The sequence below is a fragment of the Podarcis pityusensis genome, assembly GCF_964106645.2.
Source record: "Podarcis pityusensis genome assembly, chromosome: 2".
NCBI classification, from domain to species: Eukaryota; Metazoa; Chordata; class Lepidosauria; order Squamata; family Lacertidae; genus Podarcis; species Podarcis pityusensis.
The window spans coordinates 4,175,552-4,318,234 of NC_138029.1; the positions used below are offsets into that span (position 1 = coordinate 4,175,552).

General features: G+C 47.4%; 2 protein-coding genes, 2 long non-coding RNA genes and 1 pseudogene across 7 annotated transcripts; 2 read left to right on the plus strand and 3 right to left on the minus strand.

The window, feature by feature from the left end:
• Positions 1-1,562: 1,562 nt before the first annotated feature.
• Positions 1,563-2,309, minus strand: LOC308469268 (dynactin subunit 6 pseudogene; annotated as a pseudogene). The gene has a single exon. The product of its transcript is annotated as a dynactin subunit 6 pseudogene (transcript).
• A 2,024-nt stretch (positions 2,310-4,333) lies between these two features.
• On the minus strand, positions 4,334-10,841 carry LOC308468699. Its single transcript, XR_013981824.1, has 2 exons — positions 10,718-10,841; positions 4,334-5,287 (listed from the first exon to the last, which is right to left on the minus strand). It is a non-coding gene; the product is annotated as an uncharacterized lncRNA (long non-coding RNA).
• ITGA5 (integrin subunit alpha 5) lies at positions 10,028-78,991 on the plus strand. Of its 3 annotated transcripts, none has more exons than XM_080989955.1 (30): positions 10,028-10,321; positions 32,970-33,103; positions 40,178-40,281; positions 43,209-43,332; positions 46,072-46,133; positions 47,779-47,824; positions 48,638-48,763; positions 50,108-50,152; positions 51,019-51,062; positions 54,037-54,093; positions 55,055-55,107; positions 55,490-55,698; positions 59,156-59,347; positions 60,601-60,646; positions 61,065-61,172; positions 63,164-63,219; positions 64,477-64,631; positions 64,962-65,099; positions 65,669-65,736; positions 67,587-67,737; positions 68,578-68,670; positions 69,236-69,312; positions 69,993-70,073; positions 71,380-71,485; positions 72,164-72,316; positions 73,647-73,724; positions 74,731-74,844; positions 75,457-75,558; positions 76,544-76,666; positions 78,048-78,991. In XM_080989955.1, exons 1-30 carry the CDS (start codon positions 10,176-10,178, stop codon positions 78,129-78,131), a joined length of 3,075 nt encoding a protein of 1,024 aa, XP_080846081.1. In that variant the 5' UTR covers positions 10,028-10,175; the 3' UTR covers positions 78,132-78,991. The 3 variants fall into 3 exon arrangements, with proteins under 3 accessions (XP_080846081.1, XP_080846079.1, XP_080846080.1); XM_080989953.1 differs by having other exon boundaries at positions 10,043-10,321; positions 40,181-40,281; XM_080989954.1 differs by lacking the exon at positions 10,028-10,321 and adding an exon at positions 32,788-32,828.
• Positions 78,992-80,326: 1,335 nt separating this feature from the next.
• KRT8 (keratin 8) lies at positions 80,327-95,523 on the minus strand. The gene is made up of 9 exons (XM_080987520.1): positions 95,123-95,523; positions 90,987-91,195; positions 89,182-89,242; positions 88,994-89,089; positions 87,024-87,188; positions 84,841-84,966; positions 84,029-84,249; positions 83,371-83,426; positions 80,327-82,375 (listed from the first exon to the last, which is right to left on the minus strand). The coding sequence occupies exons 1-9, from the start codon at positions 95,465-95,467 to the stop codon at positions 82,185-82,187; spliced, it is 1,470 nt and encodes a 489-aa protein (XP_080843646.1). The 5' UTR covers positions 95,468-95,523; the 3' UTR covers positions 80,327-82,184.
• Positions 95,524-136,490: 40,967 nt separating this feature from the next.
• On the plus strand, positions 136,491-139,436 carry LOC308470309. The gene is made up of 3 exons (XR_013982358.1): positions 136,491-136,831; positions 137,218-137,341; positions 139,283-139,436. It is a non-coding gene; the product is annotated as an uncharacterized lncRNA (long non-coding RNA).
• The last annotated feature ends 3,247 nt before the right edge of the window (positions 139,437-142,683 follow it).

Consider the following 142,683-nt stretch of genomic DNA (forward strand, 5'->3'; position numbering starts at 1 on the left):
CATGTTGTTGGCTCCACAAGCTCTCGGTTCTAATTAAAAACTTAATTTGTTTAGACCATTATTCAAATTTAAAATTTCTACACTCCTCATCAATACCCTTAATAAAAAACCAAAAATTTCTTTCCCAAGGCCCACCCCATTTTTATTCCACAATTTCCCTTTTTTTAATAATAAAGACACCCCACATAATAAAAATATCAGAAGTAAGAAATAAAAGGTATAATAGATAAAACAAAACCAGTTCCAAAAAAAAGAAGTTGACAAGCCTTTGGATTTTAGTTCTCCCCCTCTGTCCCCGGTTTAATTTCCCCCTGACCACCAAACCATGTTATCCGCCTGTAATTCTTACAATCCATAAATCGCCTATTTCCCCCAACTCCTTGCTGGCTTTTTTTTTTTTTTTTTTCCCTTTCATAATTATTTTTTAAAACACTTAACTTCAGATCTTTAATAAAGCTCCCCCCATTGTTCTTTCCAAATTGTAGTCCAGTTTCCTCTTGTTCCGCTGCTGAAACGTTCTAATTCAGAAGCTTAGTAAGTCTGCAGGGATTATTGTTATTCAGGAACAAAAACTTGCGTTCAGTCCCTTCCTTTCTTCAATAGAAAATTCTATTGTCTCCTTTAGCTGAACACCCTGTAGACAAAATATTATTTCCGTTTTGCAGCTTTCCCAGAAGATAACCAGTCCTGTAAAATTCCAATGGTATTTTTCCACTTACAACCATCTTTGTAATGTCCCGAAACTCCTCTAGGGGGATTGTTGTAACTTTGTTTTCTCTAGTCCAAAAGTCCGATTGTTATCCATGTTTTCGCCATTTTGTATCCAAGTTTTAACAAGTTGTAGCAAATTGTAACAAATTTAGCCAGCAAAGTTCTCATAATAAAATCCTCTCTGCTTTCCGACTTTGACAGCTACTTTGACAGCTGTCAAAATCTCCGACTCTTTTCACCAGGCTCTCTCTTCAATCACCCCGGTTCCCAGGGGGGGGGGGTTACGTTTCTTCTCCCTCAATTCGTCCTCCAGCACAGTTCTTATAATTCCCCATCGTGGAATTCTTAGTTTTTATCAGCAATACAAATCTTTTTGGACCTTGGTTTCCCCGTCCTTGTCTTGGAAGGTTTACAATAGGGGGGGGGACTGACTTCCTTTTTGGATCCCCCCCCGCTCGTGTCCAATTCGAAAAGAAATTCTTTTTTTTCCCCTCCTTTTAAACCCAATTTCCAAATTACTCACGGGTTGTTGTTAAAAAGTCCGAATTTTCAATGGAAGAAGTCAGCGCTCTCCGCCGGATGGCATGCGGCTGCGCTCGGCAGGGATAGCAGAGGACTCAAAGCACCACGCTTCTCCCCGGCACCCGATCCGTAGCCTTTAAAAAGGCTCCTTCACGAGTCGGGAGGGCGCTGACGGTGCCAGCCGAGTCTCCATGTCCACGGCCCTCGTGGCCGTGGTTTTTAAGGGTCCCCGCATCGCCGGTGCGGTAGGACCCAGCCCCTGCCGAGCAGGCTCCCTCCGGAGCTCGGAGGGAGTCCGCCATTCGGCGATGGCGCCAACCCGGAAGTCCAATTTTTCATCATTTTAATAAATAACATTATGTTGCACAGTGGAATGAATGAGCATGTAAGTTAAGTGAGTTAGTTCTTGCGGACACAAGAGTCCTGAAAGCACTGCAGTTCTGGTAAGCATGCTGGGAGAAGGGTGTCTTCAGCTCTTCACAGGAGTAGGAGTTGGTTTCATGGCTTTTTAAAGATGGTGATAGTTTGGCAGGATTTCCATTAGGAAGTCCAGCTGCAATGTTTGTGGCTGAGGCCGCTCAGTCTGCACTCGCTGAAGACAGTCAGCTCCATAGATGACCATGTTTTCAGGGATGACTTTGTAGGTGTTGACATTGCAGCAGACTCCAATGATGCAGCTGCTCATCAAAATCACGTTCCTACGCACAAATGCTTTGGACTCAGTTACATTGTTGTCACCTATTTTCATTGCTTGGGAATAGCAGCCAACTTCAAAGACATTGTTGGTGCCAATGATCATTGGTTTGGCTCCAACCTCCTCTGTATCAAGAGTAATGTTTTCAGGATAGTCATTTATGATCATTGCCTGTTCTTCTATGAGGTTACCTTCCCCAATTACTATTGATCCAGCTTCTGCAATGATCCGTGCTTTGGGGTGAATCACGGTCCTAGGCCCAATTGTCACATCACCCTTGATTTCACTCTCGACACAGACAGCAGCTCCAGCAGCAATCTTTACACTCTTCTGCGCCTTCTCTGCCATCTTGTCCACCCTCTCCTTTTGGCCACTCTTTTGTTATTATAACTACTTAATTCCTTAATCTAGGTCACAGTTCACAGGCTCACCCTATTCACACCTTAAATGTGCCCTTAAGGCAGGATTTGTGGGCACAGAGACAATGGGGAGGGTTTTTTTAATTTCTTCCCTCCTTGCAGAGAAACATTTGGTCAGTTTGGGAGAGTCAAAATGGTTTCAGGACTGTACTGTTTCAGATACAGTGGTACCCCGCAAGACGAACGCCTCGCAAGACGGAAAACCCGCTAGACGAAAGGGTTTTCCGTTTTGGAGGCGCTTCGCAAAACGAATTTCCCTATGGGCTTGCTTCGCAAGACGACAGCCCATAGGGAAATCTCAGGGACAGCGGGGAAGCGCAGCGCGTCTTCCCCACTGTCCTCGGACCTCCTCCGAAGCCTGGCGGCGGGGACACCTCCTCCCGCCGCCGCCGGGCTTCGGAAGGCTCCTCCGAAGCCGGGCGGTGGGGCGGGAACACCTCCTGCCGCCGCCGGGCTTCGGAAGGCTCCTCCGAAGCTGGGCGGGGGGAGGGAACACCTTCCGCCGCCGCCCGGCTTCGGAACCGGTGCTCCGAAGCCGGGCGGGGGGAGGGAACACCTTCTGAAGGCGGGCGGGGGGCGAAAGTCTTTGCTCCCCCCTGCCTGCCTGTCCCGGAGGGCTTTTGAAGGCAGGGGGGGAGCAAAGACTTTTGCCCCCCGCCCGCCTTCAGAAGAGGTCCAGGACCTCTTCTGAAGGCTGGCGGGGGGCAAAAGTCTTTGTCCCCCCTGCCTGCCTTCCCAGGGGCTTTTAAATCCCCCCGGACAGCGGAGAAGTCCTCCGCTGTCCCGGGGCGATTTTAAAATGCTGGGGGTGGGAAGAAAAGCCCTTGCCCCCCCCCCAGCCTTCAGAAGAGGTCCGGGGACAGACTGTCCCCGGACCTGGTCTGAAGGCGGTTTCCCTAGGAACGCATTAATTGATTTTCAATGCATTCCTATGGGAAACCGTGCATCGCAAGACGAAAAACTCGCAAGACGAAGAGACTTGCGGAACGAATTAATTTCGTCTTGCGAGGCACCACTGTATGTGGTTTATGGATTTATGTACATGTTTGCCTTGTACATTTAATTTATATATTTGAGACCTTAAATTCTTATAATACTACACAGGCAACACACAGTCAAGTCCTACTGCATATTTCCGCCTGCCCTGAAAAGCGCTTCTTGAGAAAGCAGCTTTCTTCCAAAAATAAAAGCTCATCGCAGATTGATTCTGCACTACCGCCCCCCAGCACGTTCATTTGAAAACAGATGTAGGCACCTGTGGTAACTGGGTGTGTACCTGCACTGGTCCAATGCTTTTCTGGGTGTGTGTGCGCCTTGTATTAAAGTAACAGCAATTGTATCAGCTTTCCAAAGCAAATGAATCCTATCTCAGATTCTGGTTCATAGATAAAGACGTCTGTTTGCAGCTTACAGCTTCTTTCTCTTTGGTTTCCCAGGATGCCAGAGCAAGATTAGGTCTTCATGCTGTCTCTGAGTAGCTCAGTGAAATGCCATCTACCACACCCTGAGCCCCCAAAGGAAATGGGGGGTGAGGTGTGAAAGTCAACACGCCGCAGCGCCAAGTGAAGCTGACCCCTAGTGGCCACGTTTGGAATGACGCGTGTTTATTGCAGCCGCCCAGAACCATTCTAGAGAGGACAGAGGGACTCTCAGCGATGGGAGGAGAAGACAGTTGGAGTAACAAAAACCAGAACCTTTGGACTCAGTTAAGGAGGGCTGGCGAGATGGAAAATGAAGCCATCCACAGCCGAAGCGGATGTGAGGGGACGTTAAGAAGTGTGCGCAGCTGAAGAGAAAGAGGGTTTGCTGCTACTGTGCGCCTCCAAAGGAATTGCGTCCGAGTACAAAGCCTGGTGGGAAGTGGTCCATCTTCCAGAATGAGGGGGGGATTGCACCTATGATGGGAAACTCACAAAATAGCTAAAATGCTGCCCTGTGGTTGTGTGTGGGAGCCAGCTTCATTTAATGTAGGGGTATACATACAAGCTTTTGAGTTACCTGTCGTTCTTTATTAGTAAGTATGGAAATGCAGTAGTGAGAGCAAGAGGCCAAGGGCCGCATTAGTTGCAACTATGGTTAGTCACTTCAGTTACATAGATAGCAAGTTTAACACACACTCTCTCACATGGTATACAATAATAATAATAATAATAATAATAATAATAATAATAATTTTGCTATATGTTACAACTGAGCAGCTGCCCTCAGCCCACATACTGTAGCACCAAGATATTTAATGGTGCATGTCTGGTGATGAGATTGTAATGCAGGAAGCCTCTTCTGTTTTGTTTTTTGGAGTCCAAGGGAGGCTTGGGGTGGGGTCGCTGAGCCCCCGCCTGAAGGAGGCAGCTGGTGTCCCGCTTGGCAGGCCAGAAATTGTGCTGACTAGTGTGTTCATGGTCGGACTCTGGTTCACCTCCCTGGGACAAACACCTTGCAGCGGGATGATCAGGCACCTCACTTATCAATGAAACATGCATGCGTCTTGCAAAGAAAAGTGCCAGGGATGTTGATGGCTCAGTATCAATAAATAATAAGACAAATGAAATCACTTCTCCTAAATGTCAACAGACACACCCCAAGTGGGCTGCCAGAGCATTTTTCAGAGCTATGGAGGCCATTCCAGTAACAATCAGAGGCAGGGCAGAGACTTGGAGCCAGAATTCCCGGCTTTGGTATTAGTATCTGGAAAGGGAATGGGGAGGGTGTAGTTTCTGCCTGATTCAAAAGGTGATGTGGGGTGTTTGTTTCTCTTGTGCTCTTCACTTTAAATTAACATTATTAACCACTGAAGGGGACTGCAGATTAATCTGTAGTTCCAAGGGGAGGGAGAGCAAGCTGCTGTCACTTCTTTTACCAGACAAGGGCTCTTTGCAGCAGTTGAAAATTCAACAGGTGAAGCACTCTTCTCCATGACAGGAAATGGAAAGAAGCAGAAGTCCTAGAAAAGGAAGAATGGATACAAAAACTTATGGAAGATGCAGAAATGGTGAAACGTGCCAGAAGAATAAGAAATCAAAATAACAAACTCTTTATAAAAGAATGGAAACAGATAAATTGTAAACACATAAAAACATAAGCAGGATTATTGTAATAACCTGCAGTTTTATAAGAGTATATATTTACAGTAGATAATTAAACGAGTAAATTAAATGAATTTGGATATGCAGAAGATATGAAAAGAATTAAGGAACTACAGAAAGGGGGAAGGAAGTCAGATTTTGAAATGTTAAACGGATTGTAAAATTAATGAAATGTATAAATTTGAAAAGTATAAATAAAAAAGGGAAAAAGGAAAAGATTTTCTGTTGTATTTTGCCTACCACCCAGATACTATAGGATCCATGATAGGAAAATATGAGTAATGACCCCAATTGTTTAGATTTTCAGTAGAGAAAGGAGCGTTTAGTTTTGAAAAAGTTTTCCTTAAAACCACACAGGGCAGCCTCAACGCAACCCTTGACCCTCCTAGGTCCAGAAGTGAGGAGATTGCCACGGGTCACTTCGTATTGGGAGAAAGAGTGTTGTGCTCACATGGGGACATTTTCTTTATTATTATTTCTCATGGAGGACTAAAAAAAGAGAAGAAAACTTGGCAGAATGCTGCAGAAATGGATGGTTGCCCAGATCTCCCCAAACGGGGGACTGAGCTAGCGCTAGAAAAGTAAAGGTGAGAAAGTCGCCAACCCAGCAGGACAGGATGCTCCTCTCAGGTTCTCCAAGCTCCAGCAGGCGAGGCTTTGTCTGCCTGTCCATCCTTTCCCAGTCAAGCCCCAGGGCGGGGTGTCAGCAGGCAGGATTCTGCATTTGACTCTGGCTAACTGAGATCATGGAAAATAATAACAGCAACACACCCACCCTTCCAAATGTTGCAAAACATTTGCTTAGGCAAAAGCCTCGGGGAACATTGTGAGGCTGCCTGGTGGGTATGAGAATCTATTCCCAGAGCCTGCAGATTGTGTGGCCCAAACACAGGTGCCATGGATCCCCACCCCTGACTCAGATGCAAAGCAGCATGGGAAAACATTGCTGCCTTCTGATGCCCTATCACCCCACATCCTGTCTTAGATCAGATCAGACTATTCAGGCACCTACCTCAGAATGGTCTGCACTGGCTGTGAATGTCTCTGCAGGGTTTGAGGCAAGGGACATTCCCAGCCCTGCCAGGAGACGGCAGGGACCGAACCTGAGAGCTTCTGCATGCGAAGCAGAATCTCTACCGCTGAGCTATGGCTCTTCCTCTGCTTTGAATGCCTGTGCACAGTGTCATTCGGAAAGGAAGGAAGGAAGGAAGGGGCATACTCCTGCATGCGTGCAGAGTGCCTTTCTCAAAAACGTGGAATACACTGGGTTTTCAGTCGTAACGTTTGGCATTGAGATAGTTCATTCCAAAAGTGCTGAAGACTCAGCAGAACATGATTCCAGCAGAATAGCCTCACCAGAACAGTCCTGTAGGGCAGAGCATTATTATCCCCATATTTCAGGTACAAGGTCAGGAGAACAGGGGTTAGTTGCCTCCGGGCTCCCTCACACTTCCTTTTGTGCTGTCTTTCTAGACACGGTTCTGGGTTTAAAAGCTCCATTCTATGATTCTGTGCCCAAGTGGTGTGTGTTTTTTGTCCTGACACTTTCCCTGGGAAAACCTGCATTTTACTGCTCAGTTGTAGCCGTTTGTCTCATGCAGTGGTAAAATGTGGGTGTTCCTGGGGAAACAAAAGCAAAACCAGTCAGACAGAGAGCTTTAAAACGCAGACCTGTGCCTGGAAAGCATAGTTAAAAGGATGTGGGAAGGAGCCTTTCATCTACCTAATGCTACCTAGTGGCTCACAGGATGTTGCTGACTCCAGCTCCCATCATCCCTGATCATTGGCCATGCTAGTTGGGGCTAATGGGAGCTGGAGTCCAACGACACCTTGGGAGTCACAGGTTCCTCACTCACTGACCAGTGGCGTGCGGTCAGTGGACTAGGGGGACTAGGCTACTCCTCTAAATGTTCCTGGTAAATTAGAATATTAAAGTATTAAAGCCTGACACCTCCTGCCCAAAGCCCAGGAAGCTTCTGCCCAGCTTAGGGAGGGAGGTGCAGTGGTCATGTGCACGACATCTCCCCCATTGCCCCTACAAGCCTCTGGCCCTAACTGTTCCTCTGTGAAAAATGTCACTGCATGCCACTGCCACTGAGCTAGGGAGGTCATAGGTATAAACACTGTCTAAGAACAGGAGCTGGGGATGTTCAGTGCACTAGACAAGGGGCTGCACATCCTCTGCCTCTCCTCTGTAATTCAAGCAGTACCCTTCATCGCTGACATCACCTTACTTAAACAGGGCACCTGCACCTCTTCAGGACTATACAGAACTTGCACCCTGCCAACCCAGCTGCCTAGATGTAGAATTTAGAAGCAGGAGATGTCTCATTAGTTACTGGTTTAACCAACTCCAATTCTGCCTAGATAAGAGGTAAATTCCTGAATCCAAAGGTAAACAAGGGTTTTCCAATCTAACCAAACTTCCTTCCTTATGCTGAATACAATAAAACTTAATTGGAACAAAGGGACTCAGTCCTGGAGTATGCAAAATTGAGTGCCCCAAAGCATGTCCAGAGTACCATTGTCAGTTCCCTCATAACAAGGCTATAGATGTAATGATGTGTGTGATGAAGCATAAGAAAAAGCCTCACTTCTTTTTTAAAGTTTTAAACCAAGGAGACCTCTTAGGAAGCTAGTGTATTGCTTTTATTTTATTGTTCTTTTTTATAAATAAATAATATTCCCAAATCTCAATTTTAAACAGATCACAACCTGACAGCACTATATGTCTACTCAGAACCTCATTCAAGAGAGATCATACCCAGAAAAAGTGTGCAAAGGATTTTAACCTGGGAGCTGTTCACCATCTCTGCCTCTCAGATGTGGTTGGGACTCCCATTCCCATGAGCCCCACTTGTTGTTGTTTAGTCGTTTAGTCGTGTCCGCCTCTTCGTGACCCCCTGGACCAGAGCACGCCAGGCACTCCTGTCTTCCACCGCCTCCCGCAGTTTGGTCAAACTCACGCTGGTAGCTTCCAGAACACTGTCTAACCATCTCATCCTCACGAGCCCCACTAGGCATGGCCAAAGGTCAGAGATGATGGGAACTGTAGTCCAATGACATCTGAAGGGCTATGCAGGTTTCGTATCCTTGCACTGATTAAAGGAGAGGGGACCTAGCTCAGTGAGCCATGGCTTCTCCAAATGGAAGGATTTGGATGCCTTGGGCTGGGTGCACACTGTACTTTTAAAGCACACATTTTCACTCAGAGAATCCTGGGCACTGTAGTTTGTGAAGGTCTGGTGGGGATTGTAACTCTGCAAGGGAGAATCTCAGGGCTTTATATCAGCTGGAACTCACCGGACTCAGTTCTGGCCCCTCTCAGGTGGGCGCCATTGTTGTTATAAGAGAACAAGGGAGGCATTCGTGGTGATAAACTACAGTGGTACCTCGGGTTACCTACGCTTCAGGTTACATACGCTTCAGGTTACAGACTCCACTAACCCAGAAATATTACCTTGGGTTAAGAACTTTGCTTCAGGATGAGAACAGAAATTGGGCTCTGGCGGTGCGGCAGCAGCAGGAGGGCCAAATAGCTAAAGTGAAGCTTCAGGTTAAGAACAGTTTCAGGTTAAGAATGGACCTCCAGAACGAATTAAGTACTTAACCCGAGGTACCACTGTACTGGATAAACTACAGTGCCCAGAATTCTGGTGGGGGGGGGTGCTTCACATGCTCTTTCAAGCTGAGCGCAGTGTGAATACAGCCTCGCCCCTGGAATCCAACATCACCTGAAGGGTAACAGGAAGTGAGATGACCTGTGAACAGAGCCACTGGGGGCTGACTGATCATTCAAATGCGTTTAAGTCAGTGAATGTATCATTGGGAGGGGAAACTTGGTGCACAGGGAGTGGGCAGGGTTGTCCAAATCTGGTTATTAGACACATGCGTTTAATACAGTGATCAGATTGTCTAGAACGCCATCGTCGTGCAAATGGCACTCTCCTCTATGCGAGCTCCTGGTTATCCGAACACTTTAGGATTTGGGGCATCCCTCTGCTCCATCAACACCCCCCCCCCAAAAAAACCCCTGTCCAATTCAAACACAGCCCTCTAGAATTTTATTTGAGGGGCGGGGAGTTAAAACCTGACTCGGTTTATTAAATTTCGTTTCACTCGGTTGACTCTTAACTGCGTTTTCATGGTAACGCAGGGCAACCAATCACAACCAAACCCTTTCGACCCAAAAAAATTGGCACAGAGTGCTCGATTTCCTTCAAGCAAGGAAAACCCCAATGTGACATCATCAATTCTTGCAAAACCGGAGAACTTTACCACCGCTTGCAAAACGGAGCACTTAATTTTTTTGGGGGGGGGGGGGAGAACTCGCTTTGTGTGTGCGCGCGTGTGGCTGTTGTTGTGTGTGTTTTTAGGTGTGTGTGGGAGTTTAAAGCCAAATCTAGAACTCAAAACTTTTTCCAAATATTCATCAGAGCTGTTCCTGGCTCCCCTCCAAAATTCGCAGCGCTGGCAGTTTAATGAGATCCATCCTGCCCACCCCCTGTCCCGTCGAGGTGGGGGCGGGCGGGCGGGCGGGAGGGAGACTCCTCCTTTTTGTGAGTCATTCTCGGGCAAGGGAGGGAGGGGAGGCGGCGAGCCTCCGGAGCACTCACGCTCCGGGCGGGTTGGAGAAAGAAGACTTGGGCGAGCGACCATCCGGAGCGCCGGCTGGGATTTTGCTCCGGCCTCTCAGCCCATCCACCGAGACCCCCTTCTCTCCACCCGGCACCCCCAGGCCCAGCTATGTTGCCCCGGGCCCTGCTCTTTCTCTTCGGCGTGCCCTGCGCTTGGGGCTTCAACCTGGACGCCGAGGCGCCGGCGCTTTTCCGCGGCCCCCCCGGCAGCTCCTTTGGCTTCTCGGTGGACTTTTACCTCCCGGACGCGCAGAGGTAAGGCGAGGCGAGGGCCGGGGGACACACTTGGTGTGTGCATATTTTTTGCGGAGGGGCATAGTGGGACAACTTCCACTCTCTTCACATACACCCCCGCATTAATCCGGGGACTCGGATTGTCTGTGAAAATGGGAGTGGAGGTGGGGATACTTGATCGAGGGACGTGCGCGCACACCATCCAAGGTGCAGGAGATTTAGCAACGCTTGGATAACAAGTTAGAAGGGGAAACGAAATGGAATTGGCTCCGATTGAATTGGCTTCGGAAAGTGTATTCTCTCTCTCTCCACTCCCCCCCCCGCCCCGCACGACTCCACAAATCACGCCCCCCCCTCCCTCGGCTGGCCCGCCGCCCGTTCCCTCTTCCCAGCCCCACTAAGTGGTTGCAGACCCACCGTGCCCCGCCTGGTGCGTTTCCTCCCAGCCCGCTCCCGTTACTCGGGATCTCCGCCCCGCGCACTCCCCTTGGGCGACGGCGCCGCTGCTGCTGTTCCGCGGGAGAGACGCGCGCTGGCCCAGCCCGCCGCAGGCGAGACGGGAGGATTTTCCGTGCGCGCCCCCCTCGCCTCGCCGCTCTCCGTGCGCCCCCAACAGGCTCCCAACGAAGCATTTCCTGTAATCGGAGCTCCGTCCCGCCGCTCTTGTTCCAGAGATTGGGGGGGGGGGAGAACAGAAGAAGGGGGTCGGCTTGGGGTTGAATGAGTTGGAGTTGGGGGTGGGGAGAGAGAGAGAGAGAGAGAGAGAGAGAGAGAGAGACGCACAGTCGGTACCAAACCTTTTGTCGGGACCAGGACTAGGGAAGTGGGTCTCTAGCCTGGGACAAAGCGGAGAAGGAGGGTGGGAGTCTGATTGTTTCTCTTCTCTCTCTCTCTCTTTCTCTCTTTCTCTCTCTCTCTCTCTCTCTCTCTCACACACACACACACACACACACAAAGGTGTGCTTAGTGAAGTAGCAAAGTTTCTGTACTTACTTTCCTTGCTCCACTCAGTCTTTTCATATGGTGTTTTGGGGGAATGGGCAGGTGGGTGGGGAGGAATTTGGCAAGGCAAAATGCTGAAGATCCTGCTCTGGATCTCCTCTCCCACATTTGAGAGAGGGGCCTTATTTGCATCTGCTTTGGACGCAGCAGGTCCCAGGTGTTCATTCTTTAGCATCCTCAGTCGGGCTGGGAAAGGCTGCTTCTCTGAAACCCCCAGGGGAGCTGCTGCCAGTCAGGGTAGACAGTACTGAGCTGGATGGGCCAGTGGTCTGACTTAGTATGAAGCAGCTTATGTGGTGGAGGATGAGCAGAGCATCCAGCTAATCCTCCCTGGACTTTACGGCCAGACTTGCCCGTGCTAATGGCGTCTAGCAGAAGAAAGCATGCTCAGATCTCCTTCCTCTCTGGCCAGGATGTTCAAGGCATTGAGAGGGTCGGGTGTGGAGGACGCATCCGCATCCTGGTATGGTAATCGGAAAAGAAAGGATGCTGCTTGAGACAGTGGGAATATTGTGCCTGAATATCTCTCCGTCCGTGACAAGGAGGGGCAAGCTGAGTAGGGCAGCTCCTCCTGCTTGTGCACACACCAGAAGTCTGAAAGGCTTGCGCAAGTCAGAGGTGGGGTGGGTCATGTGGCACAAAGGGGAGTACAGGTGGGGGCACATGTGCACGTAAGAGACTTCTTCCACCTCCCAACTGAGCTGCTGCTGCTGGGCAAGTGGGTGGGATGTTCCAGTGATGCCATTAGACAGAGGTGTCAAGCCCCCCCCCCAAAAAAAAATTCAATGAAAGGGCCAGCCCCCCCCCCCGTTGGTGGGCATTGCCATTCCAATGTTGTGTGTGTGCCATGACATGTGATTGATTATGTGGGACCAAGGCCGGCTTACCCATAGGCGCTAGGGGTGCAGGGCTTTTAGGGGCGCCAGGCCCAGAGTCTGGGTCCGATATTTGGAGTCCAGGGATTGAAGAGCCAGGCCAGCCGCTGCTGAGCAGAGCAGAGCCCGTCGAAGCGCGGCAGGCTTTTCTGCTGCGGGTGCTGCCCTCCTGCGCACGTGGGATTGGCGGGTCATTGAGAGGCCTGCCCAGCGCATGCACGCTGCTCACACAAGGCCCGCAGCTTCCCTCCCAAGCCTCTGTGGGAAATGCTCTCCTTGGGGATGCTGGGCAGTTTTTTGCACCCGGCGCCGCATACGCTAAAGACGGCCCTGTGTGGGACAGGGCTTACCTGCCCCTCCAATATTTTATTCAAGTTGGCACCCCTGCCATTAGATCAGGACGTGATAATTGAAATGTTTAATTAAGGGCTTCCCCATTGCAACTAATAAATCTGTGGTCTAAAATTACTGTATTTTTCCATGTATAACTCGACCCCATGTATAAGACGACCCCTATTTTTGGGAGCCCTCAACAGTTGTTGAGCTTCTTTTGTAAGTCCGCTGAGCTGTTGAGCAGCTTTTCAATGAGCCCCCAGTAATAGTGGCACTCACCAAATTCTCTTTCTAAGCGGGGAAGAGCAGCTAAGCAGCCTCCTCTCTGACATTTCCCTGCTACTGCCGCAGCACCAACCCTTGCTTACTTAGCATATTAACCCGTGTATAAGAGGACCCTCAATCAAACAAAAAAATTCAGAAAAAAGGTTGTCTTATACATGGAAAAATATGGTACCTAACTTCACTTAGGTGTTCAACTAGTGCCACCAACAGTACACATTCAAATATATCATTTCTTAAATTTTATATACTGTCCTTCCACCCAAAGGAGCCCACTAGCTATGTAGTGGGTTTAGTCCCAAATATCTCCTTTTGGCCCAGCTTTCCAGAAGGACCTTTACATTCTGGTGCAATACAGTGTGCAGTGGCTTGGAATAAGTTCCATTTAATTCACTGGGACATCCTCCCAAGTAAACATGCATGCGATCAGCTTGAAAATCTCTGAACCCCATGTCTAGGTCTGCACTCTCTTCTAATTGACACACAGGGAATATATGCTGTATACCCTGAGATGAGAGCTGCCACTCGCTCACAAATGTGCAACAGAGGAGAGTTGGGAAGGAAAAACTCCACCCTTCCAAGTTTCTTTCAACATCCCCTGATTGTGTAGACGAAAGAATGGTTTCTGAGTATTAAAAGAAAGAAAGAAAGAAAGAAAGAAAGAAAGAAAGAAAGAAAGAAAGAAAGCGGTAACTAATCTGCCATGAGCGGTACTTGGGACACGCCCTTATAATGTGGCAAATGGTCTGATGCTTCAGAGGAGCCAGCGTAGTTCAGTGATGAGAGTGTTGGCTTTAAGAGAGCTAAGAAACCCCGGCTCAAAGTCCCCACCCTATAAAGCTTGCAAGCCCAGGTTCCACCTAATGTAGTGAGCCAGAAGGTCACCGGAGGAAAGGAGGCCCTTGCACAATTCTGTGTAGTTTGTGCTGGAAATTGTATAAAGAATGGCCTCCCTCTGAGGTGAGGGATAGGGAACCTGTAGCCCTCCAGATGTTGGGCTTCAGCTCCCATCAGCCCTAGCCAACATGGCCAGTGGTTAGAGAGGTGGTGGTAGGTATAGTCAAGCAACATCTGGAAGGGTCATTCCTGTTCCAGGTGAACCAGTCACTGCTTTTGGCCTGGCTGAGATTGCCTTGGTGAACCATCCCACATCTTTTGCTGAGTGCTGCAATCTTTGCTATGTATTTATTCTGCTTTTCCAAGAAACTTGGGGCACCATGCATGGTCCCATCCCCGAAGATTATCCTCACAACAATGCTTTGAGGCAGGTTTGCCTAAGAGAAGGGGACCACACCCGAGATAACCAAGGGAGCATTTGTAAAAATTAAGCCCACGTTTTCCCCAGTGTAAGACCATCACTCTACCCACTACATTACATCACACAAGGTGGTGGGGGTGGGCCTCTCACTTACTGGCACCTGGTTCCATGCAGCCAGGGCTGGCTGCAGGTGTGAAAGGGCTCTGAGAATGCAAGCAATGCTCAGCAGTCTGGGTGCGGGCGCTCTTTTCATTTCCCACAATGCTCCGCAGCCAACACTATCCTCCAGATGTCGGACTCTGCGGCTCCTCTTACTGCTGATGATTGGCCACTCTGGTTGCTGTTGATGGAAGGAGGAGTCCAGCAACATCTGGAAGGTAGCAGCTTGGTTACCCAGAGTGATGCTAGGTTGGGGACTTTGCAGGAAATTGGCCTGGTGACTAGATCCAGCTGATGGGTGTGCTGGTACAGAAAAATAGCAAGTAAGGGAGGCATCACTTTGGGCCCTGCCAAGGTTTTTTGGGCCCTGGCAGCTGCCCCAGCATGCCAGGTGCTGACACCAGTCCCATCATTCCCTCAGGACTTGCCTATCTGCATTCTCTTTGTCAACGAGTTGTTGTTTTTTGCGGGGAGGAAGGGGAAATTAGCTCCTCCCAGATTGGTGAAACTGCCCATGCCCTCCCATTTCCCCCATTTAATCCATACCATCCCAGTAGCACTGTCACACAAGCAGAAGCAAATGAGGCACCCGCAGCCGAGGGGCAGAAATAGAACTTAATGTGACATCATGCAGATTCCAGATATGAATTGGTGGATGTTCCTTTTCAGGCAGTTCCCAGTAGTGCTTGCACTTGTCTGGAGAAGTTCTCATTGGGCTCTGCCCTCTGTGAGCTTGCAAGAAGCAAATGCAGCATCCTTCCCAACATTACGCTGCTCAGAAAGAACCCAGTCATCCTGGGCATCTGGCAGGCTGCCTTGCTTGGTGTCGAGCCCTGGCTCTGAGCCAGACACTGAAACCGCCAGGCCCTCTCCTCTCCCCAAGAGACAGAGATAGTTCCCAGGAGTCCTGGCCCTTCGTGCCTCAGCAGGGATGGGCTGGCATGTGCAGCAACTTGATTCTTCGGGCTCCCACTTTCTAGGAAGGCTGCCTGAATGCCAAAGCACGGTGCTGTGTGTGATGTGTTTTCTCCGCCACTGCCACTGTGGCCTGGTGCAGGCTTCTCCACAGGAAACAAGATTGTCTTTGGAGTACTAGCAGGGTGTTTTGAGATCCAAAGCAGACTTTGGAGTGAGGATCTTTCAGCTGTGCTTAGCAAGCACAGTGGTTGGCTCAAATGCGATAACATTCCTATATACGGGATACATTTGCATTCAGGAAATAAGATGCAGCCCTGCTTGTGGATCTCTATGTGTGATGTTTGCACATAGGCTGCAATGTGCATGCAGACTGGAAAGCCACAGGCTGCTTACAGGGGTGGGTGGGACAGCCTTCAGTAGCACATTGCACATATACCAGCCATAATGTGTGCGCTGGTTGCATGTTATTTACCCCACACGTGGGGTTCTCTTTTTCGTCACATTTGTAGTGACTCTTGATAATGAGTGGATATGACAGTTCTGTGGTCCAGTTTGCTTTATCTTTCATCAGGATGCTTGTTTGGTTCTCTTCATGCCAGTAGTCAAGAAGAGAGTGCAATGAGTTCTCTCACTCACACCTCCTTGTAGGATGCTGGTGTTACCAAGATACCAAGCGGCTTCTCTATGAAGGAATAGAGTAGGGATACGGAACATGTGATTCTCCAGAAGTTGTTAGACTTCATCTCCCACTACCCCTGGTGACTGGCCATGCTGGATGGGGCTAATGGGAATTAGATTACAAAAATATCCAAAGAGCCGTAAGTTTCGCACCCTGAGATATATTTGTATGGTGATAGTGGTGCTGTTGTGACCCACCTTAGATCGGGCCAGGACTGCATCTGAACAGCCACGAGTTCCCCAGCTCTGGAATAGAATAGGGATCTGAGTTAATAATATCTGTCTGTCAGGTGTGGAATGGGGACAGTCAGACAGTAGCTTAGGATCAGGCCTGTGAAGATAATAATAATAATAATAATAATAATAATAATAATAATAATAATAATAATTTATTATTTATACCCCACCCATCTGGCTGAGTTTCCCCAGCCACTCTGGGCGGCTCCCAATCAAGTGTTAAAAACAGTACAGCGTTACATATTAAAAACTTCCCTGAACAGGGCTGAATGTCAGGTAGTTGTTTATCTCATTGACATCTGGTGGGAGGGCGTTCCACACAGCGGGCGCCACTACTGAGAAAGTCCTCTGTCTGGTTCCCTGTAGCCTCACTTCTCGCAATGAGGGAACCGCCAAAAGGCCCTCGGCACTGGATCTCAGTGTCCGGGCTGAACGATGGGGGTGGAGACACTCCTTCAGGTATACAGGACCGTTTAGGGCTTTAAAGGTCAGCACCAACACTTAAAATGAGGCTGTGGCAGAGAGAGCATGGATGCTATTTTGAGGCCCCTGGAGTTGTTGGCATCCATCTGTCTTGAGAGACAATGGAGGGAGGGAGCTTCCAGGGATGAAATTAAACTGCTGTGTTAGCAGCACTGAAGTGCCCCCCCCCCCCCCGGTGCAAGCCTGGACAGTGTGTGTGGAGGTCCTGGCCTGCCCAGATGATGTTCCCCCTTTCGGCCTTGCTGATGTGGTTCAAAGGAAAGCAGTACAATTGGCACCAGCTGGGCTGCAGGAGTTGCTGGAAGGAGGTGTGCAAGGCACCATCCAATCGCCTTAGGGATTCCAATCTGGAAAACCTAGCCTTTTATTCTGAAGATATCCCACAAGGCAGCAGAGGTTTAGGATCAGCATTTCTTTCTGCTTGGTGGGCCAGATTCCCAGGCTGACAAGCCCCACCTGCCCCTCACTTCCCTCTACAGCACATGTAGAACTGCCTTCTTGACTGTTGGACCCACTATTGGTCCGCTCAATCCACCAGAGTCTGTCTTTGCATACAGGGCAAGTTCCTAACTCACTGAGGGCTTGAGACCCATCAGCTACCTTCACCTGGTTTAGCCGGCCAGTCAAAGCCATTCCTGGGGTGTGGCTGCTGTCGCATGCTGGCAGATTCTAGGAGCCACAGGAGAGCTGAGTGCAGGGTGGGGACCAAAGGTGGGCAGACCACCCCAGAAGGAGTACAATGTGTCCCCCACCAGAAACGCTACCCTAACACCCTATACACCCCTGTCCCCGGGAAAACCTGGTGCCCTCCAGACTATTGTTGGACTACAACTCCCATGATCCCCTGCCATTGGCCATGTTGGCTTGGGCTGATGGGAATTGACTCCAGCGGGTTCTGTGCCTCTGAGCAAGCACTTGGTCTTGCACTGACGCAACACGTTTGAGCTTCCAGACAGCCTTTGCTCCTTGACTGCTTCCAGGGCTCTTAGGCAAGGACCTGCAAATTCAGCTGCAATTCCTAACAGCCCTCTCCTTTCTGCTGATCTTTCCCTTCCCCTCTTCTCTGTTTCCATACTGCATTTGAGGTGCCCGAAGCTGCAGAAAATCAAGGCTGAGACAAAGAAGTGTCTGCCTAAGCAGCTGGAGCAGGTGTGCAGTGACCACAAACCCACCAGGGTTGGCTCCCTAGAAACAATCCAGCCAGCAAGATGGTCCTAACTGCTGCATATTGCAGAGCTCAGTGGGGTCTCCTGGTCAGGCAGCCCATCTCATAGCATTTTATAATTCTGAGCACAAGACACAAGGTTTGAACAGATCAACATTGGGCCATGAAGATGATTTCTCTGCTAAGTCATTGCTAAGAAGGGGCAACCTTCCCAGGTACTGCACAAGTTCACAATGGCTGGCTTGGCATCTGAGTAGCAGTCACTAATTAATTACGTAAAGTGAAAGGGACAAAGAACATTCCATGCATGTCTTTGTCCAGGCTGTTGCTTGAAATTCTTGGCAAAAGATTTTGGTCTAGGATCTAGATTTGGACAGGAGACAGGAGGGACGTGCATTGAACCCTAAAGAGTTGGCAGTTGGCCCACAAAGATCCCTCAGAGATGTTTAATATCTCTGGTTCAGGGTATTAGTAAAGATGTAGTTATGCTCATTCCGTCTGGGTCAAGGGCAGTTCAGAATTAGCAGAGGATTGTCCCCTCAAAAGGCCCCTCTAAATGTTATTTTCCTCATGGTGATTATCGGGGAAGTTTTAGGCAATTCCTCCTTCAATACTGTTTCAAGGTGGAGAAACTGCTTCATTTTCAATCAGTGCATGATCCTGTAAGTTTCTGCTGGACTAATGTAAATGTACTAGAAATTTTGCTGGTGGTGATGTTCTGTGTTTGTTGCTTTAGTGCAGGAGTACTTTTCCTGACAGCCATAATGTGTATTGTTGCACCAAAAGATGTTGCAGAATATGCCTCAAAAAGCCACCTACAGCAGCCTGCAGAGGCTCAACATCACTCTTCTCAAGCTCCTGCTCTACATGTATGTCGTGGTCTAAGCTGTGTACAGTTGTAGGGAAACAAATTCAGCCTCTTACATGTAGGCTTTCCTAACAGCTTAGAGGCAAGCCCTAAAAAGTAATTTGTTTGCTCCCCGCAACCCCTGCTTCTTTCAAAATATTTGTTTTTAAGTTTGTGTGTTCTAAATGGATGAGTCATTTGTAATGTCCTGATGTTGTGTGTTATGGTGATATAACATCATTCCATGCTTTGAGTGGGGTCTCATTGGCTGTCCTGAATGACATGGCTTGATTTCCTTGAAATTCAGTAATGTCAGGCATTGTTACATAATGGCAACCCATTTTCTCAATGGTACTGGATCTTCTGTGTAGACACACATGATGCTCTTCACAGAGGTTGTCCCCATGCTACAGAAGTCCTCTATAGAAGAAAGAGCACCAAGCCCATGATTCTCCCCCAGCTCAGTGAAAAAGGTACTTTTCCAGTAAAAGGTCCAAATGTTTATTGTGCTCCCCCCACCCCCACCCCCACCCCCGCAAACACTGGTGGATCTTTGTTCACAACCATTGTAACATAGGATGAAATGTCGGGTTGAAACGAGAGACTTGGGGCAAGATGTGATAAGCCCTCCAAGACTCTGGAGACAATTGGGAATAGGTTCTTATCAACTACAGAGAACAAACATAAATACATATCAAAAGCTGCTTTATACAGAGTCTAGCTCAGTGTTATTTACTCTTGACTGGCAGCATCTCTCCCAATATCTCCAGCAGAGGTGTTTGCTCAGCTCTGCTCCCTGAGGTCGCTTAAACTGCAGGGGTCTGGATCTGGGACTTGTACATGGTAAGCATATAATCTTCCACTGAGCCATAGCTTTAAAAAAAGAGAAAAAAATGCAAAACTCTTTGCAGCTCTTGCAAATGTGACCTTTTTATGGATTGCCAAAACAAAGTTCCTTGCCGAGATTCCAGGGCGGAAAGTGACAGCATTAGCTTTTTTATTGCAGGAAGGGTTGGTTGGTGCAAGGGGTGGGTTCTGTACACAGCAGTCACTTCCTGGCAGGCTAAGGAAGCCTGGTGCTTCAGCGCCAACTGTCCCTGTTTTATGGTTCCTGTCCCTGCTAAATCACTGTCCTCCTTTTGTCTCTCAGAAAAACACTGAGTATACATTGCAATACATACACAATAGATCTTCCCCCACCCAGGGGAAATTAAGTCTCTGCTTTTGGGAGGAGGATGTGTGCATGTTGAAGTTGGTGCGCGTGCATGTAAATGTATGTGCATGGACACACAAATCTAGTTTATTGCTTCCTTTCCTTCCTTCTCCTCTTCTGTGCCTATCCAGATAGTAAATGTGTCTGAATGTGGCAGCTATTCCAATAATAAGTACAACCAGATCCACTGAAAGACGTTGTATTAAGTTTTTATTTAAGCTGGGGGTGGGGGAACTATGGCAATTTTACAAAGAAACGGCTTCCAAAACCAGAGCAAGGCAGCTGCTGCTGAGTATACAAATACACTGTATAGCTTCAGGCTCCACTGGGTCTGGTAGTTCAATGGGTAGGGTAGGGGCATGTTGCTGTTAAAACCACAAGGCTGTGGGTTCTAGGCCCATGGGGTAGAGGGACGGCTGTAGCTCAGTAGTAGAGCACTTGTTTTGCCAGCAGAAGGTGCCAGGTTAGGGTGGCAAGACATAAAAGTGAACAGGGCTCCTGCATTTTTGTGGAAGGAGGAATTTCAGAGGCTTTAGTTTGTCTGGGAAGCGCCAACTTTTGAAATTCCCTCTTCTGGGCAACAGCTGAAAGTGCAGGAGCTGCTGTCTTTTGCATTTGAATATTCAGTTCTAAGTTTGATCTCTGACACCTCCAGGTAGAGCCTGAAAAGACTCCTGGTCTGAAACCCCGCAGAGCTGCTGAGAATCGATGTAGACAATTCTGAGCTATTTTATGGTGGGTGCAGCATTAGAAACTCAGATATATAAGCTAGGCACCCAATAGCGCCTTAAACCAAGGTTATGTTTACCAAAACGGAACATCTAGTTGCCATTTTGGGGCAAGATGGCTATAAAGTATTATTTTTCAAAGGGTGGAGTGATGGTGATTGATTATCAGTAAACATCTGGCTTGCTCAGACGACAACCTTGAGCTCAGTTAAGAGCTTTGAGAACTTAAAGAAGAAAAGTCACTTGATGCAGGGGCCGTCCACATATATATTGTTCTTTTCCTAGTTTTTATTAAAAGTTTTTTTGTGTTACAAAACAAACAGAAAAGAGATGGTACATCAGTTGTCTCCACTTTCGATTTGTAGTTTTTCAGAGTTGGTTCACATTTAGTGAGAGACACTTTTGCCATAGACATCTTGCATTTGGGGGAAGGAGACATGGGGTATTGTTCTTTCGTTCTATTGCGTATTATTAGTGTAGGGCGGTTGTGTCAGCATCACATTGGTAGGTCCTTTGTTTATGTATTTATTTATTTGTATTGATAATGCAAGAGGTTAGGGGGTCCTGAGCTTGGCTGGCTACGTTCAGTTGATTGCAGTGTGACTTGTTTGCAGGGGAAACTTGTTGCTGACCTTTTTTTCTTAATGGTGTCTGCTCCTGCTCTGGCTGCACAGAAAAAGCATTTTGGTTCCAGAAATTCATTCCAATTGTGCAGATAAAATATAACTGACAGAAATCTACAGGATGGGGCATTAGTGTGTGAAAACAGTGCAGATCCAATGATCCCCAGATAGTGGAGATGTCAGGTGCCATCCTGGTGCCCAGGCATCTTCACTTGGTCGCAAGTGGTCAAAAGCCAGGTGCAAAATGCTTGGCTAATGTCAAACACTGGCCAGGGTTAGAAACGGGGATACAAAAGCTAGGAGCCACATAGCTCCTGGGACCTGGATTGCGGGCGCTAAAACAGAATGTTTAGTTACCGTTTATGTTTGGATTTCTTTTTTAAAGACAGATAGCAGTATTTTTATTTATTTTTTGCTGCTGGATGATTCAGGGGGTCTGCAGGGTAGCGCAGCAGCAAAAGATTCATCTTTTACTGCTGCGCTACCCCCCAAAACAGCTGATTTGAGTGGCAGTGCGGCAGCAGCAAAAAACAAAGATGTGTCTTTTGCTGCTGCACTAGCCTGCAGACCCCTTGAATCACCTGCCCAGGCAGGTGGAGATGCTAGGTGCCAGCCAGTCGCAAAATGCAACTACTGCTCGGCTAATTCTGAATGCTGATTATTGCCACCCAGGGGGCTACAGTGCATCAACTTAAAACCCAGACCATTTGTGATATGAAAAGTTACAGGAATTCAGCAGTAGGGTGCACAGATTGGAAATTAAATGTGTCCTGAAACCTTTGCAAGCACAGTGTTGAAAGCAGGTCCGTGTGGTCAACCCAATATAGCACTGTGGACACAAAGCATCATGAATGTGCGATAAAAAGGGTTTCCAGAAGAGACCTTTGTCCTGCACAATTACGGTTAAGTTATTGAGTTTCAAAAGCCCTTAACAACTTGGGACCACTTTTACCTACGGGATCGCCTTGCCTTACATGGACCCATTTGACCACTTCCATTGGTGGAACTGGCACTATGACAGGTGCCACATAATCCCCGTTCCACATTTGTAAGAACTCAATTCTTTACTGTGGCAGCGCCTGCATTTTGGAGCTCCCTGCCTATTGAGACCAAGCAAGCGCCTTCAATGTCCTCTTTTTGGCACCTGCTAAAAACATTCCTGCTTAGACAAGCCTACCCAGATGCTTAGGAAGTTGGGGCAATTTTAATTTGTTGTAGTATTTTAACTTTTGTATGTTTTAAAGTGTGGCTGTACATTTTCCTTGATTTTACTATTTTACCTTTTGTAAAATGTTTTGAGGGGGTTTTCTTTGCAATCAAGCAGTGTATGAAATAAATTAATTGCAAAGCATTGTGCACAACATTGATGAGACTTGTTTCTGAGATACTATACTCCATCTTAAGGAGAGCAAGACATGGATGGGGTTGTTTGGAGTAGGCATATATAAGGCAGATTTTGGGGGCTGCCCAAGAGCAGATGGGGTGGGACTAGGGAAATCCAGTGGTACCAAAGGTGCAGTAAAGAGCGGTGGCTGAAGCAGAGAGGTCTTTTGCAGGGCAGCTTAAACTAACAGAGAGGAGAAGTGACTGTCACATTGGTGTTGGTGGCATCCAGCCCCACTGCAGAAAGTCTGGCTAATGTGGTTGAGTGACTCCTTCCCTTTGATTCAGGGGGGAGAACGCTTCAGAGTTGGCAGGGGGTGGAGAGATGAGAGCTTTGATGGCTTTCTGTCTGCTCCTGGTTTAGTCTAGAGCCAGCTTTCCTCTTTGCTCATCAGCCAGGGCTGTGCCCCTCCCTCCCTTGCTCAGCTGGCAGGACCCCAGACGGCACCAGGCCAAAGGCAGCTTTGAGCCCCCCCCCCCGTCTCTCTCCAGCTGAGTTTGAGGAACGCAGGGTCCCTGGTTGATGTGTTGAGAGACCAGGAAGGGTAGTGACACTTACAGGAAGGTTTTAAGTCTTGTGCAGATCACCTTTACTAAGTGTGGGTGGGTGTTATTGAAAGTTCCATGGACATTTTCGAAGAGGTACAGCAGCTTGGATGAAACAGTTCTCACTGACTGTGCTTCTTCAACACATTGCTGGAAAGGAAATAAGGAGAAGGTTTATAGTTTTATATGTTGCCATCAAAGCAGGGACATTAATCAGTGTCCATTTCCAGGAAAGGCTGCCGTAATGGAATGACAATGGTCTAGGCTGCTGCTCCAATTCTATCACAGAAATGTAGGAAGCTTCCTTGTACTGTCCCATCTAGCTCAATACTGTTTACTCTGACTGGCAGTGGCTCTCCACACTTTCAGGTATGGGGCATTCCCAGTGCTGAACGGAGTTGCTGGGGATCCATCCTGGGACCTTCGGCATGCTAAGCAGATACTGTACTGCAAAACTATGGCCCGGTGTATCCTTGATGCTTCTTGCATGCCTGCGACATGCTCACACTCTGGCTCCCCTCTGACAAACAGAACTGCTGCAACAGGCAGGACTTGTGCAGAGGCAGTATCTCTTCTGCCTCTCAAGAGACTCCTCAGTTGCGGCCGAAGGTCAGCCTGCATGGGAGGTCAGGAAAGGACCTCTTCCTGACCCCTGTCCATTGGCTGACCTCTCCCACTTCAGCCCCTGACCTCTGCCACCCATTCTCATCTTCTTGGTTGAAATGCAAGCCCTCTAGTTCAGCCCTGTGACAGCTTCTGTATTTTTTTCGGTGCCAAATGTCTGTGGCTGTTTGCTTCATCTATGCTCACCAGCCCCAACTAACTTCTTTGGATGACTTGGCAGTGGCTGGGCTCACAATCATAACCATGCCGGTGAGATTTCAGTAGCTCTGGAATCAGACCCCTTCTGTTGTCTCTTAAAAGGGTTCTCCATGGCAAAACCAGCTTGACTTGCTCAGTGTTTGGATTGGCTGCAAAGGGCTTAGGTCCACGCTTGGATGCCATTGTCTCCGGGGACTATGGAACAGCAGCACCCCATATCCATTTATTTATTTATTTAGCACCACCAGCGCTTGACAAACTCAAGCAAAAAGGCAGATCTCTTCCCCTTAAGGAGCTTACATTCTGATTCATAGGATTGTCAAGTTGGAGGGGATCCCAAGGGCCAACCCCCTGCAATGCAGGAATCTCAGCTAAAGCAACCATGGCATATGGCCATCCAATCTCTGCTTAAAAACCTCCCAACGACGGGGAGTCCACCACCTTCCAAGGAAGACTTTTCCATTCTTGAAAAAGTTCTTACTGTCAGACAGTTCTTTCCAATGATTAGTCGGAAGCTCCTTTCTTTCAACTTGAAGCCATTGGTGCAAGTCCCACCCTCCAGGGAAGGAAAAAACAAGCTTGCTCCATCTTCCATGGAACAGCCATTGAGATATTTGAAGATGGCAATCATATCTCCTCTCAATCTCCCCTTTTCCAGCTCCCTCACCATTCCTCACCCTTGATCATCTTGGCTGCCCTCCTGCACACAGTTCAGCTTGTCAATATCCTTCTTAAATTGCGGCACCCACAACTGGACACAGTATTCTAGATGTGGTTGACCAAAGCAGAACAGAGCAGGGCAAGGGCAAGGAAGTTGGGGCCCTCCAGACTACAGCTCCCATCACCCACGACCACTGGCCTTGCTTGCTGGGGCTGATGGGTGTTGGAAGCTGGGCAGCCCTTTCCGTTACAGTGAACAAGTTCTTCCTCGGGTGACAGATGCTGGTTTCCTCCATTCCTCTGTAACTGCCTGCACAGGCTCTGTTGAACAGTGGCAAGCAGGGCAGACCAAGATCAGGAGGAAAAGGAGGTGGTGGGCAGCAGAGCTGTGGAGAGATGCACATCTGTGAAAGATCCAACTTTGTGGCCACAGGGTAATAATATATGTGCCAGTACAAGCTGACCCTTATTAGCTTCATCTCCTCAGATTTGTGAAACAGATGGAGAATTGAGAAGGTGGTACATATACACAGGCCAGCTCACTGAGGAATTCTCCTTTAGGAACAGACGATGCCAGTCTTCTACAAAATCAGACCATTGGTCACCCTGATTTCTGCCAAGCTGTGCATAGGATTCCATGGGTCATGGCTCTCAACCAGGGCCTGCGCTCCTTTGGAGAATTGAAGATGTGATGGAGACTGTCATAGCTCTAAGCTATATCTAGCACAGTACTGTCTACAACAGCCTTTCCCAACCCTACCAGGAGATGCTGGGGATAAAATTTGCCGGGGAATCAAACCTTTGCACTCTTCCCACTGAGCGGTGTCCCTGCATCTTCCTTTTTACAGCTCCAGCCTAGCATAATCCACATTCCTTTTCCCAGGGAGACGGATGTGGAGTGCCAGCTTGGGTTGCTGCCTCCATTATCATCATCAAAGGCCTCAGAGCGGGACCAGCTGCCTCTCCAGCAGGTTGCAGATTAACCAGCCCTGCTTATTGTTGGCTGTTGATTCACCCACCTGAAAATAGAGGCTGCCTTCAGAGGTCTAGGGAATGGCCGTGGCCTGAGGGCAGGTGCAGCCCCAGACTGTCAGATTTGTTTGGACTCCTGGCATTTGACCAAATGGTCCCCAGCAGGAACATGCAGCAGGAAAGGAAGGCAGAGCCGCTATCAGATTTATTTCCCCCTTCAGCTGGCCGCCTACTTATGCTTCTTGACCCTCCTTTAATAGTGAATCCTGCATATTGGAAGCCACTAGAATCCTATCTACCTGCACAAACCTGGCAGCGTGTGTTGCATACGTTGCTAGAAGGTTGTCTTTTTGCCTTCTGGTTTATTAAGAGGCAGGAGCAAAGGACTCTGTGCCTTTAATGACCAAGGCCAGTGTGGTTCTTTCTCCAGCAGCTGCCCCATGGGTCGTTGCCCCTGCACCCCATTGTCTCTGCAGCCAGGCTGCAGCCAGCCCACCTGTGGCTCATGGCACCTGTAGTTCTGAGACGAGATCTCCAGATATGCAGTCCTTATCTAGGTTTGAGCCCTTCAGCCATCATGCCTCACCTGTGCAGTAGCCTTGAAAGCATGTTGCAACAAAACTCCCCCACAGCACTGAGTCAGCAGGGTGAGGAACAGATTCATTGTTTTTCCTCTGTTGACAGCAATCTGTGTGTTGCACAGGGATAGAGGGGAAATGGGGGTGGGTGGGATGGGAAAATCTTGCAATGCAAGGGGTGCAATCTCTCTCTCACACACACACACCACTCTATATTTCAGAAACTTGTTTGTTTGCAGTGCGTTTGGATACCACTTGAGCTACTGTAACCAACTTTTGCATTACAGTTCCCAAGAGCAAGAAACAGGTTGTCAACTGCATCTGGATACAGCTGGGCACCATTTTGAATGAAGATAAGGGACTGAACCTTTAGAAAATGCCACTGATTTAAAAACTGGCCTGACTTCTTTGGTTTCTTAGAATTCTTAGACCATGCTGGGCACAAGGTGCTACATTTGTGTGGTGGAGAGAGTGAGAGAGATTTCTATGCCAAGCTCAGATGCTTACATGTTGAGCACAGTGGTAATCCACCACAGCAGTAGTCAGCTAGGAAGGTTTCTGCTATTGCCAATTCTGCTTTTGTGTGTTGCTGCTGGACATTTCAGACAATGTGTCTTGCATTTCATGGCCTTTTGGCTTCACCATTTATCAGTTTTGCTCTCTTCCATACTCACACATATATGCCCCTGCCAGTTGAGAGTAATACCTTATGCATTTAATGACACATGGCTTTGGTCCACAAAAGCTCATGCCACAATCAATCTGTTAAGTCTTTGAAGGTTGCTGCAAGATTGCTTTGCATGTTGGCTGGGGCTGATAAAAGTTGGGAGTCCGACAATATGTGGAGAGCCACAGGTTTCATATCCCAGAAGCCTCTGCAATGTGCAGAAGATCCTTGATAGATGTTCAGAGGTTTCATGCCCCATGTGTTTCCTCTTGAGGCTGTGTTGTTGTTGTTGTTGTTGTTGTTGTTGTTGTTGTTGTTGTTGTTAACACCTGCAACATCACAGTTTCCTCTTCCTCTTGAATCAAGATATTTTGACTGAGCTGGAAGTTTGAAGGCAAAGAGAATGAGGGACTTGATTTGGGCCTGCAAAAAGTTAAATCTACCAGGACAGTGGTGAAGCTAGGATGCGGGGGGGGGGGGGCTGTACTGCTTCCTGGAGGGCAGAAGGTTACCCCATCAGGCCAGAAATGGTTAGCCACCCCAGCTCTGGGTCTTGCTCCTCTAGGTTATGTCTGAGCCACAAGGCACTTTGCTTGCTTCCTGTTGACTGTAGTTGCATGCCTCTCTAGATGTTGCTGGACTACAACTCCCATCTCCCCTGGCTATTGGTCATGCTTTCTGGGACTGCTGAGAGTTGTACTTCAGCAACACCTGGAAGGCCAAAGGTTCTCCACACTTGATAGAAAGGCTTTGTAAGTAGAGCGCACTGGGGAAAAGAGACAGTTTTAGCTGAAAGTCTCAAATGTTCTGCCTGGGACCTGGCATGTCTGCATTGGAAGGAAATTCCATAGCAAGGGGGCTGCCAGTGAGTGTGATGCTCATGCAAGCTGTTTTGGGCCCAGGTGTGGTACAAAATGCATGTGCTAAAGGTCATTGTTGCAAGTGTGTGTGTGTGTGTGTGTTGATTCAGCCAACACCAATCTTGTTTGAGCTATTCTTCAAGTGTGTGTGTGTGTGTGTGTGTGTGTACATGCACACACATACACACCCCTTAGACTGGATTATGTGGTCAGAAAAGCAGCATTGCTCTGACAACATATAAGGGAGAGAGTAGTCTCTCAGGAATGTGAGACCTGAGCCTTTCAGTGGCTTTATAAATCTACAAACAGCACCTTGAATTGTGTCAAGAAGGCAGTCTGGGAACTTATGTGGATGTTGCAGCAGTGTTGCTGGTGCATTGCCAGATCTCTTTGTAAGCAAACTGCTTTTCCGTGGGTGGCTCCTCGTGCCCTGTTAACACGCAATATAAAATGTCCTGCTTCTGAATACCAGTTGCTGAAAACTGCAGGATGGAACCTTTCACCCACCCCTGCAGATTGCCACATAGATCAGGTAACACAGAGAGCAGGGGTAGCCCATATTCTGGCCATTCAGATGTTGTTGGACAACAATTCCCCCAACCCTGGCTGGGGCTTAAGGAAGTTAGAGCACAACATGTTGGCTATTCCAGATGTAGTCCATCCATTACCTGCCCAGCCTGTCTGGAGGGCCACAGATTCCCAATCCCTAAAGAAAGAAGTATCTGATCACTCAATGCAGCCTGATATTCCCAGCACTGCAAAATATTTACAGGCAGCTGCAGTGCCTGTGAGATTGGAGAGCAGGTGGCTTGTGAGCAGTACAGTGCTGAAGGAAACAAACAGTGCTATAACTTATGCCCCCCCCCCACTCTCTGGCTTCCTGAGGATGTGACAGGGTGACAGCCCCCAAAGGGTATTGTTGTGTCATTTGTTGGGAGGGAATGTTTTGTGTTTGTGTGTAGCAGACCAAACTGGTTCACACATGCAGCTACTTTGTTATCTTACCACTTGACAACACAATGACTTGTAACTGATGGGAATAAACAATGCTGTGTCGTTTGAAATCTCTCTTTCCACCTGCTAAGAAGCTAAGAACTCAAGAAAAGCCCAGCTGGACCAAGCCCAATGCCCATCTGGTCCAGTGTCTTGCTCCCGCGATGGCCAACTAGATGCCTATGAGAAGCCTACAAGTTAGGAGTGTTCAGTGCAACAGTCCTCTCCTCCCTTGTGATTCCCAGCTTCAAATAATGAAGGCAGGAGGTAGCTAAACCTCTCCTCAGAGCTGTCCTGGATGTTTGCCCTCTGCCGGCTGAGGAGTAGCTTACTCCCAATGCCAGTGACACCTCTTGACCCTGTTTTGTATGATCGATTCCCCACTCCCAGAAAAAGGATGGACTAACACAGGGGTCAGCAAACTTTTTCAGGAGGGGGGCGGTCCACTGTCCCTCAGACCTTGTGGGGGGCCGGACCCACCGCCTCCCGAAAGGCCCCCCCCCGCCTATGCCACTCACGCCGCAGCCGCCGACGCTTCCTCGTTCTTTGCGGGGTACAGAGCCCACACCACTGGCCTGGGCAGCAGAGGCAGCCTCCACACCGCTGCCGCTTCCTCCCGCTGGACCACCTTAGCGGGAAGGAAGGGGCGGCGCCCAGAGGTGTCCACAGCTTCTGATTGGCTGCAGTAGCTTCCTGCAGCCAATCAGAAGCCCTGCCGCATCGCGGAAGTCAATATCCGCACGGTGAGGCCTCTGTACCATGCCTGTTTAGCACGGGGACTGACCGAGGGGGCAGCAGGGCCCGCAAGATTTGTGGGCCGGATTAACAAGCCTGGTGGGCTGTATCTGGCCTGCGGGCCTTAGATTGACGACCTCTGGACTAACATATCCCATTGCTTATTTTGGTGCTGAGAGGATAAAAAGGAGCATGTTCTGCAAACAGAGATTAGATAAAGGCCTTCCTACCTACCTGTGAAAATATCATCAGAGAGGTTAGTTGAGGAAGGGAAGAATCAAGTGTGTCCCTAGCCATTATCCTTGGGTTCCCTGTTCCTTATGGGACTGCAACTTCATGGCAGGGGCAGATGTTTCAAAAGGCATGTTTGCGTTGTAAATGCAACCCCCTTTAATGCAATTCTGCTCCAAAAAAATTCTGGCGACTATGTAAACTAGTGATTTGCAATACTTATCAACAGGATCATGGGTCATTACTCCCAGATGAATTAATCTGAAATAGCTAATACTCCTGGGGTCTGTACTCACAGACCCTACAGGCAAATCCTTGATAGAATTTGGGGTGAAATTATTGGATTTTGTGGGGCGTGGTTGAACAAATATACAAATGAACCAAGACAGACTTGAGAGAAAAAGTTCTGGAGTTGTTGGGACTGAACCAGTTTTATTACCCAGAGAAACTAAGTTGACAGTTGAAGACTGTGAATCTCCTCAGTCATGATCTTCTTCCTTTTTTTTTTTTTTTTGTAATTTCCCCCCTCCAAAATCCACAGGAATTAGGGCCCATGACTTCACCCTCCTGATGTAATGAGCTTCAGTCTCTTTCTTATGCATTCCGTGAAAAAAACCACTTTCCTTACTTTGACTTACCGTTAGCTTTCTTTCGCTGATGTGTTGGGAGATTGAATTTTGATGTCCTTCATATTTTTTCCTGCAAAAATTGCCCTCACTGAAAATATATCCGTGGATGCAGAACACAGGCGGCTTGTTCAAACGTTACACTGAATGCAGGTACAAGCTGTCTCTGCACAAGTGTTTGTGTGGAAGGGCGAACACTTCCTGATTTGTACAGCTCAGCTATTTGTGTAAATGGCACACTTGTTGAATGTTACATGTGAATAACTACAGCCATACAACTCAACTATTGTGCACATAGATTGTACACTCGTTGAATACAATGTGAGAATAGCCCTGGTTTTTGGTGCCTTTCAGTAGAGGTCTTAGCTCCCAGTGGGGTTGGTTTTCCTTTAGTAAAGAGAAGCCCCACACAGTGTATTAGTGTTTTCATCAAAACTCTGCAGACGTTCCCATTCAGTTTAGCATCTCCAGGTCTCAAGAGATTATTGGCCAAGCCCCAACAACAGGACAAACCCACACTCCATGTTAGAAATCAGGGGTAGGCAACCTAAGGCCCGTGGGCCACATGCGGCCCAATTGCCTTCTCAATCCTGCCCGCAGACAGTCCGGGAATCAGTGTGTTTTTACATGAGTAGAATGTGTGTTTTTATTTAAAATGCATCTCTGGGTTATTTGTGTGGCATAGGAATTCGTTCATATTTTTTTTCAAAATATAGTCCAGCCCACCACATGGTCTGAGGGACAGTGGGCCGGCCCATGGCTGGAAAAGGTTGCTGACCCTTGTTAGAAATCATAAGATGCCTTCCCACCCAAGTTTCTTTGGGTTTCCCCTCTTTCACAGCCAAGGTGGAACTTGAGCTGGGCAGATTCTCTTGTTAGGTTTCTCCATGGACATTTGGTTTGTCCTGTGGCTGCAGTTTGGCTTCTCCCTGCATTGACGCCTGCCAGGGAGAATGCTCAGCTGATTTTGTGGGGATGGTTTGGGGGTAGATGTGCCCCTGCTGTCTCTCCTTCCCTTTCATTCCTCCTTTGGTTCTCAAGGCAGGAGTGGGGTTGTTGTTTTTTCATTCTGCTGGTTCTCACTGGTGTGAGTTTCTCCAGCATACTTTGAAGTTGTGCTGGGAATCCTGGCAGGCTTCTCTTTATCCCAGTTACTTTGGTCTGGGCTACGAATCAGCAGTCGGCTCCCTGCAGAGATTTGGAAGGGGGGAGGTGGTTTTGGGTTCCCACCGCTTCCCTCCTAGCAGTCGGATGAGTGTGGCAGGTTTGCAGTGCTGCTGATGTTCTCCTTGCTCTGTGCCACCCGCCCCCTCTGTTCCGATCTTGTGGGGCTCTTGCTGCCACTGCTGGGTATCTTAAGCTCTTTCCCAGGCCTCTTTCTGGGCCCCAGGAGGGGTGGCTTCACTGCCTGCTTGCAGCTGCTGAATTGTACACCTGGCTGCCTACACAAGGGCCCTTTGTCCTGCACCAGGGAGCTCTGAAGAGTGGGTGGGGGTGGGGTAGGGTAGGGGAAAGGGAGAATAGGGAGGCTGCCAGGAGTTGGGGAACAGAATGGGAGAGAGGAACCTGGCATGGATATCATTCCAGGCTAAATAAGCCGGAAGCAATAATTTGAGCCTGCAGGTAAAACAAGCAGACCTGCTAGTGGGCTGGGGGCTCTCAGGAAGACCACTGAGATGCATCATTACAGAACACAAGGAGAAAGGCTACTAAGGAGTGGATTTCTCCTATCAGAACTGCCAGCAGCTCACAGTTTTTCTTTACTGCAAGCCCACATTGTTCTGGACTCCAAAAACGTATCATTCCATCTATTCCGAGTGTTCAGGTTCAGGCGTGAGTGCCATTCCATTTGTAGCAAAAATGACACTGTCCTCCCAGGAGAGTGTTACAGGAATTTATGTAAAGTTTGTGGGGGGGGGGGTTGCCCCTCCAGCGGACATCATACACACCCACCCCATCTACCAAACTCAGCACAATCACTCCTGCAAATGTCCCCGCAAAACACTTCATCACAGTTTTTTGCCTGTCTCTATTCAAAGGGCCTCCCGCTGCACATTAGCAAATCCAACAATTCACTGATAAATGTGTCTATGTACTGGCTCACTGGGAAAACTTTAGAAAGTCATATAAAGTCACTCCAGTATGGATTTGCACCATTCCAACTTTGTTCTGTTCAGGAAGCAAATGGCTACCAAGGGGGGACTTATTATGGGATGTGAGCAGCCATAATCCCTCAAGCCTGAGACCAGGTACTCAGCAGCCACTTGCACAAGAGATCATCACTGGCAGGTGGGTGTCAGACAGGCAGTCATCCCATGGACAATGGCAAACCACCCAGGAATGGATTAGGAGTGTGATAACCTGATCAGAAAACCAGGAACTTGTAAATATTCCTACTGTATCACTTGATGGGTGTGTGGTGGTGGGTAAGGGAGGTTGGGGGCAAACCTGATGAACCGGTTTCTACCAGAAAACCCCTCACTGTGACATATTTATGATGTATCTGTGATGTATGCATGATGCTTCACCTGAATGTTCATGAGAAAAAGGGAAAACTTATAAGGAAACCGTGGCAGCTGGAAGGGATTTTGCGGGGGCACAAAAAGGAAAGTTGTGGGGCTCCAATTTATGGGAGGGGAAAGTGGGCCCCAAAGGTAGGAACTCAATGAGCCTGAGGCAATCTGTGGGTAGCCCCTTCAGGAACAGGAGTTTAAGGGCAGGAGGAGCTTTGCTTGGCTCAAGGTGCATCTGGCTTAGACTCATCCTTTTGCTTCCTGCTCCCTTCCTTTCCACAGTGCCAGTGTCCTCGTGGGAGCACCCAAGGCCAACACAAGCCAGGTGGACGTTACGGAGGGGGGTGCGGTCTACTACTGTCCCTGGCCCCTTGGCAAGAGCAGCTGTATACCCATTGAATTTGACAGCAGCAAAGGTAAGCGGGATGTGTGGGGTTGGGAGGTGCCAGTGGTAAGAGCTGGCTGGCTACTTGCCCATCCTCACCCACCTCCAATTTTTACTCTGATTTTCAGTCATCATCATCATCATCATCATAATTTATTTGTACCCCGCCCATCTGGCTGGGCTTCCCCAGCCAGTCTGGGCAGCTTCCAACGAAGACTAAAAATACATTAAAGTGTCACACATTAAAAACTTCCCTGAACAGGGCTGCCTTCAGATGTCTTCTAAATGTCAGGTAGTTGTTCTTCTCTTTGACATCTGATGGGAGGGCGTTCCACAGGGAGAGCACCACTACCAAAAAGGCCCTCTGCCTGGTTCCCTGTAGCTTTGCTTCTTGCAGTGAGGGAACCACTAGAAGGCCGTCGGCCCTGGACCTCAGTGTCCGGGCAGAACGGCTACTCCAGATTCCCCGAATTCCCACTTCTTCTTTCTTCCCTACCTAATTCAGAAAATAAAGGCAACTGTGTCAGTTTATAAGAGCAAGTACAAAATCCATAGTAGCCTCTATTAGGTCAACCAGAATTGCATGAAAGCTTTTGAGTTCCCCAGAACGCTTCATTGGCTTGGATGGTGAACAGGGGAATGCAGCTGGCTTCTGTTTATGGTCACGGTCTTAAGAGGTTTGTTAGACTGTGATCAGAGGTGCCTGCCCAAATTCCCCTTGTCAGAAACACCAAAGCCCAGCTCCATACTCAAATCAGGCAACTGCAGGGGCAGGGGAGTTTTTAGCATATGTGCTGCCGGGGTGCAAAGTTCCGCCCAGCACCCCACAAGCACTGCCATTGTGATCTTTGGTAAATGAGTGCATAAAGTCTTTAGTGAAATAGTAGGTATACATTTCAGTATACATTGAGGTTGATGGGCATTGCCATTCAAATGGTGTGTGTGCACTGTGACATGTGATCAGGACAGGCCTTACCTGCCCCCCCCCCCCGAATATTTTATTTAAGTCACAGGGTAGAAGAGTCATGCAGTCCCTAGAGAGCTGGGGTGATGTTGTGGTTAGGAGAGCCAGACATTTGCAAATTAAAGCAAATGTGGTGAGCACCACACACACCTTGTAGCTAAGCACACACTGCAGGCTGTTTGACTGACTACAACAGGAGCAGCAGGGAGAAAGGGTGAATGCCTCTGTGGCAGCATGGGCATCCACGGGGATCAACCCCTGGATTAAAGTGTTGGACCTAAGTTCTGATGAGACCCAAGTTCTAAATTCCCCTGCAGCCGTGAAGGCAAATGTGGATGAGCAAAGGAAGTTGCCTTACACCAAGTCAGACCAGTGCTCCATCTAGCTTCAGTATTCTCTATCTCAGGGTTTCTCCAGTTGTTTTTTGGACTACAATTCCCATGATCCCTGACCACTGGTCCTGATAGCTAGAGATGATGGGACTTGTAGTCCAACAACAGCTGGAGACCTAGGTTTGAGAAACCCTGATGTACACCAATTCTCTAGGTTTTTGGGTAGGGCTGTTCCCCAGCTCAACTTGGAGGCACTAGGGATGGAGCCTAAGACCTTTTGCATCAAGAGCATGCACACTACCTTCGAACAGCATCCCTTCTGCACAGCTGGGTAAGCTGAGCTGATGATAGGCTGGTCACTGTCTCTTGACCCATCCCACCTCACAGGGTTGTTGTGGGCAGGGCAGGGGGGAGAATGGGGTACTGTGAACTTCTGCAGGAAGGTTGGAGTGAAAATACAACAAAAACACAGAACTAATCTTGAATAAAGAGATCAAAAGCCGCCCACAGGCAGAGTAAAGTGCAAATGTTGACAGTTCAAAGGCATTCTGTGTTGTGGGAGAAGGAAAGGGTACAAACCAGGGGTCAGCAAACTTTTCCAGCAGGGGGCCAGTCCACTGACCCTCAGACCTTGTCAGGGGCCGGACTATATTGGGGGGGGGGGATGAACGAATTCCTATGCCCCACAAATAACCCAGAGATGCATTTTAAATAAAAGGACTCATTCTACTCATGTAAAAACACGCTGATTCCTGGACCGTCTGCCAGCCGGATTTAGAAGGCGATTGGGCCAGATCCAGCCCCTGGCCTTAGTTTTCCTACCCATGGTCTAAACTGCCCCCCTCCTGTAACTTTGTGGCTCAGAAAGGCCTGGACTTCAGTTGGCCTGGGGCTTTCCTGTCTGGCCGCATGGCTCTGTGTTGACTTGGCTGGTCCCCAGTGGACGTGGGCCAGAGAGAGTTTCCTTGGCTCAGCTGAGAACAAGAGATCAGATTCCAGCCAGAGAGCCAAACAGGCCATTGCTCAGGGAGCCCCTACTTCTGCGTAGGCCTGAATCTGGGGAACTACTCTCCAGGTGGCTGGTAAAATCTTGGGTACTGGTGTGCTGAGAGCAAGAGAGAACAATGCTTTTCTTTTTTAATCCTTCCAAAAGTGAGCATTTTATTTCCACAGAGGTTTCTTGTTTTCAGGCAGATTTGCTGAAAGCAAAAAAATGAGTCATTACAAGGATACTAATTTCTGGAGCTTTTAAACTGAATACTTCCTCCCTCCCCAGAAACTACAAATATGGCAATGTAAAAAAAAATGAGCTGGATAATCTACAGCTGAGCTGGGGAACCTGTGCCCCCTCCAGATGTTGTTGGACTCCAACTCCCATCAGCACGGCCAGCCATCAAGGATGTTGGGAACTGCAGTCCAGCAACTTCTGGAAGGCCACAGGTCCACCAGCCCTTGTCTAGGGCAACTGATTGGTAAGGCTTTTTGTTTTCCTGCACAGTCTTCTCAGAAGTAAATCTCAGTGAGGTAAATGAAGCCTACGCTCAAGTACCTGAGTATGCAGGATAGCTCTTAATGAGACTTTTAATCTCAGGGTCATGGGTTTGAGCCCCGTGTTGAGCAAAAAGATTCCTGCATTGCAGGGGGTTGGACTAGATGACCCTGGTGGTCCTTTCCCAACCCTACGATTCTATGGTTCTGTTGAACTGCAGCCCTGATATCCATATTTGGAGCCCACATAATCCTTGGAAGGCAAAGAACTTTGTTAACTGAATAAGCAAAATGGACTGAATGTCTTATAAGAAAAAGTAAGGGTCGCAGGTTCGGTGACAAAAACACAGGCCAAATTCTTATATATACAGTATGTCATGGCATTTTGAGATATGTGTTCCTGGGTTTGATCTCATGCCCATTTGGGATGAGGGAAGGCTGCGCTGCTGATTCTGTTTTGTTTTGAACTGCATTCACAAATGAAACAAAAGTATCACAGCAGCTGTCAAAGTAGCACTGGAAAGATTCCTGTTGTAGGAACTCCTTGTTTCATGTTTTGTTTATTACTGTTTTATTCCCTGCCTCTTTCCTCCGTGAAGCTGAAGCACAGTGTCGTCGTCGTCCCCCACCCCAGTGATCTGATCTTTGCAACAGTCCTGCGAAAGGCCATAGTTAGCTCATGGTCAGCCATGGCCCAGTAGGGATTTGAGTCCGGGCTTCCTCAGACCTGATCCATTGCACACTAGCAACACGTAACGCTCCACCACCCTGGCTTACTGTGAGCGGGAGGGTGGCAGCCGGGGGGCCAGAGCCAAGGTCCCCAGTTCAGTCCCTAATATCTCCAGACAGGAGTAGTCCTGGAGAGTCACTGCCTCTCAGTGTAGGCACTACAGTCACACCTCGGGTTGAAGTAGCTTCAGGTTGAGCATTTTCAGGTTGTGCTCCATGGCGACCCAGAAGTAGCGGAACATGTTACTTCCAGGTTTCGCCTCTCACGCATGCGCAGACGCTCAAAATGATGCACGGAAGCGGCAAATCATGACCCGCACATGTGCAGATGCAGGTTACATTCGCTTCAGGATGCGAACAGGGCTCTGGAATTGATCCTGTTCGCATCCAGAAGTACCACTGTACTGAGCTGAGTAGACCCAACGGTCTGACACAGTCTATGTTAGCTTCCCATGTTGAGGCTTCTTCATGTGTCTATGGAGTAAAACAGATTTTTGAAAACTTACTTTCTTGAGGGAATCCTTTCCACATCTGTTTCCCAGCTGAGGACTCCTTGCACATTGCACAGGATTGTGGGGAATGGTCTGGGGCTCTGTCTTAGGAGCACTGGTCAGCCTGTTCTCTCTCATCGCGGCCCCTGCTTCCTTCGGGCTGTGAGTTGGAGGGAAAGATCAAGCATGGCAAGGAAGCGCGTCTGCCATTGCCAATCATCTTCTCACTGCGGAAACCTTGAGAGGCATCCAAGGCACCTCAGAGTTTCCTGGACTGGAGTTTGAAGAATCACTGGAGTAGATATCGCACCGTTAGGGAGGGTTGTGGGGCCTAAGTGGTTTTTGATTAACAAGAACAACCTCCCCCCTCCCTGGTCCTGCCCTCCTCCTCCTCTTCCAGTCTCCTCTTCCCCACCAGATGGGAACAATGGGAAATCTTGAAGGGGAAAATGGGCAGCAGTGCTATGTTATGAAATATTTTCTCTTTCTGAATAAACAGGGGAGGAATTTCTGGAGCATTGTTCACAGTGGCGGTGTGGGATTTTTGAAATTGCAAACTGCAGGGATTGTTGATTTTTCAGGCAGTGATGTGAATTAAAGAAGGGTGGAGGGGCGGGCTGGAAATGCCCACGTGGAACCAAATTGTCTTTTTGGCAGTTCCTTTAGTTTAGAGTAAATTGAGAGAGAGGGAGAGAATTGGAAATGCCCTTAATGGACCAGAAGTAGCTTGTGAGACTTGGCATTTGTTTTATACCTGGTCTTCTGGGGTCACTGCCTGACGGTTTCTTTTGCAAGAAAGGGATTAAGTGGTTCCTGCAAGATCTGAGGGTATTATCACTACATCCCATTGGATTGATATGAAGGGCCTTGTTTGAACCAGAGCCAGTGGGCTGGGGATGCCTCTTCTGGTCTGGATCAAAACCAAAGGCAACAACTGCTGGGGGAATAACAAGCTCACAGCCTCAGATCTAGGCTGTTTCCCACAAGCTCCATCCCACCCCCTAAATGAAAACGGGAAGCCCTCTTCCTCTTAGCACTCCACATGGATTTAGTACATTTTCTGCATAAGCTGCTGATCTGGACCTGATTGGAAAAAGTGGAGAAACATTCAGGGCTGTAGGGGACAACCTTTCTGTGGGTGGGCAATTCTCTGCAGCAGGAGTGATGGCAGGATCCTGTCGCACCTGAGGCTGAGATGGGGCAGAATTTCTAGAATTTCCTAGGCCCCCTCGGAGGCCGGAGCCATGACTAGAGCAGGGGTGTATGGGCTGCCACATCTGAGGGTGAATACATTTGGCCCACAAATCACCTTCATTTAGTTAGTTTCTGGCAGTTGCCTTGTGAAAGACAGTATTTGTTGTATCCTCCCAGTACCGCCCAGTAAATATAAAAATACAATACAATATGCAAACAACATACATATTGCAATATGTTGGTTATTGTTATGCTTTATTTATGAATTTCAAGTTTTTATATTAAGTTTTTATTTAGTTGATATCATGACCTATAAAACATAGAACCATTAACAATGATTTTCATGATTGAAATAAAAAGTAGTGTGTCCTGGCATGCAGCTTGGGAATTAACCAAACGGGGCAATGATCACATCTTAGGAAAACAGTGAAAAGTGGAGATTTTGGAAGTATTTGTGGTGGTGGGTTGGAGCCAGAGAAGGCAACAAGTCAAGCAGATGGGGAAGATATAGGAATAGAGGCTGAAGAGACCCGGAGCTGCAGTGCAGAAGGTCCCAGGTTCCTATCCCAGCATCTCCAGGTAGGTCTGGGAAAGATTCCTTCCTTGTCTGAATTCCTGGATGGCCGCTACCAGTTTGAGGACAATATCAGGGTAACAATAGTGCTTAGTGTTCAAAGTACTTTGCATTATCTTGAAATCTTTACAACATCCCTGTAAGGCAGGCCAGCATTGTTATTCCCAAAATTATAGAAAAGGGACAGGCTTCCAAGACTGAGAGACAGCAGTTCACCAACAGCCAACCAGCAAATTCACAGATCAGCTGAGAGTTGAACTGCTCATAGCTCATGTTCTGAACCATTATGTTCAAGTGCAGACTTGTGGGGAGTGATTGAAAATGCCGTGCAGAACCACCGTGATACGCGGCGCTTCCTAGGCCTGCTTGCCTTCCTCACTGGTCAAAGGACCAATGCTCTGACCTGGTATAAGGTTCCTTCCTATTTACTCTCCACCAAGAGGCCAGGAATTCTCAAATCATATGCTGTGCTCTGAGAGGAGCTGAGTTGTGCCTCGGTGGGGAAGGGGAAGGCTGTTTTTAAATGTGTCCATCACTCTAGGCTTCTTGTTCTCCCTCTCTTTCTCTGCCAATACAGTGGTACCTCTGGTTGCGGATGGGATCCGTTCCGGAGTGCCGGTTGGCTCCTGAGGTTTCTGCAACCAGAGGGACTGCTTCTGCACGTGCTCATGTGGCAAAAACCCAGAAATATACTTCCGGGTTTGCCACGTACGTATCCCAAAGTTTACGTAAGTGGAGGGATACGTAAGCGGAGGTACGACTGTGTGTGAGTAGTGGCATCAACCCCTGGAAGGGAATAAAAGGCACAACTCAGTCTCCTCATACTGCTTTGCACCTGATGGATGCCGGGGATTCCCAGAAACATCCCCCTTGCCCCCAAATAATGGTCCAGGCCCAGAATCCTGATGTGCCTGGGCAAAGGGGAGGTCAGGATACCTGGGGCCAATAGTCCTTGGGTTATCCCACAGAAAACACAGGAAAGCAGCATAGCAACATGGAAAGCTACCTTGTACTGAGTCAGATCATTAATCCATCGAGCTCAGTGTTGCTTACACTGATTGGCAGCAGCACGTCAGGGTTTCAGACAGGAGTCTTTTGCACCTAGGACTTTCTGCATGCAAGGCAGATGCTCTTGCCACCAAGCTACAATCCTTGTTCTAGGGGCTGACTGAAATGATAGTGTATATGATTTATATCATCTGTCTCTGCCTATCCACCTTCTTTCAACAGTGAGAGTAAAATTTTATCCAGAAAGCTGGAAGGAAGCTGTGTCCCGGGTATCTGAAAGCCTTTGAGGAACACTGATCCAGACCCCTTTGTGTTCTCTGTCCAGCAGGATCCCGCATGGAGGACTTTAATGGGATGGTGGAGCAAATGGAGTTCAAATCGCTGCAGTGGTTTGGAGCCACAGTGCGGTCACATGGCAGCTCCATCCTGGTAAGAGCGGAGTCGTGGCATGAATTTGGCAAAGCGCATATGCAATTGGTTGACAGATGGTCACAATTTTGCAAAAAGATTTAAGTGCATACCAGAACTCTAGATCTGCACACTGGAAATGGATTGATGTGCTCTGTCACCCTAGCACAACAAATTTGCTTTTGGGAACTTTTTGGAGTTTGGGTCATGACAGAAAAGTGTGTTGAAAAATGTGTGATAAATGAATGAATAATGGGAAGATGTTTAAAAGACCCCACAAGAAGATCGAGATGAATGCTCATTGCCCCATAACCTCGCTGCAAACAAATCAGCATGAAGGCTCAATAAAGACCGGATATAATTTAGCCTTTGCATAAATGTTGTGGAAACACATCAGGATGAATGAGCAAATAGCTTGTCGCCAGGGTGGGGGGTGGGGCTCAGTAACAGCAGCCCACGCCGGGTCAGGTTTTGACTTTAGCTGCTTCTTCCTTCCCATCACAGGACCCCTCTGTAGCATGGAAGCTGGGAGAGCTCCTGCCTCAGTGGCTTCTGGAGCTGCCATAGCTAAGTTCTAGGCACTCCTGGCTTGTATCTACACAGATGTGATCTATGTGCCTTCCATGGCCCAAAGTCGCATGTTTCTTGAATATTTGATAACCAGGGCTAAGGGTGCCTCTGTATTGGCACTGGTGAAACCAGATCTCTCTGAACTGGAGAGCGAAAACTGCCACTTTCCCAATTTTTTGCTTGGTTCTTTTAAGGCTGCCATTCTATGCACCCTTACCCAGAAGGAAGCCCTGCTGGTCACAGTGGGCGACTGGGCTGAGCCACTGGGCTGGAAACCACAGGAGGGCAAAGGCTCATGTGCTCAGGTCATGGATGCAGATTTCTCAGAGCAGGCCACTGGTTGTCCACTGTGAGAACAAGATGCTGTTACACTGTTGAGTAAACATTCACAAGATTGCACTGTAAGAAACCCAGGAATCTCCAATGCGGCAACGCCATTTCTTCTCTTCTAGATTCCTTGCATATCTAAGTCCACCCACCCACACAAACACATAGAGGCCAGGTATTCCCAGTGTCAGAAACCCCTGTTTTGGCTACTGTTGCAATGCTGTGTCCTGTTGTGATCAAAGTCCATTGATAAAGTTTGTGACAAACTGATGTAGACTTGAAGGAAGATTTCATACAATAATGCTGATCTTCCTCTGTCTAAAGAGGCTGTCTGGCTCCTCTAAAAAGAGATGGGTGAGCAGGGGGAACTTGATCTCCATATTAATCCCCTCCCAACCAAGTTTTATTTTCTTTCTTTTTTAAAAAATGTCCTTTTTGAAATGCACACCCCAATCTCCCCAGTACTGAGAGTGTCAGATGCTCATTTCCAGGTGTTGCTTTAGGGTTGCCAGAGGTTTTTTTGGGGGGGTTGCTTCCCTGCAGTTTATTAGTTACCTTGCTGAACTTCAAACTGTGCTTTGAACTCCTCAACTTTCCAAAATCTGTCATATGGGGGCAGGGCAGGAAGGATGCAGCTAGTAAGAACTGCAGGAAATGCAAAGTGTGGTGGTGTGTGTGTGTGTGTGTGTGTGTGTGGGCGGGCAGGCGGGTGTTGGCCGTTGCTCAAGCAACCCTGTGGCCTCACTAGGACACCCTGTTTTTCTCTTTGGTTTCCCCCAAGATGCTCCCTGTAGTCCTTTCCAACTAGCCTGCTGCAGGGCAGGGCTTCCTCCAGTCTTTTGACATCTAGGACATACCTTGTTGCTTTCTTTCTAAATTAAAATGAGAGGCACACTTCACTCCAACCTTACTTTATTTTGCTTGAAACCTTTTTTTTAAAAAAGGCACCCTTCATCCTATTTGAATACAAGGTTAGTTTACAGAACAAAATCAATTAAAGTACAAAATGCAAACAGTGCGTATGTGACAGGAACATAGACAGCTTCCCCCACTGCTCTGTCTAACTCAGGACTGTCTACACCAGCTGGCAGCAGCTCTCCAGGATTTCCCTGTCCCTCCCGGAGATGCTGGTGTAGAGAACCTGGGATCTTCTACATGCCAAGTAAATGATCTACCAGTGATCTATGGCGCTTCTCCAAATGGTGGGTGGATATCTTGGGTCCCAGGACAGAAGGAAGGCATCCTCCTTGCAGCTCAGGGGAACCTGGGTCAACATTGCCTCCTGGCCTGGAGCACCCCTCCTCTTTTCCTACTTAGAGATGGGACTCTGCTTTTGTCCAGTGTTGGGGCTTCTAGGATTCTGTTATGCTGGTTAACTACAGCAGAGGCTGCCTTGGGAAATTCTAATGCATCCTGGATTCTTTCCCTTGGGACAATGGCAGTGCTTGTGTTGGTGCAGAGAGTGACTGGTGAATCTATCAAAGAGTGTGCCTTAAATCACCAAGGAATTCTTCCGCCTTTTTCATGGCTCTGACACAGTTTGGGACTCTTTGCTGTAGACTCTATGATGTAGAGCAATGTCCTGATCTGGCCACCCTGGAAAGGGTGGTGGCCGCAAGATAGGCCTGGATGTTGCAGGGCAGTCATCTGCAGAAGGTGGCACATCTCTACAGAGGTCGTTGGCATTGCTGAAGCTGCAGTGTTTGACCCTTGAATTGTACAGGTCTAGTCTGACTCCAGCTGTGAGAGCTTTGGCCACAAGACAGAAGACCGTCTCACTCCCAGCTTCTGTACATTAAAACTGAAAGCTCGTGGTTGTAAGAACTTTGTAACATTAAGAGTCCGTGCATGAGGTTGCTTGTTTTCGTCTTCCCTCCCCACCCCTTTTCCTTTTTGTGCCATAGGCCAGAGTGCTGGGTTATTTATATTGATTTGTAAGCAGCCCTGGGAGTTTTTTTTCCCATCAGAAGTGTGGGGGTAGAAATGCTTTGCATGAATGAAGACTGTGGAGCCCTTTCCGTTTGCTTACCAGGCTCATCTTCTTCCTCTAGGCCTGCGCCCCCCTGTACAGTTGGCGAACCTACAACGACGAGCCTGAGCATGAGGTTGTGGGCACCTGCTTCTTGTCCATCAACAACTTCACCAAGTTTGTGGAATACGCACCTTGCCGCTCAGGTAACAAGGGGCTCTGGAGAGGGTGCCTGCCTGGCAGGGGTTCATTCAGCACTTGCACAGGACCTCAGCCTTTCTTTCTTTTTAAGAAAACTGTATTGCATTTTTGTAGAAGTACATTAGAAGATTCCACTGGACACCACAAAAAATACATATAAAACCATAACAACCAACCAACACATCTGCTGAATAAAATAAATGGTTGGTAAACGTAAGGGGGACCATGAGGTTTATTAATACAGTTGGCAACCATTTCATGCAGAGGTTCCATTCCCGGCCCCTGGGCACATCAACCGAGTGCATGGAAGTCCACCCCTTTTATGACTTTTTTGTGACATTTTCAGTCACTTCCAAGTTTGTGCTGTGTGTGATTACACGTCTTTCTGACATGTGCTAATTGGTCATTGCCTGTATAACTAATGGAGCATTATCTTTAAGGTAACTTATTGAATGTGCCCAAGAGGTTGCATAAAGGAGGGGCTGACCACGTTTTCTCCCCTTGTTCATCTTTAAACTGGACGTCTAAATCAGTTCCCTATGATTTCCTCAGTCTTTGAGAAAGAAGGAAGGGGACACAGTAGTGTCTTTGCTGTGTTGGTTCTGGGTTCCCTGATCTGTAGCTATTCCTCCATGGAGGTGCATCCGTGTGCTGTTAGGCTTTTTTTTTTACCTTGCCTTAGCTGTGTGCCACTGTGCAGCTGACTTGCGCCTGGTGATGGGCAATGAAGGTATGGGAGCTGCATGTGGTGGTAAGGTTTGCCATCCACTGGACTAAGGAGCTGGAAGAAGTATGAGTGACTATAGAAGTCCCTTCCTTGTCCCTTGTACTAACCCCTTTTAATGAGCCGTCCCTCCTGCTGAAAGAACACGGCAGATGAACCGAAGGGCCAGCCAGCCAGCTGCTTCCTAAGCATAATCTGGAGCAGTAGGAAGTGGGTGTGGGAAAAGCTGGGAGCGTTTCCCTGGGGACACCCATACAGTGATCACCAGAAGGCTGCTGTGCCACCAGCAGAGCCCCCCCATAAGAAAAGCCCTGTTGGATCAGGCCAAAGACTTAGTCTAGCATCCTGTTCTCACAGTGGCCACTCTAGTCTCTAGAGAGCCAGAAGGAGCAGCTCTTGCTGAGTTTACTGCATAGCTTGAGGTCAGCTCTGGAAGAGGGACTTCCGGCAAAAGCATTCCTGGTCCCCCACAGATGCACACAAGCAAGAGCTATCCTTCGGAGCTCTGAGGGAAGTCATATTGCTGAATTGAAAATGAAGAGGAGGAGGATTACAAAGATGAGTTCAGCTTATATTCTCCCCTTTATCAAAAGAACCCAAGACAGTGTGCAACATAACGCATTACAGAGCACCAATAATAAAAACAATAACAGACAGCATAGTAATAGAATATAGCCGATTTGCCCCTTGCTGTGTTGTATCTTCCACCACCTCACCCACTAAATTATTGATGCTGAAGGTTTGCTATTGTGAAGCAAAGGGAGAACAGGTTCTAGCAGGGCAGGGTGGGCACAGTCGCCTAGGTTCTCTTATTGTTGTCATATTCTCCCTAGGGCCAAGCTGTTCTATTAAGACAAGAATCCTTTCCCAAGGCATTATTATTATTATTATTTGCTGTGGCCTCTTGATAATTAGCATAATTAGGCTAGGGGGCGCCTGCCTGAAAGGAGAAGCGCCTGTGGTGGAAAGAGAATGCTGAACGCGCAGCTTCAAGCCCTAGACCCCCACTTTGCCAAAGGAAAAGACTGTTCCCGTCTCCAGAGACCATACTTAGTGGATAATTCACATGTCATCAGAAGACGTACCCCACCGTCTGATGGGATTGCCCCATCTACTCTGGGTGGCTTCCAACAGAATATAAAAAACCACAACAAAACATCAGACATTAAAAATGGAAAGTCTTCGTTGTTTATCTCTTTGCCAGCTGATGGAGAGTGAATAATAATAATGGGGATTCCTCTTCCCTGCTCAGGGCTGGGATTCCCTGCTGGACCTCTGGTGCTTCATCACAGCTGTAGTACTCCTTCTAAAGTATATGCCTGAAGGTCTGGCTGTGATCAGGCAAATGGCACTTTGCCCATGCTCTAATGCTGTCTTGGTTGCCCATATTTTGTGAGGGTTTTTTGGAGGTGAAAGGCTGGATCATTTATTTTATTGTAACAGTTCTGTTGTTAGAAGCTGGTCACAACCTGAGGCATATTGGCTTTCTGTTCATGTGTTGTCTGACAGAACAGTTTATTTAGGGAGGAATCAGCATCACACACTCACAATCATTCTGTCAGTGCAAGCATTTCGCCCCCTTCTCTCTCTCCTCCAAGTGCACTGATCTGGTGGTTCTCCAATAATTCATCTGTAAGCCTGTGGACCTTCTGATGGACTGGGATATATATATTGTTTGGTGATTTCTGGCTCCAATTAAAGGGTGGCTTCAGTTTGGTGGGTGAGGGGACTAGGACCCTGTATTTGGAAGGGATCATTTTGAATGCTGGTTGCAGCAGGCCCTCTACCCCACCATGCGTCACACATTTATTAGTCATGCAAATATGAATGAATATTTGCAACAGGCAAATCTGAAGCTTACCAGAACATATTCAAAAACTCCGATTGCCAATGCATAATTCCACTGCAAAAGGCATGATCCTCTCTTGTATCCTCAAGCTTCTATACTGTAACTTTTTCCAGCACCTCTGAATTTCCATTTCCACCCCCCCACCCCTTTTGTCTTTCTTTCTCCTGCCAGAAAAGAGCGGACTCAGATTTCAAGGCTACTGCCAAAGTGGTTTTAGTGCTGAATTCACAAAGGTGAGTTTCCACCCCTGCCAAGAACATGGGCAGCATGGGGCAGGTTCCTGTATTTGGGGGCTGGGACAGAGATAGTCTCCTTGGCATGAGGGTGGCTGGCTGTGGATACATAACAGGCACTGTAGACGCATCCACCTGGCAGCCCCAGCTGTAATGCCAATCTGGAAAACAGTATAGCCTGTGAAGCCCACAGGAGGGTGGACTGTATGAGTTGTATGGGTAAATGCTCCTGTGCTTAGGTCAGCCTTCCCCAATCTGCTGCCCTCCATAGGTTTCTGGAGTACAACTCCCATCTTCCTTAGCCATGCCGGCTGGGGATGATGGGAATTGGAATCCAATAACATCTGAAGCTCCCTGGTGGTCTAGTGGTTAGGATTTGGCGCTCTCACCACCGTGGCCCGGGTTCGATTCCCGGTCAGGGAAGTTGTGTTTTTGACACGGGTGGCGCTGTGGGTTAAACCACAGAGCTAGGGCTTGCCGATCAGAAGGTCGGCGGTTCGAATCCCCATGACGGGGTGAGCTCCCGTTGCTCGGTCCCTGCTCCTGCCAACCTAGCAGTTCGAAAGCACGTCAAAGTGCAAGTAGATAAATAGGTACCGCTCCAGCGGGAAGGTAAATGGCGTTTCCGTGCACTGCTCTGGTTCACCAGAAGCGGCTTAGTCATGCTGGCTTCATGACCCAGAAAAACTGTCTGCAGACAAATGTTGGCTCCCTTGACCAATAAAGCGAGATGAGCGCCGCAACCCCAGAGTCAGCCACGACTGGACCTAATGGTCAGGGGTCCCTTTACCTTTACCTTTTAACATCTGAAGGGCAGGGCAGAAGGCCAGTTATTTCCCCTCTCTGTCAACCCAACTCTATGGGACACCTGGCTGCCATTTTCCTTGCTAGTAATGCTCTGGTTATATAGAACAGGGGAAAGATGTGCTGAGAGTTTGCGGGGTGCTGCTTGGGAATTTCTTCCCTATCAAGCCTGTGCACATACATGCATCACCTGTAGCCATCTGGATATTCTGCATCAGCCTTGTACTTGACAGCTCCCCTGGTCACCCTAGGCAACCCAGGACTCCATGCAGGCGAGTGAGAGGGCTTGTAAAAGGCTGGTAACTTCTGATCTACAAAGCAGATCTAATGTTACCTAAAATATTGTTTTCTAAGACAATTTCAAAAATGCTTTTGAGTATTGCTGCCAGTCTTACAGCTCCTCACCTATGTTCAGCTGAGGCTTGCCAACACGTACCTCCTGAGACTGGTCCAGTGCCTAAAGCCCCTGCTTTTAGGTGTCTTCTGATTGCATCATTGATGGCTCCTGTGTGACCTTTGTGAGTCACAGCCTGGTTGCTAAGAGAGAGGGTGCTGAGCTGAGGGTGGTCCAATGTGACCAGGGTGATCTCTGAAGTGATGGGGATGTCAGTGGGTGGGTGTCAAGAGGGAGTGTGATGTAGCAGGTACGGGAAGTGGAGTCGTTCAAATCCCCTGAAGAGCCACAAAGCTGGCTGGGTGATTGTGGGTCAGCTACCATCTCTTGGCCCAGCAAACCTCACAGGGTACTTGTGAAGATACAAGGGGAAAACTCAAGGCAAAGGTCAGGTGAACTGGCTCAGATACCTCTGAGGAAAACTAATGTTTTTCGTTGTCTTGGCAGGCTGGACGTGTTCTCCTTGGTGGCCCCGGAAGCTATTACTGGCAAGGTGACCCCCTCCCAGCTTCTTTGTTACTATTATGAAAAATATTACTATTTTGGCAATATTTATTTGATCCTTATTTCACTGGTCCAGCTGATTGAGATTTATATATTTATTTAGCTGATCAAGCGCCTCCTTTTCAAACGCACCTTCTTAACTATAAGGGCTAGTAAAATACTCTTTTCTGTTCTTTTTTCTTTTAAGGAAAAGAAAATGAAAGCTGGAGATTCCCAGGAAGAGCAATTTTTCTGTGTTCCTGTGGAATCACAGCATATCCATAAAGCTGGTCACTGTCTCAGATTCCTTGCACGTGGGGATATTGACGTCCCCAATTTCTTCCCCCATCTCCCACCTTCCTGTTCCCCAAATTCAGGATAACTTCATTCATTCATTCATTTAATGTTTATCTTGCCTCTCCTCCAAGGAGCAAGAGGTTCCTGTTATGTTGTTATTATTATTGTGGTTTTATTGTCAGTGTTTATTATATAGTATGTTCTTTTAAAAATGTCCTTGTATGTAAACAGTCCTGAGATCTCTTTTGATGAAGGACTGCTTAGAAATTATTTGGCTAGGTTTTACTCACAGTAGGTCCCCTGAAATGAATGGAAGCGACTGAGCTGTGTGTTTGCATAGCTTTTTGGAATGCCACCCTATATAAATTGATTTATCCTCACACCAACCCTGTGAGGTAAGTTAGGCTGAGATGTAGCCGACTTGCCCAAAGTCACCCAGTGAGCTTCCTGAGGGAGTAGGGGATCTGACCTTTGGCCTTCTCAGTCCTAGTCCAACCCTCTAACTGCCACCCCCCTTTCCCTTCAGGCCAGGTGCTTTCAGCAGCACAGGATGCCATTGTGGAGGTATATGACCCAAATTATTTGGTCCTGGAGGCTCGAGGGCAACTCAAGACGGGTCAGGCTAACTTCAAGGCTGATGACAGCTACCTTGGTGAGTGCTGGATGGAAGGAAAGGGTTGGAGAAAGAGAATATTGTTGTCTTAGGACAGTGCTGGATGTGGGGTCCTGAAACCCTGTCATTCATTACCATTGGCTGTGCTGCCTGGGAGTGATGGAGGAGTTGGATGGAGACAGACAGACAGACAGATAGACAGAACTTAAATTTTACAAATTCTTTTAAAATACAATCAGAACACATCTCTCTTATCAGTTGACCTACCATCCTTTGTGCTCCTCCCTTTCCCACAATAAGAGCAACGATCAGGAGAGGCTGTTGATTGATCTTGCAACAGCCCAGAAGTCCAGGTTAAGGAGGAGATGAACACCTAGAAGGCCGCTGGTTCTCTAATCCTTGCCTTGGGTAGCATTTTCTGCCTGGGAGCTGGTTGCCTTTGCCCATTCTGTGCTTCATGGTTGGGCTGAGCAGGTGGTTCTTGCTCTTCAGCACTTGCTCAGCTCAAAATCTGGGCCCTGTTAGAAAGGGGTGGCCTCTGATCAAGCCTTTGTCAGTGGGCAGTGGACCAGAGGTTTCCCTGAACTTCAGAGTCAGCAGATCTCTGCCAGATCCAGGGTTCTTGAGTTCACCCCTTGTTTCATCCATGAGGTGGGGGTGAGTAGTGTTCATGGGAAGTGTTGATATCTCTGGGTGGAGATTCACAAATAATAAGCAGAATGATGCATAAGCATCTCTTCAGGGTCAGCAAGGACATCCTGTGATACCCCAAATGCTCTGGAATTAATCTTACTTAAGAGATAGATGTGGTTACATCAGCGTAACCACACTATGATGGTGAAATTTGTCACTCCGTGTCCTTTATTTCAACCCAGTCACAGACTTTTTTCACCTCCTGCTGATGCTGAGGAACATAGGAATCTGCCTTTTACTGAGTCAGACTATTGGCACACTTTTCTCAGCACCAAGTGGCAGCTGCGCTCCCAGATTTCGGGGGGGGGGGGCCTCTTTCCCAGTCTTACCTGGAGATGCGGCGGATTGAACCTGGGGCCTTCTGAATGCAGAGCAGAGGCTCTGCCACTGAGCCCACAACCTGTCCTTTTCCATTTCCCTGCAAAAATGACCACATGCACTTACCTTTAGAGAAACCCAGAAGGGGCCTTATCCCATCTCCTCCAAAGGGAAGGATTTTGCCTCCTAGCGATGTTCAGCCTGGGGCCAGATTGCTGACTAACTAGTTGGCATTATGGGACCTATGGCAGCCTGTGGTACCGCATGGCATGCTGGGAAATGGCAGTAGCGTTTCCTGATGGCCCTGGTAGGTGTAGAGTGGCATGCATTCCCCCCCCTTGATCATGTTGTCTCTCCTTTCCCCCTCCCTAGGCTACTCTGTGGCGGTCGGTGAATTTAGCGGAGATGCCACTGAAGGTACCAGTGGGCTTATTTTCAGCATGGGTGGTAGGGCTGGTTTGTGGGCATCGTTTGGAGAGCAGAGAATCCAGAATAGTAGAGGTCCTCTAGTCCACCCCCCTGCAATGCTGGAATCTCATCCACGAGAGACTGCCACCCAAAATCTCCTAAAAACCCTTCAAGGAAGGAGAGTCTACAACCTCCTGAGGGAGACCCTTCCGCTGTCAAACAGCTCTTATTTTCAGAATGTTCTCCCTGATGTTTAGTCGGAATCTCCGTTCTTGTAACTTGAATCCGTTGGTACAAGTCCTACTCTCCAGAGCAGGAGAAATCAAGCATGCTCCATATTCCATGTGACAGTCAGGTGTATGTGTACCTTGTGCCAAAAATATATACCTCCATTGCATTCTGAGTAAATAACACACGTCAGAATTCCAAAATGTTGTATAATTCTACCCCTCCCCCCAAGACAATAAATAGGTTTTCAAATAAATTGTAATAACTTTATTTCTATTTTTTGTTAGAAATTGTGGAGGGAATATTGGAATGCAAAATAAGAGTGCAATTATGAGGGCAGTAGGAGAGAGATTGGGGTTCATATTATTATTATTATTATTATTATTATTATTATTATTATTATTATTTTATAACCCGCCTTTTCCCATGACAGGGACTTGGGAAAAGGGCTTGGGATTAGTAAATAGCGCACTGCATTATTATCTAGTTTCTTAAAGGTCATACTGTATGTATGTATTTTCCTCCTCTCCCATGAGGACTCTTCCAGAGTCTATGATCTGTGCCATATTCTGCTGTTCACAGCGGGCTTGCAGCAGTTTGGACTCCTGCTGCCACTGATTGCATTGTGTTCCTTTGCTCTCTTGCAGACTTTGTGGCTGGCGTTCCTAAAGGAAACCTGACTTATGGATATGTAAGAGCCAAACCTGTGCCTCCTTTCTCCCCGCTCTCTGTGTGTACTGTAACTCTCAGTCTTCCTGGCAACCTTTGCATCATTTGGCTGAGTGTCCCTGTCCCCCTGCCTGCTTTGTAGAGCTGGAACATTGGCCATACAGTAATTACCTTGAAAATGTGCTCTAGGGGCTAGCACAGAATTTGGCAGCAGACCTTTTGTGGATGGCAGGTGGGTTGTCAGGAACTTCTGTAAAAGTGCTCCAGATGCCCCTCACCACCATCCTCACCAGGTGCACAAGATGCTGCTTCAGGTTCTTCCAGCTGCAAGCTAATCTACAAGAGTGTTTATTAAAAAAAATTGCTATACAGCTTGGACCTTAAAAGAACAACTTCCTTAGATCTCCACTTCTGCTCATAACCAGGAACATTCTCTTAACAACTTCTGATATAAGTCGTTGAGACCTTCTTAATGCCTGATCCACAAACTGGAAAGTCCTTCCCCCAAAAATACTTTCCAGGGGCTGAAACAGAGCAGTTTCATTGGCTAGCCTAACCCAGTGCTCCTCAATCTTGGGTCCCCAGATTGTGTAGGACTACAACTCCCATGATCCCCAGCCAGTTTAGCCAGGCTAGGGGTGATGGGAGTTGTAGTCTAACAGCATATGAGGCCCCAAGGCTGAAGGACACTGGCCTAAACCAACGGGATAACCTCTGGGATGTAGCTGGACTACAATCCCCTAATCCCTGAGGACGCTGGCTTTGACCGATGGAAGGTGGAGTCCAGCAATCTCTGGAGGTTTTGCAACCAGGTTGCTGAAGGCTGCCTGAGAAATACCATATTTTTCGCCCTATAGGACGCACTTTTCCCCCTCCAAAAATGAAGGGGAAATCTGTGTGCGTCCTATGGGGTGAATACAGGCTTCAGGAAGCTATCAGCAAGCCTGGGGAGCCCGCGGGAGTTCCCGCAGGGCTCCCTAGGCTGCGGATAGCAGCCTGCTGCCCAGCACGTGGGCGCCCTGAAGCAGAGCGCCCCTCGCGCCGGGCAGATATCCGCAGCCTGCTGCACGGAGCGCGGGGCGCACTGAAGCAGAGCGCCCCGCGCTTCGGGCAGACATCAGGCAGCCCCACAAGCTCGGGGGACAGTGGGGAGGCGGAGCGCCACCATACCGCTGTTCCCCGACTTGGTTTGGATTCCCTGACCTGGTTTGGGGGGGGAAAATAAAGGGAAATTTTTTTCCTTTATTTCCCCCCCAAAAAACTAGGTGCGTCCTATGGGATGAAAAATACGGTACTCTTTATCTCCTTTCTACTTGGGTTACTAATGGATAGATAGGGGACCAGACAAAGAGGGTGAAATTCAAAGTAGCATTCAGGAAACTGCTCTATTGGCGCAGCCTGATGGAACCACCTCCTTTTCTGGGGGTTATCCCAAGCCCCCACCCCAAGCCGACTGGGGGGTGGGCACTGGGGAATGTCTGGCTCTTATCACGCTGGCATGTCTGGCCACATCCGGGCTGAAGAGTCCTGTGCTGGTGCTTTGTGGTGCCGTGGCATCAGCCGGTGTGCTTTTGGGTGTAGCCCCTTCGCATTTCCCCTTCCTGTGTGGTTAGTGGAGGGCCCCACTCACAGGAAGGTGCAAGTTAAAAGTGGGTGTCATCCCACCTGCAGACGCTGGTGTGTTCTTTGGCTCCCGTGATCCCTTGCCATTGTGACTTTTCCCTGACACGGGACACACCAGTTCACGGTGAGCTCAGTGAGACGTTGCCTCACACATGACACACCAGCCTGTCTCCTCCTCACCCTCTCCTGATTCGGCACCACTCAGCTGCATGTTTGTTGTTGACCCTGTGGGTTGCTATGGTAACAGGTGCATTTCTAAAGATGAGGGAAATGTAGAGGCCCGAAACCAAACAAATCTGATTTCCCTGCGGCCGTTTGGCTGCGGCCAAGAACCAACCCCATGATGTTGTTGCAGAGGTTACTTTGGGCTGCGATTCTCTTCGCCTCTAACATGTGACGTGGCCTTCCTTCCTCCTGGCACTGCCTTTCTCTCGGTGACCTTGCTGTGACACTTAGTCGCCCACAGAGCAGTCTGAGAGCAACCTCAGCCCTACTTCTTGAGCAGAAGTGGTGCTAAGGGCACCCTCCTCCCAAAGCTCCCACAACACGGCCAACTCATTTTCTGCCACACTGTGGGATCCTTTGGGTGAGGTTTACTTCTGCATTCTAAGTTTGGGGCTGTAGTGCAGGAGGCATCCAGACTCAAAACAGATATATTTACCTCAGGGCTGTTCTCTCTCTCCCTGCTGGCGTCCCCCACAGTATAGCATTTCCATACTGCCCTCTCATAAAATATCAAGGCAGTGTACAGCAATACAATACAATACAATACACAATACAATACAATACATACATGCATACATACATAAATAACAAGCAATCATTAAACTGACTGACGACTCAAGAAAATTCTAATCATTCACACATACATAGCATAAACATGAGCTCATGCACACACATATATGAAGACTAGCAGTGTTGTGAAAAACTGCCTATGTGGATGAAGGAAGGGAAAATGTCCTAGTGATAAGAGCAATTAATTACAGTGATTTGAATAAATTATTAGTATTATTTAAAGAAAAGGTTTCTATTTTGGTAGCCAGGACTCCCCAGCTGTGGAAGGAGAATGCGTACATGGCCAGAAGGGAGACCCTGGGTCTTGGGAGCAAAGACTCCTTGTTTCCCTTTTCATCCCTGTCAGGAGAAGTTGGGTTGGCTCCTTTGCCACAACAAGCCTTTCCCAGCTGAGTCCCTTGAGTACTGATGAACTATGACTCCCTTTATCCCTGGCCATTGGTTGTCCTGCCTGGGGATTATGGGAATTGTAATCCAGCAGTGCCTCAGTGGAGGATTCTGGCTGGATCACTTTGGATCAGTCTAATGAGACTGAAGACCTCTTATTTTCTCTTCCTTTCTTCTTTCCTTCTTTCCAGGTCACAATTCTAAATGGAAGTGACATTCGGCCCCTGTACAACTTCTCTGGAGAGCAGGTAAATGGCTGCACTGTTCCCGCTGAAGCCAGGGAAGAGGGTCTTGATGCTGCAGCTGGGCTTTGCCCAACCTCTGACAGAGGCCCCAGAGCCCTCATGCCAGGCTCCATTGCCATCCCTTAGGGTGCCATTCAGGTTGCCACCTGCAGGCCACACCTGCGTTGAGGTCTGAGGAAGGACAGGAGCAAGAAATAAGAAGCATAGGATGGTTCCTAAGATCCACTGTGTTTACTAATCCTATTTCCTCCCCACTCAACCCCCCCCCCCCAGCTTTCAGGCTACCTGGGGCCTTAGACAGGACTTTGTCTATGCTGTGATTCAGTGTATCAAAAGTACAGGATTTGGATTGATTGGGTGCAGGGTGTTAAATTTGGTTTTTCGTCCAGAGTATATACCCTGTATGTGCTTATCTGCCTGAACAGAAGTGTTGTTGCACAGCTGGTAGTCAGGGACGATGGGAGTTAGACTACAGACAACATCTGGAGGGCTCCCAGTGGGAGAAGGCTGCCCTGGAGAACCCCAGAAATTTTAGGAACTATCCTGTCTTGGAGGTGTGCAGGTACCATGATGGGTTTGGGGCCCCACCTGAACAATGCATTTAAAGCAGAATTATGCCACTTTGAACGGCGTAGTTTACGCTGCAAGTTATCAGGAGATCTCAGTTCCCCTCATAGGGCTACAATTCCCAGAGTTCCATTGTGAGAATTGTTGCTCTGGGAGAGAGCAGGGGTTTCCTAGTAATTCTTGGCCTGCTTAACAAACACACCTCCCAGGATTCTTTGGGGGAAGCGGCCATGAAGATGCTTTCAATGTACAATGCAGATGTGGCCTGGGTCTGAGGGGGTCTGTGGGGAGCGGTCTGTGGGGAGTCAAGAGTCCCGCCCTGAGCAGGCAGTCTGTCACGATTGCAGGATCCTTCATCCTTCAGCCTCACCAAGCTGCCTGTCATTTCCCTCAACAGATGGCTGCCTATTTTGGCTATGCTGTGGCTGCCACTGATCTCAACGGTGACAGGTGAGTGTTGAGGAAGGGTGACCGCAATCACTAGTTTTGTGTGTGTGTGTGTGTGTGTGAGAGAGAGAGAGAGAGAGAGAGGCTTTTCTCCACACTAGAAGAAGCTGTGGGAATGTTTGACTATGTTTGAGTTTGGGAGATTTTGGGTGGGCTCTGTCTAGGAAGAGAGTTGCCATGGATAGCAGAGGGAAGGGGCAGTGCAGACCCCATGGAGATACTCTGGCCATGGTTGAGGAGGGGGGCTTTGTGCCTCTAGACCCTGCTGCTCTCCCACTTCCACTAGTGCTTCTCTGAACCCTGACAGTGAGCTCTTTGTACCTTTTGGATCCAGAGTTGGTGATTTTAAGGCTCTTTCTCTTTCTCCTCCCACCCCACCATGCAGCCTAGATGACCTACTGATTGGTGCCCCCTTATACATGGAAAAAACAGAAGATGGTCGTGTGCAGGAGGTGGGCAGAGTCTACATCTTCCTGCAACAGCTGTACGGCATGGAGCCAGTGGCGTCGGCCGCACTTACTGGTCACCAAGAATTTGGACGCTTTGGCAGTTCTATTGCTCCCCTGGGAGACCTTGACCAGGACGGCTACAATGGTAGGGATCTTTGAGAAGGAGATGCAGGGGTGGGCTGCCCCGGATATTTGCATCCCACCTTTCGTCAAAAGTTACCAAGTTCCTAACAATTTTCTTGCAAAATGTGAGCATCCATGAGGACATTTTCATTTTATTGCTGTTGCTAAATGTCTGCCCTTTCTTGAACTTTTTCGCTTTGACAGCAGGATTAACCAACAGCTTGTTAGTTCTAGCCTCCCTTTATTTCACAATGCCACACAGGCGTTGATGCCAGATCCCTGTTCCACCCAAAGCAGTTCTCCCGCCCTTCCCAGATTTTTCATAGCTGAGGTTAAGGTACTCTGGTTGATTTTGGGGAGTTTTTTATGAGTTAAGATTGGGAGCGCACCCCAATCAATGCCAAACTGCATCTGCATATGTTGCATTGTTCAGGGCATGCTTCCTGAATGGAAGGAGGCCAGTGGAGAGTAGCAGTTCGCACAGAGATGCAACAGGCAGCCCCCTTGAAAATGGCTGTGCCTTTCCAAGGAGTGGGACTGGACAATCTCATCTCACCTGATGCAGCAGCACAGTAGCATTGTGGTCCAACTGCATCCGAAGAGCCACAGCTTTAATTTGTTTGCTTTCTTGCAGCCCACTAGCAAGCCCTGGGATGTGGTTTTGAATCTGCAGAGTCCTGATCTCATGAGCCATTATATAACTAAAAGTACAGAAGGGTCAAGCCCATCATTTCGACATTTGAGCTCATGTACCTTTAACAGTTGTGTAGATGGGATAATTTGGGCAAGAGCAGCTGTTCAAAGCAGTGTGCACTTACTGAATTCCCCTTTTCTCTACTCAGCTGTTATAGGTGCTGGACCCTTGGTGATCGACTCCCCCTGCAACACAGGCTCCCATTAGGGAACCCTCTTGAACCAGCCAGACAAGTGTCCCACAAAATAACAAAGATCAAGTTTAATGTGATACATTGAAAGAGGAGGCAGCAATCTGTTCAGCAGAAAATGTGTGTCTGATTTGGTTCCCCGCCCTAGACATAGTGTGCATACTCAAGATAGCATACAGTAGATTAGTTTTCCTTTAATGTCATAGGCAAATCAGAGGGGCTCCAAAATCATTAAAGAGCAATGATTCCTCCTGCCCTTTCAGAATACATTTATGAGCAAGGTCTGGATTCTGATCACAGCCAGATGCAACCCAGGACAAAAGTTTTATAGGTATTTGTGACCCATATTTGTGTATGTAGCCGAATAGGAAAACCCTACATGTGATTTGGCTGCCATCTGCTGGATGAGGTTCATACTGCACATTTGCATCGTGCTATGTATGTCTGGGCAGGTACTGAAATTCCTGGTTTCTGCTACAGTCCTGCACAAGAGAGCTGGCTAAGGCCTGATGCTTTTCTTCTTCTCCATTGTTTTAATTTATTGTGTTAAAATATTTCCTTTTGTCTCACCTTTTAACTCAGAACTTTCTAAAGCAGCTAAGAGCGAAAAGGCAGCAAAAATTAAAACTAATTGGAGCGGAGTTTGCATTCTTGTGTACAAATCCTGCGAAACCATTTCTGAGCCCCTGTACTGGGGTTCCCTGGGCAGAGGAGTTAGGGGGATGAGGGTGTGGAGTGAGAAGAGGTTACTATGTGTTTTTATTACATTATTCCCCACCTTTCCTCCAAGGAGCATAAGGTGGCCTGCCTGGTTCCCCCCTCCTCTTCCTATCCTCACAACAACCCTATAAGGTGGGTCAGGCGGAGAGACAGTGTCAGGCCCAGCAAGCTTCATGGCTGAGTTGCAGTTTGAACCCTGGTCTTCCAGTCCCTGGTCTGACACACTAATCACTATACCATATTGGTTCTCAGTGTGGTTTTTGGTTAGAGTACTAATGGAGGCAGCCTGGGGAATTTGGGGGACAACTCAGCAGAGTGAGAAGGAGGGTCCCTTAATCCAGTTGGGCTCCTTTTTGAAAGAAGTGAAGTAACACACTTCACCGTTTAAAGTGGGGAGGGATGAGGGGCTCTGTAGGACCAAGACCAGCAACTCAATTTATCTAACTGTACCACTGCCAAGAAAGGCTCCGGCAGAATGAGTGGGCAAGACCAAGAGTGGGTCCAACGGTCAAGAAAACAGTTTCTGCATGTGCTGTTGAGGGAAGTGAGGGGCGGGTGGGGCTTGTCCACCTGGGAAGGGAATCCATCCAGGAGAAGGAAAACTCTGATCCTAAATCTCTGCTGCTTTGCGGGGCATCTTCAGGAGAAGAAAGACTAAGAATTAAAACCTACACAGTGGAGTCTCCTGCAGCCCAACTGGTGCCAAACTTATTGTTCTGCTTTTGTTTGGACCACCATCAGTGAGGCTGAGAGTGGGGTCGTGTCTGGGCAGCCCAGGACCTCCATACACACTGCCCAGGTTTGCACCCTGGGGAGGTCATTTCAGTGCTGCTAATGCAGTAGTTTGACTTCACCCCTGGAGGTGCACTCCATTGTCTCTTGAGCCAGACAGATGCCAGGCTTCCAGTTCTGGAGGTTATAACCCAGTGTGCCCTCCTCTCTCTCAGCCTTTCTGGCCTTCCCCTCAGCTCAGCTCACAGCTCAGCAGTGGTGATGGCAGTTCCCCTCTGGCCACCTAACTACCCCTCTCTCCCTCACCCTCCAAATTGCGCACAGGCAAGAGTTGTCAGTCACAGCTGGCTGTGCATGCGCTCAAGGGCGCTAGCATGACAACAGTCTCAGGCAAACAGGAAGAACTGGTGCCTTATTGATGGTGGTTAGTCTGTCCTTCTTTTTTCTTTATTTCAATTGTCACTGCATTGCTTTTTTTAACCCCTGCTAAAAATTCTTTTCTTTAATCAAGCCTGTCCAGATGTGCATTTGACATGTTGTTTTTAACAGGTAATTGTGCTTTGTTATTTTTTTTTTTTAACTGCTGGTTTTACTTCTGTTTTGAAATGCTTTAGGCCAACTTGCTTTCAACACATGGGCATTTCTTTAAATGAGTGTTTTGTTTAATGTCAAGGGTGGGGAACCTTTGGCCCTCCCGTGGTTGCTGGACTCCCTACTCCCATCATCATGACCATTGGCCCTGTTTGCTGGGGCAGCTGAAAGTTCAACTCCAAGAGCAGGGGAGGCAACCTAAGGCCCATGGGCTTCTCAATCCTGCCCGCGGACAGTCCAGGAATCAGTGTGTTTTTACATGAGTAGAATGTGTCCTTTTATTTAAAATGCATCTCTGGGTTATTTGTGGGGCATAGGAATTCGTTCATTTCCCCCCCAAAAATATAGTCCAACCCACCACATGGTCTGAGGGATGGTGGACCGGCCCACAGGTGAAAAAGGTTGCTGACCTCTGTCCAAGAGCATCTGGAGGGCCAAAGTTCACCTGCACCTGTTTCATGCCAGCCACTTAAGAGGTGTTTGTAGATCGAGTGGCATCTACGCCTTGTCAAATACCTGAATGAATGCTGACGCTGGAATTTGTTCCTGCAGATGTGGCCATTGGGGCCCCGTTTGGTGGCAAGGAGCAGCAAGGCATGGTCTATGTGTACAATGGCCGGCCTGGCGGACTGAACCCCAAGCCTTCTCAGGTGTTACAGGGCCACTGGCCAGCTGGCCAGACTCCAGACTTCTTTGGCTTCTCCATGCGTGGGGCTAAGGACCTGGATGGAAACGGCTACCCAGGTGAGGACTGAGTGTGAAACCACAAGAAAGGCTGCAATGGGGCATCTGAAGCATCAAAGAGCCATAGGTTATCTTTGGTAGCTTTGCATGGATGAGGCCCCAGGTTCGGTCCCAGCTCTCTCTGGCTAAAGGCAGAAATCCAAAGGGGGCCCAGCAAACTCTTTATCCTATAGAGCAGGTTTAGCCAAGTTGTTGGACTCCCAAGTCCCCACCAGCCCCAGCCAGTGTCGCCCACTGGCCAGGGATGATGGGACTCATCGTCCAGCAATATCTGGAGGGCACTCTGTTGCCTGACCCCGATACGGAGGCAGTATGGTTCTCTGTGCAATTGAGTAACAACTTAAGGAAGTCCAAATAATATTCACAAGTGGGATCTGCAGGAAAACGTTTCCACGTGGAGTGCTCCTGTTCACTGTATCAGCCAGCCAGCCATGCTCTCTAGGCAGTTCCTCCCACCCGGCTTCCCATTCCACCCCCTTCAGCATTCTGTGGCCATCGAGCACTCTCAGTCCTCACTGAACTGTCTGAGGTTTCTTACAGCTTTAGTGGTTTTTATTTTAAGATCTCTGTGCTCCTGATACCTCCCTCGTGCATGTATGGCGCCATTTTGGCTCTGTAGGCAGCGGCACTCAAACCCTGCATGTTGGAAATAGAGGGAATTATTATATTCCTGATGATTGATCAGATAATCCAACAGCCGGTTTGGGCATCTTGTATCCTAAGGAGCATGTTAACATCTGGCATAAATATAGGTCTTCAGGGAGGCAACCCTCAGAATGCTCTCAAAGGCAGAGTGAAAGCAAGAAAGTGTCCCAGTGGTATTGGAAAAAGCCCTCTGCAATTGCATTTATAAACACCCACTTTATAATGAGCATTTAATATCAGGTCTCCAAAGAGACTCTCACTTGAAGGGCAGCAGTTATGCAAGGAGGCTACCACCCTTGTCTATGTTCAAGTGGTCCATTGATACTTATCTTCGCAAAACTTGGGCATAAGAGCATTATCTGCCCCTAACCATGCAGCTGTTGATTTGCCCTTATCTCAGAGGGCTTTGCAAGGAAGAGCAATAAAGGAGGCTTCCTCTGAGCATGTGCTAAGTGGTTTTCCCCATAACCACTGAGAAACAATAGGCAATGTGACACATAAGCAGCTTTGAGCTAAGTTTCTCTTTTGAAACCAACCACTGGAAAATGGTATCAAAATCTGCAACGAGATAAGGCTCATTGCCTGTCCGCTACTTTCTCTCCCTTCAGATCTGATTGTGGGAGCCTTTGGAATGGACACAGCCCTGGTTTACAGGTAGGCACTGTGCCAGTGTGAGCCAGTGTGGTGTAGTGGTTAAGAGCGGTAGTCTCGTAATCTGGGGAACCGGGTTTGCTTCCCCGCTCCTCCACCTGCAGCTGCTGGGTGACCTTGGGCTAGTCACACTTCTTTGAAGTCTCTCAGCCCCACTCACCTCACAGAGTGTTTGTTGTGGGGGAGGAAGGGAAAGGAGAATGTTAGCCGCTTTGAGACTCCTTAAAGGGAGTGAAAGGCGGGATATCAAATCCAAACTCTTCTTCTCTTCTTCATAAGGACTGTGGATGGGGATGCAGACAAATGCATCTCCCCACCCCTCGATTTGGGAGAGAAGAGTTTGAAAGGTTCAGAAAGACAGGTGAAATGGTAAACACATCACAGTTATTTCTCTCCCTCCCTCTCTTGCCTACCTTCACAGGGGCCGCCCCATTGTTCATGCAAGCGCCACTCTCAGCATCTTCCCCACCATGTTTAACCCTGAGGAGAGAGCTTGCACCCTAGAGGGCACTGGAACCCCTGTTGCTTGGTGAGTGATGTTGGAAGGAAACCACAGTGGAATGTACAGTCCTGATGGTCCCCAAGTGACGGTGGCAACTGTAGCTCTGTTGGCCTTATTCTGAGCTACAATTCCCAGTCTTCTGGGGTAAGCCATAGGGAAGGACCATAGCTCAGTGGCAGAGCACATGCTCTGCACACCAAAGGTCCCATGTTCAACCCCCAGTATCTCCTGGTAGGACTGGGAAAGAGCCCTGTGCGAAACTCTGAAATAGGCTCCTGCTGGTCAGTGTAGACCACACTGTGAGGGGGCGTGGCCTGATTTGGTGTCAGGTAGCTTCCTGTGTTCCTGTGGCAGGTGAGCCATTTCAAAAGCAGTGTCTTTCCACACTGTAAAGGAGTAAAGGAGTATCACGAGCAAAATCTCCCCACCTCTCACCAGGATGCTTTCTGGTTTTTACCTGATGGGAGAAAGAGAAGAGTCCCATGTGGACAAGCCCTAAGAAAGCTGTGACTGTTAGACCCATCTGAGATCAGTGCCAGGGCTTATCTCTCAGTAAGGGAGTCTTAGGACAGGAGGCCTTTTACTATTAAACCTGCACTAGCATGTGCATCCTGGTGTCTGCATTTTTTTGTGTGTTTTTTAATGGTATGCTACTGTAGGAGTGTTAAAAAAACCCCAACAGTTTGTAAAATTCCAGAAACGCTTAAAATGTGGGGGGCTGTCCTTTTCAAAAACAATGTCCATGGATCTACATATTAGTGGGCAGCAGTGCTGGGAGCTGGAAGGAAGCCCCCCTGTGGGTGCTTGTAGCAGCTGTCATAACCAAAGAGCTTCAACTGTTACGTAGAGGCTTCTCACCACATGGAACCTCATTCGCAGGCTCCCGCATGAACAAACCCCTAGGAGCCCTTACCTCCGTGCTTGCACTAACTCATTCACTCCAGGCAAAGCAGAACCAGGAAGCAGATAGTCTTGTGATATTTTACGGCAGAGGTGAAATAAGCTGTCACAATGGAGATCGGTTTCATGTGGTCTCCATGTGACAAAAATAGCATGTGCCTTCCACATTTGCTCCAGCTAAGAAGGGGCTGTATTGATCCTCTAGCCATGAAAGGGGCCTGGGGGGATATTTATGAACTGAGTTTTTCAGTTGCTCAGCAACTGGAAAGAAGTGGGGGTTGCCCTGGCCACCTGCCCAACTTGACTATGAATGGGTGATTGTAATAGGCTGGTGACCCGGCTGGGACCACATGGCTGGGAGGAGAGGCTGAGTCATCCAGACAGGAACACACCCCAACCACCACCACCCCACCATCACATGTTAGCCGCTCTCCCCCCACCCCAACTCTTGCATCAAGAGAATCTGCCTCTTGAATGAGCTTCCCTTTCTACACCTAGAACAGTTGCCCTCAGGCCAGGTGCATTTTGTTGCCCCCTTCTCTGCATTTCAGTTTGTTCTGCCTTGGAACACCTGTGTCCCTGGGAACAAAGCCCAGATTCCCTTTGCTGCCCCATCCCATTTCCTTCCTGGCAGAACTGACAGAACGTGGCACATCTTTCCTATCCCCATAGCCATTCCTTTTTTAAATAGGTGGCATTCCTGCGTGCCACTGGATCTCCTCTATCTCCCTCCAGAAGGCACCCTGTCCAGAGCACCAGCCTCCTTTCCTGGCAGTGATTTCCATTTTTATAGCACCATAGTGCTTTACAGTGATTAAAGCAAGCAATCCTTTGAGGTAGGCCCTTAACAAGGAATAACCAAGGTTTCAGGACTACAACTCCCATCAGCCAAGTGGCCATTACAGCTGGGACTGATGGGATTTGGAAGGCACCATGTTGACTACTCCTGCCCTTAAATAATGTCATTCTACTGTAGTGGAGATGTAGGTGAGCCCCTGACTGAGCAAGAATCTGAACCCAGGGCATTCACATTCCAATTTTACCCTCCCTAGACTGCACTGCCTTTCACTCATTTCTTACAATGACTCATTGCTCCCCCCTTTCTCCCATGTCAACAGCATCAACCTGAGCTTTTGTCTGAATGCATCTGGGAAACATGTGCCCGACTCCATTGGTGAGTAATATGGGGAAGGGGCGGCATCTATGCCATTGACAAGTGCTGGCATCAAGAAGTTGTCTCAGAGTCTAGCACAGCTGGTCCACAGGCATCTGGTTGACCAGTGTGGTGTAGTGGTTAAGAGTGGTAGTCTCGTAATCTGGGGAACCGGGTTCGCGTCTCCGCTCCTCCACATGCAGCTGCTGGGTGACCTTGGGCTAGTCACACTTCTTTGAAGTCTCTCAGCCCCACTCACCTCACAGAGTGTTTGTTGTGGGGGAGGAAGGGAAAGGAGAATGTTAGCCGCTTTGAGACTCCTTCAGATAGTGATAAAGCGGGATATCAAATCCAAACTCCTCCTTCTTCTTCTTCTTCTTCTTCTTCTTCTTCTTCTTCTTCTTCACTGGGAGAACTGCATGTTGGGCTAGAGGAAGCCTTTGGCTTGATCCAAAGGGCTTCTCTTATGTTCCTATGAACCTTCAGCATAAAGGAGGCCTTGGAGTTAGGCCAAGATCAGCTGGAGGTCAAGCCAAGTTTTCAGATTCTGGAACCCAGAAGCTGGGACAGAAAGCATGGCAAAAGCAGAAGGCTACACAGCAAGGATGGGGAACCTTGGCCCTTCAGATGTTGCTGGACTCCACCTCCCATCACCCCCAGGCAGAATGGCCAATGCTCAGGAATTATGGGAGATGTAGTCCAGCAACATTGAGAGAGGCACTGGAGGCCAACAATAAAGCGAGATGAGCGTCGCAACCCCAGAGTCGTCCGCAACTGGACCTAATGGTCAGGGGTCCCTTTACCTTTAAATTGACGTATAACAAATCTGAAAATAGTATTCTCATCGTAAATTTCTTTCAGTTGTAATGAAAATGGGCAGGAAGACCATCTGCCACACTTGTAGTGACCCATAGGCTACAAATTACCAATGGTCCGAGTACAGTGCAAGAGTGTCCCTTCCAGGTGCCAAAAATGCTGTAACTCTGAGGAAACATCGCAGAACAATTAATAAAGCTGAATGATGTTTGGGTGGTCTGGTAGAAATCCACCTCTATTATTGCATAAGCAATGAAATGTTGCAGAATATGCCTGCAAACAACCAAACCATCAATCTGAGCCCTCCCTGACTGCCATTTTGCTAAGAAACCAAGAGTTATATCTTGTGGGTGATCAGTACTTCTTCTGGGACTGATGTGGGAGCCCCTCTTGGGCTGCGTTCTGGGGCATAGGGCTATCACAGCTCAGTTGACCCCATCTTCTTCTCTCCTGCATGCGTAGGGTTCAGTGTGGAGCTGCACCTCGACCACCTCAAACAGAAAGGGGCAGTGAAGAGAGCGCTCTTCCTGCGTTCCCGCCAGCCCCACCTAGTCGAGACCCTCCAAATCCGCAACGGTGCCAACTCTGAGTGCCGCGAGATGAAGATCTACCTCAGGGTGAGTCTCAGTCTGTGCCCACAAGCTCTGCCTTCTTCTCTGGGTATTTCTGCACTTCATTGCAATGAAAGTTATGGCTTTGTGCAGGGGTGGGTAACCTGTGGGTTTGCCAGATGTGCTGGACTCTGCTTCCCAGCACCCATATCCAGGGATCTAAAAAGGGTTCCCACAGTGGCTGGCATGTGACTGCACCTGCAACTCCACTGCAGCCCTCGCAGTTTGGCTGAAGAGTCAGAGGAGCACCCGTCACCCCGTGGCGCAGCAAGCATTTCTCTGCAGCATGGGATCCATGCCTTCGGTGCCTTATCCCCCCTCTGTCTCTTTCTCCAGAACGAGACTGAATTCCGCGACAAGCTCTCCCCCATCCACCTGTCCCTTAACTTCTCGCTGGATCCAGAGGCCCCGCAGGACGCACATGGTCTGCAGCCCATCCTCAACTACCTCACGCACAACCACATTGAACAGAAGGTACTCTCGGGTTGGAGGATTGCTCAGCAGTTGCTCCCAGCATTCCATGAACACATGTTTGGTGCTATGGGATACAGAAAGGGCTTCTCTCCTCCCTGGCAGGGTAGACTGCAGTGCAGCGACACTCAGCCTTTCTGGAAAGATAATAACCCAAAAGCATGTAAGGTCTACAAGACAGGGAAACTTAATGCCCTTTGTCTAGAATATGTCCCTATTCGTTTCAAGAAGAACTGCAGGCTATCCAACGGTTAATGGTCACTTTCAAAACACGACAGCACAGAAGTAGTGGCTCAGTCTTGGACACAACAAGAAGCCAGAATTCTGGGACTCGGCAAGAAAATGCTGCCAGCATCTTTTCCCTGCCTGCACGGAAAGAGATGGGAAGCATGCAAGCCCAAGACTCACTGCAGCTTATGAACATAGTTCTACGCCATGGTTTAGCTGTTCAGCCAAATACAGCTTTTGTAGTTTTGTAGCTTATGTTATGGCAGCATAGTAATAGGTTAACGTGATCCTTTTAGTGTTGGCAAACAGACAAAGAGGTGTTTTTGTCTTTTTTTGCCTACCAGGCCCAGATCCAGCTGGACTGTGGTGAAGACAATGTCTGTGTCCCTGACCTTCAGCTTGACGTTTTTGGGTAAGGCTCTCTCTTGCCTCGCTCTGTGGCATCACAAACATGGAAGAAGCCAAGCAGTTTGGGTGCTGTTTGCATTCTGTTGCTTTATCCATCACCCAGAATATTCAGGCAGATCCCCCTTGCATCCTTGTTACACATGGTGAACCCTCTGCTTTCGTGGACTCAGGAAGGGATTGTAGCTCCTGGCACCCTCTGCAGAAGTCCAGATCTCCCTCCTTCCTTCCAGGGGTCTACTCTCTTGCTAATCAGATATTCCCTCTTACCAACGCATCTGCCTCCAGCACGGCCACGTGGGAACACCAGAACATACAATACAATACATGCACACCTTTGGCATTGGGGGGCTGGGGAGCAGTGATTTCCCTCAGAAGGGTTCACCTTCACCAGTTTGGCTCCCTCTGCTGTTGCAAAACGGAAGTGCAATTGGACGGGATAAAAAGATGGCCAAAACGATGCTCTTATTACCCACAGCAACGGATCCTGCTTCTCTGCTGTTAGCTGATCTCGTGCCTTTCCCATCTACTAGCACATGGACATAGATTATATCACTTCTTGTGTTGTGTCAACAGCATCTTGCACACTGCTTGCCCATATGTAAATGTTTTAAAAAGTAAGCTTTCTAATAATAGAGTAATGTAAAAGAGTAAGAATTGCAAAAGGTGTCATATAAACAGAAGCAAGCTATGAATTAAGGGGAGGGCATGTGTTCATCCAGCACCAACAACCCCTTCCTATCTGAATCTGTCTGCAATCAATGGGGTGGGCTGTAGCTCCATGGAAGAACATCTACTTTGCATTATGCCTCTGAATCCCAGTTGCTGGGTTTTCCGGGGGGAGGGGAGTGTAGTTGCACCTGCGTCCTCCTTGCAGGCTTCCCACAGGCATCTGCTTGGTCACTGTGAGAACAGGATGCTGAATTAGATGAGTCGTTGGGCTGATCCGGCAGGACTCTTCTTACGTTCTTCTGCATGCAGAAGGTCCAGCCCCCGGTGTCTCCAGGCAAGGCTGGGAGAAACTCCCAGAAGAGCTGCTTCCAATCAGTATAGACGTTGCTGACCTGGGCCAGTCACCTGACTTTGTAGAAGGTCGCTTCCTATCTTCCTAGGGATCCGGCTGAACACATTCAGTGCCCTTCTCCTACCTTCACAAGGTTTCCATTCCAGGGTGCAGAGACCTGAGATCTCAGTTAAGCAAATGCTAAACACTCAGTATTGGGTGCATTCAAGGAATGCTCTTGGAAGCCTTTGTGTGTGTGTGTGTGTGTGTGTGTGTGTGTATATATATATATATATATATATATATATATATATATGGGGCACTAGTATTAAGGACAAAATAGGTACTCCTTTTTACGCAGAGAGATCTGTGCCTGGCATGCACACTGAACATACAGGCCCATTTTCATTTATAATCCTGTGTATAATGCGAGCTGTCCAGAGGGGTGGGGGGAATAGCAGCATAGCTCAGTCAGTAGAGCATGCAACTCTTAATCTCAGGGTTGTGGGTTCAGTCCCCATGTTGGGTGGAAGATTCCTGCATTGCAGGGGGTTGGACTAGATGGCCCTCGTAGTCCCTTCCAACTCCGCAGTTCTATGAATGTACCTGAGGCACTTCTGGGACTCTCTTTGTTCCATATGTCATTCCAAAATGAAGGGTGGAGGAGAAACTGAATACAGTTTTTGCCATTGTTTTTTAAGTTCAAAGTGATATAAGCTTCATGTGTGAAAACAACCAGAGTTGCATGGCCTGAAATGGCTGCTCTCTATATTGTTCCTCCTAAAAATGGGCATCCTGGATCTTTGCTGATATGTGTGTGCTCTCCTTCTCCTTCTTTGCTGGGTCTGTTGCAGGGACCACACTGTTGTCTACCTGGGAGACAAGAATGCACTGAACCTCACCTTCCATGCCCAGAACCGCGGTGAGGGTGGTGCTTATGAGGCTGAGCTCCACGTTACCATCCCACCGGAAGCAGACTACATGGGGGTTCTGCGGAATCATGGGGTACGTGCCTCCGCTGGAGGGACCTCATCCTTCTGCAGGCAAATCGCCTTGCAACCCCTCCTGGCCATGGGGGAGTGAACTTAATGAAGAGGCTGTCCTTTCCCAAAGCTTGGAACTGAGATACAAGCACAATTCTCAGTTTTTGGGAAAGCAGATATATGATGGTGGGTTCCTGAGTATGATCATTTTTAAAGGGGGGGGGAGAGAAGAAGAGGAAGAAGAAGAAGAGGCAGCAAGTTTATCCTTTGTGGGTTTTTGAAATAACATAGGAAGTGCTTTTGCAAAAAGGTCTAGTCCTCATGGGGTAGAAGGTCTGTGGATATATCTATGCTAGAAATTGATAATAGGTTTTGCAGCTGCAACTATCATGGCCCCCTCTTGAGGGATCCAGAGAATGCGGTTATGGTGAGGCTGCAATGCTTGATTGCTTAGATTGGTATATTAAAATGCTCTCAAATTTCTTTTTAAAAAAATAATGTCCCTGATTTCCTCAGAGAGCAGACTTTCTGAGTCAACCTGTGGGTGGGGCTGGGAAGATGACTCCACCCACCATCCCAGTCTCTGCCCACCAGATGTCCTCCAGATGTTTTAGAGTACACCTCCCAGCGGTCCCAGCTAGTGTGGTCCCTTGCGCCCTTGGCAAGGAGGTGCATCAACGCCGTGCTCTGGGGAAAAAACACACTTTACTGCAATAGCCACATGAGAAATTGCTACATTTGATGCGACCCAAATACTTTAAGCATCTGTCGTGAGGGTGAGGCATTGCACCAACCCCCCCTGAGCTCAGGCATAGGCAAGTCCACTCTCCTCTTCTCACACTTGTTTCCTTCTGTCTTCTAGAACCTTTCCAGCCTGAGCTGCCACTATGACACGGTGAATGACACCAACATGGTTTTCTGTGACCTCGGCAATCCAATGAAGGCAGGCACCAGTGTGAGTGTCTGCACTCCATGGCAAGGGGGTCTTGTTAGGGGCAGGTGGCTAGAGGACTCTTCGAGCCACTTCCCTGGTGCTTGGGGTGTGCTGGGAGAGCCTGGGATACCATAAGATGAGAAATCAACTGTGGTGAAGGGATCTATGGTTATGGTGCGAAGGGGCCGCTCATTGGAGCAAGGCAAAACTGGCAAGCTGGGATCAAAGCCACTTTAATCTATTTGTGATAGGGGACTCAATGACAAAGTACGAGAGAGCTTCTGTGTCCTTTGGGAAGCTGCAAGCAGGGAGAGTGATGACACTCATAATAATGGGGAGAGCATATATATGGGGCACAGTGCCTTTTCCTTCAAGTGGGAGCTATCTGTTGGGGGGTTATTCATCCCACCCGTGTGTGAGGATTAACCAATTAGGGTAGGGCTAGCTAAACTCACCCAGAATAGGAAGGTTGGCTCTACCATAAGGCAGAGTGAGGCCGCTGCCTCAGGTGACACAAGCCATTGACAGTGGAGAGTGGGGGGAGGGACACAGATACTGACTCTTCTCTTTTCCGTATCTCGCCTAGCTCTGGGGTGGCCTACGCTTTACTGTGCCTCACCTTGATGCGAAGAAATCCATCCAATTTGACTTTCAGATTCACAGGTAAAAATGAGCCAGAGAATTCCCCCAAATTCTCCCCATAGCTGCCCCTGTTACCTGCCCCAGGACGGCGCATTGCAAGGAAGGACCAGGGATAAATGGGTGAGCTGATTTTTGGGGAGGCTTGTCTTCCGTTGCTGACAGAGCAGGGATTGGCAGCCTGTTGCTGGACTCCCATCGTCCCTGTCCGTTGGCCATGATGGCTGGTGATGATGGGAGCTGGAAGCCAAATGACACCAGGTTCCCCATCCCTGTGACAGAGGAACCGCAGGATTCCCCAGGGCAGGATTCAACTAAGTGCAGAACACGGTCCTCTTGTGCAAAGGAATTCCCCCCTCTCTTCCCCCTGCTCCTCTTTAATCCTTTCTGGGGGACGGGGGCTTTTTGCCCAAGTGGAATGTGTCCTCGCACTCTGGTCATGCCTCTTCCTTCCCTGGGTTGATGACAGAGGGGTGTGCATGCGTCTGTGTAAAAACTACAGAGGTACAATTTTCACCCATTGCTCTGCCCACTTTTGTCTCTGGCCCCACCTGCCTCTGGCATGTGGCCCCCAGAAGTGAATGCGGCCCTTGGGGCTGAATAAAGGTCCACAACCCCTTTCCTAGCTGCTGCTTGTGTATTCTTCTTCTGTGCAGTGCTAGTCTTACATACAGTCACATATAATTATGTCTCTTTCACTACAGCAAGAACGCAAACAATTCCCACAGTGAGGTGGCTTCGTTCCCCTTGCGTGTCGAGGCTGCCGTTCATCTCAAAGCCCAGGGGTGAGTGTGATGCCAGAAGCAAAGTGTTTGGCATGGTCATTAATTGTTTTAATAAGAAGGTGTGAGGCCCCCACATCTCCTCTTCAGTCCCCAAAGGGTAAATTATAGGTCTTCCCTGGTGAAGCCCTGTCTCTCTTTGGGGGGGATATACACTCATGAAGTGAGTTCTGCTCGTTCATTGAGACTTTCCCCTCTGCCTCCCTCTTTGCTCCCCCTAAAAATGTTGTGGGGGTTCCCTCAACCCTCTAGCTCATATTTGTGGGCGGTGTGGGGAGAGGAGAGGGGGGAAAGCCCTGGTTGAGCTAGAGGAAGCCCCTGTGTTGGCTTCTGCACTCAGGACTAGTTAGCTGAATCTCACCCGATGCTCAGATCCTTTGTAGCAGCCCCAAGAAGCAGGTCTAGGAATCCTGTCTCTGAAGTAGCACTAAGGCAACACTCCAGACACTTCGGTTTAGCTGGTTCACACTCAATCTCTTTTCCCCACGGGAGGCTGGGCTAGTCAGAGGATATCTGTGATCGAGGGGGAGCATAAGAGAGCAGGTGGTCCTTTAGGAACTTTGGACTTTGTGAATTAATACAAGAACCTTGAAGCTGCCCTGCAGTGAACTGGCAACCAGCACAGCCCTCTCAGCAGCAGAGAGTCGTGCTGCCAGTAATTCTTATTTACTTCATTTAATCTGCTCCTGTGAGCCGCACGAGCTGTAGCTTCTGCATCAGAAACTCTTTTGTTTCAGTAAGTAGACAAATCCAAATACACATAAAGCATATTAACAAAAATGTTTGGTGTTTTATAGTGTTTTTAATATTTTGTTGGGCGCCCCCTAGAGTGGCTGGGCAACCCAGTCAGGTGGGCGTCATGTTGTTGTTGTTAATTTACTATTTTTTCCTCTTGGATATTATCATCACCTTTTTGAAGAATCTAGGTTAGCTGCCTTGAACATTTTATGGAGAAGCAATAAAAATATTTCAATAAATAAATGATACCAATGCCAGAGATCTTACAATTTGATATTGCTGAGGAAAAGTGGGCTAGGAAAAGGATCTTCATTTTGAAATTACCAAAGAGAGATTTTTTTAAAGTTGCAATAAAATCCGCTGTTACACCAGAAAACAATACAATGCAACTGATGAGGGTTTTGGCCTTCAGGTTTGCAACACTAGTTTTATTGCAATTCTGTAAAGTTTCGTAATTTTGCATTTTTTGCCATTTTGAATAGCCTAAATAATTCATAAGGATTTTGCTCTGGCCTGTTTAAAATTGCTTTTTCTTCTGCATGTCTGAGTGCCTTCCTTTCCCCTTCTATAGAGCATCCATGCCAGAGACAGTGTCCCTTCCAGGGACTGGCTTGCTCCCAAGTCGAGCGCTACAACGAGAACAAGACGTGGGCCCCGGTGTGTGCCATGTCTATGAGGTGGGTGTTGTCCATGGACGACAAGAGTGCAAGGGTGGTGGCAGTTCATGTATGGGCAGGATCAATCTTGCTTTTGGAACCATACCTTTGCTTAGCAAGCAAGGAGGGAAAAAGGTGAAATTCTGACTCCTGTGCCCAGTGCTGTATTCTGTGTTTCTTCTGTGTTCCTGAAGAATTACGGCATGCACACTATCTCATATTCTTAGCTTTCAAGGTTTCACAAGGGAGAAATCTGTTGGCAGCACTGATAGCAAAATGGAACCTCCAGCATTAGAGGCAGTGTATCGTTGGATAATGGGTGCTAAAGGGCAAACTGCAGGAGAGAGTGTTTGCTTCATTCCTGGAAGCACCTGGCTTGCCACTATTTAAAACAGTACCAGTCTGTCTATCCTCCTTTCTCTGTGACCACTGGGCCTGTCCACCATGTTTAGATCATTGTGCTTGTCCTCCACCCCCATCCCTGCTGCCGCCTCTTTGGGGGAGGGTCCTGTAGCTCAGTGCTGGAGCATCTGCTTTGCCTGCAGGTGATGGGAAAGCTTCTCGGTCCTTGCAACCCCCAGAGAGCCATTTCCAGTCATAACAGACCACACCAAACCAGATGGGCTCATAATCTGACTTGGTGATGTAATGCAGCTTCCGATGTCCCTGTGATTTGTTTTCTTCCCATTTGTCCTGCAGTTTTTGAATGATGGGCCAAGTGCCATCAGCGAGGGGATCTTGGACATCAGCTGCCCGCTCCGGACTCAAGGGCGAGCTGTGATGTACATGACACGCTACGTGGCACAAGCCAACTGCACCTCCAGCCACCTCCTCAACCCGTCACGCCTGCAGGTAATGGTTGGTCAGCGGGCGGGAAAAGAAGCAACTCTGCAGAGGACTGGCCTGGGATGTGAGTTTGGGGCCTGGAGCTCAGCCCTTGCAACCAGGGACAGTGCAATTCCCTATCAGCACAGGATTAAAATGCTGAGTAGTAGGAGCATTTTTAGGTGGGTGGGGGAACTCAGCGTTCACAATGCAGAATGCCAGCCTCTCCTCCAGACAAGCCTATTTATTAAGCATTCATCCTGATTTGGTTGCACGAAGCCTACAGAGAAGTTAGATTATGTGTATCCTTTACTGGGCGCTCATTTTAATTTGTTTGTAGGGAGGTTCTATGACATTGAGCATTCATCCTAATTTGCCTTTGGGGTGTTTCTACATCATTCTGTTAGTCATTTGTTCATCTTACACTTTTCAATGCATTTCCCCATTACTTTCCAAACTGCAAAAATCCAGTTTCTGGGGTTTTTAAGTGGATTTTTTGCCATAAAGACAGATCGCCTTGATCCACTTTAATTATTCCAGCTTCTTGGTATTTTCTTGACTCCTTCCTGAAAACTCTGACAATCTGATGGCACTCCAGGTTTTGAACCTTCTTCGTAACTCATCCCCATCCTGTTCTGTGCCAGGAACCCTAATGCTTTGCCCCTTCCCCAACATTTCTCCAATAGCTTCTCTTGCCCCCTGGCACATATTTGGCCTTTGTAACCTGCCTCCATTGGTCGGCTGGAAAAGAAAAAACCATTAAGCACGGTGTCTCCATGACACACTGCATGCCTGCTTCTTGACACAGACAGACCCAGGAGCTGAGTTTCTTTTGAACAATGGGATGGGGAGGGTTTTTTGTTTTAAGTAAGAGAGGCTTGACTACCAGAGAAGGAGACTGCTAAACCTCAATGAAAGAATCAGCTGTTTTCTTATAAATTCTGTGCATCTCCTGTTGCACTCCTGCTCAGTCTGATTCAGCAGAACTTGTGGACATGCAAAGAAGCGGAATGTTAGTTCAAGGATGGAACTCAGTGATGGCCACCAGCAAGGAAGGCTTTAAAGAGGGATTGGACAAATTGGTGGAGGGTATCGGTGGCTCCCTCCTAGCCATGGTGGCTGTGCTAAGGCTATGCCTCCGTCATCTGAGGCAGAAGGAGTTGTTGCAGGGGAATGGGGAGCTTAATGTGGGGGGAATGGCAGTGGGGTCGGTGAGTGGAGTGAGCAGAGGTGCAGCATCTAGAGTATATACTACGTCAACTGCATCACTGGGTCACAGCTGACTATAGAAAGGCTTGTACAATGGGCTCGTGACTATTGATAACTTATTTAGAAAGGTGCCTTCTTTCTCTCTTAGCTGGAGCAGAGCTCAGCAGCTTCACCTTGGCCAGAGCAGCACTATGTGCAGAAACAAGATGGAGTTTTGAACACTCTGGTAAGCCTTGTAGCTTCTTCAGCTGGAAAAAAAAATCACCCAGAGTGACCTACAGCAATCAGTTAGCTGCCCTCAGACTACATAACATGTAGGAAGAAAAACGTAAACTTGAGCACTTGCTCTTATCTAGAGAGCGCTTACAATGACCACCTGGAATGCGAGAGGAGAAGCCAAAAGTTGCTGGTCCAGCTGAGCTGATGGAGTGGTCCTGCTTCCCTTCTCTTCCTCCTGCTGCTGCTGCAGCCTGACAAAGCCCCTAATGCAGTGTTTCTCAGCCCTGGGTCCCCAGATGTTGTTGAACTACAACTCCCATCATCCCTGAGTTCTGGCCTTGCTAGCTAGGGATGATGGGAGTTGTAGTTCAACAACATCTGGGGACCCAAGGTTGAGAAACGCTGCCCTAATGCATCCCTTCCTCATGCTCTTCCGCAGCCTTTGCTCACGTAATGATTTCATGTGATTCTAAGATCTCCGTCGGCATGAAAAGTTGTGTACAGCCCTTATTATTTCCCTTCCCAGCTATAGCTTTAGAGCAGGGTTCCCAAAGTGTGGAAGCAGCAAGGAGAGGAGGCTCTGCTGCCTTCAGAGGAGGAAGAAAACTGCAGCTGGGCCAAGATGGGGCTAGGTCCTGAGTGGGGAGAAGAGACTGACAAGGCATTTGAAAGGAGTGGAAAGTCAGTACATGGGAAGGAAGGAAGCCATGAGAAAGAGAGGGAAAGGCTGAGAGACAGCACGTGCAAAGCACATTGCAGTTCCTAAGCAACAGGCAGAAAAATCATTAAGTGGTCTGCCAAGACCCTCAACAATTTTCAAAGGGTCGTGGGTCAGGGAGAAAGTTTGTGAATCACTTAGACATGATGACTTTCCCCAGGAGTTACGCTTTAGTTATTAGAAGCACTGTTGCTGCATCCGATCGCTGCCTGTGGCCCTGGTGGCCTAACTGGGTTTCTGGGGGTGTTTTCAGCCTCAGGCTCTCTTCTGACTGTGGTTCCTTCTTGTGCTGTAGAAATGCAATGACGAGGAGTGCTTCCAGCTCCGCTGCCACATGGGGGCAGTGCAGAGACAGAAAAGTGTCAGCTTGCGCCTCTACTTCCGCATCTGGTCCAAGAGCTTCCAGCTGGTAAGCACAGCACCTGCCGGGAGCCTCTTCCAGGCCTCACTTTACAGCTGCAGATTTGATTTCGGGGTTAAGAATCGACTTGAGAGAGAGGGAGATTGCTGGGTGCTGGCTGGCTTTCACAGAATCTGGTGTATTGTGCTGAAACCCCTGCCAGCTCTTCCACCTTTCCCAGACCCTCTTGCCTCCACTGGAAGGACACACCACACACACCACACTTCTTGACTTGGCTCAGCGGATCCACATGAGATCTATTTATTTATGATAAAGGCTTATATCCCGCTTTTCAAGCAAACAAGCCCCAGAATGACTTGCAACTGATGATAAGAATCAAAGCACTTATTTCTTGGTGGTGGAGCAATGAAGAGAGGCATGCAGCTGGTGTCTGTCTGTCTGACCCTCTCTTCCACATGGAAATGTTGTTTGCCTAAATAAAATAGTCACTGCAGGAAGCCTTCCCTTCCCCATACATTTACTTTTGCAGGCTCATCCCTTGGGAAGAGGGTATGTTTGACTCCACACTAGGTCTCTTCAGAGTCAGCTGGCCACATACTAACCCAGGGCATCCCAGGATCTGACCCTCACTTTTATTTTATCCCCTTTACACATTTGCAGAAAGAGAATAATCCCCACACCATACAGTGCGAAGCTGTCTACTATGTGCAGAAAGTGCCCTACAAAATCCAGCCTCTAGAGAAACCCACTGCTTACCTCAAGGTCAGTATTCATTACCATTAACTATTGTTGATGTTTATTGTTATAAATCCTTGGTGGCGGTGACAATAATAGTAGTATCCTGCTTTCAGGATGCAGATCTTTCCAAGGTAACTTACAAATAGCATTAGAATCACAAAAACCTAGCGTGTCTTCAGGATCCTCACCACAGAACAGTTGAGATAGATGGAGAGGGGAACAGGACAGTTTAGCTGGAATACATTTTGTTGCTTTTCAAACAAGTAAAAAATTAGACTGCAGTCCTGTATTCCAGAGGTGGGAAACTGGATCTGACAGACTGGCCGGATCATTATCACCACAGGCCAAGCCTGACAGGTGGGGGGGGGGCGGCTTCCCACTTGTCAGTCACTTGATGTCACAATGACACTGGGTGACTCATTCTTCGATAGTGCTGTGCTGCAGAAGCCCCAGTGATCAGCTGATGGTCAATGCTTGCAAAGCACTGTGCAGGGAGCTTTGCAGGTGCTGATGGTTAGCTGATCTATGGTGCCTGCAACCTCCCTTTCAGCCAGTTACGCCTTTGCCTGCCCAACATCTGCCATCATATATGACATCAGGGGACATGATTTGCAGGCCACTTGGGGGGCTGGGGAACCAGTTAGGCCCACCAGCCAGGGCTGCTGCACACATGTACTTGGGAATAGGTCCCATAGAACTCAATTGGGCCTTCTTTCAACAAGCTGTTGAATCATGCTGTTGATCAAAGAGAGCGTTTTGCAGATCTTTCTAGATTGGATCAGGGTCCATCCATGGAATTCTGGTTCCAATAGGAGGCAGCCAGATACCTCTAGATAGAAGCTCACAACCAAGGAATGGCCGCCTTTGGTGTTCGTTCCCTGTGCCTGATACTGAGGAGACTGTTCCTGTACATCAGGCTTCCACTTAACTTGAATGGTTGGCAGCCTCTGGATGCAAGACAGGTGATAACCTTATTCCTGCTTCCTTTCTGCTTCCTTTCTGCTGACAGGTGCAAACATCACTGCACTGGCCCAAGGCAGAGACCAGTCAGGGGGTTCCTCTCTGGATCATCATCTTAGCCATTCTGATTGGATTGCTGCTCTTGGCGCTGCTCATCTATGTTCTATACAAGGTGGGATAACTGAATTGGGAGAAAGGGGGGGGCAAGGTTCAGAGTTGGGGATAAGGTGTTAGAATCTCTGACACACCAGCTGCAAGTAGGACTGTAATGACTAAATTCATCAGCTTAGGGTGCTCCACGTTTTTATGCTAGACTGCTAAAAAGCTTTGCTTTCAAATGCTTTTTAACAGCAGTTTCTTGGCCTTACAGTTGCAGAGAGCAAGATGAACAAATAATAATAAAATTCCAAATGCCAGATGAACACTGTGCAGGATTTCAAGTGGTAATAATGGGGTGTGGCTTCAGCACTCTGGACAGCTCCTAGCCCCTCCTTTCTCTATTATTTCTAGTCCGTGCAATACCCACCCCGCACCCTCATAGACACTTTGAGTCATTTTTGCACATTGCACAGAGCTAAATTCAGGTTTGCCATTGCCTGCATGCTCAACTGAGAGTTGCAGCTACACTGCAGTTACCTGGCTAAAGCACCTCCAACAGTTGCAAATGTGTGTTTTCTGCTTTCTGTGCAACTAAAAGTGTCATGTGTGATGTCATGTATGATGCAGGCAGCAAGGAGCAATGCAATTCTGCCCTTCACATGTAGCTGCCGCCGCAAGGAATCTGGAGCAGCTGTAATGTGTGAGCCTCCCCCTCAGTCCCTAACGTTCCTAATTCTTGGATTGTGGAAATGAAAGACTTAGTGCAAAAAACAACAAGAAGGAAAAAAGCATGACACATGTGAATCCATCTTTGGTCGCTTGATGATTACAACATGCAGTCACAATTTGCATGTGAGAATGCGCTGCTGCAAGTCCAACTTCTGTGTTTGCCCTGCATTTTGATGTAGTCAGTTCACATATTCAACAGAGACTTAGTGATTTGTACACTCGTGTGAAGGAGTCTTAAGTGTGCTTAATTTTCATGATTTATTCTGACTGCAGAGTTTTGGTTTATTTTTATTTCCTGCCTTTTTGCTATTTTGCAAAAAAATCTCAATAACTTTTGTGTTCGGATCTTCACTTTTTGAAATATGGCAACCCTAATTTCTGTGACTTGTGCAAAAACCTCTCTGCTTTTACCCTATGGGTGTTTCTAGTTTGGAGATCTGTCTGAAAACTAGCAGGCAGGATCTATAAGATGCAGTGGGCTAGAGTCGTGGATAGATTGGTGGAGCAGTCCCGCTCTTGTTTTGTACTGTTATGGGTAAACTATGCTGGGAATGTCTCCTGGGGGAGTTTTCCTTCTTTTGGTTGTCTCCCCATCATGATGAAGGTGAGTATCTAGAGATGTGCACAAGGCATGTTCATTGCAGTGGTGTTTGCCCCGGAGAAGATTCCTGGGTTGTACCTTTTACATTATAAGCCCTGATCTTGTCTCTGTGTTTCCTCCACAGCTGGGCTTTTTCAAGCGCTCACTTCCTTATGGCACGGCTATGGAGAAAGCTCAGCTGAAGCCACAAGCAGCTTCAGAAGCCTAGCAGGCCCAGCCTTGCCCTCCATGTAGGTGTGTTGCCGCTGCTGCCCTGCAAAGAGGCACCAGGATCGTCCGCTGTGAGCACTGAGAAGGGGAGCACAGCCAACACCAGCAGGGCAGGGCCACAGGCACCGGGTCCCACGGACTGCTGCAGAGGCCAGGCACCTCTGCTCCTCACAGAGAAAGAGGCTGCAGGCTCTCGAGGCCCAGCGCCCTCCTCTCCCCCGATTTCCCTGGGGCTTGGATCCTACAAAACCCATCGTGCCCTGACTGGGGGTTGCAGCAAAGGCATTTGCTCCCAGCAAAAAAGGGAATACTTGAAGCCGCTGGAGCGGCCGGTGCTGGTCTGATCTCAGGCCCCCTAGTGTCAAGCTGTCTGTTCCGTCCATATGTGGGGAAGGGCGCAGTGCCCTGGACAGTTTCCAAGCTGCCAGTCTCCTCTGATAATAACCACAGCTTGGCTGAAAGAGAAAAAGAAGCACAATCACCTCCCGAGTCCAGCTCTTTCTCCGCCACAGGCCGGAACGAAGGATCCTGGGCTCTCACTTCCGGTCTTCCCCCCAGCCTGCTTCCTGTGGGGGATGATGTGGGACAGAGACTTAAGCTGGGAAAGCCAGGTGCTCCCACAATGCCAAAGATTTGCCACATTTGGAAGCCAAGCCATCACCCGGTGTCGGCCCGGACTCGCCGACGGTCTTCGCACTGATCTCCAGAAACCGCTAGAGATTTTATTTTTCAGATGCCACTTTAATTAAAAGAGGATGAAGAAATGAGGAAGCTGCCGCTGCCTCATGGCAGAGACAGGGGTTGCCGAGTTTAATTTAAAATGTTCATGTGCAATAAATGCTTCCATATTTTCCACAATGCCTCTTTCCCCCCCTAATTAAGGATGACTAACTGCAAGGGGTTGAGAATGGATGAAAATCCCACTGTTGGTTCTTGTAGGTGAGGGTGGGAATTCTGATGAAAAAAAGCCTGAGTGAGATGCAGGAAGGGCTTCAGCGAGAAACACCCCTAGTAATAATAAGGGCAGCTCCCAACAGAATACTAAAAACACAATAAAACATCAAACATTAATGCCTTTAGGCGTTTTCTAAGTCAGATAGTTGTTTATTTCCTTGACATCTGATGGAAGGGCATTTCACAGGGCAGGCGCCACTACAGAGAAGGCCCTCGGGGTGGGGGTGGGGGTGTTGCTGCCATTTGTGGCCACTGAAATTCAGGCTGTTGGGGAAGTTTTATATTTTCCCGGCATTTTAAGATCCCTATCTGGGCTTAGTGACCAGGTTCCAGGTTTGTTTGCAAGTTGTTTGTAATGAAAAAATAGCACTCTTACCAAGGAGAAACACCCCCCCCCCAAAAAAAAACAATCCCAGAGTAAGTGGCAGCTGTGGCCCTGTGGGGGTGAAAAGGGTTCACTCCTGCAGACAGGGCCTGGGCCCACTAACGTCTTTGAAGAACACGTACCACATGTTGCAGACACTTCAGGTTGCGTTTTTTTGGGTTACGGACGCACCGAAACCAGGAAGTACCGGAACGGGTTACTTCTGGGCTTTGGTGGTCACGCATGCGCAGAAGCACCAAATCGCAACCCACACAGACGTGGCACTGCGGGTTGCGAACTTGCCTCCCATACGGAACACGTTCACAACCTGAGCATCCACTGTACAGTGTAAGCTGGTTGGAGAATCGTGTTATTTCAAAACCAGCTTAAAATCCGTATTGTGACATCGGTTTCATCATTTTCTGCCTGGCAATACATTGTGAATCTTGTTTGTGCTATGCAAAAATCACAATGTGGGAAAAATCGTGACGCCAACCAATACATCACATCATTTAGCTGGCAATGTGATGAAAACCAGATGTCTCAAGGGAACTTACTGTGGACATTTTTCTAGACTCCATTAGAAACAGAAGCAGGAGTGATTATGTAGTATGAATTTGGATCTGAGACTCAGGTCCTCCACCTGTATGCCACATGTCATATCAGTATTGCCTAGGAGTGTCAACTGGTGTCTTGTAAGTTAATAGATGAACAAGGCACCAAGGGCCTTGCTTCCTGATCACCACCTACTTTGGTTCTGTGTTTCCATCAGTCAGTTTTCTCCTTAAGCCAGAACATGCCACAGCTCCCTAATTGCTGCATACCTCCTACACAAAACAAGTGATTCTTGGGTGCAGAAAATGAATGACGACATCTTTGTGTAATTAATGCTTTTATTAAACAAGGTCTGAGGTGAGAGGTTTGCTGTGCACAGACACCATTTGAGGGGAGAAAAAACACAAAAGAAATGCAGTCCACCCTCCTGACCCATTTAATCCACAAGTCCCATAGGAATGAAAAAGACTGCCTGGCTGCAATCCTATGGGTGCTTACATGGGGATGAGCCCCCCAAGTAATCATGCATATATAGGCCTATGCCTTAGCTCTACAAACTTGGGAGAGTCACTTGGGGCTCACTTTTGCATTAAATGTGGACTATTGGGGTTGTTAAATGCTTAACCAAGTGCCCCAGTCTAGTTTTTTTAACCACCACTTTGGCCCTGCAAAGGGGGTGGGAGTTACAAAGCCATCTCCCACATCAAAACCATGCTGGAGGCAACTAAAATGTAATTAAGGTGTGTTTTAAGAATGAAATGCAGACATTTCTGCCCTCATCCAGCTAGACTGAGTGATACTGCTGCTCACATTCATTCCCTCTCTCAGTTTGGGGGAGTGAACGGACGCAGTACTTTTAAGGCCACAGTTCCTACCAATGCTTATTTTTATTTTTGTGTGTGTTTATTACTTAAAATATTTTTAAAAAAGCAAGCCCCATTGAATTCAAGTAGAACTTCCTTCCTAGTAAAAATGCACAGGGTTCATTGAGAAGTTCAGCTATGTCTACTGCAGGAGGAGCAACAGTGGAAGCACCACCACCAGCTTCCTAAAAGAAAGGTTACCTGCAAACCAGCTGGGTGGGCGATTCAGCATCACTTTAACTTGTCAGCTGTGGAAGGTTAGGACCAGGAAGATTTCAACACTTTCTAAGTTTGTGTGTGTCTGCATCTTTGGTAGGACCTATGAGTTGGGATTGGGGAGGTGATCCAACCGAAATCTCCTGTGGGTTCTACAGAGGCTCATCAAGGATTCCACAAAGGGGCAATCCCATCATGGTAAAATAATCACGCAAAGACAAAAGTCCTTGCATTGGAAGTTTATGTAGAAAAACATTCCAAGGAGGCAGAGAAAATTACCTTTGGGGCTGTTTCCATGTAGGAGACAGGACATTGCATCAAGCTTCATTACCCCTGGGTATAAGGCACCAAGGCACCTCTATATTGCCCAAGGTTCTCTTTGGCTTACAGCAGGATTGGGAACAAGTAGCCCTCCAGACATTATTGGACTCCCATCACCTGGCTGTTGCCCATGCAGGCTGGGGTTGATGAGAGTTGGCAGTCCAACAACATGGGTTGGCCACAAGCCCTGCCTGCCTGCTCTGTACTATGAGAAGCTTTGCCTGCTGATTTCTACCATTCAACCTGTAGTTGAAGGTATAAGAGCAGTCCTAGCTTCTCTCCCTGCACCCAAAAAGTCACTGATAATAGTTCTTGAGTAAAACAGGAGTGTCTACAGACTTGCAGGGGGGGGGGTACTTAGAATATAAATCACTTGTGTATATAGTCAGGGTAGGTGGGAGAGGAAGGGATACAAAAAACTATATATGCATAGCCTAAACAGCACAAAGAAGAGATTTAACAACAGGTTAAGGAGAATCTCAGCTCTTTAGGTAGGGGAACTAGGGGAGAGAAAAATAGATGGAAAAACAGGGGGAGATGGCTTGAAATCTGAGTAGGAGCAACCACCCTGCAACATTTTGTTGCAGGTCCCCCTTGTGATATCTGATGCCCCAGCAAAGGTTGAGAAGAAGAAAATTGCTCCACTACCCCTTCTCCTGCCCTTTTCCCTCCCCAATCCTCCCATTGACCTTTTGACCTGGCTAGATGAAAGAAGGCTCATTGGATTTAAGGCACTCTAAACTGCTGGAGGTGGTTCTTTTTGGATGCAAACAGCATCTCAGTTGGACAGCACATCTGAGGACTCAGACACCAGCTTCCCATCCCGAGTCTCGATCTTCTTGATGACAATGGCCCTCGACTTGGTGACTGCAGAGCTCTCCAGCGGGGAAGAATTCATGGAGTATCCACCACTTGAGTATGAAGAGCTGTAGCCACCCCCATAACTACTGAAGCCACTGGACAGACCACCTGGGTGGGAACAAAGGAGTTTAATATTAGAGACAGAGTGGTGTTTCCAAACCCTGGACAGGGGAAGAAGCTGCCCCAGCTAACAACATCTATAGCACATAAGAGCAGCCCTCCTAAACCAGGCCAGTGGCCCAACTAGCCCAGCATCCTGTTTGCATGGTAGCCAACCAGTGCGCCTGTGGGAAGTCTGCAAGCAGGACCTGAGCACAAGAGCACTCTCCCCACTTGCAATTCCCAGCAATTAACAGTCAGCAATCACTCCGAAACTGGAGACAGAACATAGCCATCATGGCTAGCAGCCATTTACAATGATGAAAACTAACCATTTTGTTAATCAGTTCCCAGAACAATGTGAGTCATCCATGCAACAGTGGGGCAGTCCTGTTAAAAAGTTTCCTCTGGGCATCCCAGGGTCCCCTTGGTCAGGATTCTGGGACAGAACTGATTTCAGGGCAACGGTGATGCTTCTGGGATTCCCCCCCCCCCCCCCCGCGCACCATAACACAATCTGCATTGGGGAATTATCAGCCTTAATCCCCCCCCCTCTGGGGTGATATTGCTGCTCCTATTATTGGCAGAAACTGGGGAATACATGACACAGGGGGCCTCCCAGCTCCTTCAAGCATAGATAGTGGATACCATATATTTTCAAAATTTCCACCTATCAATGGAGGTTGGTTAACTGGGACAAATAGTGCCCTGCCCACTGCTCAACCTGCCAGGCAGCCCTTTTCAGCCATTCCAGGAGTTGCACTGGCTGTCAACCTCCTGCCCATGTAGAACTCAGAGGAGGATGAGGACCGATCTAGAAGGAGTTGGCTTTGCCTCTCATTGGTAGCGCTGGCTATATCTGCTTTTCAACTGGTGTATCACCAGCAAAGCATTGTGATATAGAAAAGGGAAATCTAGTTGCCATGACTCTTCCATGCCTCAAAACATAACCCCGTGGATTCATCCTATGCCTCTATTTCAATGAAGCTGCAAAGTCTGCTTACCTGAATAGCCGGTTGTTTTGGTCTGAATGCTCATGTTCTGCATCCCTGACTCCAGCCTGACAAAGCAAAAACAAGATCAGCAGGCAGGGACAGAAGAAGCAGGGACAAAAAAATGGAACTGCTAGAAGAAAAGGTCTATGTGGAAGTGGAAGCATTTGTCTATGTGCCGGCAATCCCAACTGCTGCACACCCATGCAAGGACAGAGCACTGGAGCATATGCTGCTGCCAGAATGCGCTACTGATTGTGGGGGGTGGGAGGAGAGGGGGCTCCAGAGAGTTGGGGGTGTTTGCAGGTGTATTCTGCAACATGCCATGGACAAAATAGTGGTGGATGCTTTACAGGTGAATTTCTACTGGACAGTCCAGTCCATTCTGCATTATTGGTCGTTCCACTAGCTTTCAGGAGGGGCACTCTGGCATTAATAATCAGTGTAATAAAAGGAGGACAAAGAAAAGGCATCCCAGAGGAATTGCAGTATAGTTACTACAGAAGAAAGGGAACATGCACCAACTGGAAACAAAGTAGTACATTAGCCCCCAAATTTTTTGCAGGCACAAGCAGTACTGGAAACTAGGTCCCATATGACCACCCCAATGCCACCAAGAGCACTTTTTTTTTTAGAAGTACACATGTCAGAGCCCTGTCTTGGCACCCACCTGTTCTCTTCTCCTTCCAGAAGCTTCCTATAGGTGGCGATCTCTATATCCAAAGCCAGCTTGACATTCATCAGCTCCTGGTATTCCCTCAGCTGGCGGGCCATGTCTTGCTTGGCTCTCTGCAGGGCAGCCTCCAACTCAGACAGTTTGCTGCTGGCATCCTTTACGGCCAACTCCCCACGTTCCTCAGCCTCGGTGATGGCAGCTTCTAGATTAGCACGCTGGGGAGGAGAGGAAAAAAGGAAGAGCCCAATGGTTTTCCCATTTGCAAGAGAGACATTCAGCACTGCCTGTTAAAATCCCCAAAGCCAGAAGCAGCGGTGCAGTGCTCCAAAGTGCATATGGGTATGTGCGTATGTGTGTGTGCCAAAGACTCAGTCCTATTTCTGCCTCTGGGTCCCTGTCTCCAGTGTCCTGGAGGTGCCCAGTCTGCATGAAAGAAAGGGGAGTTTTTTCACCACTGAGAATAACACAGTCACGATTGAAAGGAGGCGAGACAGCCACTGAGGACTGGCTCCTAGGGTCACTCTGGAAAAGAACACTGAGGAGGAGCTGTTCTGTCTGCTCCAAAACCAAGCATTTAGGAGCACTGAAAACACTAGGTGCTTCAGTTTCAAGGGAAATGGTGCACTGCAAGTTCTGCCAAGAGCAATGGAACTTGAAGGAAAGCACAACCAATATGATATTGGAGCAATCAAAAACATTTGCCTATGTACAGGTAGGTGGTTTAGTTCCATGAGGTCAGAGGCCTGCCTCTTTGGCTAATGTTATTATATATGGCACTGTATCAATCACAAACATTGCCTCCTGACCTGGCCTTTCAGACCCTCAATTTCTGACTGTATCCGGTTGATGATCCTGTTGAGCTCGTTGATTTCATTCTTGGTGTTGCGGAGGTCATCTCCATGCTTGCCCGCCACTGACTGGAGCTCTTCATACTACAGGGAGGCGATAAAAAGAGAAATGTGACAACTTCCAAAAAAGGTGACTGTCAGTAAAAGGCGAGGGTCAGAGAATCTCAAGAATCCAGCAAGGGAAGACCCTTGCAGACACTCAGATGGAGTGCTCTGTTACTACTGCCATGACAGACAGATTAAACACTTAAAACACACACACACACACACACGAGGGCAACCTCTTAAACATGGAGATGTTTAACCCTCCACAGCTGTGACCCTCCCCCAATGCCCTAATGCTGCAGTAAGACTGAGGGGGGAGACTTCCACTGGTGAGTGGGGGGGATGCTGCAGGTTGGTTGGGTGGGTGGATGGGTCCCCTCTCTTCCCCACCAACCAGGGAATAGAGCAACTTTTCTCAGATGTTCTTGAACTACAACTCCTATCACCCCTGACCCCTGTCCACTTGCTAGGAATGATGGGAGCTGTAGCCCAACAACATCTAGGGACCAAAGATTGAGAAAGGCCTATTGACCTATTGACATTTCAGAGCAGACATGAGTCTAACATAGCATACACACCATACATTTAAAACACATTTAAAGCACTCCTGCCCCTTTAAAAAAGGAATCCTGGGAATTGTAGATCTGAGCAGGGTAAGCTACAGTTCCCAGCATTCTTTGTCAGGATGTTCTAGATGTTGCAGTGTGTAATGCAGCCCAGGCACAAAACAAATTGGGGGGGGGGGCAAGTCTCCTAAGCTACCTAAGACGTCCCATTGGAAGGGCTAAACTAGGGTCAGCCCCTGAAGTTCTTGGAGAACAGGTACAATACGAATGGGGCAGGTCCTCTGCATACGCCTCCTGCAACTTCCAAGAAAACTGGTAGTACACTGGAGTGGCTAAGAGTATGAGTCACAATGCAGAAATACTTCCTAAATCTCACTACAGCCACAAACTCTCCTCACGTGGCCTTAGGCAAGCTATTATCTCTTAGCCTCACCTGCTTCCGTCTGCAACACAAGGATGATCATAGTAATACAGGGCTGTTGTCCCTGAGATAATATATATGTTATGCACATTGCTCATACTTTATGCCAAATTATGATGATTAACGTGATTGATGTCAAAGGGCAACTTTCCACCCATCATCATCTCAAATACTGATGCTCACCAGCATGCGTTTGGCAGCCCCACTCCCATCATCCACCCCATTTGGATTAGCTTGGATTAAGGCAGTTCACTTCCAATTAAAAAATATAAATCCATCAGACAACATAGAAGCCAGGAGATGCAGCACATGGAGTTCAGGGGCATTTCAGAATAGAATACACCGACTCTTGTCAGAACACCATTCTGCAGGTTATGCCAGTAAATGGCAGTTGTTTTGGCAACCCTACCTTATGCAAAAACTCACAAAATTCAGGATCCTTTCTAACAAATTTCACATGCAAAGTTAGCTAATCTACTGGAAGGACACTAGCCCTTGGTATTCTTGCCAGCAGTCTATACATACATTCCCCCTCCAGATGTTGCAGATTTCCTCCATACTCGGAGTCCAAGCAGATTATTTTGCTAGGATTGTTGCTTTTTAATCTGAAATTATGGGGCAGTGTTTATCAATTTACCATAAAGGTGGCGCGAAACAAGGGTGGAAGCATCATGTTTCAATATAGTCACGCCATTTCCATTATGTTATCTGAAACTGGCTGTCTTTCACTAAGGAGAACAGATGTAAACTTGTTGGCAATTCAGGATTTTAGAAGGCAAAGATTTACATCCTTGGCACTGTGGGAAGTTTCACTCTCCCTGGCCACACGGCATGAACGTGATATGAGGACTGTGATGATAACACAGTCAATAGTTCGCAGAGTACTGGGGGTGAACGAGTCAACCTATTGCAGATAAATATGAAAATCCTCAAGCTCATTCACATGAAGTTTCTCACCATTTACTGGGGTTTCATGTCTAGCCAGAAATACCAACAAAAAACATTGAGAAACACAGATCAAAAGGTCCCCCCCTCATAATATGCCAATTTGCACCCTAAACAGGAAGGATTCCTAGCCCAGCCAGGAGTAAGCAAGGCAGGGGGCTCACCTTGATCTGGTACATGCTCTCTGCCTCAGCCCGGCTCTTGGCAGCTATTTCTTCATACTGTGCTTTGACCTCAGCAATGATACCATCCAAGTCCAAGCTGCGGTTGTTGTCCATAGACAGGACCACAGAGGTGTCGTTGATCTGAGACTGCATTACACGCAGCTCCTGCATGGAGAGAAAGTTGGAGGCAATTTGGTATTACCATCATTAATCATGATCAGGAAGCAAACAGCCATGAGGAACCAAAAAGGCCTTCAAGAAAATGAAGGGGCATTTTATCATGCTTGGTGGACATCTTAAAAAAGCTTTAAAAATTGATACAAATACATTAATACAGAAGATTTTGAGGGTTAATATTCAACTGGAGCCAGAACTCCTCCTGCTGGGACTAATAGGATACACAACTAGAAAAAGATTATGGAAGATTATTTCAATATTTGTTCACAGCAGAGATTATGCTATATGCACAAAGATGGAAGGACTTACTATTAACTACTATGGAAAAATGGTTATTAAAATTATTGGATTTGTCAGAGATGGCAGAGTTGACGTGTTCAGAGAAAAGTCATTGTTGACATTTATAAATCATCAGGAACCTCTTAGGGACTTTTTACTGTGAAAAGGAAAATGGAACTTGTCTGGCTATCTGGGTTTGAAGACTGAAAAAAAGGTTGGTTTATGGAAAGTAGAAGAATTAGATGTTATTCTGGAGCAAGTGTTTTGCGTAAGTCTATATACAGCTGATACAGAATCAGAAGTCTTGTCCTTTCCTTTCCTCTTTCTTTATTTCCTCTCAGTTTTTGTTAAAAAATGCTTGGTACTTCATGTTAACTTCTGTACATCATCTTTTCTTTTTCAAGCTTTAAATTTAAAAAAATTCTTATGCAATGAACCAAGAAAGGCCTCAAAGTACATGCTCTGCCACAAAGGCACAGCCCTCTTCTCTGCAAGAGGTTTCAACAGTTAGGGTCAGGGATAGGGATGTTGGGCTGCCACACCTATCATGGGCAGTTGTCAGGAATGATGGGAGCTGGAGTCCAACAACATCCAGAGCGCCCCAAGTTCCCCATCCTGGTTCTACTCCATCACCTGTACTGAGATTTCCTAGGCCATGTTATTAGTGGTTAGAGCAAAGTTTCCAAGAGTCCAGCTTCCTGGAAGAAAGCAAAACACTTTGCCCAACAATGCCTGCAGAGATGCAGCCCAATAAGATAAGTTTTGCTAAACTTGAGCCACTGGAAAGTCAACTTTAACGGTATTGGAAGGAGGAGTTTCTTCATGTGTCAACACACTAGTAAGAGTAGCTAAAACCTTATTGAGACCAGGGCCCAGGAAGCTAAAAAGATTTTCAGCATTAGACATGGAGGTGGAAAAAAGATTTGCTATAAAGTTTAAAGACCCTGATAGCCTCTTTACACAACAAGTCTGGAGGTGGCAACACAAGAAGAGGCCTTTTTTGCAGTGGCTCCCTGTTTGTGGAAAGCTCTCCCCAGGGAGGTTGGCATGGTACCTTCATACAGTTTTAGGCGCCAGGCAAAAACGTTCCTCTTTAACCAGGCCTTTGGCCGATTGACATGCAATGCCCTTTCAAAATGTGTGGGGTTTCTTTTGCGGGGAGGGGTATTGGGTTGTTCTTGTTTTTATTTTGCTTATGTATTTTGTGTTTTTATATTATTTTGTTCTGTTCAGAGACCTGTGGGTATGGGGCAGTAAACAAATTTAAGAAATACTAGTAATAATTGCAGTCCATGGATATGTCTGGGCTGCCTGTTCTTATTTTACAGGTTCCCCCTGGTATTCCCAAGCAGAATAGGAGGAAAGCCCATAGGAACCTGCTTTGTCCTGCACCAGACGCTTGGGTCCATCTAGTTAAGTAATGTCCATGCCGACCAGCCACAGGGACATGACAGGGATTGAACCTGGAAGCCTTGGCACGCTGGCCAATCTGTTTCCTTCAAGGTGATGCCTACCTCATCATACAGCTGCCTCAGGAAGTTGATCTCGTCTGTCAGGCATTCCAGACGGGACTCCAGCTCAACCTTGTTCATGTAGGCCTCATCCACATCCTAAGGAGGTAGAGCACAAGCCACCATTATAATTAAAGACCTCTACGAAGTTGTCACAAAGCATAATAACCACTAGCTAGGAAATCACTCACCTTTTTCAAAAGGACAAACTCATTCTCCTTCTCAGTACGATGGTTGATTTCCTCTTCATACCTAAGGGGAAAAGGAACAGGATGGATTAGTTTAGGTGACAAGTGAGCCTAGAATGGCTTCATTTAAACCAAGGCCACATGCTTTTGGTGCAAAGACTGCTTTGGGAAGCATGTGTGGAGACACTGTATTTGAGTATGTGCAGAGTGTGCATATGCCTTCTCCTAAGAAACTCTAAATATCCCACATGCAACCCCAAAGGACCTCTAAAACAGAGGAATCAGACATCATAAACTTCCTACCAAGGCTCAGTCCCAACAGCTTTAACTTCCCAAAATTAGGTTTCACCTGGTTCAATTCACAAACCAAAATTAAGGTGACACTCAGCTAGCATCCCGTTCAATTAACAAGCAGAGCCGCATCCGGATGACCACATGATCTTCATCCTCTGGTGCATAGGATTGCAGCCTCTGTCTTCAGGTGCAATCCAATCCCAGCTGTGTTCCTCTTTATAAACCACCCCCTTTTTCAACATGTTATTCCAGTCTGTTTTCTCTTCCTCTTTTGTGAGGCAAGGTGCATGAGTGGCAGACACCACCACAGACATAATATATGCCAAAAATTCATGGAGACGGAGATCCTAATCCTGTTCTGGAGATTGCTCAGGAGTGGGTTGTGGTCTAATCACCAAAGGCTGCCTAGCTCCTCCTCTGGGTCAGAGATGTCTCCTTGGAGTTCCTAGGTACCACACCCCTGCACCCTCCCAGTCCCAGGAAAGCTCGCAACCCTAATGAACAGTATTCCCTTCACTGTCAAGTATGTCCGGAGAGGCAGGCAGGGTGTCCATATGTGTCAGCCTCATTTTGGAAATAGTCAGACACTTGCAAGACTGGTTCGTTCACCTTGCTGGTGGTGCACTGCAGCAGCTGTAGTTGTGCTTGGTACAAGGAAGAAGAGAAGAACAGCACACTCAGGTAACATGGTGTGTACACTTGACTGAAGAGTCGGGGGGGGGGTAAAGCTACCATGTGCAGGTTTATGACCCAACCATTTTAAGATTCTGCAAAAATGTCTTCCATCCGTTACTTCCTCTTAAAGGGAACAATTCATTTCAAGTATAGCATTGTTTAGAGATTGTTTTTTGTATGCTTTTTAATTCTCATTTCTCCAGAAGCTTTGAAGCATCTTAGAAACATAGGGTTGAAGATCTTAAAGCAGTAAAATAGTCAGCATACAATCTGCCCTTCTCATGTTGTAAGTTTCTAGAGCCCCACTCCGCCTTGAGAGTGACCACAGGTGTGTGAAGAGGAACGTGGGGGAAGCAGGTAAGAGCATTTATTTGCTCCAACACAGTTGCTCCCTGGAAAGAATTCCTCTCCCCCCATCTTAAAATTATATTAGCACCAATCAGGTTCCTTCTTCGGCAGCGTTTGCTAACGTTCCTGATTAGAGTGGGGAACCTGGTTAGCACGGACTGCAACCCAGAGACTGGGACTATTACATCTGCATTAATCAGACATATGGGCAGCAAAAGGTCATTGTCAGGAAAACAGATCCCAAGCCATCAGACACCACTGCCAACTTTAATATAGGGAGCGATTCACATCACTGGTGTGGACTAACAACTTTTATGTTAAAAAGAAGAAATGCAGTAACTTCAGGAAGCCAAATAGTAGAGCTGATTCCAGAGCAACTATGGAATTTTCACAGCCTTGACAACAGGCGTGACTCAGGTTTCGCTTAATGCTGTTTAGTCAGAGGAAGATTAAATAATGAAGGTGCAATAACCCAGCTGCCCCCCACTCACCTAGTCTTGAATTCTTCTACAAGGCCCTGCATGTTGCCCAACTCAGCATCCAGCCTCACTCTCTCCTGCCCTAAGCCATCCAGCTGCCGGCGCAGGTTATTGATGTAGGCCTCAAACATGCCGTCCATGTTGCTTCGGGTGGTTTTCTGGTTTTGCAGGAGACTCCATTTGGTGTCCAGCATCTTATTCTGCTGCTCCAGGAAGCGAACCTGGAGGCAAGGGGGGAGAACAGAAGGGATTCCATCCAGTTAAATACTCAACATAGAAAGCTCACTTCTGTAGAAGTCTGCAGTCTCTTCCACCTGTTTCATCAGATGCCAAAATGGTGCAATCTTCTATCATCTCACAGTTGGCACACCCCCACCATATATTTAAAGCGATGGCTTCCCAAGGAATCCTGGGAGTTTACCCCCAACACAGAGCTACCAACCACACTAAATAAATTTCAGATTCCAATATACTTTTTTGCAGGGGGAAGATTACCAATGGCTACTAGCCATTGTTGAAACACCAGTCACTGAGAGGACCTTGCTGCTTCTGCAGATCAGAAATGACTGAAGGGCACATTCTTAAAAGGCCTCAGGCCAAATAAAAGACCTTTAGACTACCAGCAGGCCTCTGGTTAGGAGCTTGTTTGACAGCTGTTGCCCACGTTCATCAAACACCATAAACAGGTGGTCAATAAAAGCAGCTTAATTTCAGCCTAAGATGTGTGTGTTAATAAAGGTTGTCCAGGATACAGGAGAAAGCTTTTTAGTTCAGAGTGCCTACTGTTTGCCAGAGGTCTTCCCCCTTTTATACATTTGGCCTTGCATTTATCACTCCTTCTCCCTCACCCCATCCTCCTGCAGTGAAGAGTGGGCCCATAATGGAGACCACTTTCAAAGCTCCCTGTGAAAAGTTTTTCCACACAGCAAAAGTTCAGCCCACTATCATGGATCAGAGAACTTTATGAAGGCAAACTTTTCAGCAGCACCAACAAGGGGGGGGAGGAATCTGATCAATATTACAAGCTACAAAGCCACATAGCAACAACTGCCAGAGGAAGCAATTAAAAGCAACTGCCACTTGGCAACCATTTTCATGCTCTCCAGCAAAGGAAGCAGGGCGAACTTCCTATTTGTTTTATACCACTTCCACAAGCCTCGCTTTCTTTCCCCACCACCACCATTAGGGTTTCCATATTTCAAAAAGTGAAAATCTGGACACAAAAGTTGTTGGGCTTTTTCTGTAAAATCTAAAAAAAAATGTTTTTGAGCTATTTTAAAGGAAATTTGCCAAAATCTACACTTCCAACATGGGTTGCCATATGTCCAGATTCTCCCGGACATTAAAGCGATTTATGCGCAGGCGCTGTTTCCAACAGCCGAATCCTGGCTATGTTCGGGAAATTCCAGCAGCCCTAACATGAACAAAAGATTCTGGGAGTTGTAGTTTGTTGAGAGTAATCAATTTTGAATTAGAGGTTCATTGCCCCGACGTCAAAGAACTACAGTTCCATGGTTGTAGTGGCAAAATGCTTATTAAAGCCAGATTTAAGCATATAAGATTACCCCCAGGTGATAATACATACAGGGGAGTTGGCATTGCTGGTGTTTAGGTTGTATGCTTAATCTGAGGCAGCGCTAACTAAGACTTAGACCTGGAAGCCATTTTTAAACGCAGAATGCAGAAGCCCTGTCAGATGGCAAGTAACAACAATGGAGTGAGTGTCTTTGTGCACACCTTCTAACCACAAACAGTAGAGTCCTCAGTGTGGAGAGAGTTGTATTTGGGCTCATCCACACTTCCGCTTAAGCCCTTCCTAGAAAACAGGTTCAAGTGGTTTTCCTGCTCCCTTCTCAGGGAAAATCCACTCTTTTGCTCTAAATTACACCAAACTTCAATCTGGGGGAAATTACCTTTTGCTCTGAGTGCTAAAGAGCTATTTTCCGGGGGGGGGGAGCAGTGGGACTAGAGGAAGTGTGGATAAGCCCTCTTGTCTAACCTTCACCTCTGTAGGTTCCAGACATGAGAAGCTGCAGCAGTGTTAGAGCTAAAAAGGTGTGGAGCCAATTGGTGACTCCTGTATTATTTATTATTAACACTAATAATTACCCGAGTCCTGTCTGGTTCCACTCAGGTACCATCTTGTGCACATTCAAACACCACGCCTGGTCTCTTAATACACCCGATTTAAAACTCTGCATCTTTTTGTAGGAAACAGAGGCCTGACATGAACTGAATGCAAAGGAATCCAATTAACTGAAAGCATTCCTGCAAATTCGGAGACAATACACAAATTGGAAGGGCCCCGTCCAGGTGTATCAAGGAGCCTGCCACAGGCTCCATGCAGGAACTTTTGCAGAAAACTATTATAGGCGAGGAGGACCTTCCAAATTTTGCAATCCAGTCTGATATTCTTTAGTAAAAACTTGGCATAGCCAGGAATGCACATGGAATTCAAGTTGGTGGTTCTCTCCCTCTTCCCATTCTGCTTTAGCATAAGTGGTGCCATACAGAAATAAGGCTTCCACTTTCTAACTCTGCTTATAAGAGTTCAGAAGCTGGCTGCAGGATCAAAGTTTGTAAGCTCCCTCTCCTCAGCTTCACCTCTCATACCTGCATATTTCCTCCCTCCTACCTGCTCCTGCAATGGCCCTGACTTTGGCAATTGGTTACATCAGGCTGAGGATAGTTAATGCTAGGGGAAATGCTTTTACTCTTCCTCCTTTGAGGAAGTCTGAAGGCTTCTACCCACTAGTATTCAAAAGAGACATTCGGAAACCCAGCTCACAGGAAGCTGCCCAATAGGAGTCAGACCACAGGGCAGGACCAAGGGCAGCTGTCTTCACATTTTCACTCCCAAAAGGAGAAAGACCCACAGGAGGGTAAACAGGAATCCCACTACCTAGAGTGTATGCTGGGGTCCCCAAGACTGCAAACAGCCAACGAAGAATCCACAGGGGAATGGATGTCTAAATGGGACCCTTACCACTGGTTAGCAGGCAGCCTTTCAAAGCTTGCTTCTAATGATTAGTGTTAGCCCAGGGTCAGGGTCAGTGAGAATGAAACTTTTGATCAAGGTTGAGAGCACAGAGGGAATTGTGAATGGCAGTAGTGGGAGACAGCCCAATCCTGCAACCACTCCTGACAGATAGACTATAATTAGAGAGTGGAAACATTATGGCAGCACCTGGCAAAATAGCTCCTGAGAAGTAAGCAGCACAGAGTTAAACGGAGCTTACTCCCAGGTGGTTGCATAAAGGTTTGCAGCCTCAAAAGGCACCTTTAGGAAAGCCCCATCTGTTGGCAAACAAAATTGCTCATAACCTTTGACTAAGGCCTCTGCAGAAGGGGGCAGCTTGCCCTTCCGTCCAGGGAGGGCATTCAATGATATATGGTGAGTCATTGATAGAAAATGTAATTGAGGACCTTACGGTTTCCTCTCTTTCCCTACCCACGTCCTTTTTAACCAGGAAAGTAGACAGAACTTTTTTTGTGTAGTCGGCTCTCACACCTGTAGGAGGAGCCTTCGCTTGTTCAACTGGTCTGATCACACACCGGACCAGCTCTGATTCCCCCACCAGGGGGGTGAGCAAAGTCCAGGAAACTTTCAGCCCATGAATGTGCTCTTTAAAAGCGATCTTTAGCCTCTCGTTTCCAACACAGATTCCTGCGCACCACCCGCGAGTAGAATCCAGGTTTCACTTTCTCTGCCTGCACAGCAAAGGCCTCTCTTGTGCTTCTCCTTCACTGTAAAGACTGCCATTTGCCGAACTCCCTTTCCTCCATCTCACACCTGGGTACACACACCCTCCTTCATTAAGGATAGATCAGCTGACAGAAGAGAGGTGCGAACTTTTACAGAGGTTCCCTCACAGGTCGATTCTAACCGACTGCTTGGGCTGCCACCCTACAGCTTTCCACCTCCATTCTCCTCACCATTTAATTTCCCCCACCTTATCTGGGATTGTGTGCTCCTCGGAGCCAGGGACCCCTCTTCCCCGTGTAAGGCGCTGGTGGTGCCGCGTCAATTAACCCCCCAATAACACACAACCAAATCAGGGAGTCCTCTAGTCCCGTCCCCCCCCCTCACTTCTTCCGCGCGCCCCCAGCGTCCAGCGGGTCTCTCCCGCCCCCGCCCGAGGCCCCACCTTGTCAATCAAGTTGGCGAACTTGTTGTTGAGGGTCTTGATCTCCTCCTTCTCCTTGGTGCGCACTTGCTGGATGTTGGGGTCGATCTCCAAGTTGAGCGGCGCCAGCAGACTCTGGTTGACGCTGACGGCCGTGATGCCGCCGCCGCCCAAGGACGAGCTGCTTCGGAAGCCCCCGCCGCCGCCGCCGAAGCGGCTTCCCCCGTAGCTGGAGGAGGCATAGGAGGTGCTGACTCGCGAGGCGCCGACGGGGCCCGCCGTGTAGGAGCGGCTGCTGAAGGAGCGCGCGGGGCCCGCGGAGGAGCTGCGGAAGGACGAGGTGGACGTCGTGGTGGTCCTCTTCATGGTGGCGCCTTCGGGGTCGAGCGGAGCGGGAGGAAGGCGGGCGGGCGGGCGGCTCAGGCGCTGCAAAAGGCGGTTCGGGCGGCGGGCGGGCGCGCCCCTCCTTATATGCGCTGCCGGGCGAGGGGGCGGGCGCGGTCCTGGCCGAGTGCGGACTCGCCGCACCTGAGTGGCTTTTTCGAAAGCAAAGGGGCGGAGCCCGGGCCTGCCTCGCCACGGGGGGGGGGGGCGCACCTGTTTTAACCCTTCTCTCGCTGGAAGGTAACCCCGAGCAGAAAGAGAACCCTCTCTCCCCGCTCGAGGCTTCCCTGCGGCCGAGACGCCCACAGAGGGCAGCAGGTGCCCAGGTTTGTCCAGGGGACCCTCCCTTCTCGTTCTTGGGGAATTGCACAAAAAGGGCCTCTGCAGCTGGAGCTCTTTAACGCGGCTTTCCCCGGACATTTCGACACCTGGGAGGAACGTTTTCAGGTGTGGCCCCGCTCTGTTAAGTGGAGACCGGGGGTGTATGTCTGCGCGGACTTGTAAATGGGAGCAAGGCAAGACAGTGAATATTCAACTTCCACTGGGAAGTAAAAGAACAACTTAAAAGGAATAAGCTCCTGAACAGCAAAGCAAAACACCTGTTCAAGATAAAAAAGGTATATCTTGCCGGTGTTAATAGCCATACAAGTACCAAAGATCCCCCCCTCCCGATAAAGACCATATTAGAAGGAAGGAAGACAATTTTAGTTAAAGCTTTGATATTTGTCTCTGCTTTTATCCTGGTTTTCTCCCCATTCTTGTTCTTCATGGAAATAACTCCTTGTAATCACCATACTTTCTGTATTCCAATAAAGTTGACACACCCAAAAAATTACTGAGGGGACAAACACAATTTCAGATCGCCAGCTACTGCCTTTAAAAAGCAAATTAGGGGCTAAAACAGATATGAGGTGGGATTTTTCCTTGTTAGTTCTTCAAATTTATTTCAATGCAGAGACAGGCCTGTCTTTTGTGCTACAAACTGATGGTCCAGAAAGTTCTTTGATGTGCAAATCTAGCTGCTAATTACCAGCTCTGACAAATGTACCTTGTAAGAGCATAGGCAGCATTGCAGATTTACAACACAATCCTTTGCAGATTTACCTGTAAGCAGCATTTGCTTTTTGTAAAAACTGAGGTGCTGATACTAATATTTTGATAAACATGCTGAGGGTGCCAGTACAAAATGGCTGCCATTGACAACACAAACACAGGTGCCAGAGGTTGGCTGAGTGCCCCTTGCCCCCTTAAGCAACCAGGGATTGTGGCAAACATGGGCTTAGAAACACTGCAGAGCCTCAGTCCCTTTCCGCAGTGGTCACAAGGCATTTGGGCATCTGAGGCAGACCCCCAAACAGCAACCCGCTTCCTGCCAGGGAAGAAAGACCAACCTTGGGATCTGCTGCCCCTGTGGCTCCTGCCACCTGAGGCTGAGGCAGTTGCCTCACCTTGCCTCATGAGTGGGCCAGCCCTGCCAGGGATCACTGTAAAGGGCTGAAGGAAGCCAACGCCTCCCTTCCCTGCTGAAGTCACTGACGGGAGAATTCCCCCTGCAGATTGCATGGGGTCCCCAGGTTGCATGGGGAACCCACTTCACAGAGCTGTCATGAGGATGGCTGAGATCACGGTTGCATACACACCATCCACTTAGAGCACATGACTTCCCTTAAAGACTCCTGGGAACTGTAGTTTGCTAAGGGTGCTGGAGGCTGTAGCTCTGTGGGGGGTAAACTACTGTTCTAAGGATTCTTTGGCAGGGGGAGTCATGGACTTTAATTATGCTGTAAATGCATGGCATGTACAGTATACAGTGGTACCTCGGGTTAAGTACGCTTCAGGTTACAGACTCCGCTAACCCAGAAATAGTACCTCGGGTTAAGAACTTTGCTTCAGGGTGAGAACAGAAATCGTGCAGCAGCAGCACAGTGGCAGTGGGAGGCTAAAGTGGTGCTTCAGGTTAAGAACAGTTTCAGGTTAAGATTGGACCTCCGGAACGAATTACCACTGGTGCCTGTACCGAGGTACCACTGTACAGTCATAAGCTGACTTAGTGATCATGTAGCACATTTGATTCTTACAGCTGAAAGCACTGTACAAATGCTAAAAATTCTTATTTATGGCACAAATTTATAGTTCCTATCAGTGGAGCCATCAGGGCAAGATTTGGGGGGCAGAGACCCAGCAGAGTGAGCAGGGAGTGGGCCAGCTCACCACATTTTGATGTAACACATTACTAGCTAAAGAGCACCCTCCTCCAGTGTGGGTTTCAAATCCCAGGCATCTCCAAGTAAATCTGCGATAGATTCCCTTTCTGGAGCCCTGGAGAAATGCTGGCAGTCAGTACTGAGCTAGGTGGGAAAGTGGTCAGACTCACTATGGGGCAGCTTTGCATCTTACCTAAACTACTAAGTCCAGAGTCTGAAAGGTTCTAACACGGTGTTTCTGTAACTGTACACTGAGCATCACTAGTGCGCATCAGAGCCACAGTCCACCGCCAGCTTTGGTGGGCAGATGTTAACAGCAGCAGCAGCTCCCCATAAGTATAGGGCAAGTACACATGTGGGAGCGTGGGTGCTGTCTGCCGGCTAACACCCCTCCCAGCTGCCCCTGAATGGGGTTTGAGTGCAGTGCTTTTTGGATTCCTAGCAGCTATGCAAGATGGCGCAGTCTCATAGTTTCAATTGTTCTGTGCAAATATTACTTCTTTTTTCCAATTTTTTAATTAATTTTCCAAAAAAAACCCCAAACAGACAAACAAACAAACATACATACATCCTGTTTGTAATTAAACCAAACTTGGTAACATTGTTAAGTGACTTCCTCAAATCCCCCTGATTGAATTTCATTATATATCATTTTAACGGTTTTCCCAAATCTATCTTCTCAAAGAAAAATTATCTTTGTCACTTAACATCTTTCATTCCTTCTATCTGGCTTAAGAAATCTTAATTCCTATCCTTACATTTTTAAATCCTAGGCCGATCTTGTATTTGCAAGCTTTTCCAATTAGGTTATCTTAACATGTTTAGCTAAATAGTCTTTAAATTTTATCCATTCTTCCTGGTACTCCTCCTCCTTCTGGTCGCAGACTCTTCCAGTCAGGTCGGCCAGCTCCAAAAAGTCCATCATCTTCATCTGCCACTCTTCCAATATTGGTACTTCTTGTGTTTTCCATTTCTTTGCTATCAAAATTCTAGCAGCAGTTGTGGCATACAAAAATAATTTAACATCTTTCTTGGAAAATTCCAAACCTGTTATTCCAAGAAGAAAGGCCTCTGGTTTCTTAATAAATGTATATTTCAACATTTTTTCCAGTTTATTATAAATGTTCTCCCAGAAGTCTTTCACCTTGGGGCAGGCCCACCACATATGATAAAAAGTACCCTCTTTTTCTTTACATTTCCAACATAAATTATCACTGTTGTGGTATACCTTTGCTAATTTTACAGGAGTCAAATACCATCTGTACAGCATTTTCATTATATTTTCCTTTAACATATACATGCAGTGAACTTGGCCCCTTTCTTTGTGCAAATATTACTTCTGCCTTCACCATCAGTTTTTAAACTTACCTAGCAAGTGCTAGAGGAAGTACAGAGGAAGGAAGAGGCCCATGTTATTTGGGCAATAATATTATTATTATTGCTCTTAAAATTTATATAACACTCTTCATCTGTAGATCTCAGGACAGTTCATAACATAAAAATACAAGATAAAAACACAAAATACATAATAAAAACAATAACAAAACAATCCACAGACCCATTAGAGGCTACAAATGCTAATGGTCTGTTTATCTGGTGGCGGCAGGAGGAGGTGAAGCAGTGGCTGAGGCTGGTTACCTCCAGGCATCGCTCCTGGTATGCCTTTTAAATGCAAGCAGTTAACCAGCTGTGTTTGGATCCCTTGTTCTGGAAACCATTTCCTCCAAAACCAGACAAGAAAGCTAATCTGAAAGGAGTAATCTGTTACTTTAAACACATGTAGGAGCCTTGGAATGAAAGGGGATTTTTGCAAATGACCAACATCTAGCCAATTAAGGCATCTAAATATCTAGTTCTCTTTAACTCACTGATCTGTGCTATTTGCATGCAGCCATCTCTCTTTGTATCCCAAGGGTATAAGCTAAACAAGGAGCTCCAGTCCCTCAACCCTGAAACTGCATCAGATGCTCTACCTTGAGCAATGTTAAGCAGCAAAATGCAAAGTGATATCTAATATGGTCTTTAGCCAAATGGCATGCAGATAAGTCCTGCTATGATTTGTCCTTTTTTCAATGTGTTGTTCTTGGGGTATACTTGTTCTTTTTAGGGAGACTTGTTTTGTTTTACTTGATGAACTGGGATGCTCCCTATGAGGTTTTGGGAATCAGCTTTGATTCTGTTGGTAGGTGAGGGATAGTGGGAGGGCATTTGCATTGCTCCAGGTGAAAGATGGGGAGGAAATGGTTGGTCTTTTTGTTTTTTCAGCTGTAGGATTTGCCCATGATTTGGGGTTGTTGGCTGTTTTGAGTATTTTGCTGAAGTGAGAATAGAGTGGAGGGGGTGGAGCGCTGTGTGCAATGAGAGTGTGATTCTTGAATGAGTGGGTATGACCATATATTACTTGAATTCCTGATTTCTGTTATTGCATATAATAACAGATGTGCTTGTATAAAACAGTCATGTGATGTATATAATGTTGCAAACCACCCCAGTCTCCAAGCAGGGCAAGATTCCAGGGGTTCCAGGGTCCGTGTTTCCTTCGGAATGAGGCACAGCAGAGACTCTGGTGTTTTTATGATATATGGTTTATTTGCACATATATACAACCTGAGCCTGTGATGGAGGTGTTCACAGCATCAAAACCCCAAGAGGGTCCTGCTTATCCCATAGCCAAAGCCTTGGATTCCAGCAGAAGGGAAGCATGACGCTCTCTTTGCCTTTCCTGCCTGCCATCCAGCTTCCGGCTCACATAAGTCTCCTTGTTGGCCTTTTGTCTTTCCAGCTAACAGACAGCTGAGGGAGGGAGGCACAGAGCCACTCACTTTGTCGCCTTAAGGACATCAACCTCAGTCTGCTCTCAGCCAGCCTGCCACCTGCCTGCATTCATATTTACAACCAGTCCAAGAGGTGGCTTTGCCTGTCATTGGCTCTGACACCACCTACTGTTGGTCTCCCTGCCTTCTGCCCTATCAGCCCCAGCATCAGGTACCAGCCACTTCTGCACCTGAACCACTGATCTGCCTTGTGGCAGAAAATTCCAAAAGTGAGGAATGAGGTTCCCTTAGGACACCCCTCCCTCCTCAGGTTCCCCATTTAAAACAACAGTGATGAAGAAAAAATAAATGGGGTGGGCCTACCACTGGGGGTTCTGCCACTCCACCTTCACTCCTTTGCTGTTTTCTGCCACGCCCAGAACCCCTTGCTATTGGGAACTTGAGCACAGAAGATAGGAATGTGCTTATCTCTTGCCATGACTAGGAAAAGTCTCTGCAAACAGCAAGAAAGATTGTGAGTCCTATGCAGGCTCAGTGTGGGAAAGAATGCAACACACACGCAAAGCTGGGTGCAAAAATGTCTTGTGTCCACACAAACAGCTCACTCTGCAAACATTGATGGTTGCAAAGGCTCTAATTGCAACACCTGGGAACAAGGGGTATGTTCTGTTACTGGGGTGGAGGACTGTTTTCCCCTGTACTCAGATTATTGCATAACAATTAAATGTTTCCTTCTTGCATGTTTGCTATATTAATGCTGCATGCACACTATACCTTAAATTAAAAGCACATTCAAAACCCATTCCCCCCCCCCCAAAGACTGTGGTCTTTTAAGGGGTGCTGGGAATTGTAACTCTGTGAGGGGTAAACTATGGTGCCCAGAATTCTCTGCAGGGATAAATAGCTTTGAACACCTATAATACACACCTATAGTACACAGCCATAGTCTTCAGCCTCAAGCAGCTGTTGCAGAGATGTGTCTACCATTTGTATAGCACAGAGTTGCATCTCAACTGGCCACTGTCTTAAAGAGCAGCTGGAGGTGAAGAGCACAGGTGGGAAACCTTTTTTTCAGCCAGAGACCACTTGGCCAACCCTCATGCCAGTAGTAGGCATGATCAAGTCAAACCATGACACACACTGGTAGACCCTCTGTGCCCAGAATTTTTGAGAGAAACAATGTGCTTTGCAAAGTTATAGTGTGCACACAGCCTAGAAGCTTCCCCAGACTCCAGGGGGTGGGTTCTCTAAGACAGGGGTGAGAGACCTCTAGAATATGGGCATAATCTGACCCACCAGACCCCTGAATTTGGCCCTGCCTCTCTTCCTAATGTGAGTGTGTGTGTAAGCCCCGCCTACCACCAGTATGTGGCCCATACTACTCCCCTCCCCATAGGGAATTAGGCTTTGTGGGGAAGAAGGAATGCTCCCCATCCTTGCCCAGGTAAAATGGGCTTGGGGTGGTGGTAGTTCAGTAGATATGGAAGCCCAAAGGCAGCAACTGACTTTTCTGTTCTTTTAATGACTGTTCTGTTCTTTTTAAGGCTCAACCCCTTAGATTTTGTTGGGAGAAGATATGATTATTTCAGGGCCAAATTCATCTGGTTGCTATGTGAAAATCTATTTGGGCTTGACTCTGAGCAAGATGCTGGGCTCCAAAGGATGCGCATACACACAGGTGGGAACAATGCACACAGAAGTGGAGTCTTGTGGTTTGGTTTCTTTGCAGTGCTGCCCAACATGGAAGAAATTAGCTGTTTACAAACAAGCGAACGGTGGCTTGGCTCTTCAAGATGCTGCACCACGAACAGCCTATGAAGTTGCAGCTGCTGCATATGCAGTTCCTTCCAACACGGGCATCTTTGTATTCACACAGATGGTTTCACCGAAGTGCTGGATGTTGGTGGAACTTCTTCAGCACTGCTTGAGGTTGGCCATGCATTGCGTAATTGCCTTGAGTAAAATGTGCAGGAAGGAAGGAGGGAAAATAAAATATGTGCTGAGCAGGACCAGGACAACATTTCAGAGCCTTGAAGGTTGCTAAAATGGTGAATCATAAAATGGTGAAGATATGTCCCCTGAGCCAGATTTATTGTGAGTTGTGTCCTTGGGCAGGTCCAAGCAAGAGGTCCTGATAGACTAGATCTGCATTCCAGCCTGCCACAAGCTTTCTGGAAGTTGAGATCAAAACATGCCACATTATGTATCTGCCCCTTATCAGCTGTGTTGTGTGAATCAGAGGGGTCCTGTAAAGTCTGGGGTGAGGAAAAAAAGATCCTGGAGTGTATTCACTCCAGCTGTTTTTGCAGGATATGTCCCCAGAAAAGCTGCTGCAATTTCATTGCAAACCTACTATAGTGTAAATGCTGCACTTTTGGTCTTTAATGTGGCAGGTCCTTTTTTAAGGGGGACTCACTGCCCCGTGGTATTCTATGTCAGGTGAGGAACGCCTGCAGGCCTGCAAGCCTCCTACCTGGCCCGTGAGCCTCTGCTTGCCAGGCCACACCCCTCAACAGCCTTGCTTCGCATCCTCCTTGAATACTTTGGCCTGACTGGAATGTCTCCTTAAAACACAAAAAATTACTTTATACGATTGTCTTAAGTTGTATAACCAATATAACTAATATAACCAATTTAAAAAAATTAATAAAGGAGAAAAGATTGTTACAAAAGCTAGAACATAACCAACTAGACAAAACCAGAAACTAAACTACCAAGAGGCATCTATGTGCAGACCCCACACAAAATGCAGAGATTTAAATTAATAAAAAGAGAAAACCTTTCAAAAATCCACTTACTGGAGTACACCCTAGGGATTTCCCTTTGATGCCTGAACTATTTGCATAAGCAATAAATCCTCACCAGTTTCTTGCAAAGGTATCTTTGTGCTCATTTCCTCTAGCAACTCTTAGTTGGCGTGTAACTTTCTCTGCTAGGGATGCCTGCCAAACCCTTTTATTCTATGCTGTTAAATTAGCTCCTTAAAATTCCTCCAAAAGTGGCAATAGATACACGTGCAGCAGGATATCAATACGTATCCTATCAGGGGTTTATCTGCCAGGTCCATGTTATCATCTGTAAACATATTTAATAGCACAAGCTAGCTTGCTTTCTTGAACTCTGACAATACCTTTTGCTTGCCAGGATGGAGAATGGAGAGGTGTGTGTGAATATGTGTAGAAGCCAGCTTGCCACAGAAAGACAAATTCAACCTTTGCTGTTCCACCCACTTGTGGCTCTCCAGATGTTGCTCAGAAGGGAGTGTGACCCTCAGGCCGGAAACTGTTCCTCACACTTGTTCTGTGCAGAATGCAAAAGCAGCAGGACTGTCCCAAGACATTTTGCTGTCTGAATCAAAGGGCAGGATGGTTTGTGCCACCCCATGCCACTTGCCGAAGCTGCCTGGACTGATAGCTGAATCTCCCTTCAACACTGGCACTGTGCCTGGGGCCTCTTCCACTGACCCGGAGGGCATCTGGCTGGCATAGAGGTTGCAAGGCTGGTAGCATGCCTGCCAAGGGCCCCGTTTTAAGCGGGACGTCTCCCCTTTCTTTGAAGGCACCCTGGGCTCTGCCTTTGTCTCTGGGCATCCGATTTTGCACAGCCTGCAGAGGGGGGTCACAGAAGCAGTTCCTGGGGCAGCAGCGGCATTGGTGCCTACCAAGACAGCACCCTTTCTCTTTCCTACATCAGCCCCCAGGAGAGGGGTCTGTGCACACGTGCAAAGTGGAGGAGCCTCAGCTGCCAATGGCCCAACACAGCTTCCTCCACAAACTACTTGGTGTTAAAGTAGCTCTCACCTGGGGTGAAGGAAGTGGCTTCCTTCTGCCACAACAAGTGCGGCAGCAGCGTGCGTGCAAGTGGACCAAGGTGGCCTGGGCAGGCAGAGGGGAGTGGTGGGCCATGGCAGAAGCATGGTGGGGGGTGTTGTGGGGGAAGATGTCCTGGATTTGGGTCAGAAAAAGTTGGAGGGAGGTATGCACAGCTCTACACCCCATAGCACCTGCCACCTGAGGTTGCTCTGAAACAGGAGGGTCAGCCCTGAAGAGCAGATATAACCAGGAACCCTGTCCATTTCCAGGTCTGCTAGCTGAGAAGGGCTCCAGATGGCTTCTTGAAGCAGCAATCTGGGGCTACTTCCAAGCTGGCAGGTTTGCCATGTGAAAGAATAAAGTGGGAGATATGGTGTCAGGATAGGGAGCCCTCTGTACTGCCATGATTTTGTGGGAGGGATGCAAGCACATGGCAGAACCTGGGGCACCTGTTTCTTTGTGGAGGGGGTTCCTGCTGTCTCCAGGCAGGACTGGGAAAGGCTTCCCATTTGAAAACCTGGAGAGCTGTTTGGCAGCCAGTGCAGACCAGCCATTTGGACCACAACTTCCATCACCCCTCGCCACCAATGGCAGATGGTCAGGGGCGGTGGAAGTTGTAGCCCAACAATATCCAAGGCACTAGGCTGGGGAAGCTGGATGCAGAAAATATTTGACTAGCTGGACACAAGTCTTTTCCTATGTTCCTAAGAAAAGAAAGCATTTTAGGCATCGGAATGTGAATTGGCACGTACCCCTAGCGTCTGCAAAGTGATGACGAGAAAGGGAGTACAGCAAGAAAGTCAATGTGACATTCATGCCAAGCCAACAGCAGCGGGTTCATGAAAAGAAACAAACGAGGCAGGTTTCAAGGGTTAGGAGGTCTTTGGTTGGTGGTGGGGGGAAACGACTTGTCTGTTCCACCACAATGTAGATATCAGAATTAGCTGTTGATCTATCACAGGTTGAAAGAATCTGCTTTTAATACCAGCAGTCAGCTGAGTGTGCACAATATGTTCCTTGCTCAGATTGATTTTGAACATTTTTTTAAAAAGTTCTGTTCTTAAAAAAAAAGTTTTACAATTGTTCATGTTTGGTAGAGATTTTGACTTTGAGATACTCCAGCAGAAATGTACATTTAACACAGGGCTGGGGAACCTGTGCCCCTCCAGAGGTAGCTGGACTCCAGCTCCCATCATTCCTGACCATGGCCATGCTGGCTGGGTCTGATAGGAGTTGGAGTCCAAGAGCAGCAGGAGAGCCACAAGCTCCCCAGCCTTGATCTATGTGTTTCACATGCAGAAAGTTCAGGTAAAATGGAGAATGCCGCTGAGTCCGAAACCCTAGGGATGGAGACAGTTCTGACCGAGATGGAACAATTGTCTGACTTGGCTTAAGGTAGCATTCTATAGTCCTAGGAAATGCAAATATAAGCAACATTAGAACATAAGGGGAGCCCTGCTGGATGAGGCCCATCTGGTTTAGCATCCTGTTCTCACAGTTGGCCGCTCAGATGCCTCTATGAAGCCTGCAAGCAAGACCCTTCACCTCCTACACCAACCATTTTTTCCCTACAACTCCCCCCATGGGCCATTCTCACTACCTCCCACCTGGGTCTAAAATGGTCTGCAGATTGAGGACCCACCCAGGCCCACTGATTCTCCCCTGAAAATACTCCTGCCTCTGCATTTCCCTTACAAGGGAACCTCAGGACTGGGAGCTCCCAAAGTTTAGCGCAGTCCTGAGAAAGGCGTTATTTCACCTATGTTCTGTCAGCATGATCTGTCTGTAGAATTAGAAGAGCTTGCAGGAGGATCACACCCAAGACAAAACACACACACTAGTGGTGGTTGGGACATGTTTTGCAAGTCATGGGCCTGTGCAATGGGGGAGGCCCCTTCTGGCTTTATCTTCATGGATCCCAGGACCCAGATACCAAGTGGGGGGGAGCTTCGAAATGCAGACATGTTGGAGTCTGTCTATTGTCAGGCATCAACCTATGCCGAGTGCGGGAGGTTTCCAAGGGGTTAAGGACCTGAGTGAGGGGAAAATGCACCTCAACCTGTGTGCCCCTCTGCATTCCTGAGTTGTGAAGCAACTGGCTACTGCCCTGTACCATGAAGTTTTTGCTTTGCTTCCCACGCCTCATTTACTTTGAAAGCAGCAGCAAAACACTTTGGAAGCAAGCTGTACCAAATTCTCCTGCTTGCTCTCAACCAAGTGTGCAATTTGTCACTTCTGTGCCAGAACTGACAGCAGTGCTTAACTCCTAAGCACGCAAATTATGTTAGCAGAAAGATCCTAAAATCGAATACGTTAGCTTGGAAGGCTGCAGTGCAAAGGGGAGCTCTGCCAAGAGCAAATAGGTTGCAACACCACGCAGACCCTTTTTAAAGGAGCCACTGCCATTACACCCCTCAGATTTTCAGCTCCAGAGTTGAACTACCTTTGAGTGAAAGGAGGGTGGATTGGGGCCTACAAGTACCATCTTCAAATTTCACTTGCCTTGGGCCATTTACCTGACTGGCAGTTAATGTTCCAGCACCAGGTCACCAAACAACCGCAAAGCATGTGCATCTGTGGCCCATGGGGGTTAAAACTCCACATTCAAACTTTCTGTTGTGCCCCATGTGAACTAATGAGAGGGGATGCCTTTATTTATTTATTTATAACCACATTTCTCTCTTATCCTTCCTCCTAAAAGAGCCCAGGGTAGCACAGGTAGCAAAATCTCTTGGACTAAAACGTATTTTAGGGAGTCGAGAGTTAGAGGTTCCCCTATCCCTTCAGGTTCTAGGATTCCATTGCAGAATCTAAAGCCCTGAGTATAAAGGATGATGGTTGATAGAACGTTACCATCTCAGCACCTTCCCTCTCCTCAAACACATGAAGACACTATTTGCTGTTTGTTCTCTCTTATCCACTAGCAAAAAGGGGAACTTGATGCCACTAGGAAAAAGAAGAAGTAGAAGGAAAGGAACTGCAGTCAAATTGAAATCCACAAGGCCATAAAGTAGGTAATGTGTCTTTGTTCTGGCAAGAATCTTTCTGATTAGTCCAGATCAATATTTAAAATGCATCATGCACCACTATACACAACAAGTACAGTATATTCATAAACTCAATTCATCAAACACACACACACACACACACACACACACACACTGCATGCATGTGGCAAATAAACAGACACACATATCTTTAAAGCACCTTCACAGCACATGGTCTCCCCCCCCCCCAGGAGCTTGGGAACTGTAGTTTACCTCTCACAGAGCTACAATTCCCAGTTCCCTTAGCAAACTTTGGTTCCCAGGATTCTTGTGGGGGTAGGGACTGTGCCCTTCAAATGTATGTTGTTGATGTGACCCAAAGTCATTCTAGATCGGTATGCGTAGTAGAGCTCTTCCCCCTGGCTTATTGGACTGACTCTGGATACATGACTCCCAACACAAATCTAATTCACAGGACAGGGCTTCTGGGCCCAGCACCCCACTTTGCATAGCTTTGTGTCTTCTGCAGCATGGGAGACACTCATGTGGTCCAATCCAATATGACTGTGTGTTGCATGGGAAGGACTTAAGCACATTGGAGGGGGATAGATGGGTAGGGAGCCAATTTGTGAATAGTTGAATTTATATAGCTATCCGGTAACATCCGTTCTCCAGGTGGCTCACAAAACAAATCTAAAACCTAGCAGTGCAATTAAAACCCAATTAGAATGGGAAAGACCCAATGCCTATGTAGTCGAATAATTTACAGGCAGCCTCACAGGCCTTTTGGGAAGCCACTGCTCCTTCCCACTATGGGTGACAGGAGAAATTAATCCCTAGATCTGAACCATTTTTAACTCTATGCTATTCCTGTCCCTCATTCAGTTTTAAGGTGTTGCCCGCAGGACTCTTTGTAGATTTGGCTGAAGCAATGGACTTGACACCGTTACCCCTCTGGAATTATGGAGCCAGGTCAGTAACGCTTATAACTAAAGCAACCACAATGCAGAGCTTATGTGATCCATTTTCCCCTTGTAAAACTGAGCAACTGAGCCAGAGAATGAACAAATGGGGTAATTAAGCTTTTGTGCCACAATAGTTCTCTGGACAAAAGAATCTGGATTGTACCCAGCCTGTCAAGGTCCATGACTTGACTGGCCGTGCAGTGCAAGCAGCAGCCTCATTTGCCGGGAGTGAAAGACCTTCCCAAATCATTAGCTGGATGTGCAAGGCTAAGCCTGAAAAAAATGCTAAAATAGTCTAGCCTACACTGTGATTGTAAAGAGAGGTTGGAGAAACTACTGTACAAGAATAGAAGGAAATATGTCCTGGGTGGGTATTATCAATAAAGCTGGAATATCTCCAATGTCTTCTGAGAGTATAAACACAACCAATAATCATCGTGGCAATTTCTAATAATACTAAGTACCACAGTGCAGTTTTCATGTACAAAGGTGTATACACATTAGAATGCTATATATGGACAGCCTGTTATCATGTCTGGCGTTAAAGTGGTCCCTTGGCCACTGACTTGGATTTCGCAAGATCTAAATGAAAAAATAGGATCACGCATTTAAAGCACTCATTTATATCACTTTAACAGGCATGGCTTCCCCAAAAGAATCATGGGAACTCTAGTTCGTTAAGGATGCTGGGAATTGTAGCTCGAAGAGGTGGGCTCTCTGGAGAACTCTCAGCGCCCTTTTAATGTATAGTGTGGGTGTGAACTAGGTTTCCATACAGAGATTTCCTTCTCCACAAGTGCAGAAGGCCTTTTGCAGCCTGCCTCCTAATAGGACTCTGTGTGCATAGAGAACCATTTGGTAAGAAGCAAAGGTTTTAGTTGCAAATGAAGGACTGACTGTTGATGACAGACAGATCATAACTGGAGCAGGGTTTACTCCATGAAAACGCGCACACACCTTTGCTCTAAATTTACCCCCAAATGGCTGAAATCTGTGACTTACATAATTGGTGCAAATTTGCATATATCCTTTGACACAATATTTCTTCTGCTAGGCACTGGAAGGGGTAGGAAAGGAGTTACTGAAAACTCTGGTGTCCCGCCCTTTGAAGTCATGCTCAACCCTCATTCTAAGATTTTCCAAGGGATTGCCTACAAAAGCTGGTCTTTGCAGCCTTAAGGGCTAAAAATGCGACTGTTTTTTAAATGAAAGCTGAGATTCTGACAATGCTCACTTCTCTGATCACGGCGGTGACAGACTCTTACTCTTGGAACAAGTCACCTTTGAACGTAATGGATGAAAAGCTCTTTTGGGATCCTCCTTAGCTCTCCCTAATTCATGCCTCAAGGGGCAGGGGAGAAAGTTAAACCTTTGTTGACTTTTCCTAAGTCCTATCTCAAAAAGAATTTTTTTTCTTGTTTTTTGGCAGTTTGGTGCCTTTGTAGACGGCTTACATCTGTACTTCTGTAAATGAATTAATCACCATTTTATTTGTCTGAATGGAATGAGTCCAGATAAGGTCTGTCTCACCACTTCCAAAGCCAAATTTCTTGCAAAAAGAACCAGTCTGTAATAAAGGCTTTAAAAGGTGACCCCTGCCACACCTGCAACTATGAGCAAACTTACAGGAGGCCATCCATAGGTGACTAATCTCTCAAGACTATATTCAGAAGGTGGAAACCAGGGGGGTGAGAGGAAGAAAGACTGACCGCATAGCCACAAAGTTTGAGGCTGCCAATCGTATTCACACTTATATGTGAGTAAAACTCACTGAACACTTGGGTTTAGGAAACACAGCTCAAAGCTAAATTAAAGCTTGCGGGAATTTTAACCTGTAGATCAACCAACTACAGCTTTAGTTGATTCATTGGCAAGGTTCGGTTTTAATCATTGATGGCAAATTATAAATAGGAGAGCTACATATTTAGCTCCCATTTTTTAAGGAAAGTTTTTGTTTCAGATTTTATTTTCTTATTTATTAAGTTTCTAGACCGTCCTTCATCTGGGGATCCCAGATGAAACTCAAAATGTTGAGATGAACAAAATGTTACAGTCTAGCAATGAGCCATAGCTTTCATTTATAACATTTTAAGCTACGTTGGGTTTCATTCAATATCTCAAAATGGGGCCTCTATTATGATGCTGGTAATGCAATAATTGATTTAAAGTGAACAGACTTTTTAAATCTCTGAAAATACAACCAGTGTCTTTTCAGAAGTAGGTCCTGCCAAGTTCAATGAAGTTTACTCCAAGGTAAGTGTAGGCAGCCAAGATGGAGAATAGGAACCAGCTAGCAGGTTGGATCCTGAGCTCCCCCTGGGGCCATTTTGACAAGTGGGCAGGGCTGCCCCCCTGTCAATTACCTGGTGTCACCACAAGTCTGACTTTGAGTTCCTAATGGGGGGGGGGGATACTTTATAGATGCTGCTCAAGCAGCTATGCTTGCAAAGGTAGATCCTTTATATTGTCAAACTAGCACTTCAAAGGAAGAATCGAGAGCAGACTCTAAGTGTACTTCTGATTATTTGCAGAGTGACAGAAAACAGTGCCAAATTCGGGAAGCACATCTTTTTGATGCAAAGAATCAGGAGCACACATATAAGGCTTCTTCATTTTAGCCACAGCTTGAAATTTCAAGCCAAGTTTCCCATGCTGGACATCAGATATGACATCAGGCAAAAAAGGAAAGGTGGGCATGATTTGCCCAAAACCCACTGACAATGTAATTAGGTAGGGTGGAATCATCCATCACTTGGCATCCATTCTCAGGTATGGTGTTTTGCATATGTGTTCATTGCACTGCAAAATACCATCAGAGGAGCCCTGCTGGATCCTGTTCTCACAGTGACCAACCAGATGCCCCTAGGGGAAGCTCGCAATCAGGACCTGAGTACAACCACACTCTGCCCCACTTGGGATCCCCAGCCTCTGGCATTCAGAGGCTCACGGCCTCCGACAGTGGAGGTTGAGCACAGCCATTGAATTCGCTTCAAGATGCTTCACAGGAAGCAATTCCTAATAAATGAAACAAACAAAGAAAGAGCAAGGGCTTGCTCAGAATGGTAGGTTTGAAACTGCACATGACATGCACATCAGAGCACACAGCGTTCTCAGGCACACCCTCCCGTTACAACGAGCAACCGTGAGGTCCGACAGGCCTGGCCCATATTAACTGTGCCTTAAGAGAGGGTTGGACAGGTAGGGGATTGGGGTCTACTGGCGCTCTAGGTGATTTGCAAGGCTGGTGGCAAAGGTTTCTGACTCCCAGTTGTTTAGATTATTTGTTTGTTTTATTATATCATTTTTTAAAATAGTTTTAAATCCCACCCTTACTCCACAGCATAGAGCAAAGGGTAGCTTTCAACAATAGTAGATAATCCCCACACATACACTGTAAAAAAGAGTACAGTGGTACCTTGGGTTAAGTACTTAATTCGTTCCAGAGGTCCGTTCTTAACCTGAAACTGTTCTTAACCTGAAGCACCACTTTAGCTAATGGGGCCTCCTGCTGCCGCCGCGCCGCCGGAGCACAATTTCTGTTCTCATCCTGAAGCAAAGTTCTTAACCTGAGACATTTCTGGGTTAGCGAAGTCTGTAACCTGAAGTCTTGCTGCAGTTACAGACTCAGGGCAAACACTGAAACAGCAAGCAGTTGTCATGACTTGTCCACACCTGGGAAAGCATTTAGGCATTACTTATGAAAAAACAGCCAAATCAGTTTGGCCAGAGCCTCTCATCAGTCCACCTGCTAATGGATAGCTCCCCTCCCTATGCCAATAACCAAGCATCCCAAGCCCACAGATAGGCACCACATCAAAGCAAGCCAATTAGCATATATCAAAGCAAGTGTATAAAGATATGTGAGCTCATTCTTGCAGCAACTACCAATTAGTCTTGGGGTTAAATTGACTACCAAGATGGCGTTTACAGGCCTTCTGGAACATTTTCACCATTTGGTTCTACATAGTGGTGGGTAGATTCAGGGGGGGTTGGGAACCAAGTAGATCAAAGAAACGTGATGTCTTCCCTTCCCTACCTTAGGATATGCATCTCCTCCCACCCCAAATCCAGCAATGGACATAAGCTCCATGGCAGACATGTAAAGATTCTTCAATAGGCATGTCAACATGGAAATTGCCTCCAGATAACCACCTGCAAAGCCATCTCCCTGCGAACAGAGAACTTTTCAAAGCCCAAGTAAGAAGCCCCCTTTCTTGGGATGACTCAAAAACCTACTATCAAGTAGCTGCAACATTCTGAAGACACCCTACACTTTCTCTTGTGTTAGAACCCTGTATGACACCTTTTACTGATCTCCACTTGCTCAGATGCCCTTTGGCAGCTATGTTTAATTGATTCACACTAAGCTGGAAAGAAGTATGGCCACGGAATGCAAGCTTAGGGCCTCCCTGATACCTGCTATATGAGTGCAGGGAAAATGCAAAACTTTTAGAACCCAGCTGCTAATAAAGTCAGTGGCAGTAACAAATGTTCAAAACCTTTTACCAAAAAACTCCATGAGATATGGATCATAAATGTGTCTAAGACTGCCCCAATGGAGTCCCGTTCCAATGTTCCATAATTATTTGGATATGCCAGAATCTGGAGAAAGAAGAGGCCAAATCTTGGCAATTGCTTAATCTCATAGGCTGGATCTGGCCAGGCAGCAACAGCAGATTCTTGGGGGCGGGGGGCTATATTCTCAATTTCAAGTACACTGACTCCCTGCACAGATATTTTGGAAGATAATCAACAAGAGGAGTGTGCACAGTAAGGATCATGCAGAGTGAGTTTGTGTACATTTAACTTGCATGTACATAAACCTGTATGTGTGCCTAAAACCCCATCAATGCATCGAGATCAAAAGCTTTGACTGGTGCATCAGCCTGTGCTCCTTCCTAAAATGGCAGATCTGGTCATAGTGATACATGCCTTGGTCAACTTCCAATTTGATTACTGTGATGCGCTTGACATGGGGCTGCCCTTGGCAAGTGTGCTGAAACTCCAGCCAGTGGAATAGCTAGCTGCTCAGGCGCCTGGGGCGGTGCAAATGCCCTGCACCCAGGGGTGGGGCAAGCCGGGGCAGAGCACACTGTGCAGAACCTCCATGGAGTCTGCAATCCCCACGTTGCCGTTTCGGGCAGTGCAGAGCCTGCAGGTACCTGAGCCACCGCGTCACTCCCCAGAAGAGACATATGGCTCAGGCGCGCGGCAGGTCAGACCCCCTCAGTGATGACACCTGGGGTGGCCCACACCCACCACACACACCCTTCCTATGCCACCGACTGCAGCTGCTGCAAAATGCACCAGCCAGATTGCTTGCTGTGAAGGATCTGTCTGGTTCACTCTGTTTCTCATTTTCCCAGTCTTACATCATTGGTGGATTATTGTCATTGTCTTGAACTCTGCTCCATTTGATTAAGGTTTAGTTTTTGTTACTTGATGGAGTTTGGTTTTGTCAATGTAATCATCACCACCATCCTTGTTTATTTGTATGTCACTTTTCCATAGTTAAACTGCTCAAGGCAGCTCACAACATGGAAAGATCTACATGATTACAAAAATAGAACCAAGTTTAAGTAGTCATAAGCAATGAACAAAAACATCTGAATAAGTAAGCAATAAAATTAAGCAATCCTCACATAATTCACAATAGGGTTCAACAATAAAGGTACAAAATTTTATAATAATAGAGCAAAAAAAAATTGAACCTGGGAGAAATTCCTAAACAATCCCCATTGTCTCCAGGCCTCCTAAGCAGCAGCTCCTGCAAGATTGCGGTTTTATATAAACCACTTTTTTGCCAGGGCTGGGAGCTTGTTAAGACCAAAGATCACTATCATTTTCTTAAGTAAATAAAATAAAATAGATCTAATTATCTGCACAGGGCTTTCCTCTCTATGAAACATACAAGAAGGGACGTCACTCAAACATTCAAAACACTTCAGACACATCCTGGCAATAAAAACAAAGGTCCAATAAATTCATTCTAGGGTGGCTTTACTCACTCTCAACCCGCCTTTCTTCTTGTTTGGGGACATACCGGTACTTGTTTGACTTTGCAAATGTCTCACTGAAGCAGAAGCAGACCAGAAGAGATTCACTGAGGTTTATCTGATGTTTGGGTTTCATCCAGTTGATGGGTCCCAGCAGTTTAGGCTTGACAGGCCAATAAAAGGAAGCAGGACTGTGCAGCCTTCGCTCATAAATGAGCACCTAATCAGACCAGGGTTGTCCCAGCCTGGAAGGAGCCAGTGCTCATCTGCAATAACATTTGGGTTGTGTTGAGTGAATCTCGATTTGCTAATCCAGATTACATCTGAAGAAAACAAAGCAGGATTAAGCCTGCACCCTGATCTGACTGAGGCATGATTTCAAGGTGAAACTGAGGCCCGGTTTGGTCATGATGACATTTTGGCCTGACGTAGTTGTCATTCTGGTTTACTGGAATAGATGGACGGATCTGTCCATTTCAGCAAATTTGTTCATATGCTACACTGAGCACAAACACTGTCATAATATGATGCAAATTTGATGCAAATTTGTATGTTATTTTAACTAATATACACATTTTTGTGTCCCTATAAACTTTTTTGTAACTATTTTTTGTTGGGAAACTGCAATTACACTGGCTTTTAACACTGTTTTTCAGGACCCATCCTATTCCTGTGACTGTAATTTGTTTCTAACTCTTTTTAATTCTGAATTTTAAATTGTTGTAACCTGCCCTGTGACCTGCTGGTGAAGGGCAATTAATAAATGTAATTAATCATAACCATCACAAAATTTGGAGAAGTGAAAATTTCAAAGATTAGCTCCATTTCAATTTGCAGGCTGGTTCCAGAAGTGCAAACTAGACAGGTTCACAATAAATGCAAATGAACAAATCTATCCCACATCGCTATTCCCTATAAATCATGGAGCCAACCTATGGATGCACACCCCATCCTCCCACTCTAGAGCAATTCTCCCCTCTCTTCTAAATGTTAATAATTAATCATGCACTGGCACAGACTCTGGTTAAGAGGGCAAACCATGGTTCCTTTGCAAGTCAAGTATACATAACTATAGCTGAACCGAGGCTTATGGTTTGTCTCCTCCAGACAAATCATGAGCAGTAAACCAAGGGCAAACCTTTCTTAAAGCTCATTATTTGCATGAGCCCATGTTGGGATGGACATGCTAAGCCAAACCATGGCTTATCCCTGGGGAGGATGGCAGCAGCAGGAGCAGAATAGGGGCACTGTGGCTGCAATCTTCACTCTGTGAACCTGCATGTTTCCTCATTCATGCTAAGCCATAGTTTGATGTAGTGTCATGTACAGAACTAAACCAACTTCATTCATCCCACTGACTATTTTGTAGAGCACCAACAGCCTTCTTGGGTGAGCTGTGTTGAGTTGTACATCTCCTTGAACAATTTACAGCTAGGAATGCTTCCAGACAGGCAGCTCCTAGCACTTCCTAAGAATTGTTCTCCTGCTATGAACTGCAAGTGGAATTGCAGTGGACTTCCCACACTATTGGAGGTAATGCACTTCTTTGATGGACACATCCTGCTACGTTCAGTCCACACCAATGGCAGCAACATAGCTCCACAGGCATGGAAAATATCATTCACATGAGCAGCCATTAAAAAGAAAATGGACTCAATTTACAAATAACATCACAATCCTGCATCAAATTGGGACCAAGAAGCTTCTGTGCCACATTAAACAAATCTACTCCCCACTTTCTCCACACCCCAAATTAATTCTGTACTAGCAGGTGTGGGGGATGCTGCCTTCACAAACTTGAACCAGCCTTGGATTAAGGGAGAGGGAATTTCCAGCTTCAGCTAAGATTTATTTCTATGTTTTCAAAAGGAATGCTGCTTTGATCAGCCTGCTTTGAACTGCTTGCTTTTCAAGTCCATCAGTTTCCTCATCTCTTTGTTAAGAGAGATGGAGTGCAGAGGAGGCGTGGGGCTGCTTTTTAACCAAACCAAAGAGGAGCCTGGCACCAGCTGGATAAAAGCAGCTCCTCTAGGCGTGTGTTTTGCCAAATTGCATTGCTCAGCAGGCAGTGGAGATAACGCTAATGAGCAGCTGTGGAGAATGCCAGGGCAGATGCTATGAAGTGCAAGGAAGGGGAGATGGACCTTTGAGGTGCATGTTGGATCTTTTTCTTTTATCAGATTATCCTTGGGCTGGGAAAATTACTGGAGGGAAAGTACAATCTGCCACTTGGATGAGGGCAGCAGCTGTGGATGAAAAAACATGCCCACCTGGGATGCATCAAGTCCACCTGAAACTGCCATTTGTGTACACAGCTGCACACTTGTCAGGCAGGTCTGTCTGCAGCTCTACTCTGAGCGTACACTTGGTGGCAAATGGTTGAAACAAGGAACTCAGCTGATTTGTGGAATGTATTCTCCACTTCTCTGCCAAAGCTTATGAAGCAGCTCCAGCTTCCCTGGAGTGAGAATTCTGTCCTTCTGTGCAGATAACTATTCACCTGGCAGAAGAATAAGTAGGAAGAACGAGAAGAGGGCAGCCACCCCTGGTTTTCTGCTACTAGATGTGGATTAAGGTGTGGTCTAACTTGTGTTTAGCAAACAGCAGGCAAGACTGTTAGGCTGCGTTAGAGTTCTGGTGCACTTCCCACCAGCAGGGTGAATTTGATTTCTGTTTATTTACAAATCTACCAGTTTGAGCAGGAATTATGGGAGTGGAGAGGCAAGCACAGGGACAGGCAGCAGTACTTGCCTCAAAGCAACCTCAACACACTGGAGCCCAAATTCATCCTGCTGCTTTTGTGTGTCCACTCTCAAGGCAAAAACAGATCCTGTCCCCCATGCTAGCAAGAAGGTGTGATATGTATTCCAAGTTGATAGAACAGCAATCCCCATTATCTCCCATAAATTAAAGGTTCGGGCAGTGTCTAAGGCTGGAGGGGCAACTTGTGGTCCTCCATATATTTGTTGGATCCCAACTCCCCTCAGCGCTGGCGAGTTGTCAGGGTCTGGCAGCGCTCTGAGGAGTGGGTGGCAGAGGCAGGGGGGTTAGAGGCTGATCCAGGTGCGGTTCCATAAAATCTCTGCCATCCTCTTTCCTGCTGTCTCCAAGGACCAGGGGGGTCTTGAGGAGGCAGGCACAACAGCACCTTCTGTGGAGGAGAAGTCGCAGGTTGCTTGCCTGCACCTCTTTAGACAAGGACACTTAATTTTGGGTGGGGGCAACGTGGTCGCGCTGTTGCTTCAACAACCCAGTTCAAAGTGCAAGCCTGGTGAGAAGATGCCAGCTACTTACTTGTCAACTGCATGTGTGTGTGTTCAGGGCACCTTAGGAGCTACTGTAAGCGCTTTGCTTTGTCAATTAAGGATGAAACTACCGACCATTTGTCCTCCTCGGGCTGGATGTGCTCAGGATGCCAGTATGGCCAGTGATCAGGGATGGTGGGAGTTGGAGTCTGACAACATCTGAAGACCCACAGGTTCCCCATCCTTGCTTAAATTGACTGTATACACACCAAACATTTGAAACACATCCCTCCCCCTCCCCCCCCCCAAGAATCCTGGGACTTGTGGTGTTTTTAGGGTGCTGGAAATTGTAGCTATATCGGAGTAATCTAAATTTCCAATGATTCTTTGGGGGAATATTTTAAATGTGCTTTATATTTGTGGTGTACGCAAAGCTTTAGAGACATTCTCCACTTTGCACAAAAGAAAAACATGTCTCATTCATTCATTCTACCATATTGGGTGGGGAAATGCAGGACCATTTCGGAATTGCCGTTCAGCTATGATAGCCACAACACACAATGAAGGGCAAGAGAAAGGCAGGGCAAGCCAGCTGCAGAGACTGCACTGTCCTGATTCTGTTCCCTGAAGAACAATATAAACAGAGAGATACTTGCAACAGAGGGGAAATTTGCCCTTCTAGGAATGAGGAGCTTTGGCAGGCCAAGCAAACCCAAGGAACTTGAATCAGGGCCAGTCCTGCAATGAGGCAGACCGAGGCAGCTGCCTCAGGCTGCAGGTGTTGAAGTGCAGTGAATGAACCAAGCTGTGAGTGCCAATCCAATTGGCTTCTGTATGTGCCCTGGGGGAGGATGCCATCTTGTCCTTCCCCTCAGGCCACAAAATGTCTTGGGCAGGCCCTGCTTGAATCCCTCCTACCAACAGAACATAGTGTGCAGAAGTATAGCCACATCACCCTGGTAGTTCACTCCCTAATTAACCAGCCTGTATAGCCCCCCGGGATCAAACTTGGTGGTGAAACTTCACAGTGGAGGCATCCTGCTCTGGCCAATGATGAGAAAAGCCTTCCGTAGAAGTGGTGCATGAACAGGAAGGACCTGGGGATGCTGTTAACTCTCCTAAGGCCTCTTCCCTCCTGGTAGGGCAGTTGGGCCAGTGCCATGCAAGACCATCTTGCTGGTGCAGCAACCTGAATGTTGCCCCACTGCAATGTTTGGACTTTGGTGTGGTTGTGTGGCTAAAGTGCTGAAACAACACACCCTGTAAACTACAGCTGAGCAGCTGAGAGCCCTGCCACTATCTAAAAAGGCATGCTTGTATATCTGGTGGGTGGGGCTGAAAGTCTCTTGTAATTTGGATCTGCTAGTAGTTTTATGCTCCTCATATGCCAGTTGTTTCAGTTTAAATTGATCTTGTCTATTTGTGGTGTTCTAGAATGTGGGTTTTTTTAATTTTAAATGCTTTTATTCGTGGTCTTTTTTAGGATGTTGTAAACCATTTTGAAATTTTCTTTGAAATATACAGTGGTATATAAATTACTTGAATAAAATTCAAGAGTTTAAAAAACTGATCAGCTTGCCTCAAGCAGACAGGCACACACATCAACATTTCAGAAGCTGCCTCCCAGCCCTGCCCCTCACATGAGCATGGTGAGTGACTCCTGCAACAGCACAGCCCTGTTGGCATATGAAGGTTCTCTGACCTTTCTTTTGAGGTTTTTTAAATGAAGGTGCACTAAAGACTCCAACACAGCAGCTTCTGTTCAAGAAGCTCTCAGCCTAAAATCACGTCCACAGCATTCTGACCCAGAAGATACAGAGACGCTTCTATGGACTTGCAACTTGCTATCAGCTGTATCCCTTATAGCTCTGTAGATTAGACTATCCTGGTTGACCATCGCTCTGGGATTTTCCTCCAATTGTTTTTCCAAGATTTCATAAAGCTTGTCAAATTTAACAGTGCTTAGTCTGAAGACATTAAGATATGAGGAGAAGCAATATTTACACAGCAGCTATTAGGAGGGATAAAGACAGTGCCTGTTATTCTTGGCGTAGTCAGACAGGCTCTCTTGGCAGTTAGGAGGGAGGCAGGGCGGACAGAGGAATGTTCTGCATTGTGAGAGAGGTGATGGGAACTTGGGAAGGGCTGGCTGCTGAATACATACCCCTGTTTCTTTGGGGGCTTCGTTATACTGTTGTGAAGTTGGATATACTGACAGGGACTTCTCTCAAAATACCCCCATGTTTGCGTTAGGCTCACGGTTTTTAATGAGCCTCTGTAAGGAGGTGTTCCTCACCAGCTCCATTTTGGGGAAGGCCACAAGTTCAGTGGGTAGAGCATCCACTTTGCATTACCGAAGGCCCCAGCTTCCATCCCTGGCATCTCCTGGTGGGACTGGGAGTGTCCCCTGCCCAGCGGCGTAGCGTGGGTTGTCAGCACCCAGGGCAAGGCAAGTAATTTGCGCCCCCTAACCCGGGGCAAGGCAAGTAATTTGCACCCCCTAACCCCTAACCTGCCGCCGCTGCCAGCTTCTTCTTGCTGCTGCCTGGGCTGGGCTGGTGTGGTTCTCTCCCGCGCTCAGTGCTGCGCTGGGCGGCCGCTGCACTGTCCCTCCCCCAGATAGTCCCTCGCTCTCTCTCCGCACCGCACGCCTGGCACCCACCCCCTCCACAGTGGGCGGCGACCCAGCGGCTTGGATCGGATTTGCACAGCCAGCACTGCAGTGAGAGAGAGTGAGTGAGCCAGGTAGGGGCAGAGAGCTGCGAGTGCGAGCGCCCCCCCCAGATGTTGCGCCCGGTGCGGCTGGCCCCCCCTGCACCCCCACGCTATACCACTGCCCCTGCCTGAAGCGCTGGAGAGCCACTGTCAGTGAGTGTGTGGAGTCTGCACTGTGGACAGTACTGACCTAGATGGACCAGTTGTCTGACAAGCTGCAAGGTAGCTTCTTCCTATGTTCCTGTGAGCAGTGATAGGTGAACCCCGCCTAGCCTGATTTGGATTGGTCTTCTTTAGTAAAATCAACTGATTTTGATTTTCAAGAATATTCAGTGACTACTGGATAGGGAGCAAGCTTTTGACTTGATTCCAGAATCAAACCCCATCATGCTCTTAAGGATGTCCCTGGGAAATAGACAGAGCCCAATGGCCTCCATGCCAGAAACCACCATGGCTAACCCTCTTTGCTTTATTAATTCTTCCTTTCTCCAAACTTGTCCAACAAAGGCTCTGTGCCAGTCCTGTCATTAGGTAGAGTGGAGTAGCTGCCTCTGGCTCTTGATTTTAGGGTATCATGAAAGCAGGGCTGGTCCAAGGCATTTTGCCGCTTGAGCCTGTCAGAGGAAAAAGTGATGCCTTCCTCTATTCCACACACAGAAACCAGAATTTTACTTTAACATAGCACCCACCACATCTGAGGGCAGCATGCACAGCCCACGCCACGGTTTTGGAGTGTCTTCTGGTGTCACAGTGCAATAAACCAGGCTGTAGCGGCTCACCTCCAGACTTGGCCAACGTACTCCAAGTTCTGCACCAAAGAAGGATGGGTCCTGCTGTGTGCTGACATTATGCAAATCAATTATGCAAATCCAATTATTTCCATATGTTTGCTTATATTGTCAGTAAGTGGTTCTGCACTAGATAGTCACAGAAAGGAGCAGAAAGCTTTCGCTGATGAATTGATAGGAAGGAAATATCAGTTGGGGGGTCAAATTTTGATCAGTATTGGTCACAGAGGTTTTTGAGATGGGGGGAAATGGCAGCCACCAGAAGGAGATCCAGAGATAGTGGGTGTGTTTTGCCTCCACAGCCCTGGATTTTGAGCTACTCTGAAACTCAGTGACACCATCGCCGCCCCCACCCCCATCCTATTTCACCAGACACAAATGGGTCTGAAAACCGGTGAGGAAAGGGTTTCAGCCCTAATTATAAAGAAGGTGAGCCCACTAAAATGGTTTTAATCAGCTGACAACTCCTAATCGTTATCACTGACTTAAGTGTAGCAGCAGTGAAGGCCCCCAATAGGGTCTTTCCCTCTGTATAAAAACAGTGCTGGAAAACACCAGCACTGTCATGATTTGTCCTGCAGTCATGAGGATCATTGCTCCCGTCCTTGCCCCTAACAAAGATCTCTTACACAACATTTACTCAAAGCAGCCCTTCAGAATAGGTGTGCATTGCGGGATTGGAGGAGTGTTCCCCATATATGCCCCAACATTCCTCCCCATGTCATCCTCACAAGAACCCTGTGAGGAAGGTGAGGCTGAGAGACAGCAACTGGCCCCTGGGCACCCAGTGAGCTTCATGGCCGAGTGGGGGTTCGAACCCTGACATCCCAGGTCCTAGTTTCACATAGTTCCACCAGAACACCACTGGGAAAGAAGGGAGAAGGAGAGGGGTGGTTCCCCCACTGGCAATTCCCAGTACCTAGCATATTGCCTCAACCAGTGGAGGCAGATAATCAAATCAAATAAATTCTGGGGAAATGAAAGAGCAGCCACTCAGAGCAGCCATCAGAATGAGTCCTGCTGTCGCCGCCCGTCACCTCCACCACTAAAGGAAGGTGAGCCCACCCTCTACCCTGTGAATAAGTGGCAAAGGACTACAAATGAGAACAGCATTCGTTTCAGAACTAGCCTGAGGCAACAAAGAACACAATCCCTCCTCTCTCTCACGTTCCCTGTAGAGAAGCCCTCTGCACTGGCAGCTGAATCTTAGGTCAACACAGGGGGTGGAATGGGGTCCTCCTCCACACATGAAGGGAGGCATCGGGGCATGTTAGGGGGCTCAGGACAGGTTATGTGGGAACAGAGGGTAATGCCTGGGGTGGCTCTGGAGGAATTAGGGGCGGCGGCTTCTGGCTCCTAGTACCTGCTGCCACAGGCTGACACCTCAGGCCCAGCACCAGACCGCATGAGGCCCGTGCATGGTCCAGCCAATGGGGCCCCTCCACTAACCCCCCAGCCAACAACCATCGTATCTGTGGTGGCAGCACCACCAATCCTCCTCCTCCTCCTCTTCCTCCTCCCATGGTGACTTTTCTGCCACTTCCCTCAGCACCTGGACTCTGAGAAAGGGCCAAGGCAGAAGGCTTTTCGAAGCCAGGTGTTAAGGTGGCCAGGAGAGTGCCTGGGTTGGCACCATGGTTTTCTGCAGAGCCGAGGAGGACTTTTTAATTAGAATGTACGGTATATGTTCATACCTTTTTAAAGTCTTTCCAGCCAGCACACTAAACTGTCGTAGTGGCACAGGGAATTATTAATAGCCACCTTTTCCCTCTGACAGAACTCAAGGCAGTTTACAGATAAAAATAAGAACTGCTAAAAACATAGGAAAAAACAATCATTATAAAACTGCTAGAATTAAAACTGTATACATATACATATACAGTGGTACCTTGGGTTAAGAACTTAATTCGTTCTGAAGGTCTGTTCTTAACCTGAAACTCTTCTTAACCTGAAGCACCACTTTAGCTAATGGGGCCTCCCGCTGCCACCGCCACGCAATTTCTGTTCTCATCCTGAAGCAAAGTTCTTAACCCGAGGTACTATTTCTGGGTTAGTGAAGTCTGTAACCTGAAGTGTCTGTAACCTGAGGTACCACTGTATAAAATCTATTAAAACCATACTGTTATGCCTGCCAGCGTGGTTGCTTGAGAGCGAACAGGCAAGACTCCCACTGGTCTTTTCAAAGGCTTTATTATCAGTGCAAAAACATTCACAGTGCAGAGCGTCTCAATTCCATGTCTTGCTCGGTCACTAGCAGAATCTGAGAGTGGGCGGTCCTTAAACTTTCCCCAGCAGAGTAGTCTCTTGACCCCCATCCTACACCTCCCCTCTCTGCACGTAAACAGACTGCACAGAGAGGGCATGGCCAAAGGGGGACCTGCCTCCCCCCCCCCCCGCTTTGCTCATGCACGATGCTCTGTCTCTCCCTTGCATCTTCCGAGCCCTGCAGCTCTTCCCCACTAGAGGTGTGGCTTCCCTCCTCCGCGGAGGACGTGCTGCTTCTCACAATCTTTGGAGGCTCCCTGTAACCCAAATTCCCTTCCACCTCTCGCCTCTGAGCTGATGGCAGTTCCCTGACACATACCAATGTGAAACAGCATGGCACCAGATCTTTCATGAAAAGCAATCAGTTACCAAGAAAGTCATTAGCTGCTGGCAGCAAGACAAAGAAGAAGCCAGTCTAGCTTCTCTGGGGAGGAAGTTCCAAAGTCTGGGAGCAGCCACTGAGAAGGCCCTCTCCTGCATTCCTACCAAGCATGCCTGAGAGGTGGTAGGACCAAGAGAAGGGCCTCTCCGGAGCATCTCAGACTCTAGATAGACTCATACTCGTATGAGGGAATATGGTCTTTCATGTAACTTGGACCTCAGCCACCTCACCCAGAATGCCAGGCTCTGAGAGGAAGGAGCTGGCAATGAGCAAGAGAGTGGCAGGTTGAGCTGGTGAGGCCCCCTTCTGAGTCCTGGGGCCCTTGGCTAGTGCCCAATCTGACCAAGGGCTGGTGCTAGACTTGGGTCACCTCCTGGAACTAATGAAAATTAAAGCAAATGGGCCCCATGCTTGGGATTATGTACCCAGACCCAGTGACTTGTTAATTTTTAATATAACTCCAGCTGATGAAACCAACATAAAAAATGCAAAGTACCCCAGTGGCAATCCCAATTCCTGAGACACTGAATAATGTCATTTCATGAGTAATATATGGTTTATTGGCTTCCCATAGGTAGCTCATTCATTTGCTTAAGCAAAAGCAAATGCAAAATACTGGAACGTGCCATGTTGACAGATCAACTTTCAGCTTGGCAAAAGACGGTTTACTTACCTGCCTCGCCCAGTCAGCATGCATCCCAGCCAAGGTAACACCCTTTCATTCATGCCCATAGCCAGGCAGGCCTTTTAACGGGTTCACTGTCTAATCCATCAACATGGACACTGTGCAGTTAGGCTAAAGAACTGTTGCAAATAGTTCCAAAATGTCAGTCCTTCAGCAGGGCGTTTTGATGTTGATTATTCCGGTATTGTCAATATTGTTTTAAAAACTTGAGTTTTTATTCTGCACTCACCCAGAAGGTTATTTGACTTCATTTGAGTGTGACATGACACTGTGGTAGCGTAAGCATTTATTTATACAAATGAAAAACAAATGTCTTTGCAAAATGCCTGGTTGGCATAGAGATGCTCTAGAGCAGCAGGACCATTAATGTGCAAGCCTATGCTCAGGAGTTAAGTCTCATTGAGTTCAGTGGGACTTATTCCCAGGTAAGTGTACATGTCTGTTTGTTGAATTTGTATCTCACCCTTCCTCCCAAAGGAACCCAGGATGGCAAACAGCAAAGTGACAAGAAATGGAAACCAAAATCAAATAAAAGCGCGCGCGCACACACACACACACAACATATATATATATACAGTTGCAATCAATATTATTCAACCCCCATTGCAAATCGGGTCTGTTATCAAAATTTACAAACTTTCAGCTGTTTGCAAATCAAACAAAAGAAATAGCTCAACACAACAGATGCTTCAAGTGGTCCCCCCAAATTCAGCTGAAATTGCAACTTATATCGGCTTCTCTGGTCTGCAGTTCTCCCCTGGCTGAGGCAGCGCTGATGGGAGCTGGAACCCAGCAACATCTAGAGGACCACATCCTTGTTCTATACTTTTTAGTGTTGATGCTTAGAAGGCGCATTAAATTAGCAGAGTTTTTGCAAATTACTGAATTCTTGCATGTGCACACCACACTAGCAAACTACCCTACAGCATTCAGCATAATCCATGGTGCATGATCGTTGTTGTGGGAGCATATGGGACTGAAGTCGGATTCTGACTTCCCAGGTGCCTACTTGGCCTGTTTCTCCATCCGTATTTTATTGCTGTTCTGCAGCACTCACCCTATGCAGCCTCCATCCGCTCCCCTGCCTCTGTTGGCATCCCTTAGAGTGGGAGATCCAGGAGAAGCAGCAGTTAAGGATAGAAAATTATCCTGGCTATTTACTGAGACTTATTTTTGTGTTTATATGGCTGCAATCCCAATGCAAACTTGGGAAGAAAGTTTCTTGGATTGCAGAAAATTCCATGCCAGATCTATAATTGAGTACAACAATGTATTTATTTTATATATCTCAAAAGTCAAGACTCAACAAAGAGACATTTTCATTAGAACATACATTCCAGAAAGCCAGACCAATCACTCAATATTTTATTGAGTAAGTTGATTTATTGATTTGATATACTGTCTTTAGTCTATAAAACACCCAAAAAGGCGGTTATAAGCATAACAGAATAAACAATCCCAGTTTTTTTAAAAACAACAACAACACACAATTCTGTGTGGGAACTCAACTTTGGCTGCAATTTATATACACTTACCTAGAATAAGCCCTATTACATGCAATGGGACTTACTTCTGAGCCGGCATGCATAAGATTGAGTTAGTACATATAAGAACAGAAACCTCATCAGGAGGGCTTTAAACTGACTAATGTGGGGGAGGGAGACAGTGCTCCTGAAGGTAGGAGTCTATCAATTGATGAAGATGATCATCCAAATGTCATAGACCAAATGGAGCAAACAGCACACAGACCTAGTGGTGGGAGGAAAAAATCCTTAAATAAGAAACACGGGGGAATGATTAATGGACTTCAATGTCTGTACACTAATGCGCAAAGCATGGGAAATAAACAAGATGAGCTTGAGCTCTTGGTACAGCAAACTAAATATGACATAATAGGCATCACTGAAACCTGGTGGGATAAGTCCCACGACTGGAATGTAATAATGGGGGGATACAATCTATTTCAGAGAAACAGACCAGACAAGAAAGGAGGAGGAGTGGCGTTATATGTCAGGGATGTGTATACCTGTGAAGAGATCCAAGATTTAGAACCTCAAAGCCAAAGTGAGAGCATTTGGGTCAAAATCAAGGGAGAGAAGAATAACAGTGACCTCATTGTGGGAGTTTACTATAGATCCCCAAGCCAAACGGAGGACATAGATGATGCCTTCCTGGAACAGATGGCCAAGCATGCAAAAGGAAGGGAGATAGTAGTAATGGGGGACTTCAATTACCCGGATATTTGTTGGATGTCAAACTCAGCCAAGAGCATAAGGTCAAACAGATTCCTCACTGGCCTTGCAGACAACTTCATTGTCCAGAAAGTGGGAGAAGCAACAAGAGGAACAGCCATTTTAGATCTGGTCCTAACCAATGTTGATGACCTGGTTAGTGGGGTAGAAGTGGAAGGATCATTAGGCACGAGTGATCATGCTCTTCTGAAGTTTACTATACAGAGGAAAGGAGCAGCCAATCATACTAGGACTCAATTTCTTGACTTTAAGAAAGCCGACTTCATAAAACTTAGGGAAGTGCTGGGTGAGATCCCATGGACAGTAATACTAAAAGGAAAGGGAGTTCATGATGGCTGGGAGTTTGTTAAGAGGGAGATAGTAAAAGCACAACTTCAGGCAATACCAATGAGACGGAAACATGGAAGGTGCCTAAAGAAGCCAGGGTGGCTATCTAAAGAACTTTTAACTGAGTTAAGATTTAAAAAGGATGTGTACAAAAAATGGAAAAGGGGGGAAACCACCAAAGAGGAATTCAAACAAATAGCCAGCACGTGTAGACACAAAGTCAGAAAAGCTAAAGCACAGAATGAACTCAGGCTTGCTAGAGAGGTTAAAAGCAACAAAAAAGGCTTTTATGGGTATGTTCGTAGCAAAAGGAAGAACAAAGAAACAGTGGGGTCACTCAGAGGAGAAGATGGTGAAATGCAAACAGGGGACACAGAAAGGGCTGAACTCCTCAATGCCTTCTTTGCCTCAGTCTTCTCCGATAAAGAAAACAATGCCTGACCTGAAGAATTTGGAGCAAATGATTCAGCAAAGGAAACACAGCCCAGAATAACTAAGGAGATAGTACAAGAATACTTGGCTAGTTTAGATGTATTCAAGTCTCCAGGGCCAGATGAACTGCATCCAAGAGTATTAAAAGAACTGGCAGATGTGATCTCAGAACCACTGGCAGTCATCTTTGAGAATTCCTGGAGAACAGGCGAAGTCCCGGCAGACTGGAGGAGGGCAAATGTTGTCCCTATTTTCAAAAAGGGGAAAAGAGAGGACCCAAATAATTACCGCCCAGTCAGTCTGACATCAATACCAGGGAAGATTCTGGAGCAGATCATTAAGCAAACAGTCTGTGAGCACCTAGAAAGGAATGCTGTGATCACCAATAGTCAGCATGGATTTCTGAAAAATAAGTCATGTCAGACTAACCTGATCTCGTTTTTTGACAGAATTACAAGCCTGGTAGATGAAGGGAACGCAGTGGATGTAGCCTACCTTGATTTCAGCAAGGCATTTGACAAGGTGCCCCATGATATTCTTGTAAAGAAGCTGGTAAAATGCGGTCTTGACTATGCTACCACTCAGTGGATTTGTAACTGGCTGACTGACCGAACCCAAAGGGTGCTCATCAATGGTTCTTCTTCATCCTGGAGAAGAGTGACTAGTGGGGTGCCACAGGGTTCTGTCTTGGGCCCGGTCTTATTCAACATCTTTATCAACGACTTGGATGATGGTCTCAAGGGCATCCTGATCAAATTTGCAGATGACACCAAACTGGGAGGGGTGGCTAACACCCCAGAGGACAGGATCACACTTCAAAACGACCTTGACAGATTAGAGAACTGGGCCAAAACAAACAAGATGAATTTTAACAGGGAGAAATGTAAAGTATTGCACTTGGGCAAAAAAAATGAGAGGCACAAATACAAGATGGGGGACACGTGGCTTGAGAGCAGTACATGTGAAAAGGATCTAGGAGTCTTGGTTGACCACAAACTTGACATGAGCCAACAGTGTGACGTGGCAGCTAAAAAAGCCAATGCAATTCTGGGCTGCATCAATAGGAGTATAGCATCTAGATCAAGGGAAGTAATAGTGCCACTGTATTCTGCTCTGGTCAGACCTCACCTGGAGTACTGTGTCTAGTTCTGGGCACCACAGTTCAAGAAGGACACTGACAAACTGGAACGTGTCCAGAGGAGGGCAACCAAAATGGTCAAAGGCCTGGAAACGATGCCTTATGAGGAACGGCTAAGGGAGCTGGCCATGTTTAGCCTGGAGAAGAGGAGGTTAAGGGGTGATATGATAGCCATGTTCAAATATATAAAAGGATGTCACATAGAGGAGGGAGAAAGGTTGTTTTCTGCTGCTCCAGAGAAGCGGACACGGAGCAATGGATCCAAACTACAAGAAAGAAGATTCCACCTAAACATTAGGAAGAACTTCCTGACAGTAAGAGCTGTTCGACAGTGGAATTTGCTGCCAAGGAGTGTGGTGGAGTCTCCTTCTTTGGAGGTCTTTAAGCAGAGGCTTGACAACCATATGTCAGGAGTGCTCTGATGGTGTTTCCTGCTTGGCAGGGGGTTGGACTCGATGGCCCTTGTGGTCTCTTCCAATTCTATGATTCTATGATTCTATGATTCTATGATTCTATGATTCTATGAACAGAAGAAGGGGGAAAGAGACCAAAGGTTCATCTAGTCCAGCATTTGGTTCTTACACTGGTCTGCTTTAGCCTTCTACCTAACAAGCTAGTTTTCTATGTGCAAGGACAGGGTTGGGGCGTGAACATGTCACCAACATTTTGCAGTCAATTTGGTTATTGCCTTCTTACTCCCCCCCTCCAATCCAGTGTGTGTGTGTGTGTGTGTGTGTGTGTGTGTGTGTGTGTTGGTTGATTGTCTTGCAGATCTTTAGTCCGTAGAATGTTCATTCAGGCTTGGCTACTGTAATTCACCCAACCTGGGACTACTTTTAAAGATAGTTCAGAAACTTCATTTGGTGCAGAATGTGGCTGCTGCTGATGGAGGTGAGGTGGGCAGTTTTGTTAATGCCTTTGCTGCACAAGCCACGATGGTTTCCAGCCCAATTTAAAGTGCTGGTTTTAAAAGTAATGGATGGCAAACCTGTGACCTTCCAGATTTTGCTGGACTCCGGTTCCCATCAGTCTCAGTCATTGTCAGGGATGGTGGGAGCTGGAGTCCAACAGCATCTTACAACAACAGGATCCCCATCTCTGATTTAAAGCCTTAAATGGTTTGAGCCAAAGCTACGTGCTGCATCACCTGCATCCGTTTCTCATCCTGCTCACACAGGTCCCAGAGAGGAACCTTGCAGGCCAGAAGAGCTGGGGAATGGGATCCTGTTTCCTCTCCACACCAACCAGCAAAAACTAGTCTTTGAGCCAAGCATCGCATTTCAGCAGAGCACATTTTCTCTCTCGAAACAGCCCCTGGCTACCCCCCTCCACGCATTCCAGCCACACCTAGGGGAACAATGCTGAGTTCAGGCAATTTTTTGAAGAAAAAAATTCTCTAAGACTTATCACCCTTCCTCTAAATAAATTCCAGTGACCTGGAGAGTGTAGAGATAAACTTTATGGGTGACATGAAGAATGGAAACATTCCTCTTAGCAAGCTGGGATGGGCCACCTGTGATTTATGGATCCCCTCTTCAGTTTTCCACCACCCTCCCAACACTTGGCCTAGTGGCCTAGTTCACCATATGGCACAGTGCTGTCAATGGATTAAATGTGACACTCTCTGCCATATAGGTCTGGCATCTCCATCATGTCCTTCTGGACAGCATCTGATAACCACAAATGGTTGACTACAACATAGACCAGATGGGAAAGAGGCAGTGCTGGGTAGAGCCTGGATTCACTGGCAAGTAGAGTGTTCACTTAATACATTTACAGCACTGTGATACCACTTGGAACACTCATGGCTCCCCCAATAAATTCAAACTACAGCTCCCAGAATTCTTTGGGGGAAGCCGTGAGCCATGACTGTTCAAAGAGGTATCATAGTCCTTTAAATGTATGGTGTGAAATGTGGCCACAGAATGATCAGAGCTTGAGGTAAAGCAACAAATTGTGTCCTCCCCTGGGGGCCAGTTAAATTATTTTGGCACCTTGGACAGAAAATCCAGCATGTGCCCCTCTGTAGCAGTAAAAATACACTAATATGAAATTTAAATAGTAGCCATTTGCTCCCCTTTCAATGAAGCTCAAATCAGGTAGATCAGGAGACACATTATAGTGGATTGAGAGACTAGAACTGGGACTGCCATTCAATCTTCATTCAGCTGTGAAGCTTCCTGCGTTGACCTTGGGCAAGTCAGCCTAACCTACTTCACAGGGTTGTTGTTGGGATAAAATGGAAGACAGGCAAAGTACCTGCTCCTTGGAGAAAACGTGGTAGGGGAAGCAAAGTAACTTGCAAAGAAGAAAAGGAAAGGGAAACTTGCATTTCACTATGAAAGCTTTGGAATAAGGGTGATGCATCTGCTGGCAATGTATTAGCACCATCTGTGGGTACATAAAGACTCTTTGAACTCCTAAAAAAGTCACATTCAAAACCAGAAGCTGAAACATTCAAATCACACACAAAAGAGAAAGGCTAAGGAGCAAAGAGTCTCCCTTCCCCTCTTCAACCAGCAGGGCATTCTGGATTGATCACATTCAAGTTTTTTGGTTTTCTAGTTTGGGAAAGACTTTCTAAATATAATTGTTATTATTGTTTTGTTTTATTTGGCAGCCTGCTGCAATCTGAGGCAACAAAGAGACAGGAATGTGCAAACAAAGGAGGCTAGATTGGAGAGAGAGATTCTGCCACACCCATTGCGACAAAGATCAAAGAAAGTTCAGGTTCTACAATCTCTCTGGCTCTGTACACCAGATGGGAAACTGGAAAAAAAAAATCAGAGACTCTAGACAGGGTGGCCAATCTTTTACCCAGCCCTCCTGACATAACAACAGAAACATATTTCTTATACTCCACCTATCTGCCTAGGTTGCTCCAGCCACTCTGAATGGCTTCCAACAAAAATACAGAGAGAAAGAGGGTGGGGGAACACGGACAGCAGTCTACTTTGAGTTAAATAGGGCAGTCAAAGCAGAGAACAGTGCAAATTTGCAGAAGTACAGTTGCTTCTAAGCAAATGAGCAAATTGCATCAGGAGAGTACTGAAACTGGAAGATGAGGAGCCCTTTGAACCACCTCCTACAGCACCAGGACCCATAGAGCCGGAGCCAGGGTCCCGGTGGGTGCCTTCCCCTGGACCAGAGGAACTGAGTGCCTCCCACAATTACTCCTCAGTCCACCTAGGCAGGGAACGCCCCGGCCAGGAGGCCCTGGAATGCAGGACAAGTGCCCTTTCTTGACAAGCGCCCAGAGGGTTGGCTCCCCAGGCCACAGCCTAGGAGAGGTAAATTGAAGGCAGGGACTCAGAAGGGATTGGTTTGCTTCTGACCTTTGGAGCTCTCCGTGGTGCTGCAACCACAAACTCCTTCCTCTGCAAGCTCTTGCTCTGTGCGCTCCTAGGGAACATCAGAAAAGGGCAGCAGCATGGATGAAGTTATGGAAGATATTATTCTTTTATTATTTGTTACCATTATTCTATCATATAGATCTATATTTAACTGATGCTGTAAGCCGCCGTGCAGCAAAGACTGGACAGCTTTAAAATACGATGAGACAGATTCATGGAGGAGAAGGATTGTTGGCTAACAGTGATATCTTCACCACCAGAGGCAGTAGGCCCACATCCACATCCTACATGCAAAGCACATGGTTTCCCACAAAGAATCATGAGAAATGTAGCTTGTTAAGGGTGCTGGGAATTGAAGCTCTGTGAGGGGTAAACCGCAGTTCCCAGGGTTGTAAGCCATGTGCTTCAAACAGATGGCGTGGGAGTGACCTCACCAGTTGCTCAGGGAACGTGGAAAGTGCTGTTGCCCTCAGGTGCTGCTTGTGGTCTTCTCAGAGGCATCTGTTTGGTCCCTGTGGGAACAGGATGCTGGACCAGATGGGCCTCTGGTTTGATCCAGTGGGAGTCGTTCTTATGTCTTTAAAGCCAGGGTATTAATATTTTGAGTAAATTATATAAATAAATAATCATCTGCTGCTGCCTGTTGGGATGGGGAGGGATGGCAGTGAGCCCCAGAGGGAGTGCCAGACTGGCCATGATTCCGCTAGCAAAAGCCCAATGCCCCAACCTTGCAACCGCCTCAACCTCCACAGCAAAACCACCCACGTTGGGAGGGAGGCTTCACCCTGCACCCCCACTGCTATGGCCAGATGCTGCCTCTTGACAGTATTCACTGAGGTGAGATTCTGCCATTCCCATCTAGGGGTTTATAGAATTTGGGGGCTGGTTGCTGAACTGATAAAGCTTTCTCTCTGGAATGCTTCATGACTTCACCCAGGAATGAGAGTGAGAAGTCCCAGATTCCACACAGACCATAAATCAGGGAGAAGCACAGTCACTGGTTGTGCAAAGCTATGAGGAAGGAAATGTAGAGAATTAACCCCAGAGGCATCTGCCAGTGATCTTCTCTGGGGAGGGATGTCTGAGTGAAAGCTATTTCATGCACACCTGAGGGCTGAAACTGATGCAAGTCTGGAGGTCCGTGATCAGAGCTCCCTTCCTGGCCTCCAGTTAAAGCAGTGTGTGGGTTGCAGGGGCTCAGTATCAGAGCACTGGGGAAGGGAGCATTTCACCCCAGAACTTGATGAAGGGTGGAATAGAAGGGTGGTGTCCACCTACGTTAGGAGTAGACTCAATGATATCGGTTGACTTGCTCACGAGGCCACCCTAGATCCATGAAATGAAACAAACAAAACAACCCATGCCCTCACACTGGTTCCCTAATCAAAATTGCCCCTCTGAAGCTGATATTATACGCACAGCAGATTTTAAAAAGTATGGCACCATACAGGTATTTGCCAGGCTAGCCGCAGATTCTGGGAGGGAGGTTTCAATGATCAGGGAAATAACGTGGTTGGTGGGGTTATTTATTTACCCACGTCATTTATATAGCCACCCCATAATTAAAACACAAGCATATAGCTCCCTTCCACCAACTGCCTTGACCCAAATAAATGGGTGTGTGTGTCTGGGGGGAAATTAGGGGAACTGTGCCTTGTTTTTGTCTCTAAGACAAAATGTAAGTCTATTGTAAATGTATTGACCTCAAAATGTAAAGCATAAATGTGATGGACCAATGCTTGAAAATGTTTGTGCCATACAGGTTCACTCATCCAGCACTCAAGACTGGTGGGCTGCCACTGAATGAGAGGGAGAAACTTTGTGATGGCTGATGTGTAATGTAGGAAAGAGTTTAACACCAAGACAGATGTGACGATTAACCAGAAAATGGTGAATAACTGGTTGTCCCTGCTGAACTCAAATGACAAATTACCAAGTGGTCATGTAGAGAAAATATTTTTGAATCTTGAAGAGGACAGCCCTGCAGTCATGCAGATATATGATATGAAATAGCCTAATGCTTGTTTTGACGTATAAAATAAGTTCAAGGGCATATACACTTTAGTTCTTTTTGAATTTATCTGATGGTGCTGTGTTTCAGGCTTCTGTGCAAACAAAGAACTAAGAGCAGACTTCAGCACTGTTGTGGAATGTGCGTGGTCAGTGATACATTGCCATGTAAGCAGAGCAATTTCACCATATAAACACACTCTGGGAGAAATCTTCAGAAGCAAGCAACTAGGGCAACCGCTCCTCACCACTTGGGACAACGCTGCCATCTTGCTGAGTGATTTACTGCACAATGCTATGCATGTCTACTCATAAATAAGTCCATTGAGTTCAATGGGATTCACTCCCAGGAAACTGTATATGCTTGCATCCCTAATATACAACATGGTAAGTTGCCATTTGGGGAATGATTATGAGTATCATTTGAATACAAGCATGGTGGGGGAGGGGGTATGCTAGAAGTTTATAAAATTACAGTCGTGCCTCGGAAGTCGAACAGAATCTGTTCCAGAAGTCCGTTTGACTTCCAAAATGTTCGGAAACCAAGGCGTGGCTTCCGATTGGTTGCAGGAAGCTCCTGCAGCCAATTGGAAGCCGCGGAAGCGTTCGGGAGCCAAAACATTCAACTTGCAAGGTGTTCGACTTCCAAGGTATGACTGTACAGTATAGAGAGAAGACCATTTTCTGCTTCTCTCATAATAATATAGCCCAATGAAGATCATAGGCAATAGATTCAGGACAGACAAAAAAAAGCACTTCCTCCTGTATCACATGGTTAATTTGGGGAGCTCATTACTGCAAGATGGATTGGTGGCAGATTTGAGAGAGAGAGATATTCCCTGGAACTGGAATGAGCAATCTCTTATTTCCACTTGAGAGCTGCTTTCCCTCATGGCTAACCTGCTAGAGGCCACATGACAAAAGGAAGAAGGGCCAAAGCAAAGTGGCCAGCCCCCCCCCCACACTATTCATACACATCCACACACAAGCATATAAACATCCATTTATGCACATCTGTTCCCATTTATTCATTCACTCACAATACACACATTTTCAGACTGACTTCCCAGCTGCAATATCCAGGAAGATTCTGCCATCTTCCCATGGAGCAATTAGGCTTGGGGAGACGGAAGCCTATCCCACTGAAAACTACAATGACCCATCATGTACCACACACAGAATGCCTCTAAATGCCAGCTGCTGGGGGCAAAAAAACAACACCTGGAGAGGGGCCACGAGGCCCTGATTGTGAGCGTCCCAAGGGCACCTGGCTGGGCTGTTGTTGGAAAAGAGCTGCTGGATAAACGGCAAGGCAATTCTCGTGGCCTTTTAAGAAGAGAACAAATATAACAAAACAATACAGTTCTGGGCACTTTCCATTATTTGTGCTGTCCAGAAGCAAGAGGTCAAGCCTTATTCTTTACATTGCTTGTGGACGCACCCCAGAATACTATGCATTATTCTGAGCAACTCTTTGACCTCTCCGAAACCTGTAGGGCTATCCAAAAGAAGAACAGCTTAACATGCATTTTTAAATGCTCAAGGGATGAGAAGATCAAGAAACAAATCTGTCCGGTTGCACAAAGGAGCTGACCAGGGAGAGAGAGATTGCAAATATTTGCAGTATAAACACTCAGAAAGGAGTAGAGCTGGCCGTGATGGGTGTGGTGAGGGAAGTGGTGGAGAAGATCTGTGATGAGACTGCAAAATCCAGCAGGGGAGAGCAAAGTAGACCATCTCACAACAAAGAGAGGAATGCGGCAGCAGGATATTATCCTAGCTGCAGAAGGCAGTGCAGGTTACTACTGAGAGCAAAAAGCCTGATACCAGGCAAGGTTCCCATACAGCTGAAGTGAGGAGCCTGTGGCCCTCTAAATCAGAGTTTCCCATGACAGTAAGAGCTGTTCGACAGTGGAATTTGCTGCCAAGGAGTGTGGTGGAGTCTCCTTCTTTGGAGGTCTTTAAGCAGAGGCTTGACAACCATATGTCAGGAGTGCTCTGATGGTGTTTCCTGCTTGGCAGGGGGTTGGACTCGATGGCCCTTGTGGTCTCTTCCAACTCTATGATTCTATGATTCTATGTTTTGGGACTACAATTCCTTGACCACTGGTCCTGCTAGCTAAGGGTGATGGGAGCTGTAGTCCAAAAACAGCTGGAGACCCAAGGTTGGGAAACCCTGCTCTACATCCTCAAACCATTTCAGGCCCAGAAACCGCCTTTAATCCAAATATGGATTTGGGGACCCATTTCTTTTAAAACATCTGAACAAACACCTATTTTAGGACATGGAGAACTTATGGCCTACCATATGTTGCTGGACTACAATTCTCATCATGTCTTGCCAGCGGCTAAATGGAACTGTCTGCAAGGAAGAGGATAAGTGGACACTATAGGGATCTAAAAATGGTAGCACTCAGATATTGGGAAGCCAAGGTCTTAACCTTGTCGTACTTTAACCCACACTACACCTCAAAAAAGTGTCACATTGGAACTTGCCAGCAAATCATATATTCTGGTTTTGGGGCTCAACAAATCCTGGGAGTGGCAAGCTTCCAATGGAAAGTCATTGTCCCTCTTTAGGTATGTATTTACAATATTGATCTTGCTTGCCTATTCATCTTCAGAGGCCACTAGCATGGAAGGCTCTGCACAGTAGTGTGACACACCTATTGCTATGACTTGTATTGCTCGACCTTTTGGCTTTACTTGGCTTAGAAATGCACACATACATTTTCCACTCCCCTTCTAATCTCTGTACTCAGGAGATATATATGTATATGTACACTCGCCAGGACCTGCATCAACAAGCAGTATTCTCAGGGAGCTGCTGGTGGAAGCCCCAGTGTGCCAGAAGAACCTGCCGCTGACATCTGCAGCCCCTGCCATTCAAAGTCCCCACACGCCTTGGAGAGAGGCTACCTCAGATGCATTGTGGGTAATTTAAAATGGCAGGCGGCTTGTAGCAAGCTGGCACAAATCACAGCACTGCCCCTACTGATTCCTCCATCACCACCAGGTAAGGACACCAACATTGGAGAGGGCCAATAATATAAGGGGAACATTGGGGGGGGGGTTAACTTAGAACCAGCCCTACTTTCCATTAAGACAACCACTTCATGCATCAGGCAAAGAGGAGTCTGGCCCATGGAAGCTGGCCTGATATGTTAAACTTACAGGAACATAGGAAGCTGGTCCCCCTAGCTCAGTATTGTCTGCAAGGGCTCTCCTAGGTTTCAGGGAGGGGTCACTCTCCCAGCCCAACCCAGCAATTGAACCTGGAACCTTCTACACACAAAGCAGATTCTCTGCTCCTGAGCCTCGGCCCTTCCCAAAGATTTGTGTAATTTAAAATCCCCCTGATTTGTTTCCACTCCCTCCCGTATGAACTTCTGAGATCTTCAGGAGACTTTTCGCACTTGTCGTGTGAAGTTCAGGGCACAAGGACGTGTGCAGAGGCCTCCTCAGTGATGGGACCCAGATTGCTTTGGCTCTACTTTCCTCCTGTAGCAGAGTTTCCAGGCAGAAGGTAAAGACCACTCCTCTGGACTGTGCTTTTTAGTGGTATTGGATGCTGCCCTTAAATTTTCCTCATTTTGTTGTTCTCTAGCACTGGACAATTTTGTATGTTTTGATGCTGTTGTGATTATTATTCTTGCTCTGTTTTCTTGATTGGTTGGGCTTTATTTTTGTACGTTACTAGGGGTTGTTGACCCTGCTTGCTCCATTTGCCAACTCTGACAACCACTCCCCACTCCTCCCCCCCCCCAGCCACCCACTCCGACTGGAGTGCAAGTCCACACCCAGGCGCACACAAAATTAAGGCCCCATTCACAAACCCTCGTTTCAGCTCTAGTCCCTTTCTATGGGGCACACCCTCAAGGTGAGTTCTCCCATCTAGTATGTCATAACTGATAAGCTTATCAGCTTCTGCTTCCTGTGTTGGTTCTCATGGTTGAGCACCTTATGCAATATAGAGCCGTGCTGTGCTCAGTCTCTAAAAGGAGAGGCAAAAGGTCTAAAATGTGGAGGCAAGGAAGGGGTAGTTCACTATCGGCCCTCCAGATGATGTTGGACAAAAAATTCCATCGACTCCAGCCAGGGAAGACTGGGGCTGTGCCTCAGCCTAAACTACCTTGCAAGGTTGTTGTGAGGAGAAGATGAGGAGGAGGAGAACCATGTACACTAAGGTTACCAGATTTTTTTCAATGAATCCGGGGACATTTTTCAACTTCAATGGATTTTGTATGGGGACTGGTTTGTAAATCCGGGGACTGTCCCCGGGAAACGGGGACGTCTGGTAACCTTAATGTACACCACCTTGAACTCCTTAGAGGAAAGGTGGGATTCAAATACAATAATAAATGAAAATAAGTAAATAAATGTATGAAAATGTCTTTGATAACTTGATGGTGAGGGGAAAGCATTCTGCACACACTCAGGTGATAACTTTTCTTCCTTATTGCTTCATGTGTCTCAGTTCTTGCGTCCCAAAGAAGAAAACCAGTTCTACCCTAGCCAGGTCACCTTGGAGAGGGCTTAGCAAATCTGAGGGGTTTTCGTTTGCTTGCTTGCTTGCTTGCTTGCTTGCTTGCTTGCTTGCTTATTATCGTTGTCAAGTGAGCTCAGTGCAGATTACAGCAATAAATACTCAAAAAGAATCAGAAAATTGTGAAACCACAATATCGTCAGTCAGTTGCCTATCACAGGGCAATCTCTGAGTGACTTGCAACCCAGTCGAAAAACTTACAAAAAACTTACAACCAATAAAAATCGGAACAATCAAATCTATACATAAAACACCAGCCTCCAAATTATAACAATGGTTTTGCTGCCAATTCCTGTCCTTCTCCTGAGTAGCACATCCTCACCCCAGCCGAAGACATTTTGGCACCCAAACTGAGAAATCTAATGCCTGCCCACTTTGTGTTAAGAAGATGAAGAGAATGATACTGTTACAAGCAAGCTAATATCTAACGGGACCTCAGGAGTTCCAATGCATATCCTGGGTTAGTTCCCTTTGAATGCGATCACTGGTGACTTACGGCATTTGGGTAATATGTTAATTAAATTTATACTCCACCCTTCCTGCCAAAGGAGCCCAGGGTGTTCTCCACCTCTGGTGTATATAAACCTTATATTAAAAGGTTTATATACACCAGGGGTGGGGAACCTGTCACCCTTCAGATGTTGCTGGACTTCATCTCCCATCATCGCTAACCATTGGCCAAGCTGGCCGAGGCTAATGGGAGCTGGAGTCCACCAACACCTGAAGGACCACAGATGCCTCACTCCTGATTTACACATATATACAGGCTGAGCATAAGATGGGGGTCCTCAGTATTCACTCCAAAAGATATTGCTCCCCTGGTTGCCTTCCCTGCTAATCTGACATTCAACTGCCCATGGCTCCTAGAGGGCAATGAGCTAATTTGGTTTCATTTTTTCTTCCTTTTCTTTTAATTAAAAGTCCATATTCCACACATACCTTGGGAGTCCCTCAATTATGCAAGAAAAAACCCTACTTTGCCTGGGAGTCGCCCTGTTTGAAGGCTCAGCATAAGGCCTCAAGGTTTGCTGTTTATGGGAGGACATGGTAAATAAATACTGCTGCAAAAGCTGGAGGTGATGCTTCTGCCTGTCATTTTGAACTGATGGACCTAATACCTCCTCCACAGAAGAGATCAAAGAGACAGCTAAGGAGGTAACCAACCCCTGGGGCAGGAATGGGCTGAAGTTTGCAATCAGCCCAGAAGTGCCTTGTAAAACGACCTCTCCATGCTCCCCACAACGATCCCTGAAGATGAGACATGAGTGGCTCACCCCTGCATGCAAGGGCCTGGGTGTATTGGCCTGTGACCTTTTGTACTCCAGTGACAATTGGCAGTGTTGCCCCTACAAAAGGTGAACAGAGCACCGTGTGGGTGTGCGGGGGGGGGGAGATGTGGGTGTGTCGGTGTAGGGCCATGCCTCTCCATCTGATGCCTTTGTGATAAACCAGGAATGCGGTGGGCCCCACGGCAGACAAAAGGTGTGGGCTTCCTGCTTAACTGGAGGGCCAGCAGGATTGTACGTGCGCACAGCACAGCCTCCTGCTTATCAGCATGTTGCTCCCCAAGGCAGGACAGAGGGTGGGACCACACCGCTTGGAGCGCTTGCTTCCTTCAAACAGCTACATTCCTCAGGTGGGGTGTGGCAGCCCACAGAAGTCAGGGAAAAGATGCGCCAAGTGAGCAAGGCTCCCTCGACAGCAGGGATGGGGGACATCCTTGGCCCCGCAGGTGCCGCTGGACCCCAACGCCCATCGCCCCTGACCGTTGGCCATGCTCTCTGGGGCTGGTAGGAGTTGGAGCCCAACAACTTCTAGAGGGTCACAGATCCCCATCCCTGCTCTAGAGAAAGATACTTGGGACTCACTCTCTCACTGACACCCGACAGCAAAACTGCAAAGGCGTTAGTGGTACCTCAGGGGAACCTGCAACTCAGAGTCTGTGTGTGGCCCTTAGCTTAATTTCATGTGGCCCTCAAACTTATTTTCAAGGGGGTGGAGGGAGCCGGAGGGAGAGGCCAAAAGCACAGGGAAAGAAAGGGAGAACCTGGGGGGGAGCCAAAACATATGGAAGGCTAGCAGGAGGAAGAAGCCCCTTGCTAGTCCATCCCCCAGCAGCATAGCGAGGCAAGAGGGGAGACAGAAACAAAGTGGGAGAAAGCAAGAAAAAGACCCACTATTGGCTCTGGTTTCACCCAATGCTGTTATATATCACCATTTTGATACACATGAAGTTTAACACAGGGCTGGCCTACATTATGCAGACCCACCATACACACCGAACATTTAACAGGCTTGGCTTTCCCCAAAGAATCCTGGGAACTGTAGTTTCCTCCTTCGCACAGAACTTCAGTTCCCAGCACCCTTAACAAACTACTGTTCCCAGGATTCTTGAGGGAAAGTCATGCGTTTTAAATGTATGGCGGCTGCTCCATGCAGTAGAGGCAGGTGGGCAAGCAGCAACTGTGAGGTGTTGGAGGGCAGAGCTGTGTCTGCCCCATGGCCTGCCCTTTATCCCTCAAGCTCGCCAGATACCCTCAGGTGTGGTGGAGGATGCTATTTTATTCATGGATTGGGAGGGGGCAGGGCTTTGTGTTTGGCTTCAGGCCCCTGTAAATACTAGAAACATCCAAAAATGTGCCTCTTGCTAGGAGCCCTGCCTGATACTGACTCAGGCCCATGTTCTCTCCAGCCCTGAAGTCTTAGATCTTTTGTCTGAAGATGCCAGAGATTAAACCAAGGATGTAAAAAGGTGTGCTCTGTCCCTGAGCTGTGGGGCACAGTTCTTGAGAAAAGTTAAGTATTGGCCACAGCATTGCTCAACAGGTCTCCTTTTCACAAAGGTAGATTCAGCTAAACAGGCAAGTTGGTGAAGGTGATGACTGCTCCGCATATACTTTGGCAGGACTACGGATTTTGTTTACATTTTAATGAGCAACCATCTAATTTGCACTTCACGAAGTGAAACAGGTATCTTTTGAAATTCACACTTCTCCAAATTTTACGATGTAGTTCTCAAACCAAATGCTATGTACAAAATGCATACATATGAGGTGGGGAAACATGCCTAAAAACACAAATATATTCATCAAAATAACATACAAAAATGTATTCTATTAGGGGAAACTGCTTGCAAAAATGTATCTGTTGGACAAAGCTGCGTATGACTACATGCTTATTAGGAGGAATCTGCACTAAAATGCTGATGAAAAATCATGAGGATTTTTGGAGAACTGAATTTAATAATGGGGGGAAATGAGAAAGACAGAGAACTGGAATGGACAGATTGGCCCATTCTCTGTGACAACTGATCCACATGCCACCACTTGCGGGGGGGGGGAGCCTTGAGAAGCCAGATACAGGGGTCCTCATTGCCAACATCTGACACAATCTGTTAACTTCCCTGCTGTTAACCAATTTTATGGCTATGGCCTTTATTTAATGACGGTATGGGGTTCCCCAGATTAAAAGACACCAGTAGAGTTATCTATTGTTTGGGGAATCCTCTTAAACACACTGAATCGACTATTCACTACAATGTTATCAGAAGAGGATACATTTCCACTAGGGATCAGCTGGTAAGTGGATCCCCCCCTCCCATCTCAATCTTTGACTAATGAATTTTCTACATTGTTTAAAACTCTCAGGCCTCATTTGTAGGGAAATTATTTCCCCATTGTGGAGCCACATCACTGATTTGGAGTGGAATTGCTGAGAGCTTGGCTGAGGTCAGCACTGAAATGACAACCTTATCTGTATGTCAAGTAAATCTCACAATGGGTTACAAGAACATTAAGAGCTGCAGCAAACTGAAGGTTAATAATCCATCCTGTTTCTACCCTTCTCAGAATGAGGACAGGGTTTCATGTTTCTCCATCGTCAAGGTTTGTGCTCAACCACTTTCTTCTTTTTGGATATACCTTGCTGTCTTCCAGAGGGGTGATCAGAGAGGTGAGATAGCATGTGGAACATTTTCCTCATGAAGCAAGACTTGCAAGGTTGCAACTAGTAGTTTTGAGTAGGCATGATAAAGGTTTGTAAAATTACTAGTCACCTGCACTTAACAAGTTGGCTAGTAAAAAATATACAATGGTACCTCGGGTTAAGAAGTTAATTTGTTCTGGAGGTCCATTCTTAACCTGAAACTGTTTTTAACCTGAGGTACCACTTTAGCTAATGGGGTCTCCCGCTGCTGCCGTGCCGCCAGAGCACGATTTCTGTTCTCATCCTGAAGCATCTGTAACCCGAGGTACCACTGTACCTTTCACATACCTCTCACAATGTCCTGCCCACTTATGCCTAGCTGCCCATTTGGCAGACCT

What these genes read in the sequence shown, in the direction of transcription:
- ITGA5 (XM_080989955.1), top strand. Translation starts at nt 10,176, where the DNA reads ATGTTGCCCCGGGCCCTGCTCTTTCTCTTCGGCGTGCCCTGCGCTTGG. An exon ending in AGATGAAGATCTACCTCAGG is followed by an intron (nt 64,632 to 64,961) that starts GTGAGTCTCAGT and finishes CTCTTTCTCCAG; the next exon opens with AACGAGACTGAATTCCGCGA. An exon ending in GTGTGTGCCATGTCTATGAG is followed by an intron (nt 71,486 to 72,163) that starts GTGGGTGTTGTC and finishes TTTGTCCTGCAG; the next exon opens with TTTTTGAATGATGGGCCAAG.
- KRT8 (XM_080987520.1), bottom strand. Translation starts at nt 95,467, where the DNA reads ATGAAGAGGACCACCACGACGTCCACCTCGTCCTTCCGCAGCTCCTCC. An exon ending in AGTTTGTCCTTTTGAAAAAG is followed by an intron (nt 89,090 to 89,181) that starts GTGAGTGATTTC and finishes CTACCTCCTTAG; the next exon opens with GATGTGGATGAGGCCTACAT. An exon ending in CAAAACAACCGGCTATTCAG is followed by an intron (nt 82,376 to 83,370) that starts GTAAGCAGACTT and finishes GTTCCCACCCAG; the next exon opens with GTGGTCTGTCCAGTGGCTTC.